General features: G+C 47.5%; 3 protein-coding genes across 3 annotated transcripts; all 3 read right to left on the reverse strand.

Annotated features, from left to right (window-relative positions):
* Window positions 1–1,274: 1,274 nt before the first annotated feature.
* On the reverse strand, window positions 1,275–34,606 carry LOC116946703 (DBH-like monooxygenase protein 1 homolog). Its single transcript, XM_076069968.1, has 13 exons — window positions 34,128–34,606; window positions 33,537–33,683; window positions 31,707–31,886; window positions 22,075–22,158; window positions 16,457–16,636; window positions 16,019–16,121; window positions 14,623–14,813; window positions 12,355–12,440; window positions 8,296–8,392; window positions 7,258–7,317; window positions 6,558–6,688; window positions 5,609–5,756; window positions 1,275–5,410 (listed from the first exon to the last, which is right to left on the reverse strand). The coding sequence occupies exons 1-13, from the start codon at window positions 34,413–34,415 to the stop codon at window positions 5,144–5,146; spliced, it is 1,962 nt and encodes a 653-aa protein (XP_075926083.1). The 5' UTR covers window positions 34,416–34,606; the 3' UTR covers window positions 1,275–5,143.
* Window positions 34,607–39,230: 4,624 nt separating this feature from the next.
* Window positions 39,231–59,654, reverse strand: LOC116946702 (DBH-like monooxygenase protein 1 homolog). The gene is made up of 13 exons (XM_076070061.1): window positions 59,125–59,654; window positions 57,737–57,883; window positions 55,467–55,646; window positions 53,838–53,921; window positions 53,049–53,228; window positions 50,840–50,942; window positions 48,567–48,808; window positions 47,317–47,402; window positions 45,608–45,704; window positions 44,833–44,892; window positions 43,925–44,055; window positions 41,413–41,563; window positions 39,231–39,676 (listed from the first exon to the last, which is right to left on the reverse strand). Exons 1-13 carry the CDS (start codon window positions 59,413–59,415, stop codon window positions 39,359–39,361), a joined length of 2,070 nt encoding a protein of 689 aa, XP_075926176.1. The 5' UTR covers window positions 59,416–59,654; the 3' UTR covers window positions 39,231–39,358.
* A 12,696-nt stretch (window positions 59,655–72,350) lies between these two features.
* On the reverse strand, window positions 72,351–88,764 carry LOC116946597 (DBH-like monooxygenase protein 1). The gene is made up of 13 exons (XM_032961654.2): window positions 86,322–88,764; window positions 84,991–85,137; window positions 83,375–83,554; window positions 82,313–82,396; window positions 81,131–81,310; window positions 80,565–80,667; window positions 79,494–79,729; window positions 78,507–78,592; window positions 77,860–77,956; window positions 75,901–75,960; window positions 75,537–75,667; window positions 74,133–74,283; window positions 72,351–73,706 (listed from the first exon to the last, which is right to left on the reverse strand). Exons 1-13 carry the CDS (start codon window positions 86,610–86,612, stop codon window positions 73,449–73,451), a joined length of 2,004 nt encoding a protein of 667 aa, XP_032817545.2. The 5' UTR covers window positions 86,613–88,764; the 3' UTR covers window positions 72,351–73,448.
* Window positions 88,765–107,462: the final 18,698 nt, after the last annotated feature.

Genomic DNA, 107,462 nt, shown 5'->3' on the forward strand with positions numbered 1-107,462 from the left:
CGGATGATCATAAATAGAGGAGTCCATGTACCCGCATCTGCTGCCACGGTTCGTGCGGATGCGGCGCAGGGTCTTGGCTCCCTACGCTCTTTTGAAGCTGTTGAAGCGTGTAAGCATAAGACAGTTAAAACTGGTTTAAGAGTGTTTGTGCTGTCATTGTTTGTTTGAAAATGGGATAACAAGGGCCTCGTGACGCCTGCCTGTCATCTCAGTCGACCCATAACGCCTTGGGTCTGTCCCGTGACGTCCTGCCAGCAGCGACGAGCTTTCGTGATAGCCTCGAGGTGCTGGCACAAGAACCGTGGTGACATCGGGTTGGATATGCTCTATAGCCGATACTGTCGATTTCTTCCTCACTGCAATTCACGGTTTGTGGCGATCTGCGGAGATTCAAGATAGGGGTGATTTCTTCCAGCATTAGCCCAGCATTCATCCTGCAACTTAAGAAAATAATATGCGGTATGATAAGCAAAAAAACCCAGCGCGTATTGCCCAACGCTGCTCTTACCAGGCATGCAAACGTGTCTAAAATACGGTCATCGCGCGCTTTCAGGTCCGCTTCTGCGGCCGTCTGGAACGCTCTTCCTTCCGATATTAGGAAGCCACCGGAGCCACGTGCTTTAAAATCTAGATTGAAAACGAATTTCTTTGCTACTACTTTTTTGTGTTTAGGTTGTTGTCCTTCCTCCGCACCTCCGATCATCACGGTTGACTACGCTCGGTGTAAATAAGTTCCACACCGATACAGCACAAAGAGCTCCAACACACAGAGTGCTCTTGCAGGGTGGGATGAGTGCGTTTCGTGTAAAGATCCGTCTGGAAAGCTCTTCCTTCCGACATCAGGAAGCCACTGGAGCTGTGCGCTTTTGAATCTAGATTGAAAACTCACTTCTTTGAAACTGCTTTTTGTATTTAGTTTGTTCTTCCTCCGCACCTCCGTTCAGCACGGTTGGTTACGTACGGTGCGAAAGGTCCACATACATACATCACACAGAGTTCCAACCTGCAGTGTGACAAAGGCGGCGGTGGTTCCAATAACAGAAATGGGAGCTTGCGACTGCGTTGAATCCGTCGTCAGCGGCTGCATGCTGATGCGTGCATGCGTGTGCAGCAACTCAACGGGTGTCAAATTTGTAAATGACGAGAAAAACACCGCCAAGAACGAGGTGACGCAGCAGAATGTGTTTCCTGATGACAGAAAGTTAAAACAAATATCCAGTTTGCTCTGTCAAAGGGACGTAACATATAATGTATTATCACAGTGGCAAAGAATAATGCGTCTCCCGTGCTGTGCCGTCTGGCTAGCTTCATCTGGCTGTCGCCTGATGAAGCTAGTTGTAATTATTGGCGAAACGTGTAAATGTTTGTGGCTTTGCTCTCCAACACATACGGTGTGCTGTACTAGTAACGAATTGGCATCTTTTGGTTACGTGACACACCTTACTAATATGCTGTCTCGAGTGGTCGCAAGCTTAACGACACATTTATATATTTACGCAATTTAACCCAAAAAAATCGGTATAATGGGTATTGGTCGCGAAAGCCTACGTGTTAAACGGAACAGTCGTCCACATTTCTGCTCCACTGCCTTCTCCTGGCCAGCCAGGATATGGCACCTCCTCGGCGCCCACAGAAAAGTAGTTTCAAAACATGTGTGTGATCCACCAACCCTCGCCTCCACAGTTCTGGATTAAACATTTATAAAAATTTGTATCCATTAAATGTGCACCTTATTAATGTATATAATATATAAAAGGCAAAGTTGTGATTATGTGTGTCTGTTCAAAATGTTTAGCGTACTTCCCGACATGCAAAAAACTTGAAATTTTCCATGTGGGTACTTTCCAGACTGTACACCATGCAAAAATTATAAAAATACAATTTTCGTTTTTTTTTGGAGGGGTGGGGGGAGCTCAACAATGCATATATTTTTTGCACGGCAAGTGAACTGTGATGTCAAATCTGTCATGTGACCCGCACATGTGGAAGCGTAACGCATTATAGTGTAGTGGTTAGCGCGCTCTGCTATGAACCCGGCGACCCGAGTTCAATTCCCGCTCACGGCCACCACCGGTAACCATTATTTGAACTGGTCCAGGGCCTCCCCTAGGTCGACTCAGCCTCAAACGAGAAACTGGTATGCTGTGTGAACATCGCCACTGGGGAGACAAAGGCGGCCCGGCGTGGTGAATCCAAGTCCCGGGCGAAGCCGTGCAGTAAAGCTAGTTAATGTATATATTTGAAGTCACTTTTCTTTCGTGTTTTTTTTTACACATTTTAATGGCGTGTTTAAAATGTTAACAATCTGTTAAAAAGTGGAAATCATTATATAGCGGACATTGTCTACATTTCTTAGGCAGTGCTAACAAGCACATTACACAGACTCTCTCCGATTTACACCCATATGCAGCGATACAGTGAGGGAAAAATAATTTGATCCCCTACTGATTTTGTACGTTTGCCCAATGACAAAGAAATGATCAGTTTATAATTTTAATGGTAGGTTTATTTGAACAGTGAGAGACAGATAACAACAAAAAAATCCTGAAAAACGTATGTCAAAAATGTTATGAATTGAATTGCATTTTAATGAGGGAAATAAGTATTTGACCCCTCTGCAAAACATGACTTAGTACTTGGTGGCAAAACCCTTGTTGGCAATCACAGAGGTCAGACGTTTCTTGTAGTTGGCCACCAGGTTTGCACACATCTCAGGAGGGATTTTGTCCCACTCCTCTTTGCAGATCTTCTCCAAGTCATTAAGGTTTCGAGGCTGACGTTTGGCAACTCGAACCTTCAGCTCCCTCCACAGATTTTATGTGAGATTAAGGTCTGGAGACTGGCTAGGCCACTCTAGGACCTTAATGTGCTTCTTCTTGAGCCACTCCTTTGTTGCCTTGGCCGTGTGTTGTGGGTCATTGGCATGCTGGAATACCCACCCACGACCCATTTTCAATGCCCTGGCTGAGGGAAGGAGGTTCTCACCCAAGATTTGACGGTACATGGCCCCGTCCATCGTCCCTTTGATGCGGTGAAGTTGTCCTGTCCCCTTAGCAGAAAAACACCCCAAAGCATAATGTTTCCACCTCCATGTTTGACGGTGGGGATGGTGTTATTGGGGTCATAGGCAGCATTCCTCCTCCTCCTCCTCCTCCAAACACGGCGAGTTGAGTTGATGCCAAAGAGCTCCATTTTGGTCTCATCTGACCACAACACTTTCACCCAGTTGTCCTCTGAATCATTCAGATGTTCATTGGCAAACTTCAGACGGGCATGTATATGTGCTTTCTTGAGCAGGGGGACCTTGCGGGTGCTGCAGGATTTCAGTCCACGGCGTAATGTGTTACCAATTGTTTTCTTGGTGACTATGGTCCCAGCTGTCTTGAGATCATTGACAAGATCCTCCCGTGTAGTTCTGGGTTGATTCCTCACCGTTCTCATGATCATGGCAACTCCACGAGGTGAGATCTTGCATGGAGCCCCAGGCCGAGGGAGATTGACAGTTATTTTCTGTTTCTTCCATTTGCGAATAATCGCACCAACTGTTGTCACCTTTATGAGACCTCCTTTGCCAGTAACAAGATATAGTAAAAGGTTTTACCCTTTTAACTGGCACAAAAGCTGACACCTTTATTCAATGCATCATGTTTGCAATAACCACAACTTAAGCAGTCAAAATGCAAACAAAAGAGACAACTCTGATAATAATATGCACAGTCCTTGAATTTGATTGGTCCACACCCGAGACGGCATTTCTTAGAGCCTTCTTCTGGTCCAAAACCAGTGGAGACTAGGCTCTAAGAAAAGCCGTCTCGGGTGTGGACCAATCAAATGCAAGGACAGTGCATATTATTATCAGAGTTGTCTCTTTTGTGTGCATTTTGACTGCTTGTGTTGTGGTTATTGCAAACATGATGCCTTGAATAAAGGTGTCAGTTTTTGTGCCAGTTAAAAGGGTAAAACCTATTACTATATCTTGTTACTGGCAAAGGAGGTCTCATAATGTAAATGCTCACCCCGAGCCCTCAATACTCTGATAGTGCGCTGTTTTTTGAGTTGTACGCCTTTTGGCGTCTTCTGGTCCAACACCAGCGGAGACTAGGCTCTAAGAAAAGCCGTCTCGGGTGTGGACCAATCAAATTCAAGGACAGTGCATATTATTATCAGAGTTGTCTATTTTGTTTGCATTTTGACTGCTTGTGTTGTGGTTATTGCAAACATGATGCCTTGAATAAAGGTGTCAGTTTTTGTGCCAGTTAAAAGGGTAAAACCTATTACTATATGTTGTCACCTTCTCACCAAGCTGCTTGGCAATGGTCTTGTAGCCCATTCCAGCCTTGTGTAGGTCTACAATCTTGTCCCTGACATCCTTGGAGAGCTCTTTGGTTTTGGCCATGGTGGAGAGTTTGGAATCTGATTGATTGCTTCTGTGGACAGGTGTCTTTTATACAGGTAACAAGCTGAGATTAGGAGCACTCCCTTTAAGAGTGTGCTCCTAATCTCAGCTCGTTACCTCTATAAAAGACACTTGGGAGCCAGAAATCTTTCTGATTGAGAGGGGGTCAAATACTTATTTCCCTCATTAAAATGCAAATCAATTTATAACGTTTTTGACATGCGTTTTTCTGGATTTTCTTGTTGTTATTCTGTCTCTCATTGTTCAAATAAACCTACCATTAAAATTATAGACTGATCATTTCTTTGTCAGTGGGAAAACGTACAAAATCAGCAGGGGATCAAATACTTTTTTCCCTCACTGTAAATGTCAATCACCGTTAAAAATAAAAAAAATAATGTCATTGGCGTGCACTGCACATCACTAGCAAATTACATGAATTCCCCGGTCGATTGCCCCGGATACCTTGGGCAAATTCAGGCACCACTCAAAATTCGGGAGACCTGAATTTTCAGACCTGAAATTTCAGGTCAGTGCATGATAAATATCAGCTAACAATATCTCAACGTGTCAGGCAATCGGATGGTGAAGCCAACTCAGTGATGACTGGAGTCGTGTGGGTGATTGACGTAGGTGGCAAGGCAAAACAAAATAAGTGATGCAGGGTGGATGGCGGCAAAGTAGGGGGTGGTAGACAGCGGGAGATGGTGGACATCAGCGCTAATGGAGGAACTCCCCATTCCTCCTTCAGACGACGCGCAGAGCGGTCCCCATCAGGTGCAGGAGGAGCACCGGCAGCAGTGTGGTTATGGCGGCATTCATTCTGGGTGCGCTTCCCGTCAGCGTCGTAGCCTTGGTGGTGGCGGTGGTGGCGGTGGTGGTGGTGGCGGCATTTGTGGCGTTGGTGGCGATGGTGGCGTTGGTGGCGATGGTGGCATTGGTGGCAATGCAAGGTGTAGTTATGGGATCCACGGGAATCTCGGGAATTTGGTCGTAAAATATACTGCTACTGGCCTGCATGCGCACACCCACAGAGATGTGCATACACCCACGGGGATAAGGGATCTGTGGAGAGCCAAAAGTGTGTGAGTGCTGTTGCGGCAGTGAAAGTCGGTGTGGTGGCGTCGGTGGCGAGGGGTGGAGGAGGGTGTAAGTGGCAAGTGACGTAAAAGCGGGTGGAGTTGAGACTATGTGGAGAGAGGGTATACTCACGAGCTCTATGATGGTGATTTCTTGAGGCGTGGTGTAGGCAGTGCGTTCAACAGTGCGAATCAGCTGCTCGGTCCAGTTTACACTGTCGTAAATTGAGCTGATGTATTGACCACTGTACCCAGGGTCCAGGATGGGATATGGGAATTTTCTGTGTAAAACGGGGATGAAAGAGACGGGGAAGGAGTTATGAAATGAACATAAATATCTCCAAAACAATCGCTGGCAGCTTCATTGAACATAGAGGCTGATAAGGGCATGTTTAAGCGACAGGTTGTGAGAGAGCCATGATCGTGGCACTATATCGGTTTACTATCAATTACTAATAATTTATGTTAATGAAGGGCAGCCTTTGGTAGTGTATAACGGTGCTGTGGTTCGCACACGGCGCCACGATCCCAGCAACCTGGGGTTCGATTGCCTGCCCTGAATCGCATCTGTGCCTCCCCTGCCTACCGAGCCATAAACCTTAAATGAGCAGGCCTACGCGATTGGATTGTGTACAGCACTGGGGGGGGGGGGACTTAAGGAAACTTGACATTGGTCCATTATTGGGGTTTTTGGATTATGTCCTGTACAGTATGTAGAATTTTTTTCGCACCGTACGTAGCCAACGGTGCTAATTGGACGTGCGCGGGGGAAGGACAACAAACTAAACCCATAAAGCAGTTCTCAAATTTTTTTATGTGTCGTAAACCCTCCTCCCCCCGACAGAGCCAACTAAGAATAGTGTCACGCGATTCAAACGTGCCAAATTTGTTACCGCTTCGGCGCCACCCGTGTGTGTCTCGGGGAAGTAATTTTACAGCATTTAGATGGGTCCATGACAGATGGTAAATTGGTGCTTGCCACCGTTTGCACATCATTTGCTGTGGTGGCAACAATAGGCGCTCGGCCAACAGCGCTCGTCTGCAGGGCCAAGTGAGGGAAAGGCACGCATGCGCGCACTCACGTCGACACGTTGTATCCCAGCAACAGACCTATGGTCGTCACGTTGTAGACGCTGCGACAGATCCCGACGTTCACTTTGGGGTAGTAGTAGAAAAAGGAGAGGCACATCTCATCCATTGTGCCCAGTCCTCCCTGACAATGGGAGGGTCGGAGGGGAAAGGAGGAGTGAGGAGACATACAATCGGAATATTTATACTGGAGGAATCCAATGAGCACACAGTAAGGGAGACTGATGCAGGTTAAGGCCGCCGCCTCTATTAATACAGGCAGGCGTAAATACATATGCATAGAACGATAGAGATGGGTGCAAGTGATGTTTGGATCATAAAATAATGGGGTGAGTTGGTAAGAGGGAGGTTAGGGAGGCCAGGGAATGCGGGGCAGCAGACTTCAGTACCGTGAGGCTGGGAATAGAGTAACAGGGTTAACGTGAATTGGTCAGGAGAAAAAAAAAAACTGTTAATCCCGGATTTGAAACGGGGTATGGAGCCACCAGGGTAGATGCGACGAGGGGAAGGAGTTCCGAACTGCAGGATCAGCAGCAGAGGAGCGACTTCTAAATTGAGCAGAGGTTAACCCGGAGGGCTTTAACTTGAGCGGCGAAATGATTCGTCGAGTGAAAACATGGACAGTCGCGCTCACGGTGCACCTGTCGAGCTGCGTGCGTGAGAATCGATCCGTGACGACTCGCGACAACTTACAGCGGTGGTGGTGTTACGGCCGGCGGTGTTGTAGATGCACTCGGTGATGATCTGGTCTCCCTGGAACGAGTGGACCAAACAGAGCACACTTGAGAAGGTGGCCGGGGAGAAGCCACGAGAGGAGGTCAGAGCGCTGATCTGACATCGCAAAGCATCCTGGGTAAAGCCGCTTATGAATAAACCGACTCCTCACCTGCTGATATAAATTTACCTATGATACGCCACTTCGTTGAGCTATCATTTGTGGCCAGGTCGCTTCTGAAAAATAATGTATTTATTTACTTTTAGTGAATTGCTTACCTTTCCTATACTTTGCACTCCTATCGTTGTTTTTTTTGCAGTTTGTTGTTGTAACTTTCTGACCCGCCCCTACTGGACATCTGTGAAAAACAGCTTGAAAGCTAATCGAATTTCTCCAGGATAAATAAAGATTAAGATTTTTTGTTGTGCTACTGCAGCAAGTTTGAGGACTGTTGCCATCGTAACTGCAATAACATCACTGGAGTACGCCTACTATGTGAACTTTAAATATTATATTTTTACTGAGGCTTCTAACTCATGTCTGACAGCACAGCCTTGGTATGTAAGGTGCGAGATGAGTGGAGCCCTTTGACTTTTGAGTTGCGTCTCTCTTTAGCAGATGCACGCATTACTTAGCTCTCGCAGAATGTTCACCTTGGCCGCCCTCGATTTCCCGAAGCAGGTGTTACCAGTTTTGTGTGAAGTGACTCGCACTGCATCACGCAGCGTGCTACGGAACTCAGTCCAGGCAGCTGCTTCCTCCACGACACCCCCCGCCCCCCCCCCCCCCCCGTTAAAAGGAAGTGTCAACTCGCTGTCCGAGGTTGAAGAGCGACGAGTTGAGGTCTCGCGCGATTGGCGAACTGTACTCTCAATAAATTTGACGCGAATGGCCGAGGTCTTTGTGTATGTACACCGCACCACAGACTCCCCCCCCCCCCCTCAATGTTAATCCTTCTGCGGGCGCTGTTGCCGAGACGGCGAGCGAGCGCTGCGCAGGACTTGTCGGCGGCTCACGGGCAGAACGGATGTCAGCTTGTTGAGGTAACGCGTCTCCTGGAAGTCAAAGTCGTAGCCCATGTCCCGACCAAGGTTTCCGATCTGCGTGCCGTTCCTTTATGAAACACATACAGAGGAGAGAGGCTCAACACCGGTTCAAATATTCGTCACTGTTATTGGTCGGGAGCGGGAGTCGAACTCGGGGCGCTGGGTTCATAACGCAGTGCGCTAACTGCTGCAGCAACAATAACAACCGCCATTGGCCATGACGTGGCGGTGACATAACCACGACGCTTGTGCCAGGCTATGTGCACGTTGAGGCCACGTGAAGTGTCGAACGCCCGCTGGCAGGAGGTCACAGGGCAGACCCAGGTGCCACGGGTCGACTGACTGAGATGACTGGCTGATGCACCACCTGTGCCCCCTACTGTGCCAACTTGCTGTGCTTTAGCCACCGGGCACTCCGCTCATTGTTGTGAGCGTCGCTCCTCCGCCCTCCGTTGTTGTTGGAGGGCTACTGCTTCGAACTGCCCAGCAGCGTCCTTCATGAGCCTCCTCCACAGAGGCCGATTTTGACACCGCTGGTACCAGTCATCGGCAAGTCCACTCAGCTCCACGTCCTCCTGTACCACATCACTCCATCTCTTCTCTAGCCCATGCCGCGCACGTTTAGCCCCCTCGATCCGGCCGAACAAAAGCTGTTTAGGCATGCGGTGGCTGGGCATGCGGGCTATGTGACCCAGCCAACACAGCCTTGCCTGCCGGAGGAGTTCACCGATGGGACTTTGTCCAGATCTTTCAAGGATATGTGAGCTCCTCACGCAATCCAGCCTGGTTAAACCCAGGATGGATCGTAGGCAGGCCAGCCTAAATGTTTCTAACCCGCGAAAATGTTCTATTAGGGGGGTCCACGTTTCGCAAGCGTTGAGAAGGGAGGGAATGACCGTGGCCGAGAAGATCTGAAGCTCCGTGCGGAGCGACAGACCAGGTAGCTTCCACACAGCGTTACGCAACCGATAAAAAGATAATGCCGCTCGACTGATTCGAAGTGAGACCTCTGCTGTCAAACCGGAGCCAGTCATGAGCACACTGCCCAGGTAAGATGACACTCTCCACACTATCCACAACTGCCCCATCACCAATTGGGAGTTGTGGGGGTGGAGTGTCCGATGGTACAAAATACCCAGGCAGGTGTTTAGTTTTGGTGGGGCTGATAGTAAGTCCCCACCTCTTAGTGGTAAGCTCCAAGTTCAGCAGCAGTGCCTCCAACTCCATCCTCTGAGTAAGCAGCAATTACCAGATCATCGGCATACGTAACATGGTTGAGCAATAGGGAGCCACCTGGGCATCGATCAGCCTCCCATTGTATCTGTACCAAAGGTAAATTCCTCCAGTACAGCTATAAGGCTTCACGAACTACGTGGTCAAAATAGATGTTAAAAAATGTGGAAGCCAGAGGACATCCCTGTCGCACCCCAAAGTGTACAGGGAATGGCTCTGACTCCCGGCTACGTAGTTTTACCCGGGCCCGCTCACCATCATGAAGGTCCTTAATGATTTTGAGCTGCGGGTCAAGGACTCCGACAGCACGAAGAACAACACATAGCCCAGGCCTATTGATGGTATGATAGGCCTTGACCAGGTCAATAAAGCGGAGATGTAGGTCTTGTTGGAATTCCCTAAACCTCTGTTGTAGCAGACGGACAGAAAATATGGCATATGTGCAGGACTGCCCTTTCCTGAAACCACATTGGGGCTCCGCAAGCCTCTCCTCAGTGTGCCTAGCAAGGCGATGTTGAATAATCCTTGCCAGGACCTTTCCCGGCACACTGAAGAGTGAGATGCCCCTGTTGTTGTTACAGTCTGTGCGGTCCCCCTTCTTAAAGAGGGGGACCACCAGGGCATCCTTCCAATCCTGCGGAACCCATCCAGTGGTCCAAGACTGTTGTTATGATGTCATGTAGGGCAGTCTGTGCACAAACGCCACCTTCCCTCAGCATTTCGCTTGGGAGATCATCTCTGCCCGGTGCCTTTCCTGGTCTCAGGCTCTGGATCGCCTTCAGTACTTCCTCAACAGATGGCACCTCAGCCAGCCACTCACAGGGGGTGACTTCTTCCAATATATGAGGCACCGCAGCCTCAGCAGGGTCATCCCCACTTTGTCCCACGATGTTTTCCAGGCTGAGGGATCTAACCTCCCCCAGGATCTCACAGAAATGCTCATCAAATCTGCAAACCTGTTCCTGGGGGTCGGAGATTAGATCACTGTTCTTTCCCCTAATGATGGTAATAGGTGTGACGCTGCAGGTTACTTTTTTGATGGAATTAAAGAGCGATTTATGATCGCGGGCCATTGAGGCAGACTCCATCTCCTCAGCAACCCGTGACCACCAACCATCCTTGCAGCACCTTACGGCTCTCCAATCCTCCGAGCGAAGACTGCGGTAAGCCTCATTCTCTGAGATGCAGTAGACGATGAGAGTGGGCCTGTCGCTTTTTATCAGCCAGCCTGAACACCTCCTCTGTCAGCCAGGGTCTCTGAGGAGGTCTTGACCGTGTACCCAAAGCAGCCATTGCAGCTGCATGAGCCACAGTCCTAAACCTCGCCAATTTCCCCTCGACATCAGGAGGAGTGGGGGACGATGCCAACCCCAGCCGCAATCGATGATTAAATTCTCGCTTGCAACTTTCATCAGCTAACTGAGACCATGCCACTTTGGGTTTGAATGGGGTCCTGGGTGTACGCCCACCACTGGAGTGGAAGAATGGCAGGCACATCTTACAGATGACAAGTCGATGGTCAGTGGGCAGATCAGCTCCACGGTAGATCCTGGTGTCAAGGACATGGGGCCGCATCTGCTGTTCCGTCACTATGTAGTCCAGCAGATGTTCTTGCTTGGACCCGGCATGCATCCATGATGTTGTGTGGATGCGCCGATGCCGGAACAGCATGTTAGTAATTACAAGCCAATGGGCTACACAAAAATCTAGCAGCCTCCTACCGTTGTTATTGAGCTGATCTGGCCCATGTCTTCCAATCACTCCAGACCAGGTGCTAGCATCATGACCAACTCGGGCATTGAAGTCACCCAACAAGATGACTCTATCCCGAGGGGCCACTTTAGCCAGCACCTGTGACAGGAGGTCATCGAAGGCATCTGACTCATCGGCCTTGCCTGCATCCCTCCACGGATGTTCGTCTTCGGTGGGGGCATAAGTAACCACGACCACCACTCCTCACCTCTGATTGATAGGAAGGCGAGGCCCAAGTAGCCTGGGGCTTCCAGCTTCACACACCTCACCGCCATGCTCCCACGCCCCCTTCATTCTTTTGTTCAGAAGAAGAGCCACTCCCTGTTGTTTTGCAATCTCCTGCCCCGAGTAAAGGACTGTTCACCCCTCATGGTGGCAGGAGCCAGAGCCGGTCCACCAGACCTCCTGAATACCACAGAGATCCAAGCGGTACTGGTCTAGCTCCCGACAGAGGATTGGCAGCCTCTCCTCCGCAGTGAGCATTCGAACATTCCACGTGGTCATCCGTAGTGGCTTTTTATTGTTTCTGGAGGAGCTCCAAGGGTAAGAATTCAGTCTCCTGGCTTTGCCAAATGGGGTTTGGTCAGGAGACGTCATAGACGCCTGTTCCCATGGGGCCTCCGGAACAAGCTTAATATTTTTTTTATATGGTAGTTTAGTGGTAGTTAATTGAAGGTGGAGGGGTTACCAGCCCCTCACACCCGTCCAGAGCCCCCATTTGGCCGCTGTAGTGGTTAAAAACGCCATGAAGTGAAAGGCCAATATAAATTGGCCCTCCCCCCAATTTCGATTGGCCTTTCCCTGCTGCAATACCGCACACACAAATAAACACGTGTGTGCATGCAGACAATAAAAAAGGTACCCCGTTCGGCTTTGTAGCAATTACTGCTATGCCTGGAGTCACGCGCAGTTCTTGGGGGGGAGGGGACAAATGTGCAAACGAGTTTTGCAGCATGCAGCATGGAAAACGCGGTTCTGGATGCAACATCTGGCACGTGCATCCTGGTGTTTGCTGTGTTTTAATAGTACAGTACTCTACTATACCTGAAGTGTCGGGCTTGAACCGAGATGCCAGCTAGGTGGGTGTGGAGAAACGTGGCGAAAACATTGATAGTGCCATTCACCTGGCCCTAAACACACAAAGGTAATAACAATGATGATGCATCGCGTGTACAAAGCGCCTCTCTACAGGGTACTCAAAGCACCGAACATCACAAACATAAATCAATCAATTTAATGCATCGTTTGCAAGGGGGAGGAATTCATTAAGAAGTACAGGATCTCGTTGGAAGAATCTAAAGTAAGAGAGAATGCGCACAGCACACGGTTTTATGTTTCTTTTTAAAATGTGTTGTATAGTATTTTACGGAGTATTTTAAATGTTTTTTTTATCGTGTTTTATGTATTTCAATTATGTTTTCTTTATACTGCATAGTATTTAAATAAACATTCCATGTGTGACATGTAATTTATTTACATGTAAATTGTGTGTGTGAGAGAGAGAGGTATGGTGAGTGAAATAGATAAGGGAGTGAGATGACACAAAGAAGCCGAAACACCGACTGGGGACGAGGATAAAGGCACGCCTTGTACCACTACTGAAGTACTACACCACCATCTCCCAGCATTACCAAACAATTCTGCCAACACCCAAGCCGCTCAGAAGAGTAGGCCGTCACATGCTAGACTCTCATCATCGCGAGTAGTCCGATACGTGCTAGACTCGCGTTATAGCGAGTAGTCCGATACGCATTAAACTCTCGTTATAGCGAGTAGTCCATCATGCGCTAGACTCGAGTTATAGCGAGTAGTCCGTCACACACTAAACTCTCGTTATAGCGAGTAGTCCGTCACGCGCGAGACTCGAGTTATAGCGAGTAGTCCATCATGCACTAGACTCGTGTTATAGCGAGTAGTCTATCACGCGCTAGACTCTCATTATAGCGAGTAGTCCGTCACATGCTAGACTCTCGTTAAAGCATGTAGTCCGTCACGTGCTAGACTCACGTTATAGCGAGTAGTCCGTCACACGCTAGACTCTCGTTATAGCAAGTAGTCCGTCACGTGTTAGACTCTTGTTAAAGCGTGTAGTCCGTCACGCGCTAGATATCTCGTTAAAGCATGTAGTCCGTCACGTGCTAGACTCACATTATAGCGAGTAGTCCATCACGCCCTAGACTCTGGTTATAGCGAGTAGTTCGTCACGCGCGAGACTCGAGTTATAGCGAGTAGTCCGTCATGCGCTAGACTCTCGTTATAGCGAGTAGTTCGTCATGCGCTAGACTCTCGTTAGAGCGAGTAGTCCATCACGCCCTAGACTCTCGTTAAACCATGTAGTCCGTCACGTGCTAGACTCACATTAGAGCGAGTAGTCCATCACGCCCTAGACTCTCGTTATAGCGAGTAGTCCGTCATGCGCTAGACTCTCGTTATAGCGAGTAGTCCGTCACGCGCTAGACTCTCGTTAGAGCGAGTAGTCCATCACTCCCTAGACTCTCGTTCAAGCATGTAGTCCGTCACGCGCTAGACTCGAGTTATAGCGAGTAGTCTGTCACGCGCTAGACTCGAGTTATAGCGAGTAGTCCGTCACGCGCTAGACTCTCGTTATAGCGAGTAGTTTGTCACGCGCTAGACTCTCGTTATAGCAAGTAGTCCGTCATACGCTAGATTCTTGTCATAGCCAGTAGTCTGTCACGCGCTAGACTCGAGTTATAGCGAGTAGTCCGTCACGCGCTAGACTCTCGTTATAGCAAGTAGTCCGTCACGTGCTAGACTCGAGTTATAGCGAGTAGTCCGTCACGCGCTAGACTCTCGTTATAGCAAGTAGTCCGTCACGTGCTAGACTCGATTTATAGTGAGTAGTCCGTCACACGCTAGACTCTTGTTATAGCGAGTAGTCTGTCACGCGCTAGACTCGAGTTATAGCGAGTAGTCCGTCACGCGCTAGACTCTCGTTATAGCGAGTAGTCCGTCACGCGCTAGACTCTCGTTAGAGCGAGTAGTCCGTCACGCGCTAGACTCTCGTTAGAGCGAGTAGTCCATCACGTGCTAGACTCACGTTATAGCGTGTAGTCCGTCACGCGCTAAACTTTCGTTATAGCGAGTAGTCCGTCATGCACTAGACTCACGTTATAGCGTGTAGTCCGTCACACGCTAGACTCTTGTTATAGCGAGTAGTCCGTCACGCACTAGACTCGCGTTATAGCGAGTAATCCGTCATGCGCTAGACTCTCGTTATAGCGAGTAGTCCAAATGAAGGGTTAAGTGAGGGTCAGTTGTCTGGGGTCAAGGCTCGAACCTAACCGCGAGCACCTGCAGGGTTGAGTTGGCGTTGCTGGTGTAAAAGGTTTTGGTGTTGCAGATCCCGTAGCTCGTGAAGCGCGCCGTGTTCGGAGGGATGAAGTGCTGCGAGTAGGCGAAAATACCGGTCTCCAGCAACCCGGCTTCGTAGGTGCGAAGCTCGGGTGTGTAGTAGAAACGGAATCCGGAGCTGTCGGAAACATCTGTGCGTGCATGCATGCGTGTGCGTGTTTGCGTGTGTGGAAATGTGCGGTAGTGCAACGGTTAGCGGACCGCGCTAGGAACCTGGCGACCCGAGTTCAAGTCCCGCTCACGGCCACCATCACCAGTGACGATTATCTGAAACGGTCATGGGCCTCCCCTAGGCTGACTCAGCCTCAAATAAGTACCTGGTGTGGAGTGTAAACATTATCACCAATGGGGAGACAAAGGTGGCCGGGCATGGCGCTCGCCACACCACCTCCGTCATGTGCTGTACCGGCTTTAATATGTGCTCGATAATAGCACTTGCTCCATCGGTCTGTTAAAGGTTATATGGGGGATCTTTGTCTTGTTTCTTTGTCTGTATTAAGTTTGTATATGCTCATATACATATGTTTGCTTGTAAGTATAAGTGTAATATGACACATGGGATTTAGAAGCCAATATTACGATTTGTAATGCGATATTTGGACTAGGTCATGTAAAGATTTGACCAAATCTGTGTCGTGAGAACCCTCCACCACCTGACATGACAAGGCCAGGAAGGCCGACTAGGGGGTTTCACAGAGGGCCTTGGTGGCAGGGGACAGGATAGGATGCGCCTGATAAAGCATTGAATGGTCTAAAGAAGTGGTTCTCAACCTTGTTTGGCTACTGTGCTGTTTGGCTCCTGTACCCCCAAACGTGGTTCTGAGAAATAAATGTATGAATAATGAACATCAATATTTTAACACAATTGTCCATTTCGTGAGGTTTCCTAACAAGCTGAGTAACTGGAAGGGAATATATCAAATGAAAGGACACTCTGCATGCGTGACGTAATTTGTTCGCGCTCTCTGACTACTATTGGAAACCACATTGTTTACGATAAAGTATATTTTACATCGTTCTAGGTTACCATATGGATTTAAACATTTTCTTATATATTTTATATTGGAAAATTCATACTTGATTATCCCCCAATGACTCTCATGTATTATATACTTTCACATATTTAGAAATCACCTCACTTACCCCCTGGTACATTGCCACATACCTCTGGTTGAGAACCACTGGTATAGTGTATCCACTTGAATCTAATTGCTAGTTATCACATGCTAACTATGCTCACTGCGTAATTGTAACTTTGCTCGCTATACTCTGCTGTATTAATCGCTAAATATAACTTTACTTGAAACTAACTTTTGTACTCAAATAAGTCACTCACTGGACACCAGGCCTGCGTTGTCGTAGTGCATCTGCAGCAGCAGGAATTGTGGGTCTTCGTCCAAGCCCAGCGAAAAACCAGCGTTTGCGGGATAGTCAAACGTCTGTAGAACATCACCATCATGATAATCATCATCAAATGTGTTGTCATGATCATCAGCAGCAGCTTCATCGTCACCATCACCATCCTTATTTCTACATGTTTTTAGTTTGTCTACATATTCGTTATCCTAATTGTTATCACTGCCCTCATCAAAATTAACAGTCGCATCATCATCAGCAGTAACAGAATCATTAAGAGATACCATTATCGTCATTTGTTGTCATCATTAGAAGCAATCAGTTGCATGTTATAATCAGCTTTAGAATCATCAGCAACAGCATTATTAAAGGCATCATCAATCATCATCTTCATTACTAAATTCACAGATGGCCTCACCTCTCCACCCACAGCCCATGCTGCCATCACGGTCTTACACGTGGCGAAGGGATGAGTCGAGGAATACTTGTAGCACTCGGCTTGGCTGCCCACGTAGGATACGTTCAACGTGTTCAAGCACACGTACACCAGAAGGTGGTGTACGTACCGCTCATTGCCGGCCTGTATCACCGGCTTAACCTGCAGATGAGCACATTGGACATGGTTATGTTTGCCTTTCTGGAGCAGCAAGTGGTCTGGCAAACAACCCCCACCTCCACGTGGTGCCGGATATTTAAAAAAACCATGGCGTGTTGTGGGCAATGCCATGGGCTGATTACCCTCGTGGCATGCTCACATCCACCATAATGGCTCTGGTCTGGTGAGGGGACCTGGTAACCCCTCTACTTTAAATACTTTTACCGTTAGAAGCAATTGCTCTGGCTGAACTGGTACCACCTGGATCTCTGTGTATTGCGGGACGCCCAATGGAACTGGTTTTGGTCTCTGTTAACATGAGCTACGGGCAGTCCTCTACTCAAAGCGGGATAAAATTAAACACCTTGGAGTAAGTAGCTCTTCTGAATAAAAACATGAAATCGGGCCTGAGAGTCGTGGCGGTGGGGTGTGGGAGGCCTTAAATCCAAAGCTTTAATGGGCTCACCTCACTATCAACAGGAGGTAAGGAATGGTGGTGGTTCACCATGCTACCACCGAACTTGGACATCCGTGCTTATCGGAGGTGTGGGGGAAGGACAACCAACTCAACACAAAAAAGCACTTCGAAAGTAACAAAAGTTTTCATCAAACACTCCGACAAGCAAAGGTCATGGTGTTGGCATTTCTCTTTTGCGGTGGTGGTCCTGACTTCCAGGGCCGGATCATGGTCCCATGGGGCCCCTGGGCACATGTCTGTTGGAGGCCCCACGTACCCCCGCTTTCCTATATTGGTGTCCTTCTTGCCTTCCCCCTTGCAAGATCATCCACTAGATCGTCAAAATCTAGCTGTCTGACAAGGTCTGACTCTATTGACATAAGTGACAATGAGCTGAGACGTGTTTAGCAACATGCTACTCCGCAGCTCATTTTTTATTCTGCCTAAAAGGAAAAATGACCGCTCACCCTGGCAGTTTGTCACTGGCAAAGTTAGAAAAATCCGAAGTGCCACGAAAACATTGGGGAACACTGACAGCAGATTAAGTGCCTGCAACGTCTCAAGCAAATTAGTTTGGTACTTCTCACCCTCAGAGTCAGACATGAAAGACTTGAATTGGATGAGTTCGTTGGCAAGGTTCATGTCCAAGTCTGATGGATATGCAGTGGAGAGTGCATTTACCTTTTCCACGATCACATCACTGTTAGACACCTGATTTAACATAAACATAACTCCAAAGAGACTGGTAAAATGCTTGTAAGCATCCAAACGATGTTCAAGGCATGCCACTCGCTTATCAATGACTACATGCAATCTTCTTTGGTTCTTTCTTCTATCCTACCAGACAGTCTCGTCCCTTCACCTGATGAAGGCCGCTTGTGTTGTGGCCGAAACGTCGTGAGAATTATTGTGTTATTTTATTTTATCAATGTATTATTTTATTCTCATTCTACGTGACTTTACCGAAAGAACCAAAGAAGATGAATCATTGCAGTCACGAAAGCTTTAACTACATGAAATGTTTCTATTTTGAACTTCTCCGTCCCCTCAAGTGTCACACCTGGCTCTGAGCTCTCATCTGCCAATGTTTTGTGTTTCCTCTTTCGCTGAAGATCATGCTTATATGACTGAGAGACACCTTTCACATATAAGGCTGCCCTTTCAAAAGCCTCAAACTGGTCTCGCTGTTCCACCACAAAATCCATCAACGAAGATAAAAGCTGTGCTGCTACAGAGATGTCAATGTCACTTTCCTGTAGGTGCATGCTTGTAGTGTGGAACCGGTCAAGTATGACTTCCCAGAAATGTGCAATGAACACCATCTCTAAGGTGTCCAATTTAGCACATAGTCCAGCGTCCTCAATTCGAGTATCTCTTTTCTCATTATCATCATTGCACATACCACCGAAGGCCTCTCTAATGTGGGTGTAACTTCTCCACAGTGCCTTGGTTGACTCTGCCTGAGCACTCTACCGAGTACTGGACAGCGATTTTAATGTCAGTCTGACATCTGTCTTCCGAAAGACTTTCCCCCAGCTGTGTGTGGATGAAGAGCAAAATGTGTACAGTGACTGCAACATGTAAAAAAACACTCGTCAGCCTCTGGGCTACTGCCGTCTAAGGTGTTAACATCAACTAATTTAAGTGAATGCACTGCGCAAGGCACATACTCTATCAGAGGGATTTTTTTGTTTCAGGTGGGTCTGTAGGCCATTGTATTTTCCTGACATGTTGCTTGCATTGTCATATGACTGACCTCTACAGTTTGAGATGTCCAACCCAAGGCCCTCCACCATGAAAGTTACAAAGTCTGCTCAACTTTTACCGGTGTGGCTCTCAATTGGCTCAGAGCCCAGGAATCGCTCCACCACATTCCCGCTGCTGTTAACAAACCAGAATTTGAACGTCAATTGGTCCATATGTGACAGGTCTGGGGTGGAGTCAACAATTATTGAAAAATATTTGGCATCCCGAATCTCATCTGCTATTGTTTGGCGAGTTTTCTGACCCATTAGCTCAATGAGTTCTTCACATATTGTTGATGACAGATAGGACACTGTGCCTCTTCCTTTTCCACCAAACTTTTTCATATGTTCAGCTAAGAATGGGTCAAACTGTGATAGCAATTCTAGGATGCCAAGGAAATTACCATTATGGGTTGACCCAAACCGTTCATCATCTCCCCTAAACGCAAATCCTCTTTCACCCAAGAACTTAATCACTGTTGCAACTATTTTCAAAATATCCCTCCAGTATATCGCATATCTTAATACTTATTAAATAAGAATTGAATAAATATATATTAATAATTACAACACCCTTCAAATACTGTTGTTGGAAAATACAATCAAGTCTACTTGTACCTAAAGGCAGCTTTGAGTAGATCAAAAAGCACATATAAGAAAATAATCCTAACCCTTTAAAAGGCTGTTAGAAAATAACCCTAAGGAGGGATTGTTGAAATAGCATTTAAAAGCCTTTAAAAAGGTTGTTTTAGAAAAAGTTGAAAAAGTCTCTGAATAAATTACTGTGGCATACCAACCAAGAAAACAGGCATCTGCCTGTGGCTTTTCCTACCAAGAAATTACTTATATACCTGCCTGCCAGATATAATTATGTTGCTTGAAATTCAAAAGATAACTTTTTTTCATTGGCTGAACAACCAATAAAGGTTTCTGATAAGTTAGTGAAATTACTTGATAAGTCAGTGAAATTACTTGGTGGAGACTTTGCACATAGGCCACACCCCATCGATGGAGAGGGAAAAAATACCTCGTAAGAGCTATACTCTTATTCATAATCTTGGTTCTTTCGGTAAAGTCAAAATTTACTCGTAAGAGCTGTCGACAATTTGCATGTCAACGTTAGCATTATCTACTTCTGTGGATCTAAAAACAGATGGTCTATGGAAAAAATGAATGGGGTTTTTCTTAATCTTTAAGTATGGATTGGGTCTCTTATATATGCGTTAGTGTATGAAAAAATATAGCTTTTGGCATTTTTTTTATGTTTCACAACACCGCAGTGTATTTTTAATAATTGATTTGTCAAAGGCTCACTAAGCTCTCAACAAACGACGAGCCCTCAGTCTCACTAGCTGGCTTTTTAGCGCAGATAATTTGTTTGTCAGGGCAGCTAGCTGGCAAAAATGGCAGCTAGCTAACTAATTTCTGTTAACAAGCTGAATCACATGGGCAGCTAGCTAGGGGAAATGGCAGCTAACTAAAATAAAGGGATAGCTAGTTACGGTAAGTCCAATAACGAACGGCTTGCCATAATAGTACGCCCTTCAAACTGTCCTGTGATGCAGAATGAACTGACTTGTTGGTGAATATTGTATCTTGTCACAGCATATTGTAGCGTGCCATCCAGTGCCTCAGTTGTACAGACACACTTTACTCTCCGAGAGGCTCTCGTTTTAAGCATGAACTGTATGTACCAAGAGGCCCAGGTATTACGCTCGATGTATGCACCGAGGGGCCTGGGGGCCCTAGTGGTCGGCTCATGCTTTAAGCACCGAGGGGCCTCACATTGCAAGCGCTACGGGGCCCGGGGGGCCTAGTGGTTAGCTCACGCTTTAAACACCAAGGGGCCTCACATTGTAAGCACCCAGGGCCCCGAAGGCCCTAGTTGTCCACTCACACTGTAAGCACCCAGGGGCCCGGGGGCCCTAGTGGTCGGCTCACGCTTTAAGCACCGAGGGGCCTCACATTGTAAGCGCTACGGGGCCCCGGGGCCCTAGTGGTCAGCTCACGCTTTAAGCACCGAGGGGCCTCACATTGTAAGCGCTACGGGGCCTGGGGGCCCTAGTGGTCGGCTAACGCTTTAAGCACCGAGGGGCCTCACATTGTAAGCGCTATGGGGCCCGGGGGGCCTAGTGGTCAGCTCACGCTTTAAACACCGAGGGGCCTCACATTGTAAGCGCTACGGGGCCCGGGGGCCCTAGTGGTCAGCTCACGCTTTAAGCACCGAGGGGCCTCACATTGTAAGCGCTATGGGGCCCGGGGGGCCTAGTGGTCAGCTCACGCTTTAAACACCGAGGGGCCTCACATTGTAAGCGCTACGGGGCCCGGGGGCCCTAGTGGTCAGCTCACGCTTTAAGCACCGAGGGGCCTCACATTGTAAGCGCTACGGGGCCCGGGGGCCCTAGTGGTCGGCTAACGCTTTAAGCACTGAGGGGCCTCACATTGTAAGCGCTACGGGGCCCGGGGGCCCTAGTGGTCAGCTCACGCTTTAAACACCGAGGGGCCTCACATTGTAAGCGCTACGGGGCCCGGGGGGCCTAGTGGTCAGCTGACGCTTTAAACACCGAGGGGCCTCACATTATAAGCACCCAGGGGCCCGGGGGCCCTAGTGGTCAGCTCACGCTTTAAGCACCGATGGGCCTCACATTGTAAGCGCTACGGGGCCCGGGGGCCCTAGTGGTCGGCTCACGCTTTAAGCACCGAGGGGCCTCACATTGTAAGCGCTACGGGGCCCGGGGGCCCTAGTGGTCGGCTCACGCTTTAAGCACCGAGGGGCCTCACATTGTAAGCGCTACGGGGCCCGGGGGGCCTAGTGGTCGGCTCACGCTTTAATGCGTGGAGGGGCCCAGGGACCCTCACACTGTAGGCGCTGAGGGGCCCAGGGGTCCTCGTGGTCAGCTCACGTTTTAAACACCAAGGGGACTCGAGGCCCTCACATTGTAAGCACCGAGGGGTCTGGGTGGCAGTAGTGGTCAGCTTACGTTTTAAACACCAAGGGGTCTGGGGGGCCCTCACATTGTAGGCACTTAGGGGTCTGGGGGCCCTTGTGGTCAGCTCACGCTAAAAGCACCCAAGGGCCTAGTGGTCAGCTTGAGCTGTGCGCACTGAGGGCCCTGGTGTTCAACTTCCTTCAACTCGTTAACAGCAATTGCCCCAACACTTGTTGGAGCAAGTGTTAGAGACTACGTATTTGAGAACTCGTGTATTTTTTTTGTCAACATGTATGTATTCAAACACACCTTGATAAGATGATGTTTCTTGTCCAGCTTGGGCAATTGGAAGAGTTTGCACGAGTAGTACGTTGCGACAGTCGGAATGAGGAACTGTAACGGACAACAAACAAAATTATAACAAGCAGGGGGCTGAGAATGTGAACATTCATAACAGCAGCAAGTTGGGCCACAGTGACCTTTTAACAAACGAAATAAACATTATTTGGTGATGCTGTTGCTGCTGCGTTGGCAGTGGTGCACCAGCACAATGGGAAAAAAAACAACTCAACAATTTCAACAACACCGGTGTGGTATTAAAAGGGGAAAAAACATAATAGGCAACGTTTCGTGCAATGGCCCTTCTTCATTGCACATGACGAACTAGACGTTTTAACTGCAGCAAGGAAATCGTAATCTCCGTCAGTTATGATCTGTCCACTCTTATATGAAGGCCTCCCCCGTGTCCACAGTTTCACCATTCATCACCCTCCTGCATGTGAGCTGATTTCATCGCTGCCAGCTCCTTGTGTGTTCGCTGCTTTGGCTGCTATTGTCACCTGCCGTATTGTCTATCAGTCACGATCCTTGCGAGCAAGATAAAACCGTATTTAGTTTAAATGTAATATCACCTTCACTCAAGGGGGGGGGGGGGGTATCAAACCATTGTACACTAAAATAAAATGCAATGGAATTATGTTTAAGCAGTGCCAGATTAGCTTCGTAGCAAAAGTAGCTACATATGTACTCTTTGGTTCTTTCGGTAAAGTCACGTAGGTAGAAAATAATAGATCATGACGTTTCGATCGCAACACAAGCGACCGTCATCAGGTGAGACAATCACAGCAGGGAAACTGCTGAAGCAGGCGAGAGAGCTGTCGTGACAAGAGGCGATATAGGTCGGGTACGTGGGCGGGGCTAGAGATGGGAGAGAGAGGGGGGCGGGGCAGCAAGATCGGTGGCGGCCGGAGAGCTACATACAAACTGAGCAATAATTGGAAGGACGTTATTAACCGGTTTAAGTCGTAACTGGTGGTGATGTCCCCCTTCCTGCCTGCCTATGTTAACAGCTATTCTCGACTCTCTGAGCCACATTCACTCTATGCCCCACACCTCTCTCTCCCCCCCTTGCCTCCCCTCCCTTTTCTCTGCCCCACCCCCTCTCTCTCCCCCTGGCGAGTAGGCCTCGGCAAGATAAGGTAATTTACCTTTTTTACCGGGTAAAAGGGTAAAGAAAAAGGGTAAAGATGTCGACATGCCAATGGGTAAGGTAAAGGGTTGGGTAAAGATAGCTTGGAAGAATTACCCGGTAGGGTAAAGGTAGCGCGAAGTATTACCCGGTAAATACGTTATCTTGTTAACCGCTAAAAGCTCCGTGGCGCAGTCCGTGGTATTCATTTAACAAGTAATATTTTTTTTAAAACTTTTTTTTAAACATGCTTTAATTAAATCTACGAGTAATGGCAGAACTCCACGACTCCAGGAAGTGGCCCCGAAGCTTGCCATAACTTAAGGTGCTGTGGGCAATTACAGCCAATGTCAGTTGACAGTGGATAATTGGACCCAAGCCGAAACATAACAAAAAAATTACGTTAAAAAATATTTTTATTTTATTTTTAATGATAGAATATAGTATTGTCATCAGTATGACATAAGTATACCAAGTTTGCAGTCGAAACCGCATTGGGAAGTGGGTTAAAATTGAGTTACAAGATTTGAGGATACAACAACGACAACAACAACAGTGACTTAAAAGAAAGCGTGTAAAATTGGAATCATCGAGAGTATTCTAGATGAATAAAGCGCTCTACCTAGCATTTACCTGTTATAAACTTTTTTCATGTGTAGTAGTACCCCAGTAGGTTTAACACGTAGTATTTCGCGACCAATATTATTCATAATAAAGGTTTTTGGGTTGGATCGCGTTATTTATAAATGTGTCGTAACCCTCCACCACCCGACACGGCCAATCAGAAAAAAGTGTCACATTGACAAAAGACAAATAGGTCACTACTTTAGCCCACCGGTGTGTTGAAGAGTGAATCCACAACATTTACAGTTTGAGTACAACGTTTCGCTGGTAATTACATCCAGCATCATCGGGCAATTCGCCAGAATGGTAAAGCCCTCATTTGCTCCCGGTCTTAAATAGAGCAGCAGGGTGACGTCATAATTTAACTCATTCACCTTTACCCCCCTGTAATCAGGCAATTTGTATGGGGTGAGGGTAAAAGGTAGGGTAAAGGTAGGCTCGTTGCTTTTAACCTTTTACCTTACTTGCTGAAGGGTAAAAGGTATGGTAGAGTGATTGTATTGTGGTAAGGTAAAAGGTAGGGTAAAGATAGGCTCGTTGTTTTTACCTTTTACCTTACCTTGCCAAAGCCTACTGGCGAGCTCTCCCGTCCGCCGCCGATCTTACTCTGCCCTAACCCCAACCCCGCCCCCCTCTCTCTTCCATCACTCGCCCCGCCCATGTACTCTACCTCGATAGCCTCTTGTCATGACAGCTCTCTCGCCTGCTTCAGCAGTTTCCCTGCCGTGATTGTATCACCTGATGACGGTCGCTTGTGTTGCGATAGAAACGTCGTGATCTATTATTTTATACCTACGTGACTTTAAGGAAAGAACCAAAGAGCATGGATTCCTGCAGTCACGAAAGCTTCAAATCAAGATTAGCTACATATGCCCCGCACTTTCAAGAGCCCCACGCTAAATGCTTTCAAGTTATCAATTCCGGTTCAGTGATTCTGCACTTTGCGCATGGTGAGCGTTAGTGCGGACCCGTTGCTTTGGACTTTATCCTCTTTATGTACTCTGTGCAAGCCAACCCTCTCAGAAGTGTCGTCGACAACAACATCAAGAAGTAATAAAAAAGGGACTGAAGTACATCCTTTAGTCTGCGAGACAAATGCAAAGTTTTGGATAGAATTGATGCAGGTGTGTGTGTCAATGTGTATGGTGTGTGAAGAGTTTGGAAAACATTCAGATTGTTTTTTTATTAGGGCAGGAGGTACTGGGGAATACCACTGTACATAATTCGGCAAGGCCAGAGTCCCATATGTGTCGAATTAACAAGGGTTTACTGTATATCAGGGACGTGCGGTCAGGAGAGGCAGAGCCCCACCTGGCATACTCCAATGAAAATAGCTGTTACAAAAAGCAAATAATAAAATAAATATGACAATTTTTCCACTGATCTGTGTTATAAATGTAATTTCTAATTATGCCAATATTTTTTTCTAGTCAAAATTGCCAATTTTACGGGGCTTCGCTGCAAATACAGGGAGAGATGAGAGGTGAGGCAGCGACGCGCTCAGCCTCCCCTCTGATTGCATAACCCCTCAGAAACTGGATAGAGCGCAGGCAATAAGCGCGTGCCTGTTACTATCTCTCTGTATGCCACCAATGGAATGTTTGTAGACCCCTTCATTACATGTCCTCGCCTTCAATAGTCCAGGTAACTTATTTCACATATGTGTATAAAGATATTTAAGCTCGCTGGTCTCGTCATAAAACTGCAATGAAAAAGCACCAGGGGAGGCAGCTATCACATCTGCCTCACTGAGGGGGGCGTGTCTTGAGTCCACGTAATTGACGCTCGCTCTCCCTCCACGTTAGCCAGCTCTAGCAAAAAAAATTCCAGCGGCTGCAAAAATAGAAAATGTTATATCTAACTTTAAAAATGTCTCAAAATTGGACTTTCAATCAAAACAGGGAGTGATAAACAATGGAAGACCAATGCCTGAGCTTAAGGACCTACTTCAAACGAAGGGACAGAAAATAACACGGTCGTTTCAAATGGAGTGGTACCAACGAAAATACTGGCTGTGTGGCTGTGCTACGAAGTAAACCGCCTTTACTGCATTCCCTGCCTTATGTTCTCCATTACCGACAACGTTTGGACTAACGCGTGATTTTGTGACTTGAAAAATCTACCAAGGAGCCTCAACAAACATGAAAAATCGACAACTCAAATTGCTTTAAAAACTTTTGGAGCTTCAAGGATAGATCTGGCTTTGAATGAACAGCGGAGATTAAATATCAGCATCCACAATGCTAAGGTAAAGGAAAACCGTGAGGTTTTAAAATACCTTATTAATGCGACCTGCCTCCTCACCAAACAGACAAGCACCGGTTATTACTGATTATGTTTTTGGAGTGTTGGGGAAATACAATTTTACCCACTCCCGTGCAGTGCGAAGTAGTTGTTACCCGCAGCAGCCTATCAAAAGGCTGCTTAACTCAGCCCTCCCACCCACCCACGCCCCCTTACTGACTCCTCCCCCCTCCCTTAACCTGTATATAATCCCGGTTGTCTCTGAACTGTACTCCTGACACAGATATTCTGCGTTGACTTTTTCACCTGAAGACGGAAGCTTGTGTTGCCTCCGAAACGTCGTGATTTAATTATTTTCTTTTATTTTGTTTTATTTTATCTACGTGACTTTACCGAATAAAACCAAAGAGTATAAATACAATTGCGTTTAAAAGCTGGTAACCAGACTTATGACGGTGCCTCTGTGGTGGCATCAGATCTTAATGGGGTGCAGGCCAAGATTTAAGAAAAGGTACCTGAAGCCACGTTTACCCATTGTTATGCACACAAATTGAACCTGGTGCTCTCACATTCAGCAATATGTATGCCTGAGTGTAAAACGTTTTTTTTTAAACAGTTGAGGGACTTGCGACGTTTTTCAATAAGTCGACCAAGCGCACCCACCTACTGGTCGATCTTGTGAAGCGACGTTGACCAAGAGCAGCGCCCACGAGATAGAGATCAAATTCTAGACTAGTTCAGACGATCAGTATGTACCAATCTGATCTATGGACTGTATATATTTTCATTTGTGTTGAATGAGTATGAATAGTGGAACTGCATTTGCCTATAAAACGTGAATCGAATACGTGACTCGCCTGTATGTGTGTGTTGTAAAGAATGCTGCTATGAAATATGAATCATACGGCCGCCTAACCAATAGTCATTGTGCAACCTGCCAATTAAATAGTGAATTTAAGCTACCTCTATCGGGTTCATATGTGTGTAATTCTGGCTCTGATACTAGCCAGTGCCTCCCCAACCATTGACCTCACCACATGTCACTGCTGTATATACTGGTTCTCTGAGAGTCTATACTCACGGTTCACATTTTGCAAGTGCAAGAAACTTTTTCGAGAAAGAAACTAAGCCTACATTTAAACTAGCATGTAACAAATATTATACTATTTTATAGTGGAAACTCATCGGTCAGCTTTAGAGCATTCTAAGTTGATTGTAGAGAAGCAGTGGGGACAAGTGTAGAGTACAGTAGTACAGTGCTGCATGTAGAAACTGCCGCTAGCGCAATTTACTCGGCAGAATCTCGAAGCTCCCGATAACAACAGATCTATGCGAAGCGCACGGCTCTCGGAATTGTTTCTGGATAAGTGAAGAAAGATTTGTATTGCCGTGTGTGACAGATGCCCGTTAATACAATGTTCCGGATGGTAGAGTGCCATATAACGGAGCATTTCCTGTTGAGACGGGATTCTGTACAAGGCGCGGTTCGTCCACTAGGGGCGTTGGGGCGCTGCCCCACCAAGAAGCTGAAGATGAGAAATGTTAATACTGGTAGGAACCTCTGGTTACACCACCAGCCCACAGGGGATTATTGTGTCCGTCCGTCGTGCATCCAAAAATGGGAGGGGTGGGGCTGGGTGGATAGGGGAAGGGTGGGGAGTGGCTGGGTGGGGAGGGGCTGGGCGGGGAGGGTGGGGCTGGGTGGCAGCGGTGGGGCTGGGTGGGGAGGGTCTGGTCACCCCGTGGTGCCCTTATAAAACTCAACGTTTCACCTACTCATGCCGGCTTGTGCCCGCCCTCACAGTCGGGCATATTTGCAGAATACACCACGCCACCATTTACCCTAGCCATTGACCGAGCAACCCAATGTTCCTACCAGTTCCCTCCGCAGGAATGTTTTTTCTAATAAAAAATGTTTTTTATCAATTGTTGTGTTTACATTTTTTAAAATTATTACGTCAACGTGAATTGCCTAATGAAGATAACACTTTAAATTGTTCACATGAGAAACCAGTGCAACACCACAGTCTGATTTGTGCCTCGGGAAGGTTTGTGTAGGTGGGTGTACAATGGTATGTGGTTGTTATTGTACAGTATACAGTGTCTTGGTTGCCTTGGCTCATTTGTTGAGTCGTGTCAGCTGATCTTTAGCTTTAGGCTTTTGGCCGTGTCAAAGGGGTTGTGTCGTGTGGACCTGAGGGTCATGGAGACAGCATTTGAGTGCTTTGTTGTTTTGTTTCGTTTTGTTTATAAATGCCGACCGTTGGTAGAAAAGACAGTTATATCGCGTTCAAGGGAAGGCCAATAATATGACGAGGTTTTTCTTAATTACAACACCATTTCCACTGGGTGTGAATGTCACGAGCCGCCCCTGATTCTGGATCGGCTGCTGTCTATGTTGGGAACTACAGCTCTCTAGCTGCCTGCAGGCTTCTGTTTCTGATGGGACAATAGTTCCTCTTGGCAGGCCCACTTACACGATTTCTTAAACTAAACTATGTTTTATTTTACCAGATAAGGCTTACTGAACTATATAGCTTTATTTCAGAAGCGACCTGGCCACAAATGATAGCTCAATAAAGTGGCTTATCATGTGAAAATTGATAGTAGCCACATACTATAAACACATGTTACTAAATATGGAGGGAAAAACCGGAGGACCCGAAAAAAAATCCATGCGACCAAATATTCAGGCGTCAGGATTGGGATCGAACCCACGACTTCTGCATATCAGGTGAGGTAGTTAACATCTCGCCACTGTGGCATCCGGGGGTGAGAACAAGTCCACACGACGTGTATTTCGGAGCTACTGGATTGAGGAGCGAGACAAATTCGTCCATGTGGGGATGAAAGTCTTGGGACTGATAGACCAAGTTCATAGCTTTTCAAAATGACTGTAGTTGAGGAATTATACGGTTTAGATGTCACTTGTTGCTCTCTGATGGGCATGGAATACTTGGGTAATCATTACTGGCCATCGTTCCCACACTGTTCCTCATCTTTTTTTAAAGTATGTTTTTCAAATCGTACAAAATTGGAACATTGTACCCTCGACTGAGCAACTGGGATTGAAACTTCCAATCAGATCACATGCAGAGCTCATATGACTGCCCGAGGTTGCAAGCTATAGACCAATCATTTTTTACCAAACACTTTAAACCAAAATATCTGGTTTGATTGGATAGACAAAACTCCAGCTGTGTATGCAAATTCCACTGTTAAGTTTGTATAGTTGCTGAAAAAGAGATGCAGTACCACTAGCGATTGCCGGTAATAGTTTCCTTGAAGTTACCTCAGTTTGAAGGCATTTAGTCAGGCAATCAACGTTTGACATCACCTGACCTTGAGACTGGATTCATCTCGATCTTTCTCATTCTCTCAGCAGTCGCTGAGTCGGCATAGCGTAACATGCAATATGACTCAATCTTGCACCCACTGGAACATTTTAGAAAAAAATTCTACAATCTATTTGTGGCGCACATCAAAAGTGCCACACATTTTTTTGGTCTTCGTTTTTTTATTCTTTCAAGTCTAACCGTGTATCTAGCAGGAAGTATTGCTACGTTCAAATTCATTAGTTCAGAATTTTAAATGCGCTGTAAACAGTAGACTTGAGTGGGCGAGTTATAATGACAGAGAGTGGCAACCAAAGGAGACGATGGGTTCCATGGGGGTATTTCCCATGGAGATGGAGCGAATAATTCAGCTCCTTTTACAGGTGTTAGGTGGATTTAGCAACAAATCAGAGCTCACCTGTCCACCTTTTCAGGACACATTGCTAGGAGGGAAATTTATAAGCCCTTTATGAGGTGTTGGCAATAGTCTGTGGTTTATAGACTGCACAGACACTGACCTAATCATGCAGCAAGTCAACAAGCTACAAAGTCACGCGGTCTGTAGAGACATCACTCCTGCCTTTTTCCCAGGCGACGTCCAATACTAAGCAGTCAAAGAAAAACCTCTATTATGGATACTAATTAGTCTCATTGGTGCCAAAAATATATAATCTGACATTAAGTCTCCATCAACATATATCAGTCTCTTCAAGTAAAACAAATGCAGTGGAATTATTTCTTACACGACCCCATCGGCCGCACGGCCTTCTGGGAGTGCGTTATTTCAGCAGCGTTCATTCAAGACAAGCAAAAAACAAACTCTGCACCAGTCTCGGCACACAGCGTCTCGCCGGCAGAGTCAGGCCTGCTCATTTATACACAGGTGCAGCAGATGCAGTCAGTGCCAGGTATAGGCATAAGCTAAGTAAGCTATAGCTTAGGGCCTCACATTATGAGGGGGGTCTATAAATACGACAACAACAAAAAACACAATACGAGGTTCAAAGTTTGACATAATCGGTTGAAAAATAAAAGCGATAGGGAAAGAAAAGAAATCCTCAGGAACGGTTATTATCATTCTGATATGACAAAAATGTACAGGGATTCCTCAATGAGGCCTCTTAAGCTCGACATAGCTTAGAGCCCCAGCAATATCATAATCCGGCCCTTCAAATACTGCTCGTCTCAGTGTTCATGTTTCCATGGCTGTTGCTTACAAAATTAACTCGCTGCAATGTTTTGTCAGAAGTAGAAAAGAATCCCAGGAACACCGATTTCAGCGATGCGTGTATGTTGAACTTATTTCGCACCATACGTAGCCAACCGTGTTAATCGGAGATGCAGGGGAAGGATAACCAACTAAATACAAAAATCAGTTTTAAAGAAATTAGTTTTAAATTTAGATTTCAAATTGCAAACATCCAGTTGTTTCTCAATATCGGAAGAGCATTCCAGACGGCCGCAGAAGCGCATCTGAAAGCGCGCGATGCAGTGACCCCATTTGTCTCTGTCAACGATTCGGTCGTGACTCGATGATACATGGGAACATGACTGTGATTCACTGTTTAGCAGACTGGAGTTGGTGTATCACATTGATCGTCGTGGACCGTGAAACTCCTAACCATGTCAGGCTGCGAGCTGACACTTAGCAATACAGCTCGTGGGTTCCAGACCCATGCATGTGGATTTTGAACATTATCTCCCTCTACATGTGGTTTTACGTGTTCACTGTGGATTCCTCCGCGTATGTTGACGCCTTTATTTATTCAATCCACTTCTCCAAAAAATATGTCGAAATTATGTTGCTGACCATAGCCTTCTACGGATACTTAGCATTTTCTGAAAGTACCTGTGTTTAATGGACAGAAGATGTTTGTATTGAGTAATCATATTCGTAGAATAATGATGGCCATCGTTATTATCATCACTTGTTTTATTTAGCGCGTGTGTCTGAGACCGGGACACGAGGTAGAGTCGGATCTCGCAGAATTCGGTCACCACGTGTTTAATCATTAGCTTCCCCTGAGGGAGAGGGGGGGTACTGACGGGGGGCGGGGGGACCAGGGGGTTGGGGCACTACATGAATGTTCAATCCATTGCTCCCAAAGTAATGAAGCAACACCATCATCGTTATCATCCAATACCCGTCATCAATGACAGGGCACCAGACACGTGACCGCTGCTGCCACCTTCACCTTGTCCCGCCATCATCATCACCACCATCGCCGTCATCAATGACTGCACAAAAGTTACTCTTACTGTCACGTCACCTTGTCGTTCACTATGTCGAACGTGGAGTAGTTTTGGGGCAGGGGCTGCTCCATGGCAGATCTTTGGCTCAGCAGCTGGACGCTCTTGGAGCCCCGCGTGGCCGTGCCGTGGTACTGGATCTGAGTCTCGTTCGCTGGGTCCTCGGTGCTGTAGGCCCAGAGTAGGCGCACCGTGTCCTCCTGTCGAGTAGAGACACGGATGGGTGTGGTGACGCGGGGACACATGCGTTAATAAGACTTGAGATCTCAAAAAAACATTGAAAAACATGGAGGGAATCATCGAAGAAAATCCTGAGAAATGTTAACGGAAACATCTCCATAATACAGGTTTTTTTTTAAAGTTAGATCGCATAAATATAAATGTGTCGTTAAACCCACCACCACCCGACACAGCCAATTAGTAAGGGTTGTCACGTAAAAAGAACATGACAATTCGTTACTAGTACAGCACACCGGTGTGTTGGAGAGCAAATCCACAACATTTACGATCTGAGTACGACCTCTGATGAGTGAGAAAAATCTTACTAATCTGACCTCGGAATTCCCACTGCCCTCTAGACGTTTCCACGTGTTTAGATACGCCAGCAGGGAAAACTATGTTGTAGTGGCATTCAGAAAGATAAGTGCTGTGACCTCCATTGTGGTGGTTCAACGCAGTATGAATGAGACAATACAGTCTGGTAGATCCGAGTCCTCAACATGGGTGGAGGAATCAATGGGTGACGTTCACGTGCACAGAGTAATAATCGTAGTAGCGATAGAAGAGTGATAACGAGGCGACTGACCGCCAGTGAACGATCGAGTGAACAAAGTGAAAAACACTCAGACATAAGGCTCCACATTAATTCCTCTACTTCTGGCTACTTCACCTCTCTTATCTCCCACAACACTCCCACCATCCCCGTTACCTTCATGTCCTCCGCCTTACATAGGGCATCATCAGTGGGTGCAGATGGCTGATATAGGAATCAGCAATCATGTACGTAGGCACAGGTATAAGATAGCATAATTGCTGGCTGAATGTGTCATGTAGCCCGTATGGCCAACTACAGCGTGCTCAACCAAGCAGGTTCTGTCTGGCTGGATAGTGGGGGCTATGCTGGCGGGCACAGGCTAGACGGAAGATTGGCTGGTGTACGTGGTGCAAAAGAGGTCCTGGAACTGATTGAACTTACCGACCACTGCTATCAGCGGAAAAAAGATCGGTCTCGGTGGAGGAGGCTCGTGAAGGATGCTACTGGGAAGTTGGAGGCAGTCGCCCTCCAACAACTGTGGAGGGCGGAGGAGGGACGCTCACAACAACGAGCGGAGCGCCGGGCAAATAAAACGCAGCCAGTTGGCACGGTGGAGAGCACAGCTGGTGCATCTTACAGTCATCTCAGGCAGTCAACCCCTAACACCTGGGTCTGTCTCGTGACCTCCTGTCTGCAGCGAGTCTTCCACCTTTCCCGTGGCCTCAAAGTGCACCTAGCCTGACACAAGCACCAAGCTGACATCACCGCCACTTAGTGTTGAGTTTTTAGTAGCGAATATACGACTGTCGTTGTGTTTCGGTGCCTATTTGTACACTTGTGTCTCTAAATGCACGCATGTGTGTATGTATAAGGTACACGTATGGATGTGCGTATGCACGAACATACACACGTGTATGTATGTATGTGTGTACAAGTATGTGTACTCGTGTATCTTTTTGTCTATGTGGTGCTCGCCAACAGCACTTGCCCCTACAGTCTGTTAATGCTATATGGGGGAACTTTGTCTTTATACTCGTGTTTGTATGTGTACACATGTGTGTGTGTGTGTGTACACGTGTGTGTGTGCAACACGCACGGTGATGTCCCTGTCATTGGCGTCGCACGTGCGCAGCGCGCGCACCACGCGCATGACCGTGTGGGTGCCGTTCTCGCTGAGCCGCACGAGTTTGTAGTCCTGGCTCGCGTCCCGCACCAGGTTGCGCGCCCTCTCGATGTGTGCGTCCTGACCGCACAGCAGCAGGCCAGCGGGGAAAGGAAGTGAAGAGGGCATCATGTTTGTGAGAGCAGAATGAGAAATTCAGAAAAGGTGATCTCTAATGTGTAACACTCCTGATAATGCGTAAAAGCAAGTTTTCATTAAACCCTTGGAAAATGCGTTAACCATTTTATGCATTTGACCCCAGTTTTATAACGTTTAGTTTTTCCAAAGCGTCTTCGTCACCATCATCAACACCAGAATTGATTTGAATGTCCACAACTGCAACACTGCCACAAGCATCATCGTCACTCGGTGGTGATGATGATGATGATGGCGACAACAAGGGATGATCATGGTTAGTGGTGGTCATCAAGGTGAATATGATCGTGTCCTGAAACCACGGCCATGCGGGGATCGAACCCAGCCGACTGGTCTCTCCTAGTGAGGACCGCGTCGTCTGCCACTCACCACGAGATGGGTAGCGGCTGCGCTGTCCACCCACCCGACCACAAAATCAGAGCCAGCCATCTTTCCCGTGGAGCTCAGCCCCAGGCCGACCCAGCCCAGGGTGAGAACCTGAGCCTCCAGAACGATCTGCTCGCTGTCGAACGCCCACGAGACGTGGAAGTTTCCGGATGCCAGAACCGCGCTGAACGTGAGATTGCCCGTGACGTTCAAAGCACAGGACACCTTCATCACCCCCGTGATCATCATCACCATCATCACAACCGTCGGTGCCATCATCTTCACCGACATCGTCCACACGTGGCGAAGCAGAGGTCGATAGATTGGGTGACAGACGCAGCGCTGCCAGTGAACACGGAGGACGTGATGTCTTTATAAGAGAGGGGACCGTGGTAGCCGAGACAGACGAGGCAGGTGGGGAGGTGCGAAAAATTTGGTATTTAAATGTGTGCCAGCAGATCCTGTGACTTAGACCCCCCCCCCCCTCCGCTGCATCGCTGGTGCATATTTTAGTAAGAAATGTTCTTTTCCGACAATGCGAGCATGTGCTATTTTAACCCCGATGACAAGTGACAGATTGTGTGATTTTACATTCTTGCCAGCACATGATGAGGTGGGCTGACCTTAACACCAATGGCTCGGCACGCCAATGCCAATTGCAACAAAGACAAAGATCCCCGTATAGTTCTTCTTTGGTTCTTTCGGTAAAGTCACATAGAATGAGAATAAAATAATAAAATAAAACAATAAAATTCTCACGACGTTTCGACCACAGCACAAGTAGCCGCCTCAAATGTCTGTATAGCTTTACAGACGTTTGAGGCATGTGCTGTTAGCGAACATGTATAAAGTCGGGCAAGGCACACGAGTGGATGGGTGGCCAGCACCACATCCGGCCGATTTTGTCTCCCAGGTGGTCATGTTTACACATTGCACCAGGTACTCATTTGAGGTTGAGTCGACTTAGCAGAGGCCCAGGAACGGTGCAAATATGTTATTGGTCGTGAGTGGGAATCGAACTCGGGTCGCCGGGGTCATAGTGCAACATGTACATGACTAAAATTAGAGCACATCAAGTAGATATCTGGCTTATATGATGTGTTCATGTATGTGTCGCTTTCTCTGGAGACTCCGGCTTTCTCCCGCATGTTCTAATCAAAAAAGGGTTTTGTTTTTCAAAATCAGAATCTTTATTGAGACTGGAGAAATCCGATGAGCTATGAAGCTCTTTCTCACACATGTCCAGTATCATAGATGTCCAGAACTCATTATATACTTAAAGGTAGACCCTCCAGACTTAGCTACTATATTCTAGCATGTGGCAGCAATATGTTCAGGAGCCAAATGCTTTTGTCGAGGTCTCCTAGATACGACAGAGCTTCAGAAGTGAGTCCGTGTAGCTTTGTGATTCCTCCTCCGTTGAAGGATCGCAGACTGCAGTGGTTCATAGTTTGGATTGCATGGCAACAGTCACACTCCTATGGCTGGTTTTTACTTTTCCATTCATGACGATGTCCGAAACGGCCTGTTGTTGTTCAGATGTGGTTGATAGTTATATAACACCAGTATCTTCGATGAATCTCAAAGCCAATGTTACTAGTTCATAAAGCCTGTCTTTGCCAGGTAAAAGTTTTCAATAAATATAATAATTAACCTGATATTATTTTTTTTAAATTTACGATCAGACACTAACTACTCTAAAATTTCAAAAAATAATTGTTGACGACTTGATTCAATTACTTATATTTAAATACGTAACTGCTCAATTTAAATAGTCCGTTCTTATTTGTATTAGAAAAAACAAAAATGTATTAACTTCATGCTCTATGAGGGGAAACACCTATCTTTTACCATTTTCGAATTATTCAGATTTGAACAAAAATTTGTATAATCTTAGTTTTTTCGGTAAAGTCACGTTGAAGAGAAACAACAAAATAATAAAATATATATATATTTTTATTGTTATATATACTTTATTATTTTGTTGTTTCTCTTCAACGTGACTTTACCGAAAAAAACTAAGAATATGAATTACTGCAGTCACGAAAGCTTTAAATCAAAAATTTGTATGTTTCGTTGGAAACCACTTGAATCCGAAATATCTCAAAAACAATAAAAGATAGAACAATGGTTCTCGCTTTAATTGTATTTGCAGTCGGTTTCTGAATGGCACTCACAAACATGCTTATGGGGCACTTAAATTGAGATTTAGGATTTTCAGATGTTCCCATTGTTTGTGTCCTAAAAGCTACCTATGTACCAAATTAGAGCTTTCTACCTTGTCGGGAAGTACCATAGAGGTTTTGGTGACATACAGATCAAGGTATTTATTTATATATATGTTTGGTCTCGATTGGGTTAATTCTGGACCATACTCCATTTCACCCAGTCCACACAGGAAGTGACTCCATTACACTCAGTCCACACAGGAAGTGGCTCCTTACCACTTAGTCCAGACCGGAAGTGACTCCATTTCACCAAGTCCACCCACGAAGTGACTCCATTACACTTAGTTCACACAGGAAGTGACTGCACTCAGGCCACGCAGGAAGAGACTCCATTTCACCCCGTCCACGCAGGGATTGACTCCATTTAACCAAGTCCACACAGGAAGTGACTCCATTACACTCAGTCCACACAGGAAGTAACTCCATTTCACCCAGTCTATACAGGAAGTGACTCCATTTGACCCAATTCCCACAGGAAATAACTCAATTTCACTCATTCCACACAGGAAGTGACTCAATTTCACCCAGTCCACGCAGGAAGTGAGGCCCCGCCTGGTTGCATATCCTTATATGGCTGTCCCACGAAAACAAAGCACCTGCCTAGGTATGTTACGTCTTGAATCACTCCACCCCCTCCACTCATGATTGATGGAGCAGCTGTGGAGAGAGTGGAGAAGTTCCCATAACTGGGCATTGTGCTTTTGGCCAGCTCCGGCTGGGCAGCAGTCTCACTCCGAATCAGTTGAAAGGCATTACCTTTTCATCTGCTGCATAACGCTGTGTGGACACTCCCTGGTTTATTGTTCCATATAAAGCTCTGGGTCATCTCAGCCACAGTTATGCTTTCTCTTCTCTTTGCTTGCGAAACGTGGACCCCTTTGTTGAACATTTGTGCCAGTTTAAAACATTCAGGCTGGGAAATGGAGTACTGCTCTGTGGGACATGTGTCGCGTGTATATAATTTATTTCCTCCAGTATGTTAGTTATCGTCCCCCTTACCATTTTATCCCCTTCAACAGGCCCTGTCTCATCGAACTCAGGGTGCCGTTTGCAGAATTTCTGTTCCCCCCTTCGTTTGGCGACTGGCGCTTTGTATTGAGCTCGTGTTGAGTTGAAATAAAAAGAATAAAGGAAAAATAATTCAGCCTGGCCTGACCCGACTGGATTGTGTGAGGAGCTCACAGATCCTTGAAAGAATTGAACAGTCCCATCAGTGGGTTTCTGTGGCAGGCGAGGCTGCGTTGGCTGGGTCATATAGCCTGCATGCCCATGGGCCACTGCATGCCCAAGCCGCTTCTATTTGGCCAGATAGAGGGGGGTAAATGGACGCGGCACAGGCTAGAGAAGGGATGGACTAATATCGTACAGAAGGATGTGGAGTTAATTGGACTTGCCGATGACTGGTACCAGCAGCGTTATGATCAGCCTTTGTGGTAGATGGTTATGAAGGTACTACTGGGCAGTTGGAAGCAGGTACATTCCAAGAACAGTGGAAGGCAGAGGAGCAACGGTCACGTCAATGGGTGGAGTGCCAGGGCGCTGAAACTCAGCAAGTTGGCTCAGTAGGGAGCACAGGTGGTGCCTCGGCTGGTCATATCAGTGAGACAACCCATGGCATCTGGATCCGTCCCATGACAACCTGCTGGCATGCTTTCGACATTGAACTTTGCCTCAAGGTGCACCTAGCTTGGTACAAGTGCCATAGTGATGTCATCACCACTATATGAATGTACATCACACTCCATATCACACATATTTCACATTTTCATAAACAGTACAACTCGAGTATGAGCTCAAGTTGGCGCCCCTTCCTCTACCAAATCACGTTTACATGTTTTTAGACATCACAAGTTGGCCGGAAACCCAAATCTTTGAGGCTGATTTTCCTTTACCGGCTGGCTCTCATTATGTAACTTAGAATTCTGCCTAAGATGAAAATATCAACAAGCATCTCAATCGAAAATGTTTCAAGCAGAACCGACCCTTAATTAAGCAAAATTTAAACACATTCCTGCGGAGGGAGCTGGTAGGAACGTTGGGTTGCTCGGTCAATGGCCAGGGTCAATGGCGGCGTGGTGTATTCCGCAAATATGCCCGACTATGAGGGCGGGCACAAGCCGGCGTGAGTAGGTTAAATGTTGAGTTTTATAAGGGCACCACGGGGTGACCAGCCCCTCCCCACCCAGCCCCACCCCTCCCACCCCCCACCCAACCCCACCCCTCCCACCCCCCACCCAGCCCCACTCTCCCCACCCAGCCCTTCCCCACCCTCCCCACCCAGCCCCTCCCCACCCTCCCCTCCCCACCCAGCCCCTCCCTCCCTACCCAGCCCCTCCCCGCCCTCCCCTCTCCACTCAGCCCCACCCCTCCCATTTTTTGATGCAGGACGGACGGACGGACACAATAATCCTCTGTGGGCTGGTGTAACCAGGAGGTTCCTACCAGTATTACGTCAGTAAAGCAGTCCTGGCACTTTTACTTGCAAGCATTTGTGAGTGAGCCTTTATCAGAAAACATGGTCAGCTTATTTTGGTTATTTGGGTAAACTCTGAAAATAATATACAACTGGAGTTGTTCTTTAACTCAAATTCTTCGAAAAATCTGGTCAGCTCGGCCATAGCAGTCTAAAAAGAGTGTTCTTGCACAACAAAGTAACCGGTCAACACAGCCAGTTCTAATTTGATTCACTGATCAGTTCCTTCTTGGACAATACAACTCAACATATTTGTCAATAACACTGTGGCTTTAAAAAAATATAGATATATAAAATCGGTGACGATTCATAAAATGACCCTCCCACGATTTATTTCCTAGTGTGGTGCACGTGGAAGTCATGGTAGCTGCAAGGAGCCCATAAATGAGTCATATACAACTTAAATTAATTGGAAATACTTTATTATCATTACATAAAAGCCAATGCTTGTTGCATGAACATGAGCATCTATTTTAGTGAAGTATTACATTTCTAATTGTCATGGTAGTTCTTGAGTTCCTTTACTTCGTGAGTTAGGCGCGGAGAGACTCCGCAGGCAGCAGAGCGAGGGTCGCGATGAGCAGCGTCAGGAGCAGGTGCAGCCAGGTCCCGTGGGGGTGCACGCTCGGGGCTGCCCCCTTATCTCCGGACTTCGTGGTGGGTTTCGTGGTGGGTTTCGTGGTGGGTTTCGTGGTGGGTTTCGTGGTGGGTTTCGTGGTAGGTGTCGTGGTGGGTTTCGTGGTGGGTTTCGTGGTAGGTGTCGTGGTGGTTTCCGTGAGGTTGCAGGGGGGTGCTTCGGGGTCCGCAGGGATCTCGGGGATTCTCTGCCCGGGGAAGGACTGGAACCCATTCTGCGAAGGTGTGGAGATCGTGTTGAGAGTGGGAGATTGTACGGAGAGATGGAAGAGGAATTTGAGGGGAACAGATTGTTAAACACTACTACTTCAATACTCTGAGTTCTGCTTGAGTTATGACTAAGTTTTGTGGCATCAGCAGCATTGGCTAGAAGAACTCTTGACATTGACTTGAGAAATACTGTACATGTGTGTAATGGGCATATGTGTGCCTGTGTGTAATCCCAAAGTCTTAATGCTTTAATACTCTTTAGAAACCTTGACATAAAGCTTTCGTGACTGCAGGAATTCATATTCTTTGGGTCTTTCGGGTAAAGTCACGTAGATAGGATCACATAAAATAACAAAATAACGAAAATCGAAAAAAGACCAGATGGCTCAATGTCTACAAGAAATCCACCCATATGGATGCCTACCTAAAACTTGACTCCCACCACCATCCATCCCAGAAGAATTCCCTCATCAAAACTCTACACCATAGAGCTCGATATATTCCTGACCATCATCACTTAGCCAGCGAACTGGAACACATACACCAAGCTCTCAAGATGAATGTATATTCAGACTACACAATCTGTAAAGCTATCACCCCAACCAGTGGGAAAGAACCATCTGAGGACCCAATCAAAACAATCACCTTGCCATACATAGCAGGGGTCACAAAAAAGATTTCCAAAATCATGAACAAACACAAGATCCAGGTTCGATTTAACACAGTACATAAAATTGGTGATCTGATCCCATCTGTGAAGGATGTCATACCCCGGCGTCTCCAAACTACGCTGTGTCTGCGGGACTAGTTACATTTGGGGAAACTAAGTGACATGTCTCGGACCGTGTTCGTAAACATAAGGCAGATCTCAAACACGGCCGTGGCTGATAATTGTTTTAATGTGGTGGGCTCACGCGAAATTAATTTCTCCAAGACGAATGTACTTTAAAAACCCACTGGCTATCAAAAAAGATTCGTTCATGAAGCCATCCATATATACAGACACAAACACAATTTCAGCTGAGAAGATGGGTACAAACTGAGCAATCATTGGAAGGACATTATTAACCAGTTTAAGTCATAACTGGCTGTGATGTTCCCAGCCTACCACCTTTCGATGTTAGTTGTTATTTTCGGCTCTCTTATTTTTTACATTAACAGATTAAATTTCTTACCAACACAGCTACCTCATGCGCCATCCTCGAGGCTGCTGCTTCATGATCTTCCATTAACATGTTAATCTCTAACATTAACATAGCAACCTTGGCGCACTCGCCGTGAAGGATGCTCGGCGATCTTGCATTGACATGCAAATTTTTGCCTGCAGCCCTTTGATTGGTGGAAAGCCCACCACCGCCACTGCCGCGACCCACCACCTGCATTGGCATTGGCTGCTGACATTTGGGCTATGCCCATTTCAAACCTTTATAAGCAGTTGTCTTTAGAAGCTAACCCCCCTTTTCCTGATGACCGCATGTGTTGCGATCGAAACGTCGAAGATTTTTGTTATTTTCTTTGAACCTATCTACGCGACTTTACAGAAAGACCCAAAGAACACTCTTTAGAAAACTGTAAATTCACCCCGCAAAGTCAAACCAAGCTAGAAATAGCTCTCTTTGCCTGCAATTTATGGTTGGCATCAACTACCAAAATGTCATCCTTCAACCGATGTTGCCGTCAAACTTCTTGTCATTTGGTAAAAACAATTTTTACCAGCCCCCCCACTCTGCGCTCTTCTCACCGTGTCCGCGTGCACCGCATGCTGCTCGGCCGTGCGCGCCGCCATTTCCACGGTGCGGATAGTCTGCTCCGTCCAGTTCACCTTGTCATAGACTAAGAAGATCGGCTTCCCCTTGTCCTCCACAGGGGTTATGATCAGGTGTGGGTAGCTACTGCGAGGCGGACAATAGAACGTACAGTAAAACCTCAAAAAGCTCGACTCAGGAAGGTCAGTATTTCGAGTCAGGAATACCTCGATAAATACACACGTAAATAAACAACAAAGAACTCCAACCGGAACATTGCAAGAGCCCTCCATATAGAATATTTTGATCCCCTGACAAATAAATGTTCAGTCTATAATTTTAATGGTAGGTTTATTTGAACAGTGAGAGACAGAATAACAACAACAAAAAACAGAAAAACGCATGTCAAAAATGTTATAAATTGATTTGCATTTTAATGAGGGAAATAAGTATTTGACCCCCTCTCAATCAGAAAGATTTCTGGCTCCCAGGTGTCTTTTATACAGGTAACGAGCTGAGATTAGGAGCACACTCTTAAAGGGAGTGCTCCTAATCTCAGCTTGTTACCTGTATAAAAGACACCTGTCCACAGAAGCAATCAATCAATCAGATTCCAAACTCTCCACCATGGCCAAGACCAAAGAGCTCTCCAAGGATGTCAGGGACAAGATTGTAGACCTACACAAGGCTGGAATGGGCTACAAGACCATTGCCAAGAAGCTTGGTGAGAAGGTGACAACAGTTGGTGCGATTATTCGCAAATGGAAGAAACACAAAGGAACTGTCAATCTCCCTCGGCCTGGGACTCCATGCAAGATCTCACCTCGTGGAGTTGCAATGATCATTGAGAACGGTGAGGAATCAGCCCAGAACTACACGGGAGGATCTTGTCAATGATCTCAAGGCAGCTGGGACCATAGTCACCAAGAAAACAATCGGTAACACACTACGCCGTGAAGGACTGAAATTCTGCAGCGCCCGCATGGTCCCCCTGCTCAAGAAAGCACATATACATGCCCGTCTGAAGTTTGCCAATGAACATCTGAATGATTCAGAGGACAACTGGGTGAAAGTGTTGTGGTCAGATGAGACCAAAATGGAGCTCTTTGGCATCAACTCAACTCGCCGTGTTTGGAGGAGGAGGAATGCTGCCTATGACCCCGAGAACACCATCCCCACCGTCAAACATGGAGGTGGAAACATTATGCTTTGGGGGTGTTTTTCTGCTAAGGGACAGGACAACTTCACCGCATCAAAGGGACGATGGATGGAGACATGTACCGTCAAATCTTGGGTGAGAACCTCCTTCCCTCAGCCAGGGCATTGAAAATGGGTCGTGGATGGGTATTCCAGCATAAAAATGACCCAAAACACAGGGCCAAGGCAACAAAGGAGTGGCTCAAGAAGAAGCACATTAAGGTCCTGGAGTGGCCTAGCCAGTCTCCAGACCTTAATCCCATAGAAAATCTGTGGAGGGAGCTTAAGGTTCGAGTTGCCAAACGTCAGCCTCGAAACCTTAATGACTTGGAGAAGATCTGCAAAGAGGAGTGGGACATGCGTTTTTCTGGATTTTGTTGTTGTTATTCTGTCTCTCACTGTTCAAATAAACCTATCATTAAAATTATAGACTGATCATTTCTTTGTCAGTGGGTAAACGTACAAAATCAGCAGGGGATCAAATACTTTTTTCCCTCACTGTAAGAACCCCATTCAATGCAGTGCTCTTGCCAATAATATTTGGTAATCCACAGCAGCAATTATTCAACCAGAGTGACTCGTTTAACAAGCTGATGAAACCCAAAGGTCAAAACTGTCCAAGTTAGCTTCTTAAACAAATGCCGATATTAATCTGGAAAGCGAGTAATTGGATAGACTAAAACATGTATGTACTGTATATGAGGAGTCAGTCATCTCAGTCAACCAACGTTACCTGGGTGTGTCCCGTGACCTCCTGTCAGTGAGTCTTGGACACGTGGCCTCTTAGTGCACCTGGCCTGGCAAAGGCGCCATGGTGACATCACCGCCATTTAGTGGCGAATGACAGCTGTTGTTTTTGTGGAGCCAATCACAGAATAGAGTTCTGATATATATTATCTTTGACCGGCAGTGATCAACAGCAATGAATAATGAGGAGATTGTGTTCTGGGCATAAGAGTTTGGCTCCAGGCTGTCCCAAAGAATGGTGACAATTGCTTCTAAGCGGTAGTGGTAAATGAGGCATCGCAGAAACTTGTTTTGACGGTTGACAGGCCTGGCCATCTTAGTGGGTATGCTCTTATTAGAATCATAATCTTTATCCTGGAGGAATCCGATGAGCTAGGAAGCTCTTTTTCACAGATGTCCAGTCGGGGAAGATCAGCAAGTTATAACAATAACAATACAAAAAACTATAGGAATGAAAAATAGGGAAAATGTAAGCATGTCACGATAAATAAATATAAATCAAGTGTATAGGTACAAGTTACATGAGTAGATATTGGCGTGCGCGCGCGTGGTTGAATTTCTCACGGCATGACGGTGTATCCGAAGGCGGGTGCCACCTGCGTCATGTCATAGATGCTGAGGCAGCGCGACACGTTCACCTTGGGGTAATAGTGCAGGAAGCCGAGGCACATCTCCTCCTGGGTGCTGAGCCCACCCTGTGGGGAAAAATGGGTCGCTGAGAGGTCAAGGCTCATTTCCTGCAGGGGTGATCGAACTTTTGCAAACTCCCAAGCTCTGGACCACTTTGCCTTTGCTCATAAGACAATCATAATCGTGAGATTTCTTTAAGTCTGTCTTGGAAAACTCGCCTCTTTAAACCGGCTTTTATCCACTCGTTCTGGCCATTTACCCTGGTTTTGTTTATTTTCTGCTTTCCTTACATGGTGCATTGGGGATCAACGGATGAAATGCACCTTACAAAATGTGAATTATTATTTTTAGATTATGGGGTAGGCCAGGGTTTTTCCCCACCACGGGACCACTCTTCCATGTTTACCAATCCTCTACGTTCAATTTGCACGTGCCTGATGATTGCCAAGAACATCCAGCGAAGCACGTATATAGCTCGTATTTAAATGTGCATGTGCTATCCCTCGTAACAAAAACAGCGATCGCCCAAATGTACGTAGAGATCTTGTGTGTCGATGTGCATACGTACGTTTGTGTCTCACGCACACATACCATCTTTAAATGAGTACCCGGTGTAGTGTGTAAACATTTAGCACTGGGGAGACATAGGCGGCCGGGCGTGGTGTTGGCCATCCACCCCCTGTGTGTGCCGTTTCATTCCCTTGAAGTGCTCCCTAATATAACTTTCCCGACAGTCTGCAAAGGTTATACGGGGGATCTTCATCTTTGTATTTGTCTCACATGATATGTAGAGCGCTAAGTTTGAATTTAAGATATAGACCTTTGTGCCATGTGTAGTTTACCGTGGTTGTAATGGATCGTTCCTGGCTGTTGTAGAAGCACTCTGTGATAATGGAATCGCCCTAAAATTCGAACATGAGATAAACATTGGGCATACAACACAGGGTCAAACCAATGGATCAACATAAAAGCAAAACTTGGTAATTTTCAAATACTGTATCTTTAACTGCTTTACAATGCATTTTTTGTTAAATTTACATACGTTTGTAATTGGCACACCTGACCCTATACCTATTATGTAAAAATATATTATTAAATAAATTCGTGACCACCAATCAACCACAATTCATCCATTCGCTATACAGGAGAATTGATACCTTTTTATTCCTTAAGTAAGTCAAACTCAGTTTTATATATAGCGCCATTCACACAAGGCCTCACAGCACTATATAACACAAGTAAAAACCCTTATCATTAAAACTGCGAGGAGAGACATATGCGAAAGAGGAAATAAATGTGTTTTCAGATGAGCCCTAAAAACTTCGACTATCTAAGCGTCCCTAACTGGACTGCAGTAAGACATTCTACAAACGAGGTGCCCGACGACTGAAAGCTCAATAACGCATTGAACGCAGATTTGTCCTTGGTACACTTAGGTGGCCGGATTTGGTGGATCGAGCATTAAACCTCGTTTAAAAGGGGTTTTCTGTGGTCACACTAATGGCAGCTGGACCTTTGGCCAACATGACTTAGTATTTGAGTTAAAAATTATCTGTCCGTCCAGTTGCAGCAGCTGGTCCCACTTGTGGATGATCGTAATCGGCCCCAGGTACTCACGGGCATCACGGAGACGAGCTCCTTCAGGTAACGCGTCTCCTGGAAGTTGAAGTCGTAGCCCATGTCACGACCCAGGTCGCTGATCTGCTTGCCGTCCCTGGCCAAAGCAACAGTGAACACTGGGATCAGTATCTGTACAATCTGTTCTCCTATAACGCGCGGTTTTCATAACGCAAATTGTGTATAACGCGATTACTGTATTAGGGGACACATTTGTTATAACGCGGATGCAAATTGGATAGAACAGAACCAGGTCGCGCGAGTAGGAATAAACGGTTGTAAAGCTGCCTCGGCGTAGTATCACACAAGGCGGGATGCTGCTGGATGCTTCTAGATGCTACCCACGTGCCTCAGTCTTTGTTTAGCCTGCATATGCATCTCACGTGTTATCACGGACTGTGCTTTATCCTATATTATATATTATTTATTATAACACAATTTTTCCATAACGCGGTGTTCTTCAGGAACGCAACTACTGCGTTATAGGAAAACAGACTGTACTCCCCACCTATAAGATAAAGCGGTTTAGAAGTATAGTAGACTCGATTATCCGCGCTAATGATGGGGAGGGCGGCCGCGGATAATTAAAAATCGTGGATATTCTGAAAATATAAATTTTCCAACGATCTATGCGCGTGCTCAGTGATACCACTTTCCTGCTCTCGAGCAGAAGACTCCGCTCACTAAGTGGACAGCAACAGAGCCACGCCAATCAAAATCAATCAAGCGTCACCCACTCTTGTAAAGATATGCAACAACTGTACTGTAGCGGCGATTACGTGGATTTCGGATGAACCGGAGCACATTTATTCGGTTTAAGCACGTGACTTGTAATAAACATGTCCAAGAATAACAATGTATAACTGTTTCAGATTATTAATTTGGACTTAAGGGAAACTCCATGAGTTATTAAGTTATGTCAAAATCTCAGGTGCGTGGTTAATCCGCAAATTGGATAAACCGTTTGCGGATAATCGTGAGTCTACTGTACAGGAAAATCTTGCCCGACATCCAAACACTTGTTATCGACATCCAAACACGCGTTATCGAACGCGTGTTTGGATGTCGGATTCCTCCAGGATAAACAAACATTATTATTCTGTTTCGGCTACACACGGTTAGTTAAACATAGAGGGTGGGGGGGGGGGGGTGATCATTTCGGACCCAGGAATGCAACCCTATTTTTCCCACGAGGTCTATTCTTTTTATAACGCGGTTTTGCCCAACACGACATTTTCCATGAACGTAACCCCTGCGTCCGGCAAGGTCTGCTTGAGCGTTCACCAAATGCACATGTAGCATAAGAGAATGTGAGGCTGTGCTGAGAAGGTTCAGGTCCATAATGCAAACCACTGCAGCACTGCTTCCTGTACAATATGAATACCAAGAACTATTCTTTTTTACGACTTACATACTTTATTCGATAAACGCTGAACAAGTTCTGCGCATTTACAATGATGTGGCAATGCGGCATGACCCAAGCATTGAAAGAATAATAATCTTTATTTATACAGTACTGGAGTAGTCCGATGAGCTGTAAAGCTCTTTTTCACAGATGTCCAGTAGAGGCTGGTCAGAACGTTACAACAACAAACAAAACAAAAGTATAGAAAAGGTAGAGGAAAAGTAAACAAAAGTGAGAAAATAATGCACAGTGGATGAGGTCCCAACAAACTTGTGCAGATCCCATAAACGAGCGTCACACTCACCTGTAGTGCCGCACCTGGACGGCTCTGCCCAGCAGGTGAGCGTGCAGCATCGTAGCAAACACCTTCATCTCTCCACTCTGCGTCGCCTGTGTGAACATAACGCCCATTTTCTCTGTGGCCGTAGCACTCCTGTGGTCAGGCCCACTCTCAATAATGGACTTTATATATTAAAAAAAGGTCCCACGTTTACTTTTACCGTGTCTGTAACTTGTAGTCTTGAGGTTTTGAGTGTGAGTTATGAAAACATTGCCGATAGTTTGATGGGGGACGGGTGATGTTGGCGAACGTGCTAAAGAATGTTTGTTCGTTTGGGAGGTAGGAATAAGCTGAGAGGTCATTTAATGGTGTGCTACACAGAGGTTATTGCCTACAAACCACTCAAAATATGAGTTTAACACGTAGGCTTACGCAACCAGTATTATTCATAATAACGGTTTTTTGGGTTAGATCGCGTTATTTATGTGTCGCAACCCTCCACCACCCGACACAGCCAATCAGTAAAGCAAAATGTGTCACGTTTACAAAAGACAAATAGTTCACTATCTTAGCCCACCAGTGTGTTGGAGAGTGAATCCACAACATTTACAATTTGAGCACGACGTTTCGCTGGAAATTACATCCAGTATCTTTGGGGGATTTGCCATAATAATAAAGCCATCCACCTGCTTCCGGTCTTAAATAGTGCAGGGTGACGTCATCATTGTTAAACTCCATCAGGATTCGAGATCAGAGGCGGAGGTGGGGTTGTATGCAATTATGTAATAATAATTGGCTGATTACTGATCTAAGACCGGAAGCAGGTGAATGGCTTCACTATTTTGGCAAATCCCCCGAAGATGCTGGATGTAATTTCCAGCGAAACGTCGTATTCAAATTGTAAATGGTGTGGATTCACTCTTCAACACACTGGTGGGCTAAAATAGTGAACTATTTGTCTTTTGTCAACGTGACACATTTTTTTACTGATTGGCCATGTCGGGTGGTGGAGGGTTGCGACACATTTATAAATAACGCGATCTAACCAAAAAACCTGTATTATGCACTCAAAATATGCCCGATTTTAAGATGAAGACGGGGCACACTGAGTGTGATTTAGTTACGGGCAGTATATAGTGTAGCTGCTTTAAGTTGGGAATGCCGAGTGGTCTTTTCCATAACCACTTAAAAGACATTTGCACAGAGAAGAGGCCATTGTGAGCAGATGGGGATTGGGGTGGATTGGATGTTTTGTGTTGTGAGAGATTCCTCGCCTCTCTGCCGGGCGCCACGCGCCTGGGTCGCGACATCGCTCCCTGGAGCGGCAGCGCGGCTCCGTCCGAGCCGACGGTGGCGAAGCCCCGAGTGGGGCAGATGCCGTAGTTCGTGTAGGAGGGTGCTCCGGGCGGGACGAAGTGCATGATCTGTACGTCGAGGCCGGTCTCCAGCACCCCCGCATCGTACGCACGCAGCTCCGGTGTTATGTAGAAGCGGAGGCCGGAGTTGTCATTCACGCCTGGAGTTGGGTGGGGGTGCAGAGGTGCAGGTAAATTACAGTGCGGCGTTTCCTTGCAGTTTGTCATTGGCAAACCTCAACTAAGGTCTTCTAGACTTTTCTCCCTCTGTCTCTGCCACTCCATCCCATGAGCTGGCCTTTCTTTTTCACGTAAACTTTGTCAAAGCATTTGCCTTCGTGGACGCTAAAAAAATTGTCCCCCCTCTTCTCCCACGTGTCCATTTAGGACCGCACTCAATATCAATATTTCTATTTTGGGTGATTCGTGCACTTTACTTTGCAAAGGCCTTTCTCAGTAGATATCTTTCTTCACTTCAAACTGCATTTGTCCGTATTGGTGGTACACTGGTGCGGGGAGTAAAAAAAGCTAATTTTTCAAAATTATTACTTATTTTATCATGATTCGCAACCCGGGTCGTACAACCTTGGGTGGTGTGTCAAAATCAGTTATCGTGATGTCGAAGCAGTCAGAAGACGAATGCTAGTTCAAATTTTGATTCTAGACTATTTTATGAGGACCGTGTGTTATGCTACACTAGTGTACCGTCAATACGTCCATTTAGTGCATAAACTGATTAGTCTCTTGAGCATTTCCTCCTCAGTCTTTAATTTCCCAAATATCACAATCTATCATTTACATCTACCACGTCTTTTTGTAAGCGCCTTGTCTCAAATTACTCTACTCCATTTCTCCTTGCACTGTGTCCACTGTAGAGTAGTCTTTATCTTTGCCCTCCCACCTCCTTTGTTTCACCTTCCTTCCACTCGACTTCCTGGATACGTGCAACTCTTACGGCCCCTGACTCCGTGGTACATCAACAATCTCTCTACCCTTACCAGTCCAACTCGCCGCATGCCATGTCGCAGATCGGAGTGCCACCACCTTTGCGTCGTTATCTTATTCATCCTCAGTCGTGGCACAATGTGGGTACCCCTCGTCCACGTCCCGCAACAGTTGGGGATTCCTGCTGCACGTCGAGTACATGGTCTTGCCCACAAATATCTTGCCACTCTTGTACCTTTCTACGTCGCATTCTCGCCCTTTACGTTCTCAATCTTTGCCGTCTCTCTCTCTCTCTCTGTTCCTCCTTCTCCTTGTGCTCAATCCATGCTTTCACTCTTTTTCCCTTCTCGCCTCCCTTGACTGGAACAAACTACCCCGCCACATTAAGCAGTCACCTTCGAGAACTAGTTTTCCGCTCCTCATTCAAAACTCACTGATTTTCCGTTTCTCACCCATGGCCCCTTAATCTTCCCTCATAACCACCACCGTTCCTATTCCCTCTTCATATTCTCATTACATGGCTATTACTCATTCCCCATTCATTTATTCAATTCATTATTTACTGTGATCAATTTCGCTTTCACCGAATTCACGCATCATCACAGATTCGCCCCCATTGCTTCCTCTCTAATCTACTTTGTTAACCTCATCTTCAACATTACCTTCATATGTCCCTTTCTTAATTCCCTGTAAATGGCCTTGGCGAAGGCGCTATAAGATAGGATGTCTTGGCCGCATCTTCGTTTGTAAATCTGAGTTTCTTGATTTCTATTTTTTATTGGCCTTTCATGTGTCCCTTTTTATCGGCATGTAGCGATACTCTATGGAAAAGAACGAGCAGGGCAATGGACTGGAGTTTGCCGTCAGCTGAAACTGGATTTGGAGCACGGATATTGCCAAATTAAGAAAATTCAAGTACATTCAGTAACACAGGGCACAGGCGTTATTGGATTGTGGGTGTTCATATGGAATTAATTTATCCAGTAGTAGATCTCGAACTGGTGATGGTAGTGGTGGCGATGAGTGAAGAGGTGGATAAATAGGGGAGTTAATGACCCATCAATCCATTGACTGGCATGGATTGTTCATCCTTCAATAAGTGCACCTAATCAGATAACGATCAATGTTTTTTTTACGTCATATTTAGTGTGTTCATGCGATCCTTCCCCACCGAGAGGCTGCTAAATGAATCGCAACACCCCTCCCCCCCTGATTAGCGACACCATGCTTCAAGGTGCGTCCCGTACTTGACACTAGCCCGGGGTTGTCGTAGTGTATCTCGATCAGGACCATCTTGGGGTCCCCTTGCGCGCCCAGCGAGTACCCGGCCTCGGGGGGGTAGTCAAACGTCTGAAGCACAGGCACACACACACCACTGGTATAACAACATTCCTCATAACTTCACCACTACCTGTACTTAACTGATCCTGATTGCGTCTTGACAGCAAACTCCAAATCTTAACTGAGCCTATATCTGGTGAAGTGTCCTCGGCGTTGCCAAACAATGGCAAAATGCCCAAAAGCATTCATTGTCTTCTGGGAGTCCCAAGACAACGGCAAAGGTCCACACGATTGCCAGAAGCATTATTAGGTCGCTACCAGAAATGGGGAGACCGTGTGGTCAGCACTGTGCTTGTTCAAGCCTCAGTCACGTATGTCTCCTACGTGTGGATGCTGTGTTTAGGCAGACACTATTTATGTGGAAACACAAGCATGAGCTCGGAAATGAGCACAAGAGTTATGGCAAAGAAAAATAACTGATACCTGTACGTAGCCAACCGTGATAATTAGCCAACCGTGATAATTAGCCAACCGTGATAATTAGCCAACCGTGATGATTAGCCAACCGTGATAATTAGCCAACTGTGATAATTAGCCAACCGTGATAATTAGCCAACCGTGATAATTAGCCAACCGTGATGATTAGCCAACCGTGATAATTAGCCAACCGTGATAATTAGCCAACCGTGATAATTAGCCAACCGTGATGATTAGCCAACCGTGATAATTAGCCAACCGTGATAATTAGCCAACCGTGATGATTAGCCAACCGTGATGATTAGCCAACCGTGATAATTTGCCAACCGTGATGATTAGCCAACCGTGATAATTAGCCAACCGTGATGATTAGCCAACCGTGATAATTAGCCAACCGTGATAATTAGCCATCCGTGATGATCGAGGTGGAGGCGAATGAAAAATAACATCATGCGACCTCCCTTGTCAGTCTCAAAATATAAGAATAAGCTGTATCCTTTCTACCAATAAAACAGGTCATAAGATGTTATACCAAACATAAACCTTTTGCAAGTAATCATGTCTGCATTAACCACATATACTTGTGGCGAATATGCAAGCAAACAGAAAACACGTTCTGATAGTATATGATGCATTGTCTTTGAAGCGGAATGGTCCACACCAGAGACAGCTTTCTTTAGAGACTAGTCTCAAACAGTGTGAGACCAGAGGACGCCAGAAGACGAACAGCATAAAGACAATGCACTATCATTATTTTGAGGGCTCTGTATAAAAACAAACTAACGAATTGTTGGGACAAGTGCTATTAAGCTGTGTTTACACTGTCCCCTGGCGGACGGACTGACTAGTCCAAGCTGAGAAGCCAGACTGACCCAGCCAGCAAACTGGCAATCGTCCCAATTAGGCTATGCAGCAGGAAATATTGCATGATGGTGATGATTGTATGTTTGTTTTATTCTAGTATGCTGTATTTGTTTGTTATGTGTTGTCTATCTTGTTGTATTCATTATGTAAGGGAGACACCTACACTAACAACTCCGCCGACAGCAAGAAGCCCACGGAAGTTTCCCCAAGGCAGGTTTCTCTTCTTCACCAGCCAGCAAAGACCAATCACTGGGACTGTCCGCATGGCAGTAGGATGGCACCACAGGCTTCACTCGCCTGAAAACAGAGCCTGCCCTCCGAGTAGGCGGCCCGGACAATCTGCTAACACTGCAAAGTAGGTGTGGCTGTGGTTCCACCATTACATACACACATCTCTGTATCTAAATTAGCTCAAGGTTCGCGTAAATCACGTGGCCATGCTGAACCCCTCCTCTCTCCACTGTGAAAAGAAATGCCGCTCCCAAACCAGAATCCACTTTCCTTCCATTTCCATTTCTTTCTCTTCTCTCTGCCCTTTCCCACGCCTGCGAGTTGGCAACACTCTATTACATAAACATGGAAGAGATGGGGATTCGTTTACATCTGCTGAATGCCTTCTGACAAGGCAGGGTATGGCACCTCCTCAACGCCCACTGCACAGGAGTGTCACAGCATCTGTTCGATCCACCGACCCTCGCCTCCGCAGTGCTGTATTTACAGGCGGTGCGCCACCACCACGCCTGGTATTTCAAATGCGCCAGCACGCACACAGACACACGTACTTGGCACACATGCAACTGGCGATGCGTGCGTGCGTGCGGGGTTACCACGCACCCCGCCGCCAATGGCCCACGCGGCGAGCACGGAGCTGCAGGTGGAGAAGGAGTCGGGCATGTTGGGGTGGTAGCACTGGTGCGTGACTCCGACGTGGGACGCGTTCACGTTGTCCAGGCACACGTACACGAGAATGTGGTGCACGAACGCCTCGTTGCCGGCCTGGACGATGGGCTGCACCTGGACGCACAGTGGAGGGGGTGCACACGTGAAGAACGCGTGGGGTGGACGTGCAACACGCGGTTTCCAACTTTGGCATTTGGTTTGGAACCATTGAGTCAACGTTGGGCCAACGTTTGACTAATGTTGGAGCAACGTTGAGCCAACGTTGCATGTTAAAGGGGACGCAGCATTGACGCCACTCCCTAAAGTCAATCACCTTCAATGCACCCTCTACATCATAAAATCTTCCAAGCCAAGCGGGATTTTGAGCCTGCTAAGCATCTGATTGGGTGGGCGACTGCTTGGGAATACCAGCTGTACACCAGCTCGCAACCATCTCCAGCCTACGTCACTCGGTTGTCATCGCTTAGAGCTTCACGCATTCCTGTTCAGATAATGTTCTATGGGTCGTGTCCTTTGTTTACCCAATAATGTCCCGCTGACTCTTTTTTTTCCAGGAGGGTCCTGCATTTAGAGGGGTTTTTTTTGCAAGTCTATTCTTATATTGCTGCTCTAAGAGAGACATTTGGTCGTGAAAGCACCCCCGCCCTCCCCTACCTACTGACCCCCCCCCCTTACCCACCACTATTAACAGTGGAAGTGTGTGTGGTTTTCCCCGCTGTCAACCTTGATGAGGTGATTTTTCTTGCTGAGCTTGGGCAGAGAGACGAGCTTGCACGCGTAGAATGTGGAGGCGGCCGGGATCGGGTACTGGAAGCGGACACGGCGAGGGGAGACAGAACCACAACAGCTGCTGTTCAGACAATGCCTCGTCAAGCCCTCGTCTCCAGGTAAAGCCCACTGAGCTGAAAGCTCTTTTTTAAGAAGTGACCTGGCCACAAATGATAGCTCAACGGAACGGGTTATCGTGTGGAAATTTATGGCAGGAAGATTAGTTTAAATGCACGTTTCTAAATGTGAAGGGAAGAACCGGAGGGCCCGGAGAAAATATCACGCGACCACAGGGAGAGAGACACGCAAACTCCAAATATACAGGCGTCAGGGTCGGAATCGAACCCACGACCTCCTGCATACTAGGCAAGGCAATTAACATCTAGCCACCGTGGCGCCCCATCCAAGAATAACGTTTGACTATCATTGAAACATAATTCATAGCCCGGCTCATGTGTTCACGGAAATGCTTGAATGCCAGTTTCTCAGCGGGGTAAAAATGGACAAATTGGCAGAATGTAGTGGTGTTTTGTTGACTTTTTTCTAGTAAAAATCAGTTGAAGATGTCGCTTCGTCCTACAAGCTGGAAGCTGTACGTCCTACAAGGCATCAACACGTGGGCGTGACCCGAGTAAGGGTCTGACCCTTCGTAGTTGTAACTCCTCCGTATGGTGTGGTTGGCTGAGTGGTCACCACCCTAGGCTGTATCTGGTCAAGGGGCAGTTACCCCTTTGTGTATTACGTGTTGATATAATAAAAGTGTTGCCTCTAAAAAATAACGTCTGCGACTCAGTTGTACTCACTACATATATATTATTTTAGTTGCACCGTGTATTGGGTTTAGAGGAAGACTGTCTCACGGTGACCGTATCAATAAAAAAAGATGTAAAGGTACAATACTCACAATTAGATTATCATGCGTCTTGCTTTCATGTGCATGCCAGTTAGCAAGCAAGCTTGGTGGTTAAATTTCGATTTAAAGCTTTCGTGACTGCAAGGATTCATCTTCTTTGGTTCTTTCGGTAAAGTCATTGAAGAAGGCCGCTTGTGTTGTGGCCGAAACGTCGTGAGAATTTTATTGTGTTATTTTATTTATTAATTATTTTATTCTCATTCTACGTGACTTTACCGAAAGAACCAAAGAAGATGAAGCCTGGTGGTGTTCAATAACAAACAACAGCAGTAGCGCTACTAGATTTCACGCTGTGTATTTTTCGGAAATGTGTTTTCATTTGTAACAATGTTATTATTGGCACTTATGGTTAAGTGTTGGACCCTTTTTTATATAAAATGTTTTCAAACATTTCTGCTTGTTTACCTGTTGATGTTGGGTTTCCTTGTGGCCGACCAGGTACCTATGCGTCCCATAATGCTGCTCTCCCCCCCCCCCCCCCATAGTTGAGCCCCTAATCTCTAGCCCGAATAGTGAGGAAGGAGGGACATTGACAAACATCTCTTTTGCATTGAATGATACCGATCACTGACACTTATGGCCTCGACACCCATGACACTTACCCCCAAACGATCTATGTAGTAGGCTGCTGCGGGGGATATTTGCCCGTGCGTTATTTGGGGCTCACACACCTTGTCAAATGTCAGGTCAATGAAGCTGTGCTCTTGAGGCAGGGGCTGCTCGGTGGGAAATCCGTTGCTCAGCAGCTGGACGCTCTTGGAGCCCCGCGTGGCCGCGCCGTGGTACAAGATCTGAGTCTCGCTCTTTGGGTCATCGGCGCTGTAGGCCCAGATCATGCGCACTGTGTCCTCCTGCCGGACAGATGCATAGGTGGGGGGTGTGATGGCGCACGCCGTTTCTCAAATAATAATCAGTAATAATTTTAACTTGAAGCACGTTGCACGGTATCCGCTCGCTCTCGTAGAGACATAATGACTTGCGGGCGAGAGGTACCCACATGTATGTGGAAGGAAATTGGAGAACCCGCAAAAAGCCCACGTGTGCGAGGAGGGGCACACTCTATCCCATGCCGATGGAGCAGGTGAGGTCCACATTGTTTGCTCTACCGCAGTGGTTCTTAACCTGGTGTGCATCCACCCGCTGGGGGTGCGAGATGCCCTTTCTGAGAACCAAAGGGGTGCAAGTTGCAGTAGAGGTTAAGAACCACTGCTTTTCTGCCTTCTGGCGAGCCAAGGGTGTTGGCACATCCTCGACATCCAAGGCAGTAACCCTCGCTGCCTTCACAAACGCTGGGTTACAGGCAGCCACGCGCAGCAGAATAGCCGCTACCATGCCATGTGTTCTCAATTACAAGTTGCTTGGTATGACGATAGAATGGATGCCAATTATGTGCACACGTCAGCCCCATCAAAATTGAACTGCATTGCTCACACGGAGGACAAACATGTGCGCGACCCTTTACGATACGTTTTGCTGAATAATCATACATTTAGGACGCGCTAGCTAAATTTGATTGGAAGTAAGCTCAACGTGGCGGATGCCACACATTCAGAGACAGCTTCAATTAAGAAAATACCCGAAGAAAGAAATGTGTAAATCACAGCACCAGCGGCTGTTAGGGAAAAAACCATGGTCTGCTAAAGAGCACGTTTTTCTAAGAGTGCATGTGTTTCTATGTCTATGTGTATCTATGTGTGCACCTGTGTACATGTCTGTGTGTACACGTGTGTGTGTGATCATACGTGTGTGTATGTGTGTGGGAGCGGTGGTCTAGCGGTTAGCGCTACGCTGCGCTCCGAACCCGGAAACCCGCTCAACACGGCCAACATCAGTTACGATTATCTGAACCGATCCTGGGCCTCCCTTAGATCGACTCAGCCTCAAATTAGTACCTGGTCCGGTGTGCAAACATCGCCACTGGGGAGACAAAGACGGCCGGAATTGGTATTGGCCACCCACCCCTTCGTGTGCCATGCCTGCCTTCATAGGTGCTCGCTAACATCACTTGCCCCAACAGTCAATTAAGGTTATACGGGGGATCTGTCGTTTGTATGTGTCGTTGTGTAGACTGTCTCTATCAGGGACGTTCGGTCAGCGGAGGCAGGGGAGGCAGAGCCTCACCTGTTATACTCCAATGAAAATAGCTGTTACGAAAAGTAAAAAAAGAACAATCAAATAAAATAAATATTAAGATTTTTCCACTGATCTGTGTTATATATGTAATTTCTGTACGATTGCAATCATGTTTATAGTCAAAATCGCCAAATTTGCGGAGCTCCGCTGCAAATACAGGAAGAGACGAGAGGTGAGGCAGCGACGAGCTCAGCCTCCCCTCTGATTGCACAACCCCTCAGTAACTGGATGGAGCACGGGCAATCAGCGCGTGCCTGTGACTATCTCAGTGTGTCACCAATGTAATGTTTGTAGACCCCTTCATTTCATGTCCTCGCCTTCCATAGTCCAGGTAACTTATTTCACGTATGTGTATGAAGATATTTAGGCTCGCTGGTCTCGTCATGAAACTGCAATGAAAAGGCACCAGGGGAGGCAGCTATCACATCTGCCTCAGTGAGGACACGCCCCCCTCAGTGAAGACCCGGCTCCCTCGGTGAGGCCACGCCCCCTCCGTGAGGCCACGCCCCCCTCAGTGTGTGAATCTGGCTCTGACACTACGAGCCAGTGCCTCCCCAGCCATTGACCTCACCCCACGTCACTGGTCTCTATGTGTATGCGTGTGTACATGTGTACACGTGTGTTTGTGTCTACACGTGTGTGTGTACACGTGTATGTGTACACGTGTGTGTGTGTACAACAATGGCGGTTGTTGTTGTGTGTACAAGTGTGTGAGTATACCCGTGCGTGTGTACACGTGCGTGTGTGCACACCGTGTGTGTGTACACGTGTGTATGTACACTTGTGTGTGTGTGTGTGCAACACGCACGGTGATGTCCCTGTCGTTGGCGTCGCACGTGCGCAGCGCGCGCACCACGCGCATGACCGTGTGGGTGCCGTTCTCGCTGAGCCGCACGAGTTTGTAGTCCTGGCTCGCGTCCCGCACCAGGCTCCGCTCCCCCTCGATGTGTGCGTCCTGACCGCACAGCAGCAGCGCAATGCGGGTGGGGGTAGGGTAGTAGAGACACACGGTGCATTGTTTATCAGAAGACAAGACTACTCTCAAATCATTGAGATTACACCCCGATCTGGGAGAAAAACGCTCAATCTTCCTCGATCTGCAACTGATGCTTTTTGGTTTACGACTGCACATGTATGTTAGTGAAGACAACGTTTTAGTGACGAGTCATGTATACATGGAATCGCGTGTGGAAGAATTTAAAGTTTTCCGATTAATGTGCAAATTATGATTGTTGCCGAGGATAATTGAGCATGAACGATACCGAAACCACTTTGGTTTGAGTGGGGTGTGCGTTAGTTTGATGTGTGGTCCGTGTGATGTGTATGTGATAAGTGTGATTTGTGTGAGTGTGATAGATGTGTGTGAGATGTGGTGCGTGTGATGTGTTGAATAACTACACGTGACATGGGAAGCGGTGGCCCAGCGGTTAACGCACTCCGCTATGAACACAACGAACTGAGTTAATTTCCCAACCACGGATAGCATCAGTGGCGAGTGATATCAGAACCACTCATTGGCGTCCCTTCCCCTCCACTAACCCGCGGTGATCAACGCGGGGGAGGCATTCATCCAGCACTGGATTATTATTGTCATGCTTTCCTGCTGCTTTCAAACGAATCGGCTTGCTCAATGCAACGGCACATTTACACGGCCCTATATTTTGTCGAATAGATATTTTCGAAAACACTTTAAGATAGATGCATACCTGTTGGAGGCGGTGAATGCAGAGGAGAAGTATTTAAGTTGTTGTCATCATTATTGGAAACCTAGCGATATACATGTACATTTTACGAAATTATAAAAGTGGGTACAGCAACAACGATGTGGATTATCGGGAATGACAAATCACAAGGATCATCTCTTCCGCCGTTACGATCGCCAGCACCATTGCCATGATCATCATCATGACCAAGACCATAGCCTGTCATCAACTTCACCCTCATCATGACTATCACCATTGTAAACGCGTGCGTAAATATATCAAGATTGAGACCAATCGCTGAACAACTAAGATACGCGGCGTAACGGGTGGCACTGGTGACAGTCATTGTGATCAACATCACGATTATTTGTTATAACGGTGAAAGCGATGGTCGTCATGGTGAATGTGATTGTGTCCTAAAAAGAACCGTGACCAGGAATCGAACCCAGCTCACTGGTCTTTCCTCGTGAGGACCGCGCCGCCTGCCACTCACCACGAGGTGGGTAGCGGCTGCGCTGTCCACCCACCCGACCACCACGTCAGAGCCGGCCATCATCCCCGTAGAGCTCAGCCCCAGGCCGACCCAGCCCCGGGTGCGAACCCGAGCCTCCAGGACGATCTGGTCGCTGTCGAACGCCCACGAGACGTGAAATTTGTCCGGAGATAATTCGGTGCTGAACGTGAGGTCGGCGTCAGGATCCAGGGCACAGGACACCCCCACGGCCATCATCACCACCATCACCACCATCGTCGTCATCCTCGCTGGCAGGTCGTGGCGAGGCATAACTGCTTGTGACTGAATTTGTCTGATAATCGATGAAAATCGACTGTGATGATCAAAAAAAGCAATACTTTGACGACACCTAAAAATTTAGTCTTTTTTATGTTTCCAGATGTTATTTCTTAGATTAAATTATTCTTAATAAGTATGCCTTAAAATAAGAGGAAATTCTCGGCTGCTGATGTTGATGTTGATCTTGCTTGGACGAACGTGCACATGCGCTGTCTCTCTGTGTGGAATCTACCTTATATAATGCCCCTTCTTGGTAAGGTGTTGCAATTGTAGGCATCATGAGTCAAGGCGGGGTTTTAAAAAAAGTGAACCAAGGCCAATGTAATCGCACATGTTCCCTTATCTATGCTGATACGAAGTCCAAAAGTTATCTTCGTGTCATATTAACGAGCAACTATTTAGGCAGGATTGTGAGTATTGTAGGACCGTAGGGATGGTGACGGAGTAGAGTGGCAGTGGATAGACCCTGGCTAAGCATTATGATTAAGGCGACAGCGGAACACAAGGGGGTGTTGATGGGCATGGCCATGAAAATACTGAGAAACACCAAGGCACACAAACACAGAGCTCTAGCTATCTTTTTTTCTACCAGGTGAGAACTCAAGAGACTAGGATCTGTCTCATTTACACGAGCGACCTAGGTCACAAAAGCCACATAAGCAAGAGCATAACAACTGTCGTCCGTCACATTACAGAAGAAATTGTAAACGGCGCAGAAACATATAATCAATATTAAGTAAAATACACATTTTCTTGGTTCTTTCGGTAAAGTCACGTAGAAGGGAAATAATAAAAATAATAAAAATAAAATAATAAAATTACATTATCACGACGTTTCGGCCACAACGCAAGCAGCCGTCATCAGGTGTAGAAACAGAACTGTCGGAAAGACAGCGTCCTCATTAGGACGCGGCCTCAGACAATACACAGCCGTCCTAATTAGGACGCTGTCTTTCTGACTGCTCTGTTTCTTCACGTGAATACGGCTGCTTGCGTTGTGACCGAAACGTCGTGAGAATTTTATAATGTTTGATTTTTATTATTTTATTATTTATCTTCTACGTGACTTTGCCGAAAGAACCAAGAATTAATATTCTTAGCTCTTTCGGTAAAGTCACGTTGAAGGGAAGCAATACAATTATAAAATATATATAAAACAATACAAATTCTCACGACGTTTCGACCATAACACAAACGGTCGTCATCAGGTGTGTCGGTTTGCATACATTTATTTATTTTTAAACGGTGTATTTATTTATAAAAAAAACGTCAGCGCCACGCGCTGCGATTTGGCAGTTTATTTAGAAGGACTAGTCCATCTATGTTCTGAAAAGAACCAAGAATATGAATCTCTGCAGTCACGAAAGCTTTAAATCTAAATTTAAAATACACATTCTGTAGCGAAAGTTGGCTCAGACGAATAACTTAAAACATTATTGATCATATTAAGTTACAGAAACATTAAAACAAACGTTGGTATAGAGTGACGATTGCACTCGTGTGTAAATAGACGAGGATATATGCTCAGTACAACTACAAGTGGAGTTATCGCACCGAATCGACGTCTCACCATCACATTGTGATTCAACATGGGGCAGTAACCAGGGACATTTTTGAAGTGATGGAATTCGAGGGGTTAGGACCGTTAACACAGAACGAATGAGATCCATGTGATTTTGTTTTTTTCCTAGGTACAATGCACTCCCCGTGTAACCTTATTTCAGTGTTCTTCACTAATTTTCAGTAAGGGGCCACTTTCGCCAATAAGACATCACCAGTGTGAGGGCCTCCACACATTTGAAACCATTGGCGGTTTGACATCATGATGGGGGGGGCTGTTGTCACGTGTTGTGTATTGTCGGGGGCCGCACGTCAGGGGCCGCACTAAAGGCCACCAGGGGCCGTCAATGGCCTGCGAGACCTGCAATGAAGAGCACTGAAGCCTTGGATGATGCAGGTTGCAAGTGTAATTAAAATTATGAAAACAATATTTCATAGCCCTTTGTCAATCCACTGCTGGATGAAGGCCGCCCTACACCACGTTGGTCGCTCGGGATGCTGGAACACACTTTATAGCGCTCGTCAGTGTGGGTTGGTTAAGGGGTGTGGGTAGCCTCGGATTGGGTCTAATGTAACTCTCTACCGAATGTTGGCCAGAAATCAAAATATTAAAAAAAATGTTCAGCTTATAACGTCGTGCACGAGTAACCCCGACGCCACCAGTCTCCCTAAAGTGTTATCAGTCGGCATCTCTTAGGGTGGTAACCGGATGAAAGTGAAAAGTGTGGCTCGGAATCAGTATATGAAAAGACACGTGGACCCGCGCACGATGCACTTCAACTTAACGTTTCACAATCGAGGGCTCTAAAATATATGACGATCGTTGCCGTTAATCGGAGTGCAGGTGACGTTAAAACACATATCCCACGGACCGTGTGTCACGCGCTCTGCCACCTCATCAATCACGAGTTGTTGACGTTGCACCCCTTATCTGAGTTCAAGTTCACAACGTTTATTTTTCCGCACTGCCCAGGATCGTTCTCCCTCCGCTGGATTGCACAAGGCATCATCAGGAAATTTACTTTTAAAAAAAGGAACGAAAACACATTCATCTTCTTTGGTTCTTTCGGTAAAGTCACGTAGAATGAGAATAAAATAATAAATTGATAAAATAAAATAACACAATAATATTCTCACGACGTTTCGGCCACAACACAAGCGGCCTTCATCAGGTGAAGGGACGAGACTGTCTGGTAGGACAGCGCTGGAGTGAAAGAGCCACGTTCAGATCACGGCCTTTTAAGCTGTGTGAGAGGAACAAAGCGCCTTGACAAATGAATTAGCATATAATTTAGCATTGAAATGGCTGAATGATTAGCTTGTGACTGGTCACAGAAATAGTTATGTTAATAGTTAAAGCATACACATCCGCAGAGGCACCCCTTGACAATGGAATTAGCATAGAATTTAGCATTGAAATAGCTAAGTTAAAGCATACACATCCGCAGAGGCACCCCTTGACAATGGAATTAGCATAGAATTTAGCATTGAAATAGCTGAGTGATTAGCTTGTAACTGCTCACAGAAATAGCTACGTTAAAGTCAGACCATACACATTCACCGAGGCACTTAGTACAAATCAAACAGGAGAATTTAGCATTGAAATAACTAGGCGAATTTAGCATTGAAATAACTGAGTGATTAGCTAGTGACTGGTCACAGAAATGACTATGTTGAAGTCAAGGCCTACACATCTGAGCTATTCACAGTACTATATAGTGAACCAATAAAAACTAAAATATAAATTACCTTCATGTTATCAATAAACTCTATATTCTCCAATCAGCTAAGCTACCAACAATAAGTCGTTATATATCACAATGCTATAAGGCGAAAAAATGGGTGGATTCTTACCCTCAACTTCAGCACCACGGATAGCTACGGGCTCCGTTCAGACGGACGAGTTCGTCCATGGTCGGAACAGAGGAGGGGGAGAGAGACAGCTGCGAGGCCCTAGTATACTCCATGTTGTAAAACCATACCATTAACCGTGGTGTGAGAGGTATCAAGAGGCAATGCTGGCGAAAGAGCTGCGGTCTGAAGGTCATCGTAAAAATACAATTAATGACGAACAGAAATGATTTAAAACATCTTTCCAGTGGTTACTAAGCCAGAATCCATCTTCTCGGTTGAAATTGTCTCTGTGCTTATATATGTGAATGGCCTCATGAACGAATCTCTCATGGTAGCCGGTTGGTTTGCAAAGAACCTCCGTCTTGGAGAAGTCAATGTCATGTGAGCCCACTGAATTATAACAGTGATCTGCCACGGCAGAGGAGTTCGTCCTACCGTGTTTCAAGTCTGCTTTATGTTCGCGGATGCGGTTCGAGATATGTCTTTTGGTTTCTCCAATGTAGCTACTACCACAGAGGCACTTTAGTTTGTAAACGCCCGGGTACTGTATGTCTGGAACAGCATATTTTACAGATGGAACTAAATCACGGATTTTATGTACTGTGTTGAATCGGACCTGGATCTTGTGTTTTTTCAGGATTTTGGAGATCTTTTTAGTGACCCCTGCAATGTAGGGTAAGGTGATGGTTTTGAGTGGCTCCACAAGAGGATCCTTCTTCATGACTGGAGTGATGGCTTTGCGGATTGTGTAGTCGGAGTAGCCATTAGCCCTGAGAGCCTGGTGTACGTGCTTGAGTTCACTGGTAATGTGTTCCTGGTCGGAAATGCATTGGGCTCTATGGTATAGAGTCTTGATGAGGCAGTTCTTCTGGGATGGATGGTGGTGGGAATCCGGTTTCAAGTAAGCATCTGTATGGGTTGCTTTCCTGTAGACAGAGTGGCTCATTGAACCATCATGTCTCCTTTTAATTAAGACATCCAAAAAGGGTAGTTTGCCATCTTTTTCGACCTCCATGGTAAATCTGATGGCTGGGTGTATGGAATTGATGTGGTCGCGGAATTGGTCTAGAGCAGGCTGGCCATGTGGCCAGATGACAAAGGTGTCATCAACGTACCTCTTCCATAAGGTCGGGCGTAGAGTGGCAGTCTGGATGGCGTCAGTTTCAAATTTTTCCATGAATACGTTGGCTACAACCGGAGATAGGGGGGAGCCCATTGGGGTGCCCTCAGTTTGTTTGTAGAAAGTTCCATTCCAGGTGAAGTATATGTTGGTTAAGCAATGTCTCACCAGGGGGGGTACATCAGTATGCAGTCCTTGATGAACCATGTCTTCAATGATAGCGATGGTGTCAGGTACCGGGACTTTGGTGAACAAGGACACCACATCAAAACTGACAAGCAGGTCGTTTGGGGACAGGGAAATGCCTTTGATTGTCGATACCAGGTGAGTAGAATTTAGTACCGCAGAGGTGGTTTTTCCAGTGAAAGGTCGCAGTATATCAGCGAGAAAACGTGCCAGTTTGTAGGTGGGGGAGCTGATAGTAGAGACGATGGGACGAAGGGGTGTATCTTCTTTTGTATAGCTGCCATCGTTGAGTAGTTCTTGAATTTTGTTGTTATATTCTGTTTTGTCCATGATGACAGTGGCATTGCCTTTGTCGGCTGAGAGGACGACAATATCATCCCTCTTTTTTAATTGAGATAATTCAAAACGTTCATCTTTGCTGATGTTGCTGGGTGGCAACTTCGCGTTTTTGAGGGTTGCAGCGATTTCAGATCTTGCTACGTCTGCAGAGATGTGACTCAAGCCCTTGAGTGCAACGTCGACATGGAAAAAAATCAGACTTACTCGCACCGAACTCGATCAGTTAGACAAGACACTCTACAAATCACACTTAAAATTGACAGCAACAATGTCTACATCGGATTGGGAACATGTAGACAATATGACTACCTCTTCGGCTGCCACTATGTCGAACAAATGTAGGGACAATTTGATTTCCAAATTCAATCACCTCTCCAGCAAAAAATCGGATCCACACACCGAAAAGATAGACGTCAACAAAGTCGTAATTAATCGCAGTAACAGTTCCATTTCTGATGGTCTGAAATCCGTTTTAGCTAAAGGTCTAAACTTTGCTGTCACACCGAGACACTTACTGGTTAATGATATCATTGCCCATGTCGACGTTGCACTCAAGGGCTTGAGTCACATCTCTGCAGACGTAGCAAGATCTGAAATCGCTGCAACCCTCAAAAACGCGAAGTTGCCACCCAGCAACATCAGCAAAGACGAACGTTTTGAATTATCTCAATTAAAAAAGAGGGATGATATTGTCGTCCTCTCAGCCGACAAAGGCAATGCCACTGTCATCATGGACAAAACAGAATATAACAACAAAATTCAAGAACTACTCAACGATGGCAGCTATACAAAAATAAAAAGAGATCCCACCAACAGCCTGGTCACCAAAACGAACAAAATCATCTCTGATTCAACAGCATTAATTGATGAGATCAAACAGTTCTCGTTGAAACCCTCTGCTGCCAGACCACCAAGATTATATGGCCTTCCAAAGATACACAAAGAAGATACACCCCTTCGTACCATCGTCTCTACTATCAGCTCCCCCACCTACAAACTGGCACGTTTTCTCGCTGATATACTGCGACCTTTCACTGGAAAAACCACCTCTGCGGTACTAAATTCTACTCACCTGGTATCGACAATCAAAGGCATTTCCCTGTCCCCAAACGACCTGCTTGTCAGTTTTGATGTGGTGTCCTTGTTCACCAAAGTCCTGGTACCTGACACCATCGCTATCATTGAAGACCTGGTTCATCAAGGACTGCATACTGATGTACCCCCCCTGGTGAGACATTGCTTAACCAACACATACTTCACCTGGAATGGAACTTTCTACAAACAAACTGAGGCCACCCCAATGGGCTCCCCCCTATCTCCGGTTTTAGCCAACGTATTCATGAAAAAATTTGAAACTGACGCCATCCAGACTGCCACTCTACGCCCGACCTTATGGAAGAGGTACGTTGATGACACCTTTGTCATCTGGCCACATGGCCAGCCTGCTCTAGACCAATTCCGCGACCACATCAATTCCATACACCCAGCCATCAGATTTACCATGGAGGTCGAAAAAGATGGCAAACTACCCTTTTTGGATGTCTTAATTAAAAGGAGACATGATGGTTCAATGAGCCACTCTGTCTACAGGAAAGCAACCCATACAGATGCTTACTTGAAACCGGATTCCCACCACCATCCATCCCAGAAGAACTCCCTCATCAAGACTCTATACCATAGAGCCCAATGCATTTCCGACCAGGAACACATTACCAGTGAACTCAAGCACGTACACCAGGCTCTCAGGGCTAATGGCTACTCCGACTACACAATCCGCAAAGCCATCACTCCAGTCATGAAGAAGGATCCTCTTGTGGAGCCACTCAAAACCATCACCTTACCCTACATTGCAGGGGTCACTAAAAAGATCTCCAAAATCCTGAAAAAACACAAGATCCAGGTCCGATTCAACACAGTACATAAAATCCGTGATTTAGTTCCATCTGTAAAAGATGCTGTTCCAGACATACAGTACTACATTGGAGAAACCAAAAGACATATCTCTGACCGCATCCGCGAACATAAAGCAGACTTGAAACACGGTAGGACGAACTCCTCTGCCGTGGCAGATCACTGTTATAATTCAGTGGGCTCACATGACATTGACTTCTCCAAGACGGAGGCTCTTTGCAAACCAACCGGCTACCATGAGAGATTCGTTCATGAGGCCATTCACATATACAAGCACAGAGACAATTTCAACCGAGAAGATGGATTCTGGCTTAGTAACCACTGGAAAGATGTTTTAAATCATTTCTGTTCGTCATTAATTGTATTTTTACGATGACCTTCAGACCGCAGCTCTTTCGCCAGCATTGCCTCTTGATACCTCTCACACCACGGTTAATGGTATGGTTTTACAACATGGAGTATACTAGGGCCTCGCAGCTGTCTCTCTCCCCCTCCTCTGTTCCGACCATGGACGAACTCGTCCGTCTGAACGGAGCCCGTAGCTATCCGTGGTGCTGAAGTTGAGGGTAAGAATCCACCCATTTTTTCGCCTTATAGCATTGTGATATATAACGACTTATTGTTGGTAGCTTAGCTGATTGGAGAATATAGAGTTTATTGATAACATGAAGGTAATTTATATTTTAGTTTTTATTGGTTCACTATATAGTACTGTGAATAGCTCAGATGTGTAGGCCTTGACTTCAACATAGTCATTTCTGTGACCAGTCACTAGCTAATCACTCAGTTATTTCAATGCTAAATTCGCCTAGTTATTTCAATGCTAAATTCTCCTGTTTGATTTGTACTAAGTGCCTCGGTGAATGTGTATGGTCTGACTTTAACGTAGCTATTTCTGTGAGCAGTTACAAGCTAATCACTTAGCTAATTCAATGCTAAATTCTATGCTAATTCCATTGTCAAGGGGTGCCTCTGCGGATGTGTATGCTTTAACTTAGCTATTTCAATGCTAAATTCTATGCTAATTCCATTGTCAAGGGGTGCCTCTGCGGATGTGTATGCTTTAACTATTAACATAACTATTTCTGTGACCAGTCACAAGCTAATCATTCAGCCATTTCAATGCTAAATTATATGCTAATTCCTTTGTCAAGGCGCTTTGTTCCTCTCACACAGCTTAAAAGGCCATGATCTGAACGTGGCTCTTTCACTCCAGCGCTGTCCTACCAGACAGTCTCGTCCCTTCACCTGATGAAGGCCGCTTGTGTTGTGGCCGAAACGTCGTGAGAATATTATTGTGTTATTTTATTTTATCAATGTATTATTTTATTCTCATTCTACGTGACTTTACCGAAAGAACCAAAGAAGATGAATCATTGCAGTCACGAAAGCTTTAAATCGAAAAGAAAACACATTCGTCAATAAAATAATCTGCTTAAACAAAGGTATGCACAGCAAATTATTTGTTTAAATAAGGTGTATAACCCTGGTAGCAGGGTGACTCAAATGTCGCTGACTTGTCACTCCTAAGATCCTGGTGTTCGATTGCACCATCAACAGTTGAGTCGAATCATCTGCAATGTAACTTACTAATTGGCTTTTTTTCTTTATTATTGCAACGTAATTTGCCTAAATTCCATCTCTGAGGATAAAACATAGACAAATAACTGTTTGTCCCCAGATGAACTTAATCACTCGAAGGAATCTCAAGTGTTGTGTAATAGCCATCGGGGTTGACCTTTGAATTGGGAGGGGCGAGCCCCCTCTTCCCCGTGCCCCCTGCCCCGCGAAGTTTGCGGACGGGTGGCGTGCGTGGGCCCTCTGACGCCGCCAATCAAACCTGGTCAAGATCATTCTAAAACGCTTTGGTTCTTTCGGTAAAGTCACGTAGAAAGAAAATAAATTAAATAATAGAACACGACGTTTCGATTTCAACACAAGCAATCTTCATCAGGTACACACAAGCAGAGAGAGAGACAACACAGAGACATGACGATTGCTTGTGTTGCAATCGAAACATCGTATTCTATTATTTAATTTATTTTCTTTCTACGTGACTTACCGAAAGAACCAAAGAGTAATTCCTGCAGTCACGAAAGCTTCAAGTCAAGTTATCATTCTGAACATTTTGTTTCCCACAGCGTGACAAGTTGCCCCTAGGTTTCTCTCGAACATGTGAGGAACAACAGACATAAATCTCACACCACGGTTAATGGTATGGTTTATAACATGGAGCATAAACAGCGCCTCGCAGCTGTTTCTCCCCTCCTTCCTCCTCCGCTCCGACCATGGATGGACTCGTCCGTCTGAACAGGGCTCGTAGCTGTCCGTGGTGCTGAAGTGGAAGGTAAGAATCCACCCGTTTCTTCACCATATAACATTGTGATATAACATTGAGGTAGTTTATATTTTAGTTTGTATTGGTTTACTATATGGTACTCATTATATAGTGTAGTGTATACCCAGGTAATGTTAATAGCTCAGCTTATTGAAGAATATATTGAGTACATTTATTATATTGATGTAATTTAGAATTAGGTTTTTTCACATCGGTTTACTGTATGTCAGTTGAGTTGTTGTTGCCCCCTTTGGCGTCCATGTACGAGGTGCCTCTGTGGATGTGTAGGCTTTGACTTTAACATCTATTTCTGTGACCAGTCACAAGCTAATCCCTTAGCTATTTCAATGCTAAATTACTAGTTGCCTCTGTGGATGTGTAGGTTTTGACTTTAACATAGCCATTTCCGTGACCAGTCACAAGCTAATCCCTCAGCTATTTGATATGTAAACCCCCTTTGTCAAGGTGCCTCACTTCTCCCAACCAGCTTAAAAGTCGCTACGAATCTTAACATCGTTCATTGAAGCTCTGTCGTCCCGACAGGTCTGTTCCTTTCTCCTGAAGAGATGGCCGCTTGCGTTGTGGCCGAAACGTCGTGAGAATTTCATAGTTTTATTATTTTATTCTCATTCTACCTGACTTTACCGAAAGAACCAAAGAAGATGGATCCTTGCAGTCACGAAACCTTTAAATCGAAAAACAGGACGGTGGAGTTTGCTATTTTCTTGGAATCTCAAGTCTCGTTTACATCGGGAGGTCTACCAGCCACGTCGTCAGCCACGTGGAATCGAAAATGCAAACATTTGTGGCGTATGCATTTTTCTTAAATTTTGTAAGCCATTCGATTTTTGGGCCCCAGGTCTTAGCAAAGGGTCCAATGTGTTATGGACATTTGCCACATCAAACAGGAGGATTTCGCCACAATTCTGGCTGCCACCTGTTAATGCTAGCTTTAATTACTGGCGAAACGTCGTACTCGAATTGTAAATGTTGTGGGTTTACTCTCCGACACACCAGTGTGCTGCACTAGTAACGAATCGACATTTTTGTTTACGTGAGAAACCTTACTAATTGGCTGTGTTGGGTGGTGGCGGTGGAAAGTATAATGAAATATTACTTTAATTAATATTACTCGAATGTTAATCGAATGATAGCGAATCAGTAGCGTTAATTGTCTGTTGATTGAGTTATTGGCGGTGATGAAGATGTTCACAAGACTGATATTCAAGTTGATTTAGTATAATAATTGGGTCTAGAATATTAACAATGTTGCTCAATACCATCAACAGAGCAACTGATTTGAAGTGTTGTGTTACATGTAGTGGGATAGCGGTGTATCTGGTCATTGTTGCAGATATGAAATGTTAACTTTTTTAGTTTTATTGTGCTTGGTTTTGTTGCCCGGGGAATTTAATTATAAGATGGCCTCGTCCTCGTGGTGCCAGGTATTTGATTAGATTCACGGTTGTTTATAACTTGCTTATTTTTGAACAATTCAACTCGAATCAAGAGATATAACGGAGTTTTAGTGATGAAAATAGAAGTTGTTTTTTTGTGATAGTGGATAACATTTGGTGTTATTGTGTTGCGTTGTGCTGTTCATTTGGGAATTCACAAAATGGGCAGCTTGCAGCCTGAAATTAACGTTGAGTTTATGGGGTGAACAGAATAGGTGATTCAGATACAAGAAATAATACTTTTTATATGTTTATTGTCAGTAAAATATGAGTTCCCTTATTTACATATGATACATATAATTTTATGTTGATAATTGCTGTATTATTATTAATTATAATTATGCAAGTACGTATTGTTTCGTTTAAAATATTTGTTGTGAATTGTATGTTAAATGTCCTTAAATATGATAAGAGGCTATTATCATAATTAAGATTTTGGGGTGGGTTCCGTGCTGAGGGACTGAGCCGAGGTGTTGGGTGACATTGAGGGCGATGAGGACGTATCTTGTCATGCTCCTTGAAATGACACTTTGAAATAAATCGTTGCCGTTTCACAAACCTCTGGTGCTCATCTGTTATGGAGTCGCCCACTTCTCAGGAGGACTCGTCATCTCCAAACGTGTTTTTATTATTGTCTAATTAGCCGACCTGTCCACTCGTTACGATTCACGCGAGGAGAGGGACAGGGCAGGCCGGCTATATATGGAAAGCATGAATTAACAGAACCAGAGTAAGTGGGGAGAACTCGGGGGTAAAGGCCAGTTTAAAGAGGTGAGTTTTGGTAGGTGCACTGCGGTCAGAGTGAACCAAACGATTATCCACTTAACTCGCTTCATCACCAGATTTTATTTTTTATATATATAAAAAAAACATACACGCAATGCAAACTAAACTGGTTATAAAATTCAGCCAGTCGTCACCGAATCGCAAAATGCAATCACACAACTCGGGGTGTGGGTAGCCGAGGATTGGTTTTGATGTAACTCTCTATCGAATGTTGGCCAGAAATCAAAATTTTTTTAAAAAATGTCCAGGTTTATAACACTCGGCACACACGTTCACTGCAACTCACAGTCCACAACTGTGCAGGCTTTCAGTAGCCAGCCTCTTTGAGAGTTGTGTGGTGTGAATCAACTGCGGTGGTGACCCCAAAGTCCCTCGCAATGTCCACACTTTTTGCGTTGAGCTTGTTGTCCTTCCCCCGCACCTCCGATTAACACGATTGGCTAAGTACGGTGTGAAAGAAGTTCAAACATGCATACGCACACACAACCACATCTCATTGTACAGGCAGTTCCCGAGATACGAACGTCTAACTTACGAATGAACCAACACACAATGTTATTAATTTTAACCATCCGACTTGTGAATGTTCAGTCGCGTGTACGGACCCAAACCGCTGAACTATTTTGTTCGGCGGAGCGATCCACCGCGATATGTTAATCAGTTCCAGCATCCCGCTGGGAGTGTGTGTGCACTTACATTTGTGCGTTTGTAAGTGAGTGTGTGCGTTTGTGTGTAGTGGGGAGCAGTAGTGTAGCGAATAGCGCGCTGCGCTATGCTCCTGGCGACTCGGATTCGATTCCTCGCTCACGGCCAACACCCGTGACGATTATCTGAACCGGTCCTGGGCCTCCCTTAGGTCGCCTCAGCCTCAAATGAGTACCTGATGCGATGTGTAAATATCGCCACGAGGGAGACAAAGGCGGCCGGGCGTGGTGTTGGTCACCCACCCCCTTGTGTGACGTGCCGGCCTTCATAGGTGTTCGCTAACAGCACTTGTCCCACCAGTCTGTTAAGGGGTCGTCCATAAATGACGTTAGCTATTTTGGACGATTTCCCCCCCCCCCCCCCCTCGTCACAAAAAGTCAGACCCCCCTCAAATATGACGTCACAAAGCTCTGCTCCTCCCCCCAAAAACACATGCTTCAAATCGCTTTAAACTATTAGTTATTGTAGTGCGTATTTAATATGGCACTGCACTCTGATGTTGTAGGAGAAAACATTTATTAAAAAGTCTATTTAATTAAGTAGAACGTGTTGTCTATATTTATTTAAAGTTGCGCATTTTGATGTGACGTCACATTTCTCACCCCCCCCCCCCCGCTCCGCCCTCGTCACACATCGTCACAAATGTCTGACCCCCACCCCCCAAGGGTATACAGGGGATCGTGTGTGCAATTGTGGAGACTCAATGCGACCCTTCCAACAAGCAAGCCAGCATGAGGACCCGAGGCAAATGAAAGTAAAACTGATTATTTTTCTTTTCGTGGTAGATTACATTGTTTTATTTACTTTATAGTATTTATTACAGTGTGACATGCAAATGTGCAACCTTTCTTATTGATGAATGTCCCTCTTTTGTTAAACCACAAGATGTTTTATGTACAGTACGTACAATTACATATTTAGTTCCGAGATATGAACAAACCCACTTACGAGTTGGTCTCTGGAACGGAACCTATTTGTAGGTCGAGGACTGTCCCGTATTGCGCATAGCAAACACCGGCCTCAGTGTGGCGTCACCCCTCGTGATTGTACTCAAGGATGCTCTCCCATTTTCTTGTATGCGTATAAACTCTTTAACTTTCAAACTCAGCTCAACAAAAATTCCGACCTCCCCGCGGCGCTTCTCTCACCTCGGCGCTTGTGGTGCCACGACCGTGGAGCAACTCTGCAAACGCCGCGATCCCCTCCCGGCCCCCACCCTGAGCACGCGCACACACGCAGAACTTGCGCCCACGTAGTGTCCTAGCGGGGGATTGCCTGGCACATCGGGTTTTAATCCGAAGGGTTCCTAGAGGGAGAGTCCCACGGTTTCCCGGTGCCAGGAGATTGGCCGACCCTCACAGGACAGGTTACATTGCGGTGCCCCTAAATTGGCTTAAAATTGTGTGGGCATTGTGTGGGCATTGTGTGGGCATTGTATGGGCGCAGAAGGGAAAGGTTCACTGGGCCAACCGCAATAAGTTATTCACGACATTGGGAGAGGCTGAGGGTGGAATATTAGGCAAGAAGGGCAGACCAGTAGGATAGAATTAATGAGCACGGGAGAGCAATGGGTGAGCGGAGCAGCAGTACACTCCGTGGCACTCCATGTAGACGGGGCAGGTAAGCGCGGTATATAGATGCATTCCGACCCTTATAAGTCAGGCACAACACATGCTTATCACAAATAATTGATTTCTCACACGTCGTGAATGCAATCATACATATATTTTTTTTTAATCAGAGCTCTTGAGCCTCTTTATTCCGCGAGTTAGGCGAGGAGAGGCTCCGCAAACAGCAGAGCGAGAGTCGCGATGGGCAGCGTCAGGAGCAGGTGCAGCCAGGTCCCGTGGGGGTGCACGCTCGGGGCTGCCCCCTTATCTCCGGACTTCGTGGTGGGTTTCGTGGTGGGTTTCGTGGTGGGTTTCGTGGCGGGTGTCGTGGTGGGTTGCGTGGGGTTGCAGGGTGGCGCCTCGGGGGCCGCAGGGATCTCGGGGATTCTCTGCCAAGGGAAATACTGGTACCCATTCTGCGGAGGTGTTGAGAGTGGGAATGGGTGAAGGGGGTTTGAGGAATATAGAAGGTAAGCAGGTCAATATGATTCTTACACCTCTGTAATATGTTCTGTGCGTCTGGGGAGTGGTAGTGAAGTGGTTTATAGCCCAATGTACTACAACGCGCTCACGGCCAACACCATTAACGATAATCTGAACTGACCCTGGACTTCCCTTAGGTCGACTCAGCTTCAAATGAGTACATTGTGCAATGTGTAAGCATTGACACTAGGGAGGAAATGTCGGGCATAGTGCTGGCCACCCACCTCCTCATGTTCCGTGCCAGCTTTTGTAGGTGCTCGCTAACAGCGATTGCCCACCCTAACAGTCTGTTAATATGCGGTTCATTGTCAACCCCATCAGCAGTCTCCCAACATAGTTCCCCTCTTGCTCACACTCACCGTGTCGCTGTGCACCGCGTAATGGTTGGCCGTTCGTGCCGCTTTTTCCACAGAGCGGATAGTCTGCTCCGTCCAGTTCACGTTGTCGTAGACGGCGAAGATCGGCTCCCCCTTGTCCACCTCGGGGGTTATCACCGTGTGTGGGTAATCACTGTGAGGTGGGCAGATAACACGCGCATCACGCGGAGCATAAAGTATTTTGGCCTTAAATATATACCCGACGCGGTGTGGGAACTTCAGCATCAGATGGCAATCAAGAATGCACGTTGCTGGCTTATCTAACCTTATATGGATTTACCGAGCCTCCCAATCCAAGGCGCTTTACAACAATTATGAAAGTGTACATAAGATAGTGGTGTAGTTATGGTGACAGGAGGACAGATGGGAGTAGTTAAGGAGGAGGGGTTGGGGTAGTGATAGGGGTTGGGGTAGTGATAGGGGTTGGGGTAGTGATAGGGGTTGGGGTAGTGATAGGGGTTGGGGTAGTGATAGGGGTTGGGGTAGTTATAGGGGTTGGGGTAGTGATAGGGGTAGTGAATGGGTCTCTCAGTGGCTTTACCGAAAGACCCAAAAAATATGAATTCCTGCAGTCACGAAAGCTTTAAGTCAAGATATAACCTATAAGGCTTTAAAAGGGCTCGCCCCACATTACTCGCAGGAACTAGTACATTTATATATTCCATCAAGGTCTTAAGATCTTCTAATCTCCAACTGCTCAGCGCTCCATAGGTCTTGGTTGAACTCTTTTCGCGATCGGGCTTTTGTTAGTGTGGCACCCAAGCTATGGAACACCTTGCCACTTGAAATCGGGCAATATATTTAAGTCTGCTCTGAAAACCCATCTCTTGAAAGTGGCCTCCCTTCTTTAGTTTGGTCGGTTGCCCTAGTTCTGTTTTTGTTTACTGCTTTTTATGCATTGCGCATTGGGATCCTAGGATGGAATGTGAATTATACATTTGAATTATTATTATTATTTAGTTTGACCAACTGAGAACTCGAGGGGCCAGAGACTCCAAATCCCTGTGCAAATGGAGGTAGTGTCTGAAAGGGACACAAAGAGCCCTGGAGAGATGCACGCTTCAGATTACACTGAGACAGAAAAGCGGAACAAGTGGATTAGAGAACATACACAGGTTAGATACATAATCTTGACCGTTACAAAAAGTAAGTGGGCTTATCGCCAACTAAACATTCATACATGATAAATCAATGAATAATTTCGACCAATAGATGATACAAGCACTGTATATCAATTATAAGGTTAAATCGACATGGGTAATTGGTGGTCAAAGATTTCTGATGGATTGGAGAGCCCGTTGAGATCGACAAATAAACATCACAGCGCTCGGTATATTAGTCAACGCTGATATATACCATCCGATGAATAATTCCACCACAACTCACGGCATGACGGTGTATCCGAGGGCGGGCGCCAGCTCCGTCATGTTGTAAACGCTGAGGCATTGCGACACGTTCACCTTGGGGTAGTAGTGCAGGAAGCCAAGGCACATCTCTTCCTGGGTGCTGAGCCCACCCTGTGGGGAGAAAGGCGTGAGAGATGGGATAATGTGGTAGTGAGATTGTGAGACGTTATTGGTGGAGGGGCGGGCAGGAGGATCCCAGCACTTGTGTCGGTAACACTTATCAGGGTTGGCTACGTACGGTGCAAAAGAAGTGCAACATGCATGCATACATACATACATACGTACGTTTCTTTAAGACACCATATAACATAATTCATACTTGGAGGCGTGTAGATTTAATTTACCGTGGTTGTCGTGGCTTTGTTCTTGCTGTTGTAGAGGCACTCTGTGATGATGAAATCGCCCTGAAATCAAACGCAACAAAACATTGGGGTGAAACACAAGGTCATCAAAAAGGTAAAATAATCAACCATGCTCGTGTAACACATTCCTGCGGAGGGAGCTGGTAGGAACGTTGGTTGCTCGGTCAGTGGCCAGGTTAACGGCGGCGTGGTGTATTCCGCACAATATGCCCGACTGCGAGGGCTGGCACAAGCCGGCGTGAGTAGGTTAAACGTTGAGTTTTATAAGGGCACCACGGGGTGACCAGCCCCTCCCCACCCAGCCCCTCCCCACCCAGCCTCACCCCACCCAGCCCCACCCAGCCCCACCCCACCCAGCCCCACCCCTCCCACCCCCCACCCAGCCCCACCCTCCCCACCCAACCCCTCCCCACCTTCCCCTCCCCACCCAGCCCCTCCCCACCCAGCCCCTCCCTACCCTCCCCTCTCCACCCAGCCCCACCCCTCCCATTTTTTATATCCGAATGTCCGGATACACGTGGACAGACATCCACAGACATACACAATTAATCCCCTGCCTCCTGTGAGAATTAATCCCGGTTGGGCTTCCAGTCCACTACGTTTCCTACCAGTACCAGTATAAATGGGCGCTAGGTGGCGATGTTTTTATATATCCGGGTGTCCGGATACACGTGGACAGACATCCACAGACATACACAATTAATCCCCTGCCTCCTGTGAGAATTAATCCCGGTTGGGCTTCCAGTCCACTACGTTTCCTACCAGTAATATCCACTAGGAGCGCTTTTGTAATATATCCGGGTGTCCGGATACACGTGGACAGAAATCCACAGACATACACAATTAATCAACCTGCCTCCTGTGAATTAATCCCGGTTGGGCTTCCAGTCCATATAAGGGCACCACGGGGTGACCAGTCCCTCCCCACCCAGCCCCACCCCACCCAGCCCCACCCCACCCAGCCCCACCCCTCCCACCCCCCACTCAGCCCCACCCTCCCCACCCTGCCCCTCCCCACCCTCCCCTCCTCACCCAGCCCCTCCCCACCCAGCCCCTCCCTACCCTCCCCTCTCCACCTAGCCCCACCCCTCCCACGTGGACAGACATCCACAGACATACACAATTAATCCTCTGCTTCCTGTGAATTAATCCCGGTTGGGCTTCCAGTCCACTACGTTTCCTACCAGAATAATTGATTTTTTTTATAAGCTCACGATACATGCATTGAATCAATCGCATGAGAATAAATTATTGTCTTATTTGCATATTTTGTCTGTGATCTATACTTGAATCAACGTGACCCTCGATCAATTACCATTCATCCTTTCGCAAGCGAGGCGAATTGATACCTGACTATTATGTAAGGATATCAGCCATACTTGGATAGCGTGTTTGTAGGACATGGGGGTGACCATGGATATTATAAACACCACAACCGTCACGATGGGGCGCTACTGCGCAAGGCGAGCATTGACATGGCTTGCTAGATGGTGATTGGTTGGAAGATTTAAAGAGGGAGAAGGCGGGGATATTTGAAAGAGGCAAGGGGGTCCGTTGAGGACTGTTATTAGGGGAGCAGAGATATTGGTTCGAAGGAAGGGAATGGGTGGAGATTGGAGTGGGGGAGGGATAAGAGGATAAAAGGGAATAGAGAGGGGCAGGAGGTGGTGCTTAGGAGAGGGAAAGCAAGGGAGTTGTGTTGGCTGCTGGTGGGCACTGGACGTTGTTGTTGAGGTCAATAAACTTGATCCATGAAGGGCGGCATTTGGAGTCCTTCATCACACTTACAACGCTTGAGTAGTAGACCTGGTTTAAAAGGGGTCTTCTGCGGTCACACAAATGGCAGCCGAACGTTTGGCCTACATGACTCGGTATTTGAATTTTATAATTCTGCAGCTAGTCCCACTTGTGAGCGATCGTAATCGGCCCCTAGGTATTCACCGGCATCACGGAGACGAGCTTTGTCAGGTAGCGCGTCTCCTGGAAGTTGAAGTCGTAGCCCATGTCGCGACCCAGTTCGCCGATTTGCTTTCCAGCCCTGGCCAAAGCGACAGTGAACACTGGGTGAGTGTTGGACTGGGACCTGGTTTTCCAAATTGGCAGTGGTGTAGACTTTGCCATGGAGTGCAAAGATGCAATAGGTTAATGGCAACAAACTCAACACATTCGTCAATAACACTGCTCAGCCTTAGAATAAGTATATGAATTGGCAACGTTTTGGGCAATGGCTCTTCTTCAAAGCACATGCAGAAGAGCTGTGAATCAGGGCCATTGCCAAAAAAGTTGCTGATCATATACTTATATTTATTTTATATATCGACGCCACATTTACAAATTCACCAATATTCTCAATTCAAATACAAATTAAATAATTGCATGCTGCGAGCGCCTGATGATTGCGTAAACACTTGCCGTGTAACGAACAGTTCACTGGTTCAAGCTGACACCGGTGCCGCTTGTGTTGCAATCTTTTATCGCGTAAACTCATAAAGCCTCGTGAACATCGCCGCATTGTGACGCTTTATAAAGGACCAGAATTGGGCGTATCATCAGCCTCGTGCTGCTCTTGCCAAGAGCGTCGCACTCACCTGTAGTGCCGCAGCTGGATGGCCTTGCCCAGCAGGTGAGCATGCAGGAGCGAAGCGAAGACCTTCATCTCTCCGCTCTGCGTCACCTGTACGAACACAACGCCAATTTTTCTCTCCGGCCGTAGCACTCCACTGGGCAGGCCCACACTTTTAGAATATTTGTTCCAATTTATGTTTCCTCTTTTTAAGTTATATTTGCAATCGCGCAAACAAATAAAAGATATAACGGGGGGGGGGGGGGGGTCGCCGTGTACGGCACGGACGAAAGGATCTAAAGTAAAATGAACCTAGGCAGGAAAGAGAGGCAGGGAGGAGAGAAAAAAATTAAAGAGAAGAGAAAGGGGAAAATGAGGAGAGTGACGGGCAGAGGTGTACGCAATGGGGCAAGATAGGCAAGCTAGCAACGGGGCACAAAAGAGGACTGCACCTGACACTAGTCGGTCAGCAAATCCTGCAAGAGGGGCCCAAGGGGTTCAAACACAGGCACCTCATAGAGCTGATTCAGCCAATCTTCACGGGCGAGTAGCTTAACAAGAGGTGTTCTTAACCCCAGGCCTCAAGGCCCCTACCGTTGTCCAACGGTACGTCTACCACTGTCCACGTTTGCACATTTTATTGTCCCATTAACAACGTCGGTGTTCATCATTGACACAATGATTGCCAGCCGTTGTTGGAAGTATTTTCCAGCCACCAACCCGGCCTGAGCAGCATGGCGAAGAAGCTCGGTCAATCGACCCCGATGACCGACACACACCGTGAATCGGGGAAACCATCCGGCAGTGGATTGTCAAAGATCCATTAATCACACTCCCGCTGCCCACGTCACCGAGTTGCGATGTCGGCCCAGAAATTCACGGTGCTGGGTGGTCGTCGGGTGGTGTTGCTGTGCGGTTACCACTCGAGACATTGGGCGTGGGGGAGGGGGGGGACTCGTAGGTAGACAGGGACCAGGTGAGTGGATGTTGTCGGTCCTATGGGGCACCTCACCTCTCTACCTAGCGCCACGCCCCTCGGACGTGGCATCGCGTCTCGCAGCGAGGTCCCGTTGTGGTCGACGGTGGCGAATCCCTGGGTGGGACAGACGCCGTAGCTCGTGTAGGAGGAGGCTCCGGGCGGCACAAAGTGAAGGTTGTTGACACCGACGCCGGCCTGCAGCACCCCGGCGTCGTAGGCACGCAGCTGCGGCGTGACGTAGAAGCGCAAACCGGAGCTGTCGATCACGTCTGGTGGTCGCGGTGAGAGCAAGACGTGCGGGCGGGGCACAATTCAAATCTCGTCGTGTTTTGTAAGGCTTTTTTTTCGTTGTAAATCAACGTCGGCTGTTCTTAATCGCAGACCGTGAGATGTCCCACTGGCATTTCTCTCCATGCTTGTCATATGCAGACCAACCTATTAGGTTTGCGTGCCCGTGATTTGCAACCAGTTAATGGTATAATCTTAAATAAAATAAATATATAATGCTTAATTATTATTCGTGATAAATTTTTACTTTTTTACTGCTTCCTTAAAAAAAGACAGTCACAATGGACTCTGGCCTGGTTATAAAGCAAACAAAGCCTAATGATTCATCAATAACAAACTCCACTGAAATTAATAATATATATGAAAAAATAAGAATAGGTTTTACCCTTTTTGGCAATAAAACAGGCGTTACGGTATTCAAACACCAAATATAAACCTTTTGCAAGGAATAAAGTCTGCATTAACCACATGTACTTGTGGTGATCATGCAAACAAACTTACTCTGATAAAATAAATAATATATAAAAATGGTTTCGGGCAATGGCCCTTCTTCAGAGCGCACGGTAACTCTGCCGATTGATAGTATTCTCAAATGTCAGAATACAGTATTATAATGCATCTGTGTGCATCTCGTACAGTATAGAGTGGACACAAATCATGGAGAAAGAGAAAATGGGTGATGATGATTATGATGGAGGCGGAATCGCAGGGAGGTGGAGACGATTGGGAGAGTAGGTGGCTCGCGAACAGGCGATGGGTCTCGAAAGGGCCTGGCTAATGAGCCATGCCACGCGCACAAGTGAGTGCGTCCCGTACCTAGCACCTGCCCGGGGTTGTCGTAGTGCATCTCGATCAGGACCATCTTGGGGTCCCCTTGCGCTCCCAGGGAGTACCCGGCCTCGGGGGGGTAGTCAAACGTCTGTAGCACAGGCACACAAAGACAAAGATTCCCCCGTACGTTAGCGATCACCTATGAAAGCCAAAACGGCACACGAGGGGGTGGGTGGTCAGCACCACGTGGCTATGTTCAGGCACCGCACCAGGTACTCATTTGAGGCTGAGTCGACCTAGGGGAGGACCCAGCACCGCTTCAAACTCGGGTCACCGGGTTCGCAACACAGTGCAGTAACCGCTACAACCACCGCTCCCCAAACAATATAAAGACAAAGATCACCCACATAGCCTTAACAGACTGCAGGAGCAAGTGCTGTTAACGGGCACCTATGAAGGTCGTGATGGCAGCACCACCGAACAACACGCACAAAGTAACACCGTGCATGCGAATATGAGAATACAGACACGAACACACACACACACAATCGTCAGCGCAGATGTGCGATGGGTGATGCGTGTGCATTCGTGCGTGCGGGGTTACCACGCACCCCGCCGCCAATGGCCCACGCAGCGAGCACGGAGGTGCAGGTGGAGAAGGAGTCGGGCATGTTGGGGTGGTAGCACTGGTGCGTGACTCCCACGTGGGACGCGTTCACGTTGTCCAGGCACACGTACACGAGAATGTGGTGCACGAACGCTTCGTTGCCGGCCTGGACGATGGGCTGCACCTGCACGCACAGTGGAGGGGTGCACACGTGAAGAACGCGTGGGGTGGACGTGGAACACGCGGTTTCCAACTTTTGCATTTGGTTTGCAAACCGTTGGACCAACGTTGGGCCAACGTTTGACTAACGTTGAAGCAACGTTGATCCAACTTTTGGGCAACGTTGGTCCAACTTTACATGTTAATGGGGACGAAGCATCAACGCCACTCTCTAAAAGTCAATCACCCTCAATGCACTGCAATATCGTCAGATCTCCCAAGCCAAATGGGATTGAGCCTCGTAAGTACCTGATTTGGTGGGTGACTGCTTGAGAATACCAGCTCACTACATGCACAGGCTTGGACTGCGAGGTGGCCAGAATATTGGAGAATGTCAGCTTGTTCAGGGTGCTCCAGATGGCTTGTGACTGCCAATTAATTGAACCCTAAAAGTTTTTTCATTTGAATATTCTTTTCTGTTTTAAGTAAATTTAACTTTAAAAATATTCAGTTTTAAATAATTAAATGTGGGTTACAAAACATCTGGACCACCCTGTACATATCAGTCTGATGTGTATACTCTAGTCTCCTGCCACATTCCAAACACGTAATAATGTCACTTGCCCAACATCCCAATGCAAAACCCTCCCAGTTAAAGAGTCTTGAGGCTCACATACTTCGGAGTTTTTTTTTTTCCGGGTGAGTTAGGGAAGCTCTTTTTCAATGGCCACGCGGCCAACAGGGCAGGTAAGGTAGCAGGCGAAGTTACACGGGAAAGGGCAGGGTTCAACACATCTGTTTAAAGATTTATCATGAAGGACAAAAAGCTAAATACCTCGCGTCGCAAATGTTACACTCCACTACCGTGTCAGGTGACAACGTTGTGGCACAGGGTGTTGCATTGTCAACGGGCCAAAAACTACACACGCCCACCCACCGTCTTCCCCACAAACACCCTCCCCTAGCTCCATCGCACAGCAAGTGACATCAATGGAAGTGTGCGTGCAGTGTTTTCCCCGCTGTGAACCTTGATGAGGTGATTTTTCTTGTTGAACTTGGGCAGAGAGACGAGCTTGCACGCGTAAAATGTGGAGGCGCCCGGGATCGGGTACTGGAAGCGGACACGGCGAGGGGAGACAGAGGAAACGAAACTATTAAAAAACGATGTTTTATTTTTACCAGCAATATAGCTCTTTTTTCAGACGCGACCTGACCACAAATGATAGCTCAGGGAGTGGCTTATGTGGACATTTACAGCAGCTAAATGCTCAAACCGCATGTTTCTAAATGTGGAGGGAAACACCGGAGGACACGGAGAAAAATCCACACGACCCACGACCTCCTGTATACCAGTCGAGAGAGTTAACATCTCGCCGCCGTAGCGCTCCACATAACACAACAGCTGCCGTTCAGACTGCCTCGTCGCGCCCTCATATCTCTTTACGCTAAAATAAATGTAGTTTATTTTTAATGCAATGAGTAAAAAATAGCTTTGGACTATCATCGAAAAATTTACTTATGGATTGATTTACGTATTCATATAACTGATTTCCCAGTTAACATAAACGTTGATCCAATGTCAACCAACGTTGACTTACTCAACATGCCATTTTTTTTGGGTTACTGCCAATTTCTTATCAGTGGGGGAAAAATATCCAGTGGCCGGCAACGAACCCAACGTGGCCTACGAGTGTAAGCGCCGAGACTTAAGGCACTGACCCCCAACGGGCTAATAGAATCAGAATATTTATTTATACTGGAGGAATTCAATGAGCTATAAATATATTTTTCACATGTTCAGCAGGGGCGGGTCAGAACGTTACAACAACATAAACACACGATAGGGGTGCAAGTATAGCACAGGTAAACAAATCAATTTAACAAAAAAATACAAATAAAACTAAGCTATTTTAATCTTATCAGATACAGCCCACTGGGGTGTTCACTTATTTTTCAAAAGTGACCTGGCCACGAATGATAGCTCAACAAAGTGGCTTATCATGTGGAAATTCATAGCAGCAAAATAATCTAAATAATGTCGCGCGTACGGGGGATATTCACCCGTGCGTGATTTGGGGCTTACACGCACCTTGTCAAAAGTCAGGTTAAAGGAGTCGTGATCTGGAGGCAGGGGCTGCTCGGTGGCAGACCCGTGGCTCAGAAGTTGAACGCTCTTCGAGCCCCGCGTGGCTGCGCCATGGTACAGGATCTGAGCCTCGCTCGCTGGGTCGTCAACGCTGTAGGCCCAGATCAAACGCACCGTGTCCTCCTGCCGAAAGACAAGGCACGAGTGGACACACAGACACACACGCAGGTCAACAAGGCTTGATGATTCAGAACATTACTGGTTGTGAACATTTGAGAACATGTTAAGGGGAGTTGGGAAGGCGCCACGTTCAGTTATTACTGCCACCACTGCGAGAACCCTTGTCAGTGATGACATTACTCAGTGGTGGCGTGAGACGGTGGGAAGTTGTCTGGTGTCAACGCTGTAAGATACGGACTCTTTAAGTGGACTGCTTGACTCAGTAAATGTGTACGTGCAGTACAGGGACTCCTCTACTTACAAACATTCGAACTTTCAGAGATACGAACAAACCTATCCGTAGAAGTTCAACCGCCGCGTAATCGATGGCAGTGGTAGCATCTACATCTGCAGAACATGAAGAACCAGTTGCATCTACATTTACATGAGATTATACAACGTTCAAAGCCATTCCTGTGTTTAGTGTACATGCCGTACAACATGTTAGGAGTCGACAGAAAAAAATAAATCGACTTACGAACAGACCTCTGGAACCTAACTCCTTTGTAAGTAGAGGAGTCCCTATAGTTATTAATGGGGACATTTGAATGGACAACACTAACCGGTAAAACTTACAGGGGGAGGAGGCGGCCGCTGTAGAATCTATGTACACCACAACGGAATTTGTTTAACTGTTTTAAGAGCAGCAGCATCACCAGATTATTGTTTGATTAAACACTTTGTGTTTAACTAAATGTTTACACAGGACAATATGTCTGCATATGTATTTTATGACCAATAGCTGATGTACTGCCTTGTGTCGATGGCACTGCTCCATCGTAAAGCGAAGCTCGTTAAGGATGGGCGGTGCGGTTTATTGCTAACGTTTACGATGCTTGTTGAGTGTGAAAGTTGTAATTTTCGGAATTTTAAAAGCCTAAGCTGGCGTTCGTTAAAAGATAATTCTGTTTGTTCTTCAGTACATCCATAGTATTGCACCTGGATTATGGTCGACCTTCACGTGACTTTCCAGCCCTTACCCCCAGGTAAGCTCTAGTAGGATAGCGTCGACTTAAAATTTCCGCCAATTGTGTCCCGATTGTGCCACGACTAACGGCGTCACGCCACAAGATGGTGGGTCCTATCAGATGCATCCTTTCTTTGAGTGACCTGTGGTCTACACATGGAGTGTAAGAGGGTAGCACTAGGTCGACTCAGCCTCAAAATGAGCGACTCGTGTGATGCGCAAACATCTCCACTGGGGAGACAAAGGCGGTCCGGCATGATGCTGGTCAACCACCCCCTCGTGTGCCGTTCTGGCCTTCACGGGTGCTCGTTAACAGAACTTGCTCGAACGGCCTGTTAAAGGCTATAAGGGGGGATCTTTGTATTTATCTGTGTGTGTGCGTGTGTACACGTGTGTGTGTGTACACGTGTGTGTGTGTGTGTGCAACACGCACGGTGATGTCCCTGTCGTTGGCGTCGCACGTGCGCAGCGCGCGCACCACGCGCATGACCGTGTGGGTGCCGTTCTCGCTGAGCCGCACGAGTTTGTAGTCCTGGCTCGCGTCCCGCACCAGGCTCCGCTCCCCCTCGATGTGTGCGTCCTGACCGCACAGCAGCAGCCCAATGCAGGTGGGGGGGGGGGATGAAAAGGGGACCAAGGTTAGAGGCGACCTGGCCACACGTGATAGCTAATCGACAGTGGCGTATATCATCACCACAAGTGGGAATAACCAAATAATTTAAACGCGTCAGGGTCCGGGATCGAATCCCACTGCCTCCTTCATAGCAGGTGAGGGAGATGGCATCTCCTTGCCAAACGCGGCACCTCAATTGTCGTGCGACCTTCCCATTGAAAGCACACCTGCCTTGTTTAAATAGGCACAGGAGTTGGACGCAAACACACGTGGCGGTCCTTGTGTTTGCAGTTTTCTTTTTAGGAAACTGCAAACAGGGGGATGAGATTTCCCCTAAAAACTATCACCGTTTGAGTGAAGGTTTTTTTTTAAGGAAAGCGATGAGCCAGATTAAAACAACTTTGAGTACAATTGTATCGCACTGATGATGACAGCACAAACATTGGGAATACCGGGTATCGCAGGGCTTAGGCTGTGATGGATTCGTAAATCCATGTGTGCTGAGGTTTTGAGTGCTCTTCCCCTTGTGTGCGTGGTAGATTATCTCACTCTCTCTCTGGGTGATCCGGTTTCTTCGCATCCACACACGCCGAACACCCATTTATCGAAGCGGCCAAACACGCAAATGCAGGAGCATTTCCATGGTTGGAAGAATGTCATTAGTCACCTCTTTGGTTTTGCAATGAATGCAGGAGGGTTTTATGTGGGCGCGGAAAGGATTCTCGTGTGGGTTTAGAGGCAGCGTGGCCACGCATCACACCAATCACATCACCACTACAACCACCACCATTATCATCATCACTACCATCACTGCGTCACCATTACCTACGTTACTTTCATCACATCAATTTCACCACTACAAACACCACGAAACCATCATCATCGATACCACAACCAACAGCAGCACTATCCTTATCATTATCACCCATCACCGTTGTCGTCATCATTATCGTGACCAAGGCCACCTCATCCACAATTATTAATTCCATCGCCATCACGGCAGTATCACAGTCATCAAGACGCCTCCAACAGGGGGAGGGGGGGGTTCAATATAGGGAGAGAGAGACAGAGAAAGCCTATGCTCTGGAAAACTACGGGGAGTGTTGTGGTGAGCGGACAGAGGAACGCGTTGCCCGCCGCTCGGCACTCACCACGAGGTGGGTAGCGGCTGCGCTGTCCACCCACCCGACCACCACGTCAGAGCCGGCCATCATCCCCGTGGAGCTCAGACCCAGCCCGACCCAGCCCCGGGTGCGAACCCGAGCTTCCAGGACGATCTGGTCGCTGTCGAACGCCCACGAGACGTGAAATTTGTCCGGAGATAATTCGGTGCTGAACGTGAGGTCGGCGTCAGGATCCAGGGCACAGGACACCCCCACGGCCATCATCACCACCATCACCACCATCGTCGTCATCCTCGCTGGTAGGTCGTGGCTAAGCATAATTATTTGTCTGATAATTTATGAAAAATCGACTGTGGTAATTAAATAAAACAATACTTTGACAATACCAAATTACAGATTTTTTTTTTTATTACAGATTGCGTCGCAACTTCCTCACTTATAGATTCAAACACAATTGTCAGCTGCTTCTGCTGTGGACCCTGGTTTGATGGCTAACCACCTGTGCTAGCTCGCACTTTCGAAGCCTAACTTTTTATAAGGCACCTTCCAAGGTCGTGTCGTAATGTCGAGTGGGGCGGGGAAAGAATGAGGGCTGACATTCCATTTTCTGCAATATCTTAATTACTCACCCACCCACTCACTCTCCACGGACCCATTGCTGCAGTTATAAATCTCAACGTTCATCCTACCAAGTTCCATCACCAGGGAGAAACACAAACAAATTGACAATGTTTTCCCGTATTGAAACAGTTGTGCGCCGTATAGATCATACAACTATATTTCCCTGTACAAGAACACGGGTAAACCGTATGGGTTGACAGGTATGCGGACCAAACACCGCCCGTAAAGCTTTTAACATACTGTTGAGGCAAGTTCTGTTAGCGAGCCACCTATGAAGCCTGGAGTGGAGAAGTGCCGTAGCCGACTCGGTCAAGAGGGTTGAAGAAAAACAGGGAGAGGAAAAAAAGCCGCTTAGCATCAACACCAGCAGCGGCACGACACGACACAAATCCCGTGAAGCTGACGAGCAACTCTCGCCCACAGTGCGGCCGATGCTTACGTTCAAGGGCTGGGCTCTCTCTCATCCCACCAGCGCTGTCATCATATTCTAGATTTCAAGCTTTCGTGACTGCAAGGATCCATACTCTTTGGTTCTATTCGGTAAAGTCACGTAGGTAAAAAATAAAACAACAAAAATCACGACGTTTCGGCCACAACACAAGCGGCCTTCATCAGGTGAAGGGACCAGGCTGTCTCGAGGACAGCGCTGGAGTGAAACACAGCCACGCTCAGACCGCGGACCTTTAAGCTGTGTGCGAGGAAACAAGGTGCCTTGACAAAGGAATTAGCATAAAAAATAGCATTTGATTGGTCGACTTAGCATGATGAACGGTGTAGAGGTGGTGTACATGCGGGTGCACATGCCGGTTGGCGAGGGGGGGAGGGGGAGTTTTCCAATTGATGGTGTGAAAAGGGAATCATCATAGTTCGCGATAGACAGCCGAAGAGAGATGAAGTCTGGCACGCCACACGAGGGGGTGGGTGGCCAGCACCACGCCCGACCGCCTTTTGCCTCCCAAGTGGCGGTGTTTGCGCACCGCACCAGGTAGTCACTGGAGGCTGAGTCGACCTAGGGGAGGCTCCGGACCGGGTCATGTAATCGTCACTGGTATTGGTGGCCGTGAACGGGAATCGAACTCGGGTGGCCGGGCTCGTAGTGCAACGCGCTAACCGCTACACAACCGCTCCACGGAGCACACACAGACAACAAATATTCCAATCTTTAGTCATAAGACTGCAAGGACAAGTGTTTTTTGCGATCACCTGTTATTTGAGGAGCGGTCGTGCAGAGATTCGCACGGATTGCACACACGATCAGAGCAACCTAACCGATAAGTTTGAGTCCAATTCATGACCAACTAATTGCCCTAATATGTCAAACACATTTGTAACAAGTTCATCATCATCATCGGCCGTGCAGAATGAAGGTATCCCCACCATTCTTCCCGGCCCTGCGATGCCTAAATTAATCGCCTTGCAATAGGCGCCGATCGCATCTTGGAATGTTCGGTGTGCTCACACAATGGGATTGGAATTGCACACCCTTTCTTTGCGCTGAGCTTACTCACCCCTTGTGTTAACACAGGGGCCACGATGGGTCACTCTCACCCCCCTAATGTGCCCTATTTTATCTCTCTCTTTCTCACGGGAAATCCATGGCAAGGTGTGTGTTGTTGTTGTTTAAACGTTCTTACCCGCTCCTACTAGAAACCTATGAAAAAAATATTTTTAGCTCATCGGATTCCTCCAGTATAAATAAATATTCTGATTCTGATCTCGGCTTCCGGGATTAAACAACCCAAAAAAACCCCTTGTGAGCGCTGCTCTCCGAGTGCGGCCGGGCGCGATGCTGGCTACGAGCTAACAGCACTTGCCCCAAAAGTCCGTTGAAGGCAATACGGCCGATGTTGGTCTTTTTCATCATTGGACACACACCAGCGCGCAGTGACATGCGTCGTATAAATATACAAAGGTCCTTCGTAAAAGCTGAGAGGCCGTACGGCCAAGCGCTATGAGCGAGCACCTATTATTGCCGGAAAAAAAACACCACGAGATAGTGAGTTGCGTGGTCAGCTCCACGCGACCTTGCACTTGCATTTCCCGTTACACAATCGAGAGCTCTGATTGATGGACTCTTTATTGGGGGGGGGGGGGGGGTCGGCTCAGGTCAAACGTTATACATTCGACGCCAAGACTCAGTAAGTTTCAGCGCATCCACAGTAAAATGTGGAACGTTGGTTCAAGGTTGGGTCAACGTTTACAAGTACGTACCAACGCTGCCTCAACGTTGGGATGTTTACTGGGTAATCACCTCAACCTCTCCGTTGCGTGAATCACGAGGTTGTTGATTCATGAGAGATTGCACCATCTCTTCTGCTGCTCTTTGTATCGCTGTTGTTTTCCTTCTTCACATTATTACTATAGTCACCCTCGATCTGTTTATCATTTAATGTTTCTGCAGCTCAGTGTGTGTCATTTGTGTCATGATCGATCTGGTGGTGGCAATTTGCACGGCAGGGAATTTTAACATTGAACAAGAAACAAGTTTCAACCGTAGCCTACCGTCACGTGCAACAGCACAATGTGGACTTTTTTTTCTCGAGCGGCTAAAGGTATACGGGGGGGGGGGGGTCTTTGTATTTACTTCATATGAGACGCTTCTTAGCTGGGATGAAGATCTTGGGTCTGCTCTTGCGGGGGCTTGTCAGCACGAATTGCCAGGGCATTCCAGATTCCCCAGGGCAGCAGCAGAGAAGGGGTGACCACCCACTCACTGAGCCAAGAGAATGACTGAGGGCGTCGTTCACCAGAACGGAGCAGATAAGGGCGCGAAGGACGGCGGAGTGAGTGTGTGCGATGGGAGGGGGAGGGATAGGCAAAAGGCGAATCTGTTCGATCAAACGTAACATTTTGAATCATTGTTGGCAATGATTCATTGCCAACACTACCGGGTGATCACACACGCACACACATGTAGAGTATAGATGTAGTGGAGTAGAAAGGTGCGTATTGCATGGAAACAAAGACAGTGCGGTTTATGTTGGGTCAGCCTGTTGTGAAGGCAAAGTCATTGGGGTTCATGTTGGGTCAGCATGTAACGAAGGCAAATACAGTGTAGGTTATGTTAGGGCAATTAAGCTGGGAGAGCCATGGACGGCCGTGATTGGTCGGTGCTGTTGCCAGGGCTGGAGGGGCGTCTGGAAGTCTGGCGAGGAACAGGTGTACGGTCACGCGGAGTGCCGTTGGGACGCGGGTTAATTAATTGTGGAGTAATGAGAGCGGGGATAAATTGGGGGGTCGGCAATTGGAGCGGGGAGTTGGAGTTTGGAGAGCTGGGAGACGGAGCTGAGGGGTGGTTGTTGAAGTTGGAGAGCTCGGAGTGAACAGCGGGGAATTGGAGAGTGGAGAGCTTGGAGACAGAGTGGGAGACGGAGCTTAGAAACAGCATAGTGATAGCTGAGCTGAAGACGAGAATAGCCAGCAGTGGAGAAAGCATAGCGATAGCGGAGCTGAACAGAGACGAAGCAGTTAGCAGTGGAGCGAGCATAGTGATGGTGATAGCGGTGAACAGAAACGAAGTAGTTAGCAGTGGAGAGAGCATAGCGACGGTGATAGCGGCGAGTGGAGACGAAGAAGTTAGCGACGGAGTAAGCGAAGTAATCGTGGGGAGTGGAGAGACAAAGGTGGCGAGCGAGTCGAGTGAAGCACGGCGAGCGAGCCATGGCGACCTGGACACTGTGGAATGTGGAGGACATGCTGAGAGTTGTAAATAAAGCGGTGTTTGAAGAAAGACAGAAGTTGTCCGAGTGAAATCGGACACTACATTTGGTGTCAGAGTGACTACGAACCACACCGAGATGTCGAAGAAGGCGGCCAAGAAGAGGAACGTGCCGGTGGACTCGTCTTACGACAACAACGACGAGGACGTTCTACCCGTGTCCGGCCAAGTGGCCGATACTCCTCCGGAGGGCCTGGTCGAACGAGAATCTACAGAACGAGACAGCGGTTCGAGCGGGGCCGAGACCCCGGGACCGTCGGGTGATTGGAGAGTCCTCATGGCCCAGTGGGAGGCCAGGATGGCGACATTGACGGAGGCGTTTAATCGCTTTGTGACATCGGACCACGTACAACCGACGGGGTCAAGTCGACCAGCAGATGTTGCCGCGGGGTCGGAGCGATTGGAAGAGTCCGACGACGATGAAGCGCCACCGTCGAGAACAGCACGGCGACTTCATGTGCAGCAGTTCGAGGCCAAAGTTGGTGATTGGACGGCATTTACAAGACGGTTCCGAGCGGCTTATCAATCTCTGGAGTGGACTGAGGGTGCCGCGCTGCGGACACTGCCGACGGCCCTCGATGATGATTCTTTGGCGACATTTAATGGCTTCCCTGCCGCCGTCAGGTCAACACTGGAGGGGGCATTCGCGGCAATGAGAAAGGTGTACGAGCCGCGGTCAGTCGCCAAACGTAGATTTCAGCAAAGGAAGCGGGAGGGCATGGAATCCCCTCTTGCGTTCCGCAGCGCGCTGTTGGCCCTCGCTCAAGTAGCATACCCGGCGATGGACCAGGAGGCCCTAGATTCCTTGCTGCAGGAGAAGCTTTTGCAGTTGGCGAAGGAGCTACGAGTCGACCTTTCGCTTCCTGACAGCAACAACGACGATGACATGTCGTCTCTACAGATCGCCAGGAACATCCAAGTCAACCTGGACCTGCGCGACGAGCCAGCGGTGGTGGGTGTGCAGTCGCTGCTGATGAGCGCTGCCGCGTCCGAGAGCGCGGTGGTGGTGGGCGAGGCGCCGCCGATTGCAGCGGTGGCCGGGGTGCCACCCGCGGGCATGCTGCGTCATCCCGCGGTGTGTGGAGGTGGCACACAGTGGACGTGCTACGAGTGCGAATGGAGAGGACATCTCGCCCGCGACTGCTGGCGGCGCAGGGGCGGCCCTCCAAGGGCGTCGACCAGCTACAACTCATTCACATCTCATTCGTATGTTGCGCATGGTCAGGATGTGTGGGGCGCGTTGGTGCATCGTGTTTTGGGAGCTGCGCCGGGGTCGTCGGATGTGATGGCACTTATTCAAGGGGTGATGGTCAGGGTTCTTGTTGATACAGGGGCTTCTGCGACCCTTATCTCATTACAAACTTTTCACTCATTGCCAACTTTGCCCCAGGCCCTAGAACCGGTTGACGGGCCGTGCATAGCAGCAAATGGTGGCAGCCTCGGTATTATGGGTTGTATGGTCGCGATGATTCAAATTGGGGAAGTGAGCGTTACGGGGAATGTTTTGGTTTCCACGGCCTTGGCGGTACCGTGTTTGTTGGGCACGGAGTTTTTGCAAAGGATGCCGCTTAAAATTTCGATAGAGAAGGGGTGTTTGAAATTGCCATCGGGGAAATGTCAAAAAATTTGGGAAGGCCTTCTAAGTTCGCTGTTGCGAACGCCGTGGTGCTGGCCCTGGTGAGCCGCACCATTCGCGTTCCACCTGCCACGCAGATGCTTGTGCCGCTGCGCTTTAAAAAACAGTTGCCTTTCGATGAGCAACAGGAGGGTATATTGCTGACCCCCTCAAATGCTGTATCACGGATGCCCACTTTGGTAGGGGCTTTGACTATTGTACCAGCAAATTGCGGCCCTTTCATACAAATTGTAAACGCAGGACACGAACCGGTCGTCATTCAGGACGGTACCACGTTAGCGCATGCAACGGCAGCGCCGGGTCCGGAAGGGGAGGCGTGTTTGGCAACGGGACAGAGTGAGATGTTGCCGGGTGATGGAGATGATCCGCACTGGTTGCAAGATCTTTATATGCAAAACAACGAACTAACGCCTGTGCAGCGGTCGCGTCTTCATGGGTTGCTCGTGGAATTTAAAGATGTGTTCAGTTCAGGTAAATATGACGTGGGTCGTACGTCATTGTTGCGGCATCGCATTGACACTGGGAATGCACCTCCAATCAGATTGAATACCCATCGTGTAAGTCCGCTGGAGAAAAATTGTATTCGACGAGCCGTTGATGAGATGTTAGAACAGGAGATCATTTCTCCTTCATCCAGCCCGCGGGGAGCTCCTATTGTACTCATTAAAAAGCATGACGGGGCCATGCGATTTTGTGTTGACTACCGAAAACTGAATAAGGTTTCAGTTGCGGAAGCGTATCCGCTCCCACGTATTGATGATTCACTAGACGCCCTGTCCGGCGCGAAAAAATTTTCGACCCTCGATCTGTTGTCAGGCTTTTGGCAATTGCCCTTGGATGAGGAGTCTAACCCAAGATTGCGTTTCAGACACCACAAGGGTTTGATGGGGCTCCACTCTGCGCCGGCCACCTTCCAACGATTAATGGAACTCGTGTTGTTAGGACTGCAGTGGGAGTCGTGTTTACTATATCTGGACGACTTCATTGTTTTCAGTAAGGATTTTGATGAACATTTGCAATGGTTGCGTGCCGTTTGTGGCCAAGTGCGGCGCGCTGGATTGAAATTTAAACCCCAAAAGTGCCATTTGTTAAGGACGTCAGTTAAATATTTGGGGCACGTTGTTAGCGCGTCTGGGGTGGCCACTGATCCAGAGAAGACGAGGTGCGTACGAATGTGCCTGGTACGGAAAACGGTAGCGGAGGTGCGTAGCTTCGTGGGCTTCGCGTCGTATTACCGACAATTTGTTAAGGATTTTGCCACAATTGCGAGGCCGTTCCACACGCTCACCGGTAAGGGTATGAAATTTCAGTGGAGAGATGTAGAACAACGATCGTTTGAGGCGCTGCGGGCCACGTTGGCGGACGCACCGCCGCTTGGATACCCGGATTTTACGAAAACCTTTATTCTTGACACAGATGCCAGTGATACGGGCATAGGCGCGGTTTTGTCACAAATGGTGGATGGTGTTGAGAAAGTTGTGGCGTATGGCAGCCGGGTGTTGTCCCCGGCTGAACAGAAGTATTGTGTAACGCGCAGGGAGTTGCTGGCCATCGTGCACTTTGTTCGATTGCACCGACCGTATTTGTACGGCAGAGATTTTTTGATCCGCACTGATCACGCGGCACTACAGTACTCGTTGCGAGTTGACCAGCCGTTGGGACAGATGGCCCGTTGGCTCGAGACCCTCCAGGAGTACTCTTTCACGATCCAGAATAGGAAGGGGACGCGTCATGTCAACGCTGACGCCTTGTCGAGATTGCCGCAACCGACTGGCTCGTGTCAGTGTGCGGAGGGCTCGCTGCGTTGCGGTCCGCCACTGCAGGACGTTCCGGCAATGGTCGCTGCAGCAGATTCAATTCGGCCGGAAGCGATTCCCGCTGTGGGATCGGGGTTGTTGGGGTTGACGTTGGGTCAGTGGAAAAGCTTACAGGTGGATGACTCCTCCCTGACCAGGATGAGGCTTCGTGCCTCTCGCTCAAGGGGATCGGAAGATCGCCCCTTTCTAAAACTCGTCAATGGTCTACTCGTTTGCTGGGATGTTGAAGCACAAAAGTTCTGTATTGTTGTTCCGATTGTGTTGCGCGGGAAGCTCATTAGTGATACCCATGACAAATTGATGCATTTAGGGGAGAAAAAGACCGCACTAACCTTGGGGAAAGAATTATACTGGCCGGGGATGTATAACGATGTTCAGCGAGTTGTAAAAGCATGCCATGAATGTGCACGGCGGAAGGCGCCGGCGCGACCCTATCGTGTACCGTTGCAATCGAGGGGGGTTTCACGTGTCAACGAAATTGTCGCCCTAGATATATTGGGTCCGTTTCCCGTCACCCCCCCGGGGGCATAAGTATCTGCTCGTCGGGGTGGAGTACCTTACTCGCTGGCCTATGGCATGGCCACTGGTGGACCAATCTGCGGCGTCGATCGCAGAGACTTTCTTGCAGGGATATGTTTTCGATAAGGGCGCCCCGGAGCACTTGCTCACTGATCAAGGCAGAAATTTTTCGTCAGGATTGCTTAAGGAGGTGTGTGATTCATTAGGGACCAAAAAGATTCGAACGTCCCCGTACCACCTGGAAACCGACGGGATGGTCGAGCGCCTGCATAGAACGCTGACGTCTATGCTTTGCCACCAGGTTAATGCTTCACAGGATGATTGGGACCTGCCTGTTGCGGCAATGCTGGCCACTTATAGACTGACCCCGCATGCCTCGACGGGGTACTCGCCGTTTTATTTGATGTATGGGCGCGAACCAGAAGCGCCAGCCTTGGTCAAATTGGGTGTACAAAAACAGGGGAAGTCATCGACAGTGCCTGCTCCTATGCAGGTGGCATTGGACCGTCTGAGAGAGGCTCGGGAGGCCTCGTTGGGTAACACGGCTTGACAAGCCACCAACGAACGGTTGCATGGTATGCAGCGGCCTCGAGAGCCGTGGTGTGTTGGTGACAAAGCGTGGTTGCATTGCCCCATGGTACCGGTGGGAACATCTCCAAAGTTCCATCGGCCCTGGCAGGGGCCCGTTGAGGTCGTTGAGGTTCTCCGGGACCAAAGTGTACGGATTCGATTCGGTCGTCGAATATGATATGTTCACCCCCCCTTAAGAAGTTTGTATTGCCGTGTGACGCGTCATCTCCCATCCCAGAGCGTCCTGTATTGGATGTGTCCGACGAGCCTGTGAGGAGGTCACGTGGACGCGCCTCAGAAATCTGCCTCCCGTGTGCCTGCAGGACCATCCCTATTGACTCGACGAGGGGGTTCTGGCAGGTTCGCTGGCCGGACGCCGGTTGAGAGGCCGCAACCTCGAGATACTGTCCGGCCCGCGCAGGGACGAGGCACGGTCCCACAGGCAGATGGTCGCTGGGACAGGGATGGGTGTGCATCGAGGACTAGACGCAGCCCTCACTTAATGGAAGAGCGTGGCCCGCCCTTGCCCCACGGTGTCCCATTTAGGGGAAATGGGCCGGCAGCTGGAACTCGCTCCCGAGGACGGATCTTTCATTGACTCTGCGTATTGCGGTTCTCATACAAAGTTATTATGTTTTGCATTGATATGTCCTAGGTACTCCATATCCCAGAGGTCGAAGTGTTGTCGTAGCCGGGACGGCTAGATTTTTTCATCACGGGGGGGGTGGGGGGGTGATGTAGTGGAGTAGAAAGGTGCGTATTGCATGGAAACAAAGAAACAAAGACAGTGCGGTTCATGTTGGGTCAGCCTGTTGTGAAGGCAAAGTCATTGGGGTTCATGTTGGGTCAGCCTGTAACGAAGGCAAATACAGTGCAGGTTATGTTAGGGCAAATAAGCTGGGAGAACCAAGGACGGCCGTGATTGGTTGGTGCTGTTGCCAGGGCTGGAGGGGCGTCTGGAAGTCTGGCGAGGAACAGGTGAACGATCACGCGGAGTGCCGTTGGGACGCGGGTTAATTAATTGTGGAGTAATGAGAGCGGGGATAAATTGGGGGGTCGGCAATTGGAGCGGGGAGTTGGAGTTTGGAGAGCTGGGAGACGGAGCTGAGGGGTGGTTGTTGAAGTTGGAGAGCTCGGAGTGAACAGCGGGGAATTGGAGAGTGGAGAGCTTGGAGACAGAGTGGGAGACGGAGCTTAGAAACAGCATAGTGATAGCGGAGCTGAAAAAGAGAATAGCCAGCAGTGGAGAGAGCGTAGCGATAGCGAAGCTGAAGACGAGAATAGCCATCAGTGGAGAGCGTAGCTGAAGACGAGAATAGCCATAAGTGGAGAGAGCGTAGTGATAGCGGAGCTGAACAGAGACGAAGCAGTTAGCAGTGGAGCGAGCATAGTGACGGTGATAGCGGTGAACAGAGACGAAGCAGTTAGCAGTGGAGAGAGCATAGCGACAGTGATAGCGGCGAGCGGAGACGAAGAAGTTAGCGGCGGAGTAAGCGAAGTAATCGTGGGGAGTGGAGAGACAAAGGTGGCGAGCGAGTCGAGTGAAGCACGGCGAGCGAGCCGTGGCGACCTGGATACTGTGGAATGTGGAGGACATTCTGAGAGTTGTAAATAAAGCGGTGTTCGAAGAAAGACAGAAGTTGCCCAAGTGAAATCGAACACTACATATATAAAACATGTCTCAAGCACTTTGTTAATGTTGTGTGCTCTTTAGATGTTGCTCGATTCTTCGGGTCAGGTCACGCCGTCTCAGAATAAACACAAGCGCTCAGTTAATTCATGATCACAATTTGCAATGCGCACAAATTTAACTTTAAAAGGACAGAGGCGCGGGAGAGTACAGGAGAGAGAACAGTCTGCAGATTCTGACCGAAGCGATGACAGGGACGCCGATGTACAGGGCAATTCGATTCTATTCTAGCGTGTGTAGTGCCTTGGATTCACTCGGACGACAATCGCCTTTCTTCCAACGTCACTTTTATTTCCATCGTTCCACACACACACTATATATAATTTCTTCTCTCCGCGCTCCGCCAACTCGAACACTCGAATTCCCCTCAGCACGGTCCGCTCATACTCCTTGTCTCCACACAGTCTCTTCTTCTCCTCTCACCACACACACACAGTGGTTCTAGCTCTATCTCCTCACACACAGCGACTCGTTAATCTCTTCACACACAGTGGCTCTGTCCATCTCTTCACACACAGTGACCTATATTCTTAGCTCTTTCGGTAAAGTCACGTTGAAGGGAAACAATAAAATATATATATAACAGTAAAAATTCTCACGACGTTTCGACCATAACACAAACGCCGTTTCGACCATAACACAAACGGTGGTTTGTGTTATGGTCGAAATGTCGTGATAATTTTTATTGTTATATATATATTTTATTATTTTATTGTTTCCCTTCAACGTGACTTTACCGAAAGAGCTAAGAATATGAATTACTGCAGTCACGAAAGCTTTAAATCAAAACAGTGACCTGTCTATCTCTTCACACACATTGACTTGTCTATCGCTAACTCTCCCTGTACCTACTTATACCGTAATCTCCACTCTGCTCACGCTAACTCTCGCTATCGCTATTTATTGTCCTCTGGGTTCGGCTCTCAATCTATTTCCCACTAACACTTGCCGGCTTCCACTCTTCGCATCTCTCTCTACCCGCTGCTGTCTCCACTTCTCGCCAACTCCGCCGCCGTCCAATCACCAAGCGTTTTTATCCCCTTTCCAATCAGCCTTAATTAATTGCCACGTGCCTCGCTGGCATTTTCCCGCCAGCTCCGCACCTGTCCAATGGCCCAGACTCCGTGACGCCGCCACTTAACGCCAACAGCCTCTCGACCAATCACAGCCCTCGTCCCTTGACTCCCTTAATTACTTTGGCTTGTTTACGCCACCCGTGACTTCATGACCTGATCGAACTTACATGACCCACACTGTTTGTATGTACTGTATATGGCCAACTTACCCATGTGTATTGTCTACTCCACTACACGTGTGATAGCAGTCGTCTGTTCAGGAGCTCGATGCCAATGTCGAGGTCTTCTGGCCACGACGAGAGGGCTTCAGGAGGGAGTCCGTGTCGTGTTTGCTGTTCCTCCTCTATTGAAGGAGTGCAGACTATAGTGGTTTAGCCACGTACTCCATAGTGTGGGTTGCATGGCCACACATCGCAACTGCTGTGATGATGTCTTTAATTTTCCATTCATGAAGGCGATGGGCGCAGCGGCTTGTTGATGTTCTAATGATGTTGTGACCGATAAAGCTGAAGGTGAGGGTGTGGTGATTAAATTAGTGATTGCTATTGTTTGGCTGGAAAGGGTGGGTGATTGGGAAGGCGTGGGTAGCTGTGGAGGGTTGATTGGGTGGTGATGCAGAGTGGGGTGGAGGGGGGGGGCACGGGTTTGTAAAAGGGAGTGCGGGGAAGATGATTGGAGGGGTTATAAATAAGGAGGGGTAAGGATTAGGAGGGGTAATAGGTAAGGAGGGGTAATAGGTAAGGAGGGGTAATAGGTAAGGAGGGGTAATAGGTAAGGAGGGGTAATAGGTAAGGAGGGGTAATAGGTAAGGAGGGGTAATAGGTAAGGAGGGGTAATAGGTAAGGAGGGGTAATAGGTAAGGAGGGGTAATAGGTAAGGAGGGGTAATAGGTAAGGAGGGGTAATAGGTAAGGAGGGGTAATAGGTAAGGAGGGGTAATAGGTAAGGAGGGGTAATAGGTAAGGAGGGGTAATAGGTAAGGAGGGGTAATAGGTAAGGAGGGGTAATAGGTAAGGAGGGGTAATAGGTAAGGAGGGGTAATAGGTAAGGAGGGGTAATAGGTAAGGAGGGGTAATAGGTAAGGAGGGGTAATAGGTAAGGAGGGGTAATAGGTAAGGAGGGGTAATAGGTAAGGAGGGGTAATAGGTAAGGAGGGATAATAGGTAAGGAGGGGGCGAGCAGCGTGTTCGCGTAGCAGTTTAATTGTAGTCGAAAAGAAGAGATAGCTGTCGCGATGATTTTTTGTGGTTTTAAAGAGCATCTTGGGTTCAGCGTTCACACGCACACGCGCACACGCTCACTTAGGTGGTCAGCCGGTTCTTTAATCGTTTTGTGAGTGGTGGCGAATACAAATTAAGAAACATCACGAAGTATGAAGTTGTGTTTCCGAGGTTATTACAATGTGATTGATGGTTACGCCACCGGTGTCTTCTTAGCAATGTCAAAGTCGGGAAGCGGTGCGATGTTTGGGTCTCGAACGAGGCGTTTAGTCTGGACGTCCGCGTTGTTTCCACTCTTTCCGCCAGGCGTTCTTCTGGGTCCGGGTGAGATTCTGGGATGATTGACGGCGCGATCCCAGAAGGGAGATCGGGGATTTGAGACGGCGGCAAATGAGCATTTTTGAGGTCTTGGTTAATAAGCTAAGCGTGCAAACTCCCTTGCAATTTGCCTGTCTCTGCGGATATTCGGTGGCAGAACGTTCACCAGAACCGGGAGCCTCGGGGGGGGGGGGGGGGGGGGGGATTGGCGTCGTTTTAAATGTTCCGGTTATGACGCCTCCATTGCGTCGTTATTTTATTAGCGCGTCTAAAAGTTTCGTTTGCGATTTGACGTCTTTAACAGATCCGTTTTTATGTGGAACTCGAAGGTGAGGCGTCTGTCCCTGATGGCCCATAGACATCTTGGAGTGGGGGTCGGAGCGCCCTGGGGCTACGTGCAGAAGGACACGTCAAAGGTGTGGTCTGCTGCGTGATTGTCCAGGTGGAAAGCGCTTGTGGTTTCAGAAATATTTTGTCGGAGTTTCCATCGATGGAAATATCCCTCCCAATATACTTAGATCAGGTGTTAAAAGTACTGGCGGTGTGTTTCGAGGTTTGTGCCCTGTGCAGGAAGGGCTATGTCACCTCTACATATGAACTTGCGAGACGGTTTATATGGCAGGTCACGCCACTGCGGAATCCCCTTACTCGGTCCTTTATGAATTCTGAGTTTGCTTCACTTAAATGGTTATGATAGACTCGTATGTTAGTTAGTGACGGTGCGAGTGCCGAGCCTTGCGGGAAGCCAAATTCAGAATTGTCTCGTGGCTGTGTTTTACCAGCGAGATGTGCCCTGAAAGAGTCGTTCCTGAGCAGTGCGTCGATTTGGTGTCGAGAGTAGAACGCCATTTCATGATATTGGCCAACTTCAGTTGCTTAACCATGACGCCAAGCAGGGTCATAGGGTAGGAGCAGAGAGGTCAATCGGTGCAGTGCGAGAGGAGGAGGAAGAGGGAGGCGAGTGCCAGTCGACCGGAGCTTCTGTGACAGACAATCGGCGACTGCGATCGCCTCGTCACACTCGAGATATGACAAGGAGGTAACGAGATTGAACTTACGAGGAGATGACTCATTATTTGAGGGAAGTTGATTTTTGTGGTGGTGGTGGTGGTCGTTGGGGAGCGGTAGTGTAGCGGTTAGCGCGCTGCGCTATGAACCCGGCGACCCGGGTTCGATTCCCGTTCGTTGCCAACACCAGTGACGATTATACGAGCACCTGGTGTAGCTGTGTAAACATCGCCACTGGGGAGACAAAGGTGGTCGGGCGTGGGTGCTCGCTAACAGCACTTGCCCCTACAGTCTTAAGGCTATACGGGGTAACTTTCTTTTTTTTGGTGGTCGTTCATTATACTGCTGTTGTTTCTCGGGTTGTAAGCGGGGCGACGAGCGTGCTGCAGCGCGAGACCCGCGGCGTGAATGCACCTGCGTGGCTTCACCTCCACCGAGCGAACCAACCTCCCGTGCACTCTTGCACAACTCGTCCGTGACGTTGTGACCTCGTCAGCGCTCACGCGGGCGAGTTTAACAACCGATTTGCTCTGCCTGCCGGCTGGCCCACCTCGCCACAGCCTTTCAAAGCGCTCTGTCACTGGCACCCATCACAATGCCCTGACCGTAACGACTGAACATTCCCTTTATTAAGTCGACGTGGGTCCCTTTGGCGACTGAAAAGGGGTCCCCTCGGCTCCTCCACGTGGGTCCCCTCGGCTCCTGCACGCGGGTCCCCTCGGCCACTCCACGTGGGTCCCCTCGGCCACTCCACACACCGCCCTCGGCTCCTCCACGTGGGTCCCCTCTGCCACTCCACACACCGCCCTCGGCCACTCCACACGGGTCCCCTCGGCTCCTTCACGCGGGTCCCCTCGGCCGCTCCACATGGGTCCCTTTGACTATTTGCCCTCCACCTTGAACATCGTTCCCACGCCTCCTCGCTTGCGCTCACACACACACAAGCGCGCCCTATCCCACACCACCTTATCTCACCTTCTCACGCCCTCACCGTTTCGCGATCGCGAACTCTGTTGCGCGCATTTACAAAACGTCGCCCAGGGTCCTGTGGTCCTGTTCACGTGCGTGCGTGCGAGTCACTGTTTTGCGCAGCAGCGATTGGGCGATGCTGATCGACAGGTGAGGATGGTGGTGGTTGGTGCTAGAAATGGGTGATGATATTATAGTGGTGGTGGCGATGATGTGGGGAGCGGGTGGTGTATCGGTTAGCGTGCTGCACTACGAATCCGACTACCAGACGTCGATTCCCGCTCACGCCCAACACCAGTGACGATTATCGAAACCGGTCCTGGGCATCCCCTAGGTAAACTCGGCCTCAAATGAGTACCTGGGGTGGTAAACATCACCACTGTGAAGGGCAACGGTGGCCGGGCATGGCACTGACCAACCATCCCCGAATGTGCCGTGCCGCCCTTAATAGGTGCTCGCTAGAGCCTGAACAATCTGTTCAGGCTCTAGTGGGGGAGCTTTGTCTTTCTTCTTTGGTTCTTTCGGTAAAGTCACGTAGAATGAGAATAAAATAATAAAATAACACAATAAAATTCTCACGACGTTTCGGCCACAACACAAGTGGCCTTCATCAGGTGAAGGGACTGGACTGTCCATAGGACAGCGTTGGAGTGGAGACAGCCAAGCCCAGGTCGCGTCCTTTAAGCTTAGAGTCGCGGAATCTCTTCAGAAAGGTGAGAAACTCGATTAGTTGAGCCTTCTTATCCCGGAGTTTGTTGAATGATCTTAAGGTTGTGTGGAATCCCTCCCCGTAGAGGCGGTTAAATTTCGATTTAAAGCTTTCGTGACTGCAAGGATTCATCTTCTTTGGTTCTTTCGGTAAAGTCACGTAGAATGAGAATAAAATAATAAATTTATAAAATAAAATAACACAATAATATTCTCACGACGTTTCGGCTTTGTCTTTGTTGATGCTAGAAGTAGTGGTAGCGATAATAAGTTGTGATGGCGATGCCAAAAATTGTTGTGTTGGTGCTGGCATTGGTGGCGGCGTGGCCTTGACGAGGATGCGGTGATGCCGATGCTCAGGGCCGTATTATCCAATAAGCACACTATGTACTGTGCCTAGAGCCTACGAAAACTAAAAGGGCCTACGAAAAGAACTGACCATTTTTGTTTGCAAAATAAAAAAGTATAACCAAGATATCTTCTTGAATAAGTGTATATATAGCGAGGAAAGGCATAGTGTATATACAGAGGCAGAATCATGTCAATCGTTTTATTTCATAAGGGAGAGATAAATTCACAGCGGCGATGAACTTTTCGAGAGATTTTTGTTTCCATTGCAAAATGAGCAAATAACATTCAAATGTTTTTTTTTCCGCACGGTCTCATTCTCGACAGAGAGGACGGAGTAGGCGTAAAGCAAGCGAGTGACCACGGCAGTAATGACGTGGGGAAGCAGAAGCATCAACTGTAGAAGGTTTTCACTGAAGGCTTACGAAACAGAAGTGCCTAGGGCACACAAGAACCTTGATCCGGCCCTGCCGATGCTGCATGGCACACGCGTAGTTATAATATTGTAATGGTGGTCGTGGTCTTGCTGATGACGATTATATTTCGTTGTGGTAACCATCACCTGGGGCATGACCCTGGCACTCATCTTGTTTAGTATTTATTTTTCCTTTTCCAGATTTAGTTTTAAATAGGGGCCGTCCATAAACGACCTCGCGCACCTAGGGGGGAGGGGGGGGTCAGGCATTTGTGACCATGTGTGACAAGGGGGGGGGGGGGGGTTGAGAAATGTGACCTCACATCAAAATGCGCAACTTTAAATAAATATAGACAACACGTTCTACTTAATTAGACTTTTTAATAAATGTTTTTTCCTACAACATCAGAATGCAGCGCCACATTAAATACGCACTACAATGACAATAGTTTAAAGCGATTTGAAGCATGTTTTATATATTTTTTTGGGGGGGGGGAAGATCTTTATGACGTCATATTTGAGGGGGGGGGGGGTCTGACTATTTGTGACGCCGTGTGACGAAGGGGGGGGGGGGTCAAAAATCGTCCAAAATCGCGTGACGTCATTTATGGACGGCCCGTAACAGGCGTCTCTCGTAATCAAAGGCGGCGATATCCTTGCTCGACTGCACGTGAGAAAAGCGGCGGTCTGTTTATTAATCGTTGGGATAGTCCTTTGACGAGGGCACGAGTGCAATGCAAGATACACTTTTGTCACAACTATACGAATCGTAATGTTTACGGACGGGTGGAACAGCTGAAATGTTAGGGCGTGAGCATATTTGTGATGACAACAGTGGTAGGCCAGTGAACGTGCAACGTCGGGCCAACGGTTCGGCCAATTAACGAGCGTGTACATTATGAGACCTCCTTTGCCAGTAGCAAGATATAATACTAGGTTTTTACCCTTTTATCTGGCACCAAAACAACACAAGCAGTGGTTATTGCAAACATGATCCCTTGTATAAAGGTGTCAGTTTTGGTGCCAGATAAAAGGGTAAAAACCTATTACTAGTGAGCGTGCATTACACAAAGTGGGGAGGAAACCGGAGCACGAGGAGAAAACGTGCTCCTCGCACGAGGGCGCAACACTCTCTATCACGTGCAGATGGAAACAGATCAGTCAATTTGCTGTCCTACCTGCCTCCTGGCCGAGCCCAAGAGAAGGGAGTTTTGCAACATTTGCACAGTGATTCACCGATTCCCTCACTGCCTCCGCAATGTTGGGTCACAGGCCACGTGCAGAATAGCCACCACCGCCTGACTTATCGATGTTGGGCAGTGGCGTTCCTACGTGGGGTACGTGGTTTGAGATTGGTGACCTCAGTCACACGGCGGACTTATTTCCAATTGTCCTTCAGTGTGCCAAACGGCCTAATCTCTTGTGCAATGTTCTTATGCAGTTCAATACAGACCACCGCTTGTTGAAGGAGGGAAGTTGAGGCTGGGAGGTTTTTTTTCTGTCGCGTTGCCGATGTTTGGAATTGTCTCGGGCTGTTCACCACCGAGGAAACTACGAGAACTTGTGGCTCGAGCCCAAAATGGGGCTCGTACGTTGAACTTCTTTCGCACCGTACGTAGCCAACCGCGCTAATCGGAGTTGCGGGGGAAGGCAACAAACTAAACACAAAACGCAGTTCTGAAGAAATTAGTTGTCAATATGTATTTTTTTAAGTTCCTTGCTCCAGTGACTTCCTAAAATCGGAATAAAGAGCGTTCCAGACGGCCGCAGAAGTGCATCTGAAGGCGCACGATGCGGTGACCGTCCTTGTTCTTTTGGCTAACCAAAAGCCGCCGATGCAAGGATGACCAAAGTTGCGAGGATGACCAGGTTCAGGACTATTGTCTCAACTATGGGGACTATTGACTCAGTGAGTCCAGGTTGTGCAGTACAGCACTATGATGCAGGTCTACAGACACACGTCTGTCCGGCACTTTGAATCTTTCGCAGACATGCGAGAGACAATTGGCTCCGTGTCCTGCTTAGAATGCTGCATTCGCGGCTGTGAGCGGTGCGTCTCGAGCCTGGGTTCCAGGTGCTGCTGGGCCAGACTGCAGCTCGGTATTTTAGCCGCCGATTGAAATCTCATCAGAATCTTTATTTAGACTGGAGGAATCCGATGAGCTATGAAGCTCTTTTTCACAGATGTCCAGTCTGAGCTAACGCCACCAGTGCTGATGTACGGAGCACGCTGGCGTTGGCTCTCCCCCACGTCGTGCCTGATAGATTTCCCATGAGGTTGAACCGTGGAATTGACCTTCAAGAGCGCCTTTTCTATGCGTCTTTGAAAGATCAAGCTCCTGGCTAAGGTCAGGTCCGGGTATTTCGTGTCGCGCCCATTTCTCTTCACCCGCTGACCACGAAAGTGGCGTCGAGGTAAGCTTCTTCGACTGCCTTGCTGTCGGGGTGGAAGGTTGTCACTGTTGTTTGGGCGCCGCGGTGGCGAGATTTTATTTCCCCTCGCCTGGTATGCAGGAGGACGTGGGTTCGATCCCAACCCTGACGCCTGCTCTATATTTTGAGTTTGCGTGTTCTTCCTGTGGTTGCATGCATAGAAACGCGCCTTTTAGGGTATATGGCCGCTATATACATTTCCACAGGATCATAAGTGACTTTCGTTTTTGGCCAGGTCACTTCTGCAAAGCTATACAGCTCACTTAAAACTAATTTTACCTGCTGAAATAAGTTTGGAGCTTGTAGTGTAAAGGCGGGGACAGTTGGGCCACTCAAAGCGCCGCGCACAGATAGATTGAAGGCAGTGAGTTGCAGTATTGCCTTCTCCCTGCGAGGGTTTAAGATTGAAACAAAGATCCCCCGTATAGCCTTAGCGGACTGTTGGGGCAAGTGCTGTTTGCGAGTAGCACCTATGAAGGCCGCCGGCACGGCACAACGAAGGGGTGGGTGGCCAGCAGCACGCCCGACCGCCTTTGTCTCCCCAGTGGCGAAGTCTACACATCGCAGCAGGTACTCATTTGAGGCTGACTCGACCTAGGGGAGGCCAATAATCGATTCAGATAAACGTCACTGATGCTGACCGTGAGCTGGAATTGAACTCTCGGGTCGCCGGATTTGTAGCGGAGCGCGGTAACCGTTGGCCTACGGCTCCCCAATAAGATTGAAAACACACGCACCAAAACACGCATGTCCGATTTTTTTTCAACAGAAACACTGACGCATAGCAATTGCCCAGTTTGCCTTTTAACTTGTTTTTATTAAAATGCACAACAATAACTTTACAAGGATGTCGTGGTTGAGAATCGTATACTTACATTTAAATTTATATACATGTCGAGTTCACTACGGAATATGCATTCTCACTTGCAGTTCGTGATAAGATTGAATTTTACATCGAGTCGCTGTGTGTGTCTACGAACACAGTTCTTCAGTATAGGGCCCGCGGGTCACTGGCGGCCCCTGGTGGCCTTTAGTGCCCCCCCCCCCGACAATACACAAATGGTGAAAACAGCCCCCATCATTATCGTGCTGCTGTCGTTTGTTGATTGATAGTCACGATGTCAGTCCCACACGGGAGGTCAGAAACCTTGGTGTTGAGTTTGACCAGTCATTATCCGGAGGCACATCTATCTAAGGTGGTTATAATGCATTTTTTCCACCTGAGAAATATTGCCAGAATGAATCGCTTCCCCGTCACCTGCTGAATTTGAGAGACTGCTCAATGTGTTTTGTGTTATCCCGACTCGACTACTGCAACGCCTTACTGGTTGGGATACCGAGCAAAAGCACTGGGTGTACTCCAGCGTGTTCAGAATGCAGCTGCTGGAGTGTTTACACCACGTACACCATCACGTGAGCACACTACACCAGCCCTCTTATCTCTTCATTGGCTACCGGTCAAATTCCGAGTGGATTTGAAGATACTGCTATTAACCTATAAGGCTTTGAAAGGACTCACCTCACATTACTTGCAGGAACTATAGCATATTTATATATTCCATCAAGGTTCTGAAGATCTTCTGATTTCCAACTGCTCAGCGCTCCCACAGGTCTACGTTGCACTCTTTTAGCGATCGGGCTATTGTTAGTGTGGCACCCAAGCTATGGAACGCCTTGCCACTTGAAATCGGGCAATATATTTAAGTCTGCTTTGAAAACCCATCTCTTTAAAGGGGACCTTCCTTTATTAGTTTGGTCGGTTGCCCTGCTACTGTTTTTGTTTCCTGCTGTTCATGGATTGCGCATTATTTGAATTATTATTTCAAATGTGTGGTGGTCCTCACATTGATGATGTTTTATCAACGAAAGTGCCTCCCCCCTCCACCCCCCTTGAATATATATTTAATAGCACTTCTAGTCTAACTGATATCGGGCCTAGGGTGGCCTCGTGGTTGCCAACTGGGCGATTTTGTCTCCAGCTCTCGCGGGCTCTTCTTCGTCCGACGGGATTCCGTAGCGACAACGTTTTTGCCAAAGCGACTAAGAGACAACTCTGGCTAAGTTGTTGTGTTTTTTAATACAACGAAGACGTGATGCGAATTT

This window comes from Petromyzon marinus, chromosome 27 (genome assembly GCF_048934315.1).
Source record: "Petromyzon marinus isolate PM22_M1 ecotype Great Lakes invasive population chromosome 27, UKy_Petmar_22M1.pri1.0, whole genome shotgun sequence".
In the NCBI taxonomy this organism is placed as follows: Eukaryota; Metazoa; Chordata; class Hyperoartia; order Petromyzontiformes; family Petromyzontidae; genus Petromyzon; species Petromyzon marinus.

What these genes read in the sequence shown, in the direction of transcription:
- LOC116946703 (XM_076069968.1), bottom strand. Translation starts at nt 34,415, where the DNA reads ATGTCGGTGAAGATGATGGCACCGACGGTTGTGATGATGGTGATGATG. An exon ending in CCAATGACAGGGACATCACC is followed by an intron (nt 31,887 to 33,536) that starts GTGCGTGTTGCA and finishes TCTACTCGACAG; the next exon opens with GAGGACACGGTGCGCCTACT. An exon ending in ACGCCAACTCAACCCTGCAG is followed by an intron (nt 12,441 to 14,622) that starts GTGCTCGCGGTT and finishes TTGTGTGTTTAG; the next exon opens with GGCCAGGTGAATGGCACTAT.
- LOC116946702 (XM_076070061.1), bottom strand. Translation starts at nt 59,415, where the DNA reads ATGCCTCGCCACGACCTGCCAGCGAGGATGACGACGATGGTGGTGATG. An exon ending in AGCTCGTCTCCGTGATGCCC is followed by an intron (nt 44,893 to 45,607) that starts GTGAGTACCTGG and finishes TTCGAATTTTAG; the next exon opens with GGCGATTCCATTATCACAGA. An exon ending in AACGATCCATTACAACCACG is followed by an intron (nt 44,056 to 44,832) that starts GTAAACTACACA and finishes TTTTCCCCACAG; the next exon opens with GGTGGGCTCAGCACCCAGGA.
- LOC116946597 (XM_032961654.2), bottom strand. Translation starts at nt 86,612, where the DNA reads ATGCTTAGCCACGACCTACCAGCGAGGATGACGACGATGGTGGTGATG. An exon ending in GCGTGGCGCTAGGTAGAGAG is followed by an intron (nt 78,593 to 79,493) that starts GTGAGGTGCCCC and finishes GTGTTCGTACAG; the next exon opens with GTGACGCAGAGCGGAGAGAT. An exon ending in ACAAAGCCACGACAACCACG is followed by an intron (nt 75,668 to 75,900) that starts GTAAATTAAATC and finishes TTCTCCCCACAG; the next exon opens with GGTGGGCTCAGCACCCAGGA.